At 39.9% G+C, this 103,936-nt stretch overlaps 1 protein-coding gene across 4 annotated transcripts; it reads left to right on the forward strand.

The window, feature by feature from the left end:
* Window positions 1–4,722: 4,722 nt before the first annotated feature.
* Window positions 4,723–96,698, forward strand: FAM171A1 (family with sequence similarity 171 member A1). 4 transcript variants are annotated; one of them, XM_068934691.1, is made up of 9 exons: window positions 4,723–5,139; window positions 5,689–5,837; window positions 57,854–58,081; window positions 63,375–63,467; window positions 69,042–69,200; window positions 74,608–74,784; window positions 89,221–89,337; window positions 91,873–91,987; window positions 92,583–96,698. In XM_068934691.1, exons 2-9 carry the CDS (start codon window positions 5,744–5,746, stop codon window positions 94,273–94,275), a joined length of 2,676 nt encoding a protein of 891 aa, XP_068790792.1. In that variant the 5' UTR covers window positions 4,723–5,139; window positions 5,689–5,743; the 3' UTR covers window positions 94,276–96,698. The 4 variants fall into 4 exon arrangements, with proteins under 4 accessions (XP_068790792.1, XP_068790793.1, XP_068790791.1 ...); XM_068934692.1 differs by lacking the exon at window positions 4,723–5,139 and having other exon boundaries at window positions 5,321–5,837; window positions 92,583–93,283; window positions 93,365–96,698; XM_068934690.1 differs by lacking the exon at window positions 4,723–5,139 and having other exon boundaries at window positions 5,321–5,837.
* The last annotated feature ends 7,238 nt before the right edge of the window (window positions 96,699–103,936 follow it).

Here is a 103,936-nt window from a genome sequence, read left to right on the forward strand (position 1 = left end):
GCATGGTTTGTTAGGACACGTATTTTGCTGGGAAATATCTAAGTATCAGGACTGGCATTTCTGCACTGGACTGGCAGACTAATGTTTGGAAACCTTTTTCATCATATGCTTCCCCCAAATTTTTTTCTCATGGAAGGATGGGTCCCTTCAAAAAAGTTATTTAGGTTGTTAGTATAACAAAAGTTATTAGGTTATTTGTGTAACATTTATGAATATGCTTTTTCATATTTCCTGTCTGTGAAATCCTGAATAGCGGATAAGGAACACCTTCTGAAAACCCTTGCTCTAAATTCCTTAGAATCACAGATTATCGCTAGGGCCAGTCTAGACTTTTTGTTTGTTTGTTTGTTTTCCCTTTCCCAGATAGATTCATTATCATTTCAATTCATTGTATGATTCTTTAGGGAAATACAAACACTATGTCTTTGCTATTCTAAGGAGGATTTGCACAAACAGTGCTTACAGACAAAACTGGCCTTATAGGGAGGCAGCAATCTTTGGGAGCTGCCAATCACCCCAATAAAGGACAGACATTTTCTCATGACTCACCTGACAGCAGGGGCTGTCTCTCTTCCTGCTGTTCCTGCGATGGGAAGAGCCAGGATGAGAGGGATGGTGGCTATTTCAAAGGGGACACCTTCTGAGATCTTCTGAGCAGACCACCTTGGGGTGGAAAGGCACAAGCTGATATCCCCATACCTACCAGAAACTCTGCTGTCCCCATACAGCCTTTCATCCTTCCTTCCCCCACTCAAAAGCCCATTGATTTCTTGGTCATCCTTTCATCCCTGCTTCAGGTCTACCACTGACTTCTAGTCCCCTAGAGACCCTTCTTAGCTGCTGTGCTCCAGCCTCTTGAAGCCCGTATTTCAAGTTCAAGACTCCCCATTAGCCTTGAGGCCAAAGGAGAGCTTTTGCTACCTTTAGACAGGGCTTTTTCCCTCAGCGTAGTTCTATTCTGGGAGTACCCGCAAGATAAGTATTTTTTTATATATATAAATTCAGGCAGTAAAACCTAATTTTGACTCTAATGTTTATTGAAACCTTGAGCTGGTCCACATCCAGTTGTCTACCAAAGGGATATAGTGTGCAGTCAGGTATGAGGACGCGAAGATGTGAATACTTCACGCATAATGTTCCACTCCGACTTCCCTTTGTAAACAAATACTTATTTCTTCCTTAGGCAAACATTCCTCTACCTTAATTGCACATACGGGCACTAGCTGACTTCAACATACACATGCTGGGCTGTTAGTGTGAATGTTGGAATGGTCTGAGATCTTTCAGGGGAAAAGATCTTTATGCTAAAGATAACAATGCTATGTTTTGTATCCACATGCAGCATGGCTGCAACTAAAGCAAAAGTCACAAGCAAAAACTGCTAGACTTCTGGTAAGGATAGGAAGCTATTATTGGCCTGGCCATAAAACTTTGCTTTCTCTCTGCAATATCTGGGACTTTCTTTCGCAGTTTTCATGTGAAAATGTTGAATATCGCATAATCAGTAGCTGGTTCAGCTTACGAGGAGCACTGCGAAGTAATCTTCAGGGCTTTGTACTCAGTACGTTTTTTTACTTTTTTCTTTTTCTTTCAGATTTAGTTTGTGTATAATCTTCAAACTATCCTTAAATGCACAGGCTGGAACTACCAACCGAAAGGCTGGAGAACAGTTTGCTAGGAGATACGTCTGAATGACAAAAATTTGCCCTTTTTGGTTCACTGAACTCACTTGCTATATAGAAAATGTTTAACTGTTAATCCAGTATAATTTTGTCATTGGCTGACTAAGCATGGCTTTAATAACTTGAATTTGTATACCTGGAAATAATACCATCTGAAAAACCATTCTTGAAGTTGAGACGAAATAGAAAAGAAATAATTAGCCTGAATTTTGATTTAAGCATTATCAGCGTACCATTGAAAAACTTCTGTGAAACTACTCATCATAGAAAGCAGAAAACTATAAACTGTATATTACCTATAAACCTAACCTCAAAGTAAGCCACATACTCCTCAAAGCAGTCTTTGAACATCTGTACCTACTAAGGATCTAAAAGTTAGAGAGATTATTAGCTAAGCATGTTGTTAACAAGTATGTTGCTAGTATGCATGACTTAAATGATCAACTATTTGGAATTGTTTTGTTTGTACAGTATGATTTCTTCACTTGAGTTTCGCCAAGGAGCAACGTATTTCTCCAGGCCTCAGCTTGAACTAGAGAAATAGGAAACGCTGTGGAAAGGAATAATTTCCTTTCCCAACTTGGGATAGGAATAGGTCCATGCACCCAGTCTCCATCGCTGTTCTAGGGTTTGGGCTCAAGTACCCTTTCTTAATAGCAATGACCACAGAAAAAGCTAAGTTCTCACTAGAATTTGAGTTAGGTCATTTTATTGTATTATTTGTTGATGCCTCTCCTATGGTGTCTGCTTAGGCTCTGATACAGTGGCTCCTTTTTTCTCTAAAATTAAGTTTCTAGCCAACAGGTAGTGGTAAAAAAGGCATTAAAAACATGACTGGAGTAAAACCGACGTCTGCCTGAGTTTGAAGAGAATCTGAATTGAGCTCTAAGACGTGAACTATCCAATGCGTCACAGTGAGTGCTCATTCAGAAACCAATGGCATCACCAGTACGCCTGCGTTAGACACTTCAGTGCTCGTTGTAGCAAGGGAGAAACGATCATTTCATGAGGAGCTCTTTGGAGGAATAGCTCCACATCATAGTTTGATGTGAATGGGCACGTTTATGAGATTACTACCATGTAATTATACATACATACATACATATAAATGTATATATGTATATAAATTTAGCTCATTTGGGAAGGAGACAAGCCCGGTGTGTCCAGCATAGTCTGTAAGTATATCTGCTCCAATAAAGGGAGCTAAAACAGGGAGTGTATGGTTATTACATATAATTTGTGTTTTTTAAAATCTGTGTGAACTTAGGTTCACGTATCCACACCTCATTTCAGTAGGTCAAATTACTTTATAGGAATACAGTGCAAAATATCAGTTTTCTTTCCATCCTCTGACATATGTTTAGATGGGATATTATAATAGCTAGATATTAAATTAAACATAATTTGAAAATAAGAGATCTGTGAGTAAGCACTTCCAGAAAAGCTTTTGTTCTTGATTAAGTGCAGTACCCTGTGAAGAACATTTTGTTTTCTTAAATACAAGTTCTAGACAAAAATCAGTGCAGTAACACTGTGCTTAGATGAACATATTCTTTGAGACAATTCAAAAATAAATATTTAAAGGCTGATTTGTGGGTTTATTGGCTAATGTAATGCAGCTATTTTCATTCAGCAATAATTAAAATAGTCAAAAGTTTGTTTGGAGCAACTATCCTCTGGTGTTCTAGGGGCTATAATATCTACCTTGTACGAAAATAATTGAACTACATTCAGGAAAGCACATGTTCCTCTCTTAACACATTCCCTACGGACAAAAATATCTTTCATATAAGTTTCAAGCTATAAGTTCATCTTGTTTATGCTAATTTAAATCAAGTGAAAGAGAACTGGGATCTCAAAAAGGGTGCTTCATAATGTGCTAAAATTTACCATGTGACCAGCCTTCCTTTTTAAGAAGGAACACCTCACAATAAGTAACAACCTCTAAATTTCGATCAAATTTCTTTTACAAGTTCATGGGACTCTTCAGACCATGCTTGGCACATCACAACTTTTTTAGACATGACATGAGATTATGGTATTCGAATCTTTGTTTCATAATAAACAGGAATAAGATCAGATGATCTGTGTTTGTTCATTTGTTCTCTTCTGTGAAGTGAATAGTCTTTCTGCACCTACTTTTCTTATAGGATCCAATTTTAAAAAGAAATCTTCTACATTCTCAGGAGAAAAAATATGTTGTCGTGTCTACAGCATACTTACCAACTCTCAGCAAATGTCTCTGACCAACTTAACACTAAAATCAGAGTAAAATATACTGTAATCAATTGTCTCTAAAAAAGGAAATGGGAAAGATATTAATGAAGAATTGCGAAATCAGTTTTAACATTTCTAGAACACAAGAATTTCACAGAATCCAGAAGAGGAACCACCCGTAGCTTGTGCTGCTCTGGCTAAGCACTGAAGCGATGAAGTCAACTCTGTTGCTTTCTAAAAGCAATTGTATAACATATTGCCATTTTTATGGCAGCTTTTATTTAAAAACGGAATTATGTTACAAACAAAACCTGAAACTTTAAGATATTTCTGTGAGGGATTAACCTTGCAGGCAAACTGGAGCACTGGCAGTATTCAGACCCACATCAGGGGGGACACATGAGCTGATGAGCCAGAAGCTTTATTTTGCACAGCTGTGCAAAGATGCTCTGTTAGAGCCATTTCTGCACTTGGGGGGGAAACAGGAGGAGTGCTTGTCCTTGCTCCCCTAGGAAGCATAATGCTAAAACCAGTGGGGAAAGGAAGAAGTGTTGGGGCGTTGTATCCTGTCCCCACTGGCCTGGAAGGAAAAGTACACCAAGAGATGCTCTTGTGGATGGTGCAAACCACACCAAGACGAAGCCCCAGGAGCGACGGTGCCCTCCTCGGGAGCGCTTTCCTCGGTGCTCCTGCGGCAGCGCCTTGCGCAGCGTGGCGGCGGGAGGCCGCTGCCAGGTCCCACTGACTGGCTGGGGTCACGGGCTGCGAGTCCGGCGGAGCTGGGCGCAGGATCCCGACCGCCGGCCTTCAGCACCCGCGCGTCGACCATTAACTGCTCCTTGCTCGTGCAGCTTGAGATAGCGCTTCTGAAATGATTTCACACACAGAAACAGTAGGCTGGGGGTTTTTTGGCTGTTGTTCTTTGGCTTTCTTCTCTTTTTAAAATACAAAATCTCTACCAGGCAAACGCAAGAGGGGGAAGCTAGCTCCTGCTGCGCCATGAGAGCACCTTGAATGCTCGTAACTTCGGTCCCAGGAAACGCGGGACGGTGCCATGCCGTGTGGCTCGACGCATCTGCGCTGTGCCATCAAGCCGTCGCTCTCCCCGCCTGCGGCTGCGGAGCCGAGCGAGCCGGCTCGCCTCCCCGACTGGCAAAAGTGTCGCCGAGGAGGCCATTTTGCATCTGCTGAGAAGTAAGGCGGCGGGCGCAGCTGGGCAGGAACCCGCATCCCCCGGCAGGTAAGCGCGGCCGGCACCTGGCGAGGGCGCAGGGCTGCCAGAGGGGCGAGCAGGCGCTCCCGGGCGGCAGCCGGCCCCGGCAGGGCGAGCCCGCCCCACAGGCCCCGCCGCCTGCGCCACCCCGGCCCCGCCGCCGGGCCGGGCCGGGCCGGGCGGTGCGGTGCGGGGCGCGGAGCGGCGCGGCCGGCAGGGGGCGCTGTCCCGCCGGGCCCGCCGCGGCGCCGAGCGGGGCACGGCGGTGCCGCAAAGGGTTAATGAGCGGGCGGCGGAGCCTCGCTGCCCCTTTCGGGAGACCGAAAAAAAGGAAGAAAATAAAAAAAAAACCCGAGACCCAGCCGGGATCGCGGAGCCCTCCCACCTCTCCTCCCCCTCCGCAGCGCGCCTGGCCGGGGGGAGACCCGCGGGACGCGGAGGCCGGGGCGCAGCAGCGGGACTACAATGCAGCAGGCGGAGAAAGCAGGAGGGGCAGTGAAAAGCAACATGGAGGGAGGCGCGGAGCGGGCCAGCCCCTGATGCGGCTCTTTCTCCTCCTCCTCCTCCTCCGGGCAGCGGCTCCGGCGGCGGCGATTCCCTCCCTGGCGGCGGCTGGCGGCGGCGGGTGGAAATGAGCAGGTCGGCGGCGCTTCTCCTCTGCCTGCTCGGCTGCAACGTGTGGAAGGCGGTGACCAAAACCTTAGGGGCGCCCGAGGCGGCTCAAGGTCGGTGCGGGAAGGGCAGCGGGACCGGCCCGCTTCGTGCGGCGGCTCCCGGGGCGGCGGGGGCTGCATTGTGCAGGCGGCGGCAAAGTTGGGGGCCGTGCCGGGGGGGGGTTGGGGGGAGCGATGCGAGACATCCCCCCCTCCCCGGCTCCTAGTGCTGTGCTGGAGTTGGCACCGCCGCCGGGTATGGGGCATGGAGGGGGCGGCGCCCGCGGCAAAATCCCCCCCCCCCCCCCCGGCGGTAACGGCTGCCCCGACCCGCGGGGGAGGCGGGGTGCAACCCCGGGGAGCTTTTGTTAACGGAAGGGGCAGGGGCTGCCGCCGGCCGCATTGTGCTGGCCCCTCGCTCCCCCCGTGCTGCCGGGGCTGTTGCATTGCGTCCCTTCTCCCCCGGCAGCCCCGCTCCCCCGCCCGCGCCTGCCGCAGGGCCCGCAGCCGCGGTGAGCGGCGGGCTGCGGGGGCGCCCGCCGGCACCGCCCGGCCGTGGGGCTGCCCCCCGGGGCGCCGGGCTGCCGGCTCGGCTCGGCGCGGCGCCCCGGGAAGTTTGCGGCCCTCGGCCGGGCCTTTTGTTCGGCGCCGCGGGCTCCCCGCGCCGCGCCGGGGGCCCTGTCACGGAGCCGGCCCGGCCGGCAGGCGCCGGCGGCCGCCCCTGGCGGAGCGGGGGGACGTGAACGACCCGGGCCCTGTCGGGCTCCTCGTCACCCGCTCGGGTCCCTGCGGGACGGTGCCCGCGTCCCCCGGGACGCGCCGGCGCTGCGCTCCTCGGCCGTGCCGCAGCCGCTGGGGGGGCCCCGGGCGGCTTGGGGCGGGCAGGGGCGCGGGGCTGCGCCGGCGGCGTGCCGCGGGTGCGGGGCGGGCTGCACCTGCCCCGAAACCCGCGAGGGAGCGGCACGGGTGGGAGCCGCGCGGCCCTGCCCTGGCGCCTGTCCGCGCCGCCTCCCGCCCGGCTCAGAGAGGGCTCCTGCAGCGGCGTCAAGCCCACCGGGACCACAGCTGGGTCGGGCAGCAGGACACTCGTCTACCCCAATTGGTGTATAACGTGCTAGGAGAAAATACGTCTTCAGTATCAGCCTTGCGGCTCACGTTGTCAGGTGGCTGAACGTGTCGCCTGGGGTGGGAGAGGTCTTAAGCCAGCTTCGCCTTCGTGACAGGGGGCCGGCGGTATTCTGCCCCGTGTAACGGGATGGAAGCACGCCATGTGCAGAGCGTGCTTCTGTCCCCCTTCCTCTAAACTTCCATGTTTTGTGCCTCCTTAGAAGCAGTCAGTAAGTGGTGCGCCTCACACAGAACGAAGGGAAGCGTTTAGATTGTGCAAGATCATTCTGCGTAAAGTAATCTTTTTTGGCTCTTTCTTCCGCCGTCGTATTTGTGGTATACCCTGATCTATGTGGGCCTGTGCTCTCATATTGAGTGTTCAAGAGGTATTGGCATATTTTAGCAAAACCTATTATGCTAAGTAATTTGATGTCAAATTTATGTTCTATGTCCATCTTTTTTAAGGACAAAATGATAGCGATTATGGAATAAGAGGTACTAAACTATAACTCGGGGGCCCTTAAGCTCAGGACCATATGGAATTTGTTGATAGGTATGCCAGAAGAAAACAGAACTGTGTTCTTCCCTTGAAGCTAGCACTTCAGATGCTAAGATGATATCCAATTCTATTGTAATTTCTGTAATCATATGGAAAATCTCTTTTATATACATGATCAAAATGGGAGGTATCAGCAAAATTAGTGCCTTTTGACTGCCCTATCTCATCTTTATTGTCAAGCTGAATTCATTGTATCTGGAAAGACTGGCTTGTCTCTGTAGCTCTTACATCCTCATCAGACCTTGATAGCTCATTATTTAAGTAATAGCGGTTATGTCAGGGAGTAGAGAACATTTATATCGAAATAGAATGGTCTAATTTTATCTTCAGTGTATGAACATCTGAGAGTTTTCATAGATAGCACTGTTTCCCAAACTGTAATTACTAGCCCAGTCTTTACCCTTTGGATACGTACATTGGTAAATGGATATGTAGAGTTAGTCTAGTGCTGAAGTGCATTCTCTTCAGCCCTGGTCACTAGTTACCAGCTGTGTAGCATGAGTCTTTTTTTGTGAGTTTATATGATACAAAACTAGCCTTGAATAAGTTCCTAATCATCAGGTATGCACGTCTTGGGGGAAAAAAAAAAAATTTGTCAGTGCCAGGCGCATTCCTTGTTTGTATACTGAGTGCAGTAAGTGCTAAATGATTGTGAAACCTGAACTGTCTTTTTTTCCTCCTTCTCTTTTAGCTGTGTGGATAATTCTAGTCACAGGGTAAGGAACTGTTGCCAAAGTTTAGGGATGTGTGGAGCTGACAGTCTCTCTCCTGGGTGGCTGTATACCGTGTGACTCAGTGGAAAACCAAAGGATGAGAATAAAGGTGGAGGTGAGAAAGCCAAAGGATGCCTTCAAGGAGTAATTGCTTCAACTGCAGTATTTATTGTTGGACAGATCATAAGAAACTATCATAGAGATCCCTTCTCTTGGTGGGACAGATTAAATGAGACTCAATTAAGATTTTGTGTGCCTGTATTAGCAGATGACTGTTAAATACCGTTTGGATTTGGAGCTATTTGAACATAAGAGCTGTAGTCGGTACCCTGGTTAAGAAAGGGGTGATGAATGATGCTCTGCATCTAACATTTTTCTTTTTTGCTGCTCTCAGCCTTATATTCAAATGGTTCCAACTTCAAATTCTGCTCAGCCAGAGTGATTACACAATTTGTGAATATGAAAAGTGCTGGTAATTATTCCGTGTGTTTATCACCCTATTTAGAAAATTAGATGAGTTTGTCATACTGTTATCCTATTTGATTTGTTATGCAGATGTATTGTGGCCTCTTGAACTGTAGGTTTCAGTAACTGGGAGAGTTTTTTTTTTTTTTTAATACAATAAAATCTCCACACAGATAATTTTGTTCATTTTTGTGGATGTTTAATGCCCCAGCTTAGATGAAGCTGTTACAAGTACGTGAAGGTGCATTTAGGAATGGGTAAAATCATGCATCTTTTCTCTCGAATGTACTGTTTACAACCTGACAATTTTTTCAAATGAGAACTAAATTCTGGTTTTTGTTTAAAGTTATTGTTCTATCAGGTCTTCTGGAACCTGACTTGATTCGAAAGAATGCTGAAATTACTGTTCCTGAAATGAATGTGTGGAGGTTTAAATAAAAAAAACTTAAGCTGCATTTATACTGCTGACGTGTCTGATGAGCACAGACAGTATGAGACTGATCATATGAACAGAAGCCTTTTAAACTGTAGGAGCTTTGCTGAGGTCAGAATTTAAGACTTATATGAAGAGGTAACGCTAACTCAGGGAGAATATAAGCAAAATCTATGTAATTTGTGAAGGGTTTAAATTTCCTTGTCATCTTTAAACTTTATATTTCCCAGTAAAAGAGGATGATGATTCATTCTGAGATAGTAGGGAGGATCTCTTGAGGGAAATCCTAGAATATTATGTTGTAATGCAGAAGTCCAGTATGACTTTTGTCTGCAGTGAGTATTGTTTTTAGTTCGTGTTTTCATATTTTACTAATTTTTCAAAACTTCTTAGGTAACATGCAACTCAGGGACAGTTTTGTCTGTGGAAAAATAGGCTCAGGCTAACCCACTTCAATAATCACAGGCTCAAATCAGATAAGTTTTTTTCTAATACAACAGTGAATAAAAGTTTAACTGTCATTACTTAGTCAGAATCCACAGTTTCATCTCATTCTCCGTGCATGGAAGATAGGGGGATTGATGGCTTGAGTGCTGTTATTTGTTTTTGCCTGCCCGACTGCAGACAGCCATTACATTTCTTAACATTGTGAAAGCTAATTTCACAACCATTTCAGCTGGACATTTTATGAAGGCTTCTTTTCTAGACAGTGCAGTAACAGCTGTGAAGAGACCCTCAAGTTCTTGACTTTTTTAAAGGCAGTTATCCCAAGCTTGCAATTTTAGCCTCGATAATAGATAAAGTTTAGGTGATGGAAAAAGACTTTATTTTTGCAATGCAGATGTCATCTTGTACTGCTGCACCATCTCTTTTCAATCAGCTACAAATTACTAATGCCCTTCAAATGCAAACATTTATTTCATTGAGGCCACAAATGGACTCTTCAGAACAGAAACTAAATTACTCTAAAGTAATAGAAAAGTTGTTTTATTTTAGTGGGGAGGAAATGTTGTACTTAGTAGTAGATAGTATTGTAAAATCTTAATGAGGACAATGTATTTGCTGGTTTTATGGGTTATCGTATCAAGATAAACGCTAGATTTGTTTTTCACGTTTACCTTATACTACTAATTCTTGCAAATGTCTAGTAACTGATTTGTCTCAGTTAAGAGCATAGCCAAATGAACAAGTAAGATACCTAGTTGAGCTAAGGGTGTAAAATTGCAACGCCTCATCCTTTTTCTGCTTAGTGTTTATAGTCACCCTTTTGGCTTGTAATGCCTTGCAGTAAGTGAGTTGACTTAGTTTATACACAGTTAAGAGCACGCGCATACATACTTACCAAGGGATAGCAAATTCAGATTCCCTGTGGTCTTTTGTCTCCTTGTGCCTTGAGAAAGTGTTAATTGCTGTGTGTTAGCTAACACGTAGGTTAAAACAACCTTTTTTTTTCTCTCTCTCTCTCTCACACTCTCTCTTTTTTATTTTTATTTTTTTTACTCCCCTCATACTGACACCTCTTAGGGGGTGAGACTAGAACCTGCCTTTGTGAGATTTTTAGGACAGCTGCTTTCTGTGCTAACTTCTGGCCGAGTGAGTGGTTTCAAATAGCAGTCCTCTCTGTATTATAGGAGGTTTCTGTTAGCAATGAAGTGCAGCTTTACCATGTACTTGTCAATCTAACAAGAGTATGGGTACGTGTAGATGCGTACTGGGAAGGAGAAAGGGATTGTGCTTTTAGACTTGTTGGAAAACTTAAAAAGTCTTCAGTGGTTTTAGGGCATTAAAGAGTAGAAGTGTCACTCTGCCTACTATTAGTATAGACTTCAGGTTAGTTCTTTACTCTTGTCTTCCATCAAGAAAACTGAGAGCAAAACCTATGGCAAGGAAACTTCATGCAGAGTTCAAAGGTTCAAGGACCGTCACTGCAAGCTTGTTCTGAGCGTGTTCATTTCCTTGAAATTAGGCTAAGAAATCTAATAAATGTATCGGTATAGGTGTGCGCAGTGCCAAGCAGCTTAGTGGTACTGTTTTAATGACATTTCTTAGAACATTGATTGAGACTGGGCTTTTTGGTAACAGCATGGTTAGAAGTGATGCTTAGTTTTTGCAGATCTCAAATTATTCCACTACATTTGAGCAATAGTTGTGTTGTATACCTTGAGCCCATAATGTAGGGAGATGGTTATTTTTCCTGCAGGTCAGCCAAAGGCAAACTAAATAGTCTCTCAAAAATATCTGCAGTTTGAATTCCAAATTTGTATATTCAGTATTTCTGTTTAGTGGCTCTGACGATGATTACCGTATGCAAGCTGCAATTTCTGTGAGGTTAATTTCTGCTTGCTCCAATGTGTATGAGTTCTGCCTTTAGATATAAAGAAAAGCAGCTTTTGTCAGAAATATATTGTTGGTATTCTGTCTTCCCTGCAGGTCTCAGTGGTTTTACTATGCGCCTATCAGGGAGCACAAATAAGGGAGACAGGAAACCTGTGTAAAAATAGTTATATTTACTAGAACAAATGAGGTTAGTAATACTAAAATCTGTTTGAAAACAAATGAATACTGTGTTCTTCCTGTCACTGAAAATGAATTTCCCTTTTTTTCTTTTGATTATGGAAATTCTGAGCCTATTCTGTCAAGTTTAAAAAAAAAAAAAACTGTAGCCACACTTTATACAAACCTGTCGTATATAGTAAAACATTCTGTTTTAGGAAATACCAAAGAAAACTGAGTGCTTTTTTTCTTCCAAAATTCCAGGAACCTTTTCCTGTAAGCTGGTTTACATTAGGGTTTAGGTTATGTAATATGTAGCTTTATGTGCATGGGTAGTATGCATTATATATATACTTTTTAGTAGCACTACCTTTAGTTTTATTGGAAACTGGAAAAATATATACATTTGTTAATACAGAGCCATAAGAGTGAACATACTGTAATATGTCTTGCTTTTGATAAAGGCATAGAATCATTCACTTTAAAATATAAAGATAGAATTATATTTGACATAATGGCATGTCTGAGACCTTAAAAACACTGTTTAAGTGTATTTCAACAGAAAGCTACGTTTTTCGGCTCATGTAAGATGCTGATGTTCTGGTTCACATAATGTGAAATGTTCTGGTTCAGATACAACCATTTCACTTTTTTGCTAACTTGAAGAACAACCCATTTTGAGATAATTTGAACGCAGATTTCCTTTTTGTATGATATTGTCTGTAAATTTGGCTCCCTCTTTCACTACTGGAGGGATTGGATATATTTAAAAAGAACCAGTGTTAGTATAAAATATATTTTGAATAGAATCAGTCTTTGTGCGGGCTGGACACAAAAAATGCAAAAACCCAACATTAAAGCTGTCTTTTAATTGTTCCTACTCTTAGTTCTTGAAATTGTGTGAGCTGTCATTGTTTGTACCATTTTGTGGAGGCATCCTAGAGAGTGAAATGCTATCTTCATCCACTATCTGTAAGAAACCGTCATGTGCCAGGAGGTGATGCCTCCCCTCACTGTGCGTAGGGATCTGTGTATGCAACGAGTGGAAAATTCTGCTCTGTTGCTGCTCTGTTATTTTCCGGGTAGGGAGGCAAGAGCACCTAACAGGTGAGGGGGGCCCCACCCAAGCTTTGCTGGACTTGAGCTGACTCAGCGCAGGGGCCACCCTCAGCCTCCCGGCTCTGCGCTGAGGGAGCCAGGCTTTGAGGAGGCACAATGGCAACGGAGGTTAGCCGGGAGGAAATGGGGTGGAGGGGAAGCAGAGGGAGAGGAAGTAGCAGCATCCTTTTGGCATGGAGCTGAATCCAGTAAGGTGCAAAACGTGTCCAGTTTTATTAAGGAAGTCCTAGCTGTGAAAGTGCTGAGAACTACTGTAACTGTGTGGTAGATGTGAATAATACAATGGCGGCATTTAACAGTACAAGGGACAGTTGTCGGTGAGTAAATGTGGAGAGAAATAAGAGCTATAAGGTATTCCTGCCTTGCTAAAAGTTGAGAGAGCTTCCTGCAGAGACCTTCTTCCTGCAGTAGTTAATAGAGACAATAGCAGTGATGGCAGCTCCTTCTTGTATCATTTCACCTTTGTGCTTGTCATTAGTGAAATAAACAGTGCCTTCTTTCATCGTTCATAAGCAAGGGCATGTACAAGTACAGCAACAAGTACTTCTCAAGTGATGTGAGACTTCCTTGATAATAAAGCAGCAGCAACAAATAAAGGTAAATGCTGTATTTGGAATATTGCTGGGAGGACCTAAATGTATCAGCAGCTCTGTCCAGCCCTTTCACTCACCATCATGCCAGTTGTGTGAAGTGAAAGGCGAAGATCCAAACGTCTCATCTCTCACTCTCTGCTTCGTAAATATACTTCCCACACGAGGGATATGCAGTTGCCATCCAGGGTGGGATTCCTCTTGCCTAAGCTGGGAGTCTGCAGTGTAAGCGTCTACATCTTAGCTAGCTATCTTCAGTCATTTCATAGACATGAACATCTAATCTTTTCAGCTAATGGAGTTGAGTGTAATTTCTCTCGCCCAGAGTAGGCACGTTTGGTCAGAAGAACCGTACCGTGGAATCCACTGGCTGGGTAGATCTCCCCAGACTACTGTGGGAGCCTAGACCACGCTCTGTGCACCCCCAGTTAGTCAAACCTCAAATATCTTTGCTGAAAGTTTCATCGGCATATCGTTACCCTCTGGCTCTGCCGTAGTGCTTCTGAATACGTACACCACATAGCTTATACTGAAGGAACACACATCTTGGATTACCTGTCTCGGTTATGCATTTCCCGAGACTCAAACAAGAGTTATTGTCTCCTATGGCACTATTTACCTTTCTAAACCATTTGTCTTTGTACTGTTACATTTGTGAGTCTCAGTGTTTCTCTCCCAAGAGTAAGTAAACAAAAAGAAAGGTTTAGAAACAAGGAAGGAGGTGTGTAGAGTTGTTTGGGCTTGTCTACGTGGTTCTTGCACATTTTTAATTAACGTTGTATTCCCAAGATTTGATTTATTCTGGATTAAGCTGCATTGTTGCTCTCACCTTTGTCTGTTTCCTCCCTCATGGATATTTGTGTAGCTGTGTGGTAAATCAGATCAAGGAAGTGATTCAACTGAAAACTCTGGTATGCACCAGTTCAGTTTTCACCTCCCAGATTGGGTTCATCGGGAATTGTACAAACCCTGTTGCTGGTGTAAAGGAAGGGGCTGAGAGGAGCTGATAAGGGAAAACAGGGACTTCCCTTTATGGCAGCAGGACTGACTGATGCAGGATTAAATTGATTGTACAATTATGGCATAAAATGTAGGACAGATTGTATAGCAAATCGGCTATCGTCTGAAAAGCTGTTACACCCCATTGCTCAAAGAAAAAATATAAATAATTTCTTAAACACTAATTTGCCTGCAATAGACAAAAAAAAACCCCTGCATTAGAGCACTGAGCAGTGCTAGTAGCAGTACTAGGAGACTTAGTTGTGATGATTTAAGATGCTTTCAGCCACAGCTATCTTTGTCCGTGGCCAAACAGGTTGTTGTCTCTGTGTCACCTGCTCCAGTTCATACCCTGCGTGTCAGTTTAAAGGCAGCTTCATCTACAATTTAAGCTAGTATGAGCTGTGACATCAGCTTTTCTACCAAACTGTAGAGTAACTTAAGGGTTAGTACCTTAGTCATCTTTTCTCTGCCCTCAGAACATCACCAAATAGTTTGAGAGGAAATGACGCGCTTTGAAGTTGTAACACTGAAGAGGTGTGGAGGGCAGTTCTGGCCACTTAACATAGCGTCCTGATATAGCAGTTCATATCGGCTAGCTGTAAATGTACAATTTGGCGTAAATAGCACGTCGCCCAGTAGTGTCTGGTCACTCCTCTCACAATTGTCTACTTGCCTAACTGATTCCCACTTTCCTTCAGATAATTGTCTGCTTTCCTTAATTGTTACACTTCTGCACTGATGTCTGCTAGATAAGAGTGTCTGCTGAAAGATAAGAAGTTTTTATTTCTTATCCTACCCTTCTTCCTTCTGGCTGTACCATGACCCTTTCATATCTTGGAAGGCTTGGAGTACTTTTGCTGCAGCCCGGCAGGAAAGCCTGCGGGGGAGAGCTCACGGCAGTTTCTTGTTTCTGTTTGAGCAGCGCTGGGGAGACGGATGGGTTGGGGAGCTCCGGAGACGCAGCTGCCGGCTGGGAGGCAGCCACGGGTGAAAGCGCAGCAGGGCGATAAACTCGTCCCGGGCGCTGCACTGTGTTTGCAGAACGGGTGGCAGAGGCTCAAGACAGGAGCGCCAGTTGCCGTCTTTGCTTCGCTATAAATTGTGCTCCTGGCAAGTTTGGAAACCTGCTGAGCAGCATGCTGACCTGGACAAATATTACAGTAGTTTAAAAAGCTGCTTGTGGTAATAATGTTGACAGACACTGTGAAGCACAGCAATGTACTTGCTCTTTTAGCTTTACTGTTAGTACCCAGAGTATTCCTGCAACTCAGCTTATTTCAGCTGCAGGGCTGCAGTCTAGGTCCTGGCAAATAACTTAAGTTGAGGCAGTCTCTGGGTTCATGATGTATGATTTACAGGAGCCAGGAACACAGATGTTTTAAATGAGAGCTGTATTTTCATTGTTTTGTGGAGTGGGAGGGGGAAGTGTTACTTTTTTTCCTACTATTAAAACTGTTAATAGGAAGAAGATCATTTTCTTCAAAAATGAAAATTTCCTTTTTTCTCATCCAGTCCATTGTAAGACATGATAGTTATTTCATTCTATAGGCTGTTGCTAGTTGAGACTTTTTAGAGGAAACTGTAGCATCGCGCTTACTTGATGTAAATATTGTTGTTAGCAGTCTACATGAAAGGAGAAATTAAAAATATACTTGCTTTGAGAGGCCTGAAGCCATTAGAAGCAAGAGCTGCAAATGGGATAAATTTCAAGTTTGCTTGATGCCGCAAGCTATTGAGTTATAACTGCAACAGGCTTTGGAATATTAAACTATTAAAAGTACTTTAAAATCTGTTGTTGAAGGAAGAGAATCTGATGTACTAAAATTCGTGCTGAAAACTATTAGCTTTTCCAGACATTTGATTAGATAAGGACTTCCTTCTTTAGATCAGATACGTAGAGCCATCTGCTCTGTGAAGCTTAGTTTCAGTGAAAACTACTTGGCACTCTTTAGCTATGTTCAGAATCTAGCTGGAGATCTTGCTTTAATTAGTATTTTACCTGTGTGTAGCTAGTTAGTCTCTTATTAATGTTCTTTTTTTTTTTTTTTTAAAGCATGGTTTACTGTTGCAGAGGGAGAGAGAGGAGTGAGCCCTCTTTGTTTGCAAACTTTGTGATTAAAAAGTGGAATGAGGCAGTGTCACATCATTAGCTACCTTTCTGCACAGAATAATTCCTTGGGCTTTGAAGGAGCAGAGTGTTGGATAACGATAAGTAGAGCCATTTTTGTAGTAGTTTCCATAGAAAGGTAATAGTTATTCTTATGTGCAAGTTAATGCATGATTTTGAGTGAATAGTCCAAATTTCCAGAAATTCTTCTGTGACAAAAATCAAAATATGGTATATGTAAGTGCTCCAGACCAAACTCTTATTCATAAGTAATAGCCCCGTAGGCTCTTTAGTAGCTGTGGAGAGTCTTTGTTTACCATGGCAATCCGATTCCCACCTTTAAAAAGCATATATATATATATATATAAAAATATATATATGTAGATTTTTTTTTTCCTGATACATTCAGGCATTAGGAATCATGGCTCAGTTACCCACCCAGAATCACCAGATATCATCTTCCATGCCGCCTAGTCTTATAGCATGGTTGAAAATATTAAAGCTCAGATTCACAGAGCCTAGAATCAAGGGCCTAGAAACACTTTCTCAGGTGTTTCTTCAATCCATGTATTATTTAATCTGTATATCTGTGGTAAATGTAGCTTTTACAGAAAGGTATGTCTTGAATTGGAGTGAGAAGGGAATGCACAGCACTGCTTCTTGACCTGGTACAGTTTCACTGCCTCAGTAACTCAGTGTTACTTTGCCATTCTATGAATTGCTATACAGATGAGCAGTTAGTAAGGATATAGTCTAAACAGTCCATGGTGAAAGAGCTTTTGTAGACTTTTGTGGGGGCTAGCTATATGCAAATATCTTAGGGCAACATCAGTTTGTAGGGCTGAACATCACTTACCTTCTGGCATGTCTTTTTGGAGATGTTAAAGTGCAGCCTTTGTCGCTCAAAATCTTGTTAAAATTCAGAAGAGCTTTTCACACTCCAAAGTTAAGAAGGAGATGCATTGCTTTTGCTAAAAGAAATCATACTTTCGCTTGCTGAGTTACCTGAACTGCATCTGTGAGTTGTTCTTATAGCACCTTGAATGTATAATAAAAGATGGCCATATCTTCCACATTTTTAAAAAAAAACCAAAACACCAAAACAACAAGAGAAGCCCTCCTTGCTTGAAGAACTCTCTGACCACAGGGAGGGGGGAAAAATGCTGCTTCTTTGCAGAGAATAAGCTCAGGCATACAGAGAAGGTGTCTGGGCCAAGATGTCTGGTCACTCTCTAGGTCAGCGCTGGGAAGTAAACCTGGACCAGGGTCTAGGGTCTTAATCCCTGCTGTCTTTACTTTAATGATTAGAAACCTTTTGATGAACTTACTGATACTCGGTCACGGCAGTTATTTCATGACCCTCTTGAAATTGTTTTCCGATTTAGTATTCCTTTTCCTGCCAAGCCGTACTTTTCTTTGTCATACTTGCGTAAGGACAAGGGCCAGAGATGGGGCTGAAGCCAGAGTGTTGCCTGGTAGTAGGGGGAAGGTTGTGCTTCAGCAGTCTGGGGTGGTTTTCAATGTATTTGGAGGGCTGACAACTGCCACCCTAATGACTGTTCTCTGCTACACTAATGTTCAAAGAATTTGAGGTTATTTTTCATATAAATAGCCACACAATTGCTTTGTCCCCCAAAATGGATGCAAGCTTGGTTTTTGAATGTATATATGCAATGAAAGTAATAAGAAATAATCAGCATAAAGGTGATAGGCTGGCACGTAAAATCTTCTATATAGGAAATGAAATTTAGATAAGTTCCAGCTACTAGTCCTAAGAAGCTTCCTCCTTTCTTCTCACTCCTTCACTCACCTTCCCCTCCCTTTTGAGTTGGGTTTAATTTTTAACTTTATCTTATCTGCCAGAAAAGAACCTGCATTTTCAAAAGTAGTCATATAGACAAATCTGTATTTCAAACGCACTTGCAAGCTTGATGTTGCTAGTAACACCAGAATCTTATTTTCTATTTTTAAGCAGCAGAAAGATAAGACTACTTCAAATAATTATATGCGAGTTGCTGTTAGAAGTCAATGTTTGTCTGTAGTTACAATGCAGAAAGTACCATAAGAAGCAATTGCTTTAATGCAGAGAGATGTGCAGCAGTACAGGTAAAGGTTGATTTTGGAGAAGTATGCTGGTACCTAACTGAACTTGTAAACAATGCTCTCTGTGGTCCTAGTATAATACTGGGTTTAAGTTTCTTTTTTGTTAAACCAGACTGATGGCTTTAGATGCAATTTTATGAGGTAGTCATATATTGCATTAACTGGGCCTCTTTGCCTGAGGGGGAAATAATGTACTGTATGTTTTATACCATGCTAAACAGACTAGGAGAAAAGACAAGAACTTAATCATGTGTCCACTGATCCCTTTCCTTGTCTTGAATGATTCAGACACCAATATGGCTGTTGTTGGCTTTCAGGTTTTTTAAGGTTTGTAGAGTACAGAGGAAACATAAACATAACAAGATATTATCTTGAGGTATATTCGTAACTTAAATTAATCTCAGTTTGTGTTAAATAACAGATTTCTGAGACAAAAATAGTGAGTCATTATGATTAGCTTTCATGAATGGACCTGAAGAAATAAGAATTTCACATTCACCAAAATTTTCCAGTCTTCTCATTATGTCTGCTAGAAAGCTTGTGGATACAATCATGGATTGGAGACCTCGGTGTTTGTGTGCACATGTGCAGACGTGCACACATGCTTGCCTCGTAAAGCCATATGGCATGAATCAAACTTTACCTCCCAATAGTAAAAATGTAATGTATTTTCCACCATTTTCGGTGATGTGTTCATGGTATGGTATTCTGTACTTCGAACGACTTAGCGGTTGTCTTCTGTAAATGGTCATTGTTCTGTGAAATTAATGCGTTATCCAGGATACGTGGCTTAGGTTTTGTCCTTGCATTGCTGTGGCTATTTTAATAACACTAGGAGTTGGCGGCTTCTTACTTTTCTGCTCGTTTGCTTTGTTCAAAGCAGCTTTGGCTTGGAAACATATACAGATGTGGGTTTTTTTTTTCTTTCTTGTTCATGGCGATGGATTTGAAATAAATCCTTGCTAGCAGATACAAGGCACATGAATTAATTGAGTGTATGCACTCAATATGGTGATGTGCGCTTCCTTATTCAAGATTTCTAAGCAATCTGTTGAGGCCTCTAATTAAGCATCACTGGCTTCTTGTCTTTTATTCCTGTGATTTTCATGGTATTTGCATACTATTATGAGGGAGAGTTTTTACAAATTCCCAACTTTCTCAGGAACGGTGGATTTTATTATTCAACTTTTAAATCTTTTATATAAACATATATCACTTAGGAATTTTCTCTCTCACCCATTACAGTTGCTCAAGTGATCTTAGTGCCTTCAATACTGTACAGAAATTGCCCTTTTAAAAATATAAATGTGCTTAGCACTAACAAAAAAGCTGACCTACTTTGTATCGTTTTATCTGCATGAAGATAGTAGGATTTGGAAGGTGATTGAGATACCCTAAAAATTAACTAGGTTTTGAATCAGGTATATTCACACAGAGCCAATGAATTCCTTGTATTTCTGTTTCATGTTCAGAACTCACTGGTGCTTTGTGCTAGATGTCATGTGATTCAGTACTGGTGCATTGTGACCAAAGAAGAAAATAAATTCTTATTTTCAAGATTATATTACACTGATGTAAGGTAAAACATTCAGTTAAAGCCGCAGTACCTTGTAATGTGAGAATGTGAACTCAGTAGATATAATTAATATAGGTGAGAGTGACAGAATAATACCTTCTACAAGAAACACTACTGAAAATCAGTAGGGTTCTTTGCCAGTAAGTTCTGCTCTTCGATACTGACAGTGGGTCTTTAGTTTCTAACTCATTCTGCACTTTTAAGTATATTTGTTTGGACCTGATTGATTTTCTTTATTAGAAACATAAACTTTCAAACCCTATTATGCATATATAAGTGAGATAATGTCTTCTACATAGATCTTTTTGTAAAAACTCTGACTCATTTCTTGTAAATATTTCTATCATATCTGAATCTTCAGCCACCATTGTCATTTTGACAGTGCGTTTCTGTTGCCAGCAACTGTGGTGTGGAAACTGGCCTTGGTGGAGTGGCTAGTAACTGCATCACAGAATCATGTCCGCTTTGACCTTCTGAGGAGACAAGCACACGTCCTCCTCGGCATGTTCCCATAGCTCTGAGCAAGGCGCATACTCAGGCTAAAGTATGAAGATGATGGATGGTTTGTCTGGGAATTGTGATAAGACCTGCTCTGTCATTATTGGGTCTTGGTTCTGGAGGCTGTCCCTCCTGGTAGTGAAGCTGAAGACGTTTTATAGTTTGTCACATTCACCTGAACTTGCCTGCAGCTGGCTTTTCAAGCTCCATATTACAGCAGTTATTTTACCTAGGTGTTAACTTGATCAATGAGTTGTCCCTGACTAACTTGGTAGGTTTTCAGCCTGTCCTGATCGCTTTAAGTTCAGCTGCGTTTCAACTTCTGAAATACTCACCCATGTTTTTTGTTCTTCTCCCAGATTCTTAATCCCCACCTGAAGTGGTTGAGAAGGATTTGTTTGCTCAGTAATTCCTGAAGAAAAATACTGAATGTGTAGGTGGCATAATACATTTAGAAGGCCTTTACTAGCACACAGAAATATGGTTAGATGGGATTGCGCTAGAGTAGTGTGCCTGTGCCTTTCTTATTTAAGTAAAGCTTGGTTAGCTTGACAGCTGTGGCAGTATCTTATGGCTACTAATTGTTGTGGTTTTGGCCAGTCCTCCATATTATTTTTGACATATTGCAGTCAGACTTAGGATTTCTGTTGTGTTGGCTTTCTGCCAAGTCAGGATGCCACTTCTAAACTGCAATTTCGTAGGCATGGACTGGCTTGGAGAGCTGCAGAACATACAGTAGTAAGCAGTCCATGCTTCTGTTTTTTCTGTTTTTTCACGTTCAGCACAACCTCATTGCTTTTTTTTTTTTTTTTTTTTTTTTTTTTTAATAAAGTGACTCTGTGCCAAGATGTCACAGAAGGGCTGAGTACCGAACTAGTTCAAAGGCATCATTAAACAGTTTATTGAACCATAATTTTGAGATGTCAGTACAGGCGTTCCTACTATCAACAAATGGATTTGATTAACAAAGTAATTAACTAGTAAACGTGTTTATAGAAATCAAACTATTTACATATTTTTCTATGTTATGAGGTTTTCCGGAAAACAAGGAAAGGAACTGAAACAAGATAAAAGACAAGAGAAGGGTAAGTAGTTACTCTCAAAAAGGGAAAGCAATAAAGAACAAGGAAGCTATCGCTTCTGCGATTGGGACAATATCGATCCCTTTTAACAAAGAAGCTTTACTTCTGTAGATGGGACGATAACCCTCCAATAGGTGCACTGAACACTCACTCGACTGTGAGGAGAGATTTAAATCCTGGCGGGAATTCCTCGGATGGCCTCCCAATCCGAGGGGAGTCCGTCACTTCAGCCAGCTGGCTGTGTCCGATGAGGAGATCTTGAGGTTCAGAAGCCAGTGGCCGTTATTTATAGCTGTGATCCAATTGGGAGTGTGGTCATACTGTATTACGTGGTGGTTCTAGCAGGTTCAGGATGATTTCAGCATGTTCCCAAACATTCTTTGGTGGACAGGTCTCACTTGCTCCGCTCGCATGGAATTTGATGACTAGTTGTTTCCTCCAATCACCATCTGGTTGCTAGGTAGGAAACTGTCAGCCAACACGTATAGCCAGGCAAGGTCAGTCATAGGTCAGGTCAAAAGACATCAGGTATGCTGGATTCTCTGGGTGCCACCACACCAGAGTATATGGATCTCTGCAATATTTAAAAGAATAATCCTTACAGATTCCGTATGGAATCCATGCTTTATGAACTCATGGAAGAACGTTTTAAAAGCTCATTCATACAGAAGAACGGTGACAGCTGTGCAGTTGTTTTTGCCTTACTGTGTGAATTTGTAAGAAACGTCTCATTGTTCTGGTTTTGGTACTTGCAGTAGGTCAGCTCTTTGATTTCTTGCTTGGTTATTATATATCTGTATATTGCAGTAGTGCATCGAGGCTCCAGTTTGTGACCAGAGCTGTAACCTGTCAAATTGTTCTGTTTTTTGAATTACTAGCAAAATCTCTTATCTTTCTTCAGAGAAGAATCTTGCAGGCTTCCCCCCCCCCCCCCCCCGTGCCCAGGAGCTAAATAGCAGAAGTTCTGCTTTTGTTACTCCTCGTAGCTGTGCACTAGGGAAAAGCAAACAAGGTAGGAACAGAGGAAAAAAGGTCATATGGAAATGCAAGTAGTTGGAAGAGGTAAACCAAATAGAAGAGGATTTGTGAGAGACACCTGTATGTGTCTTACAGGCTTAGGGTGCTTGTTCTAAACCGGAAAGAGAAGGTTGTGTCCATCCATATTTGCCAAAGGGTGACATACTTAGGACAGCTCTAGAGAAGGACTTCTGCACTACTGAGTAGGAGCTGGATAGTAGCTTACTATTCGTTAGGTCTTGCAGTCAGCTTGGAGTTGACATAAATGGATACTTTTGGAGACAGCAAATTTAATACACAGTTACAGAATGATGGGATGGTAGTATCTATCGTTAAATATTAACTTCTCTGTTGTAATTGGGGCTCTCAAGCTTTAAGGGAATGGAATTGACTAAATTTAGGGGCTTGTTATTCAGCATTTGTATGATGGAATAGCCTTTCTTCCTAGATGCAGTTAAGAGGATCTTAAGGGAAAAGTGGCATTCCTTTGGACTATTGTAAGCATAAGTATTTCTCTTTCTTATTCAGTTTTGCAAAAGATTCTGTTCTGCATAGTTGCTTCAAACACAACCTCTGATTGCTACCAAGCTCCTCTTCTAACCATATTTATAATGGCGTTTCTAGTGTGAGGTTTGCCCTTCAGCTCTTGTAGCGCTGGCCTTGCCACTGATCAGCTGTCTTCATGCTCTGATTCCATTATGGCTGGGTTTCAGTGCTATCTGTAATTCTTTACCTCCTGAGCACCTTCTAACAAGAAACTGGTGTGTCTTGTACTTCAGTCCTACCTCTCTAACTGTCCTTCTTTAATAGACACGCTCAAGGTTTTGTGCTCTGTTTGTCCCTTCCACTGTAGAGTGCCTTTTGGCTTTATCCTTCTCCCTCCTTCTGCATATTTGCTCCCTCTAGAAAGTCTTACTGCTCTGTTCAGCTTTACGCATGGCTTCTATGTAGGCCATGTCCGAGTCTATTCTGATTTCTCTGACTCTGATTTCTCTGTTTTGGTCTCAGTCAGCTCCTGGCTATGCTGTCATTTATTACTACTGAAAGATTCAGAGAAGGAGGTCCTCCGCTATATCATATCTGTGACTGTTGTACTCAGGTCAGAAGATCGTGCTGTAATGTTCCTCTGCTTGGGTGCTTTAGCAGAAAGTTCCAGGGTGTAGGACCTGACATGCACTGCAAAATACAAAACCCCAAAGAGTGTAAAGTAACAGCTGCCGAACAGCTCTAACTCCTTACCTTCTGTTTTGTTTTGTGTTGTGAGTAAAGAATAAAGTTAATATTTTTATCAAAAATTTTGGACTGCATCATGAACAGATGAGAATCAGATGCTAACTTTTTATTGTGCGATTCTTTAAAGAGTTAAAACATGATAGCAAGGGTGTTAATCTAGCAAATGTCTTCTGTTTGTGTTTTAGACCCAGCATGAGCATACAGGGATGTTTTTAAAAAAAGATATTTAATTCCAAGAAATATACAGGTCACATGCCAGAACAAATGCAATTTTTGATTTCTGGTTAATTTTTTATTATTATTATTTTAGATTTATTTCCTTGGGGGCCATTTGTACTCTTTGGAGCACTTCATAACTTTCAGTAATAGTCTCAAGGTTTTTTTGTATTACATAAACTTCAGATTTCCTTTCTAGTAATCTGTGTTTATCTGACTTTCTGAAAGCTGTTATAGGCACCAGCAATAGCCTGCACTTGATTTTTGGATTACTGTGTTTTTTCACTTTTTTGGTTTAATGGCGTAGACTACCTTTTCTCTTTTGCCCTGGACCTGGAATGGAATAACTCCAGAACATGGAAAGCAAATATTTGCTAGCTGAATGTAAAGCGAGACTCTTTCTCTGTTTTGGCATGCAGAATGGTTGCACGTTATTCTCAGAATGAGCAGCTTGGTCTGTAGGGTTGAAGAAGGTGCTTGTATGCAGAACAGAAGTGGGAACTAGGCAAACTCTTTTGAGGGTTATGTTGTGCATCATACCAATTGGCCCTCCTGCCATCAGATCTGTGAACGTATTACTGCAGAAATTAGAGGTGGTGTTCTTAATGTCACCACTACTCCCTTTGTAGACAGTAACAGGTGATGAAATACAGCAGTTTATGTTCTTTGCTTAACGTAAATGTGGTTGGGGCACTGTAACAGTAGTTGCGAATATGGATCGTGAGTCCAGTGAAACTGTAGGAGCATGGAACTGGAGCAGACTGTGTTGTCATTGTTGTCCACATTGCAGGCACCATATGAGGTTTTTCTGAATCTAACTGACCTTATCTTAAAACTGAGTTCTGCTTGATCTCCCACCATTTGTGTGTTGGAGATTGTTTAGAGCGTTACACTGTTGGACAGCACAATGTTACTAATACAATGCAAGCACTTCAATACATTTTATCTGCAACAACTAAAATAATTAAGTCAGAGCCCAACAGTATGAACCACCTGGTTGAGTTACTGCAACAAGCAGTTGTATGAACACCCTCATGCAAAAAAAGAGTGAATGCTTTAAATGGTTTTATAACATACCACTGATGCAGTTTCCTCCATACAGTTAAGGTTCTTACTATTCTTACAGATCTAGGAGAATCAGATAACTTTAATCGATTTTCACCTAAAACCTGTCAGTGGGATTGGATTGAGTCAGTGTGTACCTGATTTTTGCATTGACATAGATCAGGTGTGCTCAAATAATGCCTTGCAGCTCTTTAGATGTTGGAGTAATAATATTCAGATGCACAATGGTAGTAGGCAGCTTAGGTATGAATATCTTAATTGGCTACAGATGCTTTGCAGTTACGCTCTGTTCTATACACCTACAGTTTGGTTTCCTTGGTAAGTAGCTGTGACAACAGTATTTTGTCCCATTCAAAAGGCAGTCTTAGTCTTTTGGCTAATCAGAAGTGAATGTTATTCACCTATGCAGAAAAGGTTGCTGTGGCTAGTCTCAGCTCATAGCTTTTCTAAGCCACATGTAGTTATGTTCACTTCCTTGGTTTCTGTTTGTGATATTGCCACCTGGCACAGCTCCATAGCATTCATTTTTTTCCTCCTTTCCCAGAAAGGAGGAAACAGGCACTTCAGGCCTCGAATAATCATCTAAACATCAGTGTGTGATGACTAGAGATAATAACTGAATTATTAAACTTTACTTCTTGTTTCTGTAATCTTTCTTGTTACCTAGCTTTTGAACTACAAATGAACTTGCTCGATCATGCTTTTTTTTTTTTCTCATGGCACAATTAACTTAGTTTTCCTCTAGCACAGACTGCTCACATTAATCATTTTTATATGATAGGTTGTATCAGTGTTTCAGAACATATCATTACATTCTTTTTTGACTTTCAGCTTTCTGTGACTTAATGCTACATCTCAGTACTCCCCAAACTTAAATTCTCTATCCTTCAAAAAAAGAGAGGAAAAGAGAGAAGAAAAAAAAATTCTTATATTGGTATGGTTGAGCTGGTTGCCTGTAGGCCAGACCTTGCCATCCACAGATTACATGCATTTGGCCTGCTGCCTCTCCTCAAAGGGTTTGGGAAAGGTTTCGGATAGAATCAGGTGCTCGTGCACCTGAGCACAGTACAAACTTGTGTAGGAGCAGTTGTTCCTGCTGCCTCTACCTAAGAGGAGAAGGTGCAGCTGGAAATTCCCTGTCTCACGTGCATGGCATGCTTGGCACAGAGCCAGGGACTTCTGCAGCAGGCGTAAGGACTACTGGAAGGCCTGGAGCAGAGGGTCTCTCTCGGAATTAGACCCAGTCTTTGCGGTTGTTGAGGCTGGACGACCTTTAATTTTTTTTTTCCTTTTGTTGCTGGTTGTAAAACTCTAAGCCATGTATTTTCAGGGCAACACCACAGTTCAACTTATTTACAGCTTTTATTGCTGTAGCGCTGTAGTTTCTGTTTTCACAGATAGAAAGGTAGTTCCCATAAAACCTTCTTAAACCATCTTATCCTGAGATCTTTGTATTCTTCTGCTTACCTTACTGTTCTTGCTATTTTATGGTTTTAACTATTTTTTATAAACAGGTCTGCTTCTCTGATAGAGTTGCAACGATTTTATCAAAGTTGATGACTAGAATAGTTTGTGTTTGCTTTATGCTATCGCTTTGTTAGTGGCAGATGTAAAATGAATGTAATCTTAATATTAACAGCATAAATGAATCTGCTCATACCCATATCATTCACTTAATAAGTGTGTTAATGGTTTGAAATAATTGGAAATATGGGTGGGTGCAATAACCCACTAATAAAGAAAAAAGTACCATATTTGTCAGGATCACTAGCAGAATTTGAATCTTCAGTTTTTTACTTGTGATCTTTTAACTCTTTCCTTTTAGCTTTATGAAGGCTTCAACACATCTTCAGATTGCACTTGCCTTTAGACTTCCAGAACTTATGTTGGTTTTTGGTTAGGGAAAATGTCAACCTTTTTATAATCCCTTTGCCACTTTATTTGTAAGAGTCAGAAAATGGCTGTGATGAAGAACATTTGTGACCGTTTTTCCAATTTTTCTCTGGAAAGTTGAAATCTTGAGACTGAATCTTGTAAAAGCTCTTGTGGATCTTTCTCTATAACATATTAATATAGCACATAAGCTTCTCTTATTATTGAACAGGTTAACGATACTGTTCATCTTGAGCTTATACAGACCAAACCTTGCTAAATCTGTAGTCGTGAAGTTGTTAGTAATGTTTCATAAGGATCTTGCTTTACATTTGGCATGGCAAAAACATTTCTATGTGATTTAGCACACTGAAGCCTGTGAGTAGAAGTTGAATATTTTTACTAGCAGGTTTTTATTCACACTTCTAACATTTCTAAAGGTTTAATTTTTTTATAACATTCTCTACCACATGAGGCAACTGTGTTAAAGAGTATGAATTTATGTATTTAGGGGCCAATAACAAGAATTTCTAAGCTAGAGACTCACCAGTTGTTAGTGAGAGAGGAAGAAAAAGATACAGGAATATTGGTCAATCACAGTTTTCTATGAGCCACCAAAGTGATTCAGCTATGAAATAAGCAGGCATGATTGCAGGATGTGTTTGGTGTGATGTTCTCAGCAGAAAGGGCAGTATGCGTGCTGTTGTAAAGGCATCGGCAGCACCTTCTCTGTAATTCTGGCTTCAGTTCTGCTTGTGCCTACTTGGGAAAGATTAGTTCAAACATTTGAAAATAGTTGCTAACTTGATAAGGCAAAGGAGAGTTTGTCTTAATTGGTAGGGATCAAAGGAAGCATGGAGCTTATTTATCTTAGCGAAATGAAGATTGAAACATGATTGCTTTTGCAGGTACAGGGAAAGAAAAGAGCTGTTTAAGGAAAGCATAACACACAGCCTACTGGCCATGAGTGTGGCCAGGTAGGTGAAGTAGCCAGTGAGGAATGGCTTTCTGGGCCAGCATCCTAATGAGTAGGAGCAGATGATGTATAATTTAAGGTGGGAATTGAAAAGTTGGAACGTTTTTTCTTTTGTATGTTTCTTGTGGTGGCAGGGGCCAGGATTTGAAAATCCACAAGTTTGTTTTTTTTTTTTAAATCCTGTTGTACTAACTTAAAATGTTCCTACTAAATACAAACAGAAAAAATAGAAACACAGAAATACATCCGGACAATGAATTTTTCTTTGCTTTTTTTTTTTTTTTTAGTAGAGTACTGTTTAAAAAACAGAAAAAGAAAAAAAAAAAAAGCTTGTCCTAAAAATGGCCTATAGTTTTCCACTATTTAAATAAAAGATAATGTCAATGCACAAAGTTGAAAAAGTAACTCTGGTGTCTTGAGGTTTACGCTTCCTTTTGTAATTGTGTTCCAGTTTATTAAGGATTATATGCTAGTATTCCTTGCCAATTTCTGTGCGGATTGCTCTTTTTTTATCATAAGTCGTTTTTGTCCTTTTTTACTGAAAGGGAATTCTTACTGCATTGAATACAATTATGGATTTATTCCCAGTGCACGTGGAAAGTCATTAGTGTGGATGAGGGAGTAAAAAGAACAATATTGTAACTGTATTTCAGTGCTGATCTGAGACAGGTTTTTTGTTTTTTGGTTTTTTTTTAAGTTAATCACTAGTACAAAAACGCCACTGGATACCTAAAGGACTGTGAAAAACAAACCAAACTTGTAAATGCAGCTGTTTATTTTTGAGAAAGTGAAATGGCTGTTAAATCCCTATTCTATGATCATTGCATACACAAAGGTGCAACTACTGCAGATGTTGTCTTAATGAGTTAGTGGAAGGAACTTTACAGAAATGGTGGTTGCGTGCTTCAGAAAAGCTGCTTTCTGAACATCGGTCTGTCGATTTCTTTCTATGCTCTTTGGTAGCGTCAAAGAGTTGGATGATGAAGTGACAAAAGTTGGAGCTTAAATTAGACTGTCCAAATATTCTCAACTCCTGGACAAGAGCAAAGAGCTACTACAAGTATAAAGAGCTAATTGATGCAGAATTTAGCTGTAGATTGATGTTATGACAAGCATCTGGGATAATTAAGTATTTTAGAAATGTTAAGACTTTTTTGATGTGAAATGTATAATGCTTTAATCAGCTCACTTGGTATACAAGTTCAAACTGTTTGTGAGAGGAAGTGGTCTGACCTGTTCCAAGAAGCTTTCTGTAGGTCTTTGCTGTTTACCATTCATAATCGCACTGGTGGGACCCTTGGACAGGTACTGCACATGGGAAGATTGTTTCACAGTGGAGCCACCCAGGTCTCTAGTTTCCACCTACAGAAACCATGACCTCAGAAATAGCTAATGTAGCTTTCCTCTGAGATGCTGACTTTCGTTCTGGGAAATTCTAGCTACTCAGCATCCTCCCTTGCCTTTATTTCACAGCCGCATTTAAAATTTAATCACAGTTTGTTTTAGCTCAGCTTTTCTGCACAGTTTGTGGTGGAGATTGTACTGGTGCTTTTGGAGAGTTAAGCATGGTCACATTTGCTTGCGTGTCTGGCCATGTTATTAAGAATCAGGTGATTTATGTACTTCTGTTTTTTTGGAAAGAATGCTTTGATTTATAGAATACCCTTCTTCAGGTACTGCCCCATATGGTTAAAGACCCTGTCCAAGTCTTACTGCCAATAATTTTTTTCAATAATATTCAATATTTTAATTATTTCTTAGCCAAAGAATGTTCTGTTTCTAGATTTGGTTTGACAGAACTGATTATTCAATTTAAAACTGAGCACAACTGAAATTGTAATGAAGATAGAGAACAGCCCCAGAAACAAGTGCATCTACTTTATGTCCTTGTTTTGTGTCTTGCTTAGTGCTCCAGTGTGGTACATACAATCCATTACAACTTGCCTCCAAGTTGATCTTTTCCTGAATAGTTCTCTCAAGCAGTTTCAGAACTTGGTTGGACTCCAGCAGACCATGGCATCCCATGGCTGCTGCCTTTTTCTGCGAGAAAGGTAAACGTTTAACTGGGACTGAGCCATCCTTTGCCTGGGAAAGTTTTAATCTTAATGAAATGGATGGAGGAGTATTTCCTGATTATTAAAATAACTCCCCCATTTAGGTCAGGCCAATCAATACACAACTATCAAGAAGTACAGTAGATGTGTAAAAACCAAAACAATAGATAGAGTATGAAAAAAAGAAAAATCTGTGCTTTATCACCGTGTCTAGCTCTAGATTAGTTTTATTTATTTTTCAGATCATATATATAAAAGCTAGTTCTCATTAACCACAAGACATCTTAAAGTATGTATGTATGTGAGTAATTCTTCTTACCTCCCAAAATGTAGCACTGGGTAAAAAAAAGAACACGCAGGTATTTCTGCATAAATGAAAATCAGGAAAATCATGAACAGCTCCATTGTTCGTGGCCCCAGTCACTCATGTCTGTCTTCTCTACCCCTTGTCAGCTGTATTGACACCACCACCACCACCACCACCACCCCCCACTACACCAGGTCAGTGAATTGACCTGGATTAAAAACAACTCATCTTCTTCCTAAGTAACTTTTTAACTTGGATCAGTTAACCATTCTGTCTGTGTGGGGCGGTGGAGGGAAATGCAGATCTCCAGAGTTCTCTTCTAGGAAACGGTAAGTGGAACAAACCGTGCCCTAGGAGGTCACCTGTGAGGAAGGTCTCTTCTTGTACCCACAGGAAACTTTTTTTTCCATCAGTTCTTTAGAATTCCTTTATCTAATGTAAGTGCTTGGCAGATGGAGCCCCATCTGTCATGATACCATTATCTATTGTATTTCTAAGGTTGTTCTCATTTGTGGTCCTTATGAGAATATTTTGGCATTGTTATTTGTCCTTTGGACTGCTTGCAGAGTTATAACCTTGAACAATGAATTAACTATTGGGAAAAGGCGTCATTTATTAGATGCAATTATGTAAGAAATTACTATTTCCCTTGCCTTTTTTTTTCTACTTTCATATGTGTATGCTGTGCAACTACTTTTTTTTTAATTAGACCTTCTTTGTCACTTTCGTGCAAATCTGAAGAATCAAGCCAATGCCAATTGCAAATACCATGTTAGGTACACTGGTGATCTGATTCACTGTTGTAAATCCTATTTCCATTCTTGTCTGAATGTTTGGTAAAAACGCATCTGTTCAGAGAAAGTCTGCTTTATCTAAATACAAGCCACAGTGAAATACTGCTAATTACTTTATAACAATTGTGTGTTTTGGGACTGAGCCTAGATTAAGCTCTATCTAAAAGCATAAAGGAGCACAGCCTTAGGGACTGTCAATATAATGGTTAATCAGGTGAGCAGGTTTAATTGTTTCACGAGTCACGCTAGCAAATTATAGTATTTGAGAACCCAACAAAAGATAATACAATTTATAGGATCACTGATTCGAGTTAGCTTGTATATGTCTTTCAGAAGTCCGTGAACTGTGAAGTAGTATTTGCCACAACCATTAAAAAAAAAAAGAAAACTGCCCAAAGGCACGTTCTAATGGTTCAACGTCATTTCCTGACTTTGATGCTTGTCTTTTAGTCAAAGCAGTGAATGAATTCTGCCATGGAGCATCTATCAGGTGGACTGTACCTACCCTCTGGCTCTGGATAACCCTCCATTTGTATGGCTGAAACCCATCTCAAATATACAAACAGAAATCAATGGATTAGTCAATTCTCTGCTTGGTTTGTCAGTGAAAGGACACTATTCAGTATTGTAGTAGGACAGTAATAGGCTAATGTTTTTGAGGACAGTGCAGTCCTATTTTTCAAAAAGTTCATTAAGTTTATTTTCAATATGTTACATCAAGCTTTGTTAATATATTTACAATTATAAATTGACTGGTCAGTTAAGAGGATATCTGTGGTAAATTGGTTAACAGAGTAGACTGATGCTAAATCATGCTCCGTTCTGGATGCTGTTTTTGCTATCAAGATTTACCACACTTGACAATGACTTACACTGAACTTTACTTCAGACGCTCCTGCTACTGCATAGGGGACAGTTTTCTTGTCTCGAGAAAAAGACCTTTTCAGGTGTTTTATGGCTCAAGTGGCTACAACCTTCCACTGATTCAGTGAGCAGAACTGGGATCTCTGATTCTCTCCTACCAGTGTGTTCATCTTGGTTTCTTTCTGACCTGATACACATATGTGTTCACTGGCAAGTTAATTAGGGCATGTATGGCATATGGAGAAGCTGATATTTAAAGTCATTGAAATGATTGTCATGACTCAGAACAGGGACATGATCCTAAAGAGCAGATGTATGAGAATTATTGATACATTTTTATCTGTATAATTAAATAAAAGTTCATTTTATCAGATACTTTCTCAGACACTTTTCTGTCTGATAACCAGAAAAAGATGTGAACTGAAAGTTACTGAAGTCTTAGTTAATTGTAATAACTGTTCATCTAACTGTTTTTGTAATGGTACGACTCTCTTGTAGCTGTGTTAGGAAGATTGTAGATATTAAGCCCCATCTTATCTTTTTGGTAATAGATATGTGCTTGGAGTACAAAAATGAGAGTTTCTTTTTAGCATCCAAGCTGGATGGACAGCAGTTTGACTAAAATGCAGGAAGAGCTTGACTCTTTGTGCTTTTTTTATCTAAATGATATTGCTAAGACTTATATTTGGGCCTAAGAAGAGAGAGGAAATAATTTTTTTTTTTTTTTTTTTATCTGAAAAGAGAAGAAACTTAGAATTTCAGGTGGACCTTAAGAAGGTCATCATGAACCTGTATTCATAGTAAGTTTCCCTCCTCCTTCCCTTTACATCCCCCCATCACCAGGCCTTTTAGTAGCAAGCCAGGGCTTGGGAAAAGTCATAATCAGCACTCCTGAGTCTGAGATGTAAAGCTCTCCTCATAACATTACATCCTGTAAGGGTGGAGAATCGCTTAATAGAATCATGAGGCTGCTGCACGCAGCAATATCTGTGCTTGAAGTACCCATGAATATGAACATTCCTAGCAGAGGTTTTTCTCCTCCTATCCAAACAGTATAGCAATAGTGAGGTAGCACTGATACCTTGCTTGATAGCATTGCATAGCAAGACAGGTGCTGAACTGACGGCCCTCTAGCTCTTTTTAGCAAAACTTTAGAGAAAAATACTGCCTTAGCAGTTTGTTTCCTTGATGCTAATCCTTTTTATGTAGTAGAGTGCCTGATCTTGGGTCCCTAAAGGGGTCGGTCTGGGCACTGCTGCAGTAGGAAGTAATTCTGAAACAGCTGAACGTGGGATTGCCATATTCCCATTGTACATTACAAGTTAACTTACTTAAAATGCTAATTGAATTTTTATTTACCCATCACAAATGTCTTATGGAGAAAAATGTGGCTAGTTTAAAAATGGTAAAGGAAAGGAATTATACCTCAAACTCCTATACGCCTTGTTTCCATGTGATTAACTGCATCTGTGCTGTTTTCCAGCAGTGCATGCCAAGAGGAGATTTCTGCTCTCAGAAGGAAACTGCGCACGTCCTTCCCTCTGTCCCTTTCCCCTTCCCAAAGTACAAAGACAGTAGAGGAAAAAAGGTTACAGTTGAGGAAAAAAGAGAGTTGCAGTACTTAAGGGGTTTTTGTTGTTGTTGTTGTTGTTTTTCCAGAAAAGTCCCTTCAGTCAAATGCTGATGCAGACCATGAAGGCATTTTCTGAAGAATTAATTTTACCCTTCCTTTACTCATGCAGCTGCTTTTCCGCTTCTGAAAATAGGTTGGCTGAAGTCACATGAACGGTATAGCTTATAAACACAGGCTAATGTGATTGGTAAGCCTTTTCTAAGTTGAGCAAGAAAGCCTAATTTAAGGCATCCATTCAGTAATTTTCTAATTTGTTTACCAAAATTGTGAAAGTTTTGGTCATTTACCCAGATGCTTACATCAGCTAACAGCCTTTTAAAAAAAAAAAAAAAAAAAAAAAGACCAAGCTGGTGATCTAAGCCAATTTAAGTAAGGTAGGTTTGATTTATGTTATGCTTGACAGGTAACTGGTGTCCCTTTTGTATCACCATATTCCTGTTTTGTTTGGCTGTAGCAGGTTGGTTTGTGAGCAACCATATTAACTTTACTTGAAAGTGAACATTTCATTGCTCTTTAAGCTGTGTTTGTGCAAAACATGATTTTAATGGGCACGCACATTTAACTGTAACAGATTGAAAGCAGGGGGACTCTCACAGCAGAAGAATTTGTATTTTGAAAGCTTGCCCACTACTATCCTTTGTTTCTGAAGCTGTGGTAAACAAATGCAGCGTTACAGCTCTGCCTTCTGCTCATGATTGGGTTTCTTGGGGGCAGAGGGGGGGCAAACTAACTGTGATTAAGGGGATACATCCTTTATATTCATATATGGGGATTGTTAAGTAAGGCACTTTTACCTTGAACTAGCATTTATTGCATATGTTAACTCAAATGTCAACTGTAATTGAGGTGCAAATGCAGCCATTATTGAAAAAATCTTAGAGGCAGCAGGAATGAAAGCACTCTAAGGAAAAGTGGGATCCAATTGATTTTAAAAAGTGTCTTGATGATGATAATATTCTCTGTTAAGCATGGAAGAAAAATAGATTGTTTGTTAAACTAGTTTCCAGGCTACTTTAATGTTATATCTTTTCCATACTACTCTTTCACTGTGTTTTCTCAAAGGACATCTTTCAGCAAGATCACTCTTTCAGGATGGTACAGAAAGGGATAATTTACTGCAGCACAATTTGAGGAATGTTTCTTGCTATAGAAAATCATTCAGCATCCACTTTGCTTTCTGTTTTAAATGCAGCAGACAGCAGGCAAAAAAACATATGGTTGCAAGATAGGGAACTATATAGATCTTGATAAGTAAAATCTTAATGCTGTGTATCCTTTTTTAGGTAAAAATAAAAGCAGAGGTGAATGCCTAAAATGCAGGAGTCTTAATTATATAGGCAAACTTGTTTGTATCAGTACATGTGTAGATTGATTTAAAGATTATACGCCAGTGGAATTGCAACATCTGAAAACAAGAGTATCACTTAATTCCACTGCCTCAGTGTATTTTGTTAAGTATCACGTAGTTTTCCAGGAAAACTATTGGGTTTTTCTGCATTACTTTCACCCTCATCGAGGTATCAGTATTGATAATAGGCTGATTTTTAGCCTCTTTGTAGTGGTCAGAAAGCAAAGGGAGATAATACCACTAGGGGTTAAAGACTGCTATGTGAAGTTACTCTAAACTGACAAATAATGGTTTGCTGTCTTTGACATCTGTTAAATAAATGAATACAGCTGAATTCAAATCAGCTGAAGGGAATTCTGCTCTGTTAATCAGTCTCCCTTTTCCCTTTGCTTACCAAGTACTTTTTGGAGAGACTGTTCCAGTACAAACACTTTTTTTTTTTAATTGCAGTATTATTTTGCTGCAAATACTTTCATGGAGATGTATGGAATGTTGTTCCATATATATTTTAAGCTATTGTGGTCATTAACTTGCTTGCAAATCAGAGGACCAAAGTAAGGATGCTGTATTCTTTCTATTTTCAGTGGAAAAAATGGTGACCTTCCCTGGAGGTATAGGATTTAAATGCTCCTGGCAGCCTAAGACAGGTGATGTAAAAACACCTCATTATGTCTCCAGCAATCTGCAGTGCAACATTTTTATACTTCTAGAGCTTTATTTGATATTTGCAAGAACACTTCTGATTTGCAAAGAAGAGAAGTGAGAGTAAGATAGAAGATCTGAATGGCAAGTCAAATGCCAGGGAGCAGCAGTCCTAAAATGAACAGTGCTGTCGCTTTTTTTTCCTGGACACAAAACCCCCAGGGCTCCTGAGGAACTGTGGCCAGGTGGAAGAGCTTTGGCAGGCGTGGAGAGTAAGCGGAGTCCCTTGCAGTGCACTTGTCCCGCTCACGGCACTGCTGCAAGCCACCGATGCCTAGTGTCTGGCTGGCAAGGGGAAAGGTGGAGGTTGGTAGCGTTCTACTTCTGCCTGGTCACTGGAGGGTCGTTTTACCTCCAGGTCCTCCTTTACTGTTGGGCTTGCTGTGCATGGATGGTGTGATTCAAAGCAGCTACACTACAATATTGGGTCCAGTTGTTGAGGGGTAGTTTGTGTCACATTTTAGTTCTTAAATATACCGTGTTTATATGATACTGAGTAATATTCTTGGTGTTGAGCTATAATATCGAGAACCTTCCAGGTTCCAAAAATGTCAGATATAATGAGATTTTGCTTGCCATTTATAATTACCAGACTAAATGGTACTGATCTAGAATTTGTCTAAAATCATAATCTGATTAAGGCCTTTCTGACCGGGTTTCTTCACTCCATATTAATGCCATATGATCATGTGTTTTAGCCCTGGAACAAAGCAATTGTAAAATGGAAACTGTGGTTTCTTAATTTGACTGCAGGGAAGCTAGTTCTCACTGTCCTTTACGTCTCTTGAGCCAGTACTTCTATTAAGGATGCCTTTGCCCTAGAAATTATAAACTTCTCATTTAATTCTGTTGTCTTTCTAATATGTGGCTGCTCTTAAACATCACATATCTTAAAAATTACATTTTCTGTGCAGGAGAAGGAAGCAATGTGGGGTGCTAATAGTTTTACTCATAGCAGTAAACTATGCGAGGGTGTACATTAACAAAATATGGTGAACTCCTGTGGTGACTGAGTTTTACTCTGCCTCTGGTCTCAAGCACGACAAAAGCACTTGGTGAGAAACAATGGACTATTTGTACACGTCCTGCTGGGGCGGACTGTTTCATTCCCCTCCCTATAACCAAGAGATTCAGTAGTAAACTATTCAAGGGGGAAAGTGCCGCTTTTAAGAGGCCACCTACAGATTGAATTTGGTGCATTGCAAAATCTTAGCAACCTGTTGTCTGTTTCACTAGCTGTCAAGGTATTGACTGTGAAAGTTTATAATGCAAAAGTAAAAACTGTCTTTATCCTTGTGAACTTGTCAGAAAGTTGCAAACCTATTACAGTTAAAAAAGCAAAGCATAATTAGATGTCTCAGTAATCTGCGTAGCTTTCCTTTGCCCTCCCCCTTTCCTTTTATTTTTGAAGTAAAAAGAGGCAGCGTTTCCTTTGTGCAAGGCTAGACAATACCAAACAACAACCCTTGCTTTGCACTGAGGTGCTTTGTAAGCTTATGGGACTGCTGATCAGTCTAGAGCCCACCTGAGAAAAAGCAACGGTTTCCTCGCAGGAGAAGCAAAGTCAGGAATATCTTCCTTGTGTCTAGTATGGCCTTGGCTTCAGCGTGACTGTTTCCTTTCGTCTGGTTTTACGCTGTAACCTAGTGCTCCCCGTGCTGTTGAGGCAGGTTCGTTGGACGGGTTTGCATAAGGAAATGTTTATTTCAGTTTATGATAAATCCTGAATAACTGCTGTATTACTCTCCTGATAACTTTGCCCAGTTAACAAACAAAAAAATCCAGATAGCAACGCATCCTTACTCACAAATGAGAAAATGACCATTCGTCAAAATGAACCTAGTGTAAAATATCTTTCTGTGAAGAAACCAGCTTGCTGAGGTTTTCCAAGTTGCTTCTTGTTTTGTTGCTGGAGCTGTAAAGCAGAGCGAGAGGTGGCCTCTAAAACAGGCGTGAGGGGCTCTGCAGTGAAAACTGGCAGAGGCCAGAGTCTCTCCAAATTCCTCTTCGTTCTCCCAAGGCCGTTCTGCTCCTCGGACTCTCACCTGCTTGTGAGCCCCCTTAACCTAGCTTTGAATTAAAGGTGAACATGTTGCCTAGGGAGTCTGAGCCTACCAAACCAGTCATGCCTTCAGATAAGTGAACAAATACTTTTATGTGGTCACCATACAGTTCACAAGCTATCAGATCCTTATCAATCTCTCTCCCTCCTTCCCACCACATATATAAAAAAGTGGGGGCAGGTTCTTAATGGAAACTCCCATTCCTCTGCAGGCCCTTGGTTCTCGGTTGGTCCTATGTGTAGTACTGCAGCACCTCTTCCATGGAAAAGCAGTATGGGGAAGAGGGTGTTGGACAGACATGTAATACAGCTGAGCTCCTTGACATAAGGATTGTTCAGGACTAAAACTTGTTCTGTGGACACCAGTGCTCTGTTCCCTTGAACGCTGGGTATATGTGTCATCCTTTCTTCCTTGTAAAGCTTAGCCAGTTTCCTTCCTACCGGACTGCCTCCAAGCCTGGGCAAACCCAGTCTGCAAACTGAAGGACTCTGGTGACTTGGTGAACTTCACAGCTGTTTTTCCTACATTAAAACTACCATTAGAGGTGCACTCCTGGAATTAAGTTGCTTGCATGTCAGGTTGTTTGGGGGGTTATTCACTTACTTATTGAGACTAACTTATGTGAAGAAAGGACTCTTATTTTTACTACACCTGAATTGTAAATAGGAATGTAAGATCTTTCAGATTAGATGTAAGTAAGAATAATTTGAAATCCCCTATCTTGTGTTTTTTCTTGAAGTTCTTTGGTAAACTGTGAGTTTAACAGATGTGCTCTATTTAAAAGCATAGGTTGATTAAATCTTCAAATTTTAGTAAGCATAAGGTTTGAATTTTGTCTCTCTATTTATTATACGCCATCCTTACCTATGGTGCTTTTGAGTCTGACAAAAACCCCAGTAGAGCAAAAGCCAAGACACTGAAAATCAAGACTGTCGGTCTGTAGAACTTAGGCATAATAGGTGATTTTACTCACATTGTTAGTGTAGTTGACCTTGCTGTTGTAGTTCGTTTGCTTATATTTTAAAAGAACGCTCTTTGAGTTCTCATTTACAGCAGTTCAGCAGCTGGACGCAAGTAGGATTTAGCATGAAGAACTTTTAGTAAATATTTTTTGAATTATGTATAATCTTTGACACTTCAAAGTGAAATTGCATTAGTGTTAATTATTAGTTGTATTCCCATGTACTAAATATTTAAACAATTCAGAACTAGCTTATTAGATGTACAGAGGCCAAAGCATTCAAAAATAGGAGCCTAATCTTAGACTCCAAATGTTGCTTGGCTTTTTCCCAAAAGTACACTGGTGACATAGGAACATGAACTCCTTCAGCCTTGAGACTCATAGAGGAGTATGTAGATTACTCAGAATATTTCCATTTTCCTGGCTTGCTAAAGCTTACTGTTTCAGAAGGCTCCTTAACCTGAAAGTGATACAGTCTTAAGAGTTGTCCCTTGCAGAACCAGTGAGCATTTCAAATACAACTTCTTAGTAGAACATTCCTTTGTAAAAGCTAGTGAATGTTTTACTGGCCATGAGGAGCATAATTAAACTAGTAAAAATCATTATCTTCAGGCATTTAAGATTATAAACACTCATCTATATTAAAATAAAGATTTTTAGCATTAAGGAGTGGACAAAAAAAACAGCTAAGACGCACAGACAGTTTGCATTTAAGCATGATATGTTCATTAGTTTTCCGTTTAGGTATTGCTTCACATCTGACTGCTGATATTCTTCAAAGATGTATAGATGTCCCCCACTACATTCTTCATTGCAAGTGGCAAATCTATTCTATTTGTTTTTTCCTTAAAGTGATGTGCAGATTATCCTCTAGCACTTGTTTAGCTACTTAGCCTATGGTTTACTTAAGTGTTTGCAAGAGCCATGTTAGAGCATTGAATGCCTTTCTCTTTGGAACTTGGTCTGGTTTTATCTTAAAAACTGCAGCAAACCTCCAAGATGCTGAGCACTGTCACACAAGCTATGCTAGAGCTTCAGAGGATGAGGAGCCCATCACATGCCTTGCAGTTCTGGCTGGGGCAGGACCCAGATGGGTTACAGCTATTCCAGAATTTCTTCTTGCGGAAAGCAAGCTGCTGGAGTCAGAGGGGATGGCATACTCGTAGGTCTCCTCCCAGCACAGGACTGGGATCTATTGGAGTGCATGCAGACTTGAGAGCCAAGAAATTTTCCTAGGTCACATAGCAGGAGAGTGGAGTTAGTGTTTTGCACGCCTCAGGTGGTCTCAGGGCATGTTGTTTGACTTTCCTCGCACACATGCATGCCCCCACACCCCAGTGCTCTGCTGATTTTTTGATGCTTGTATGATATGAAGTCAGTCCTTCTATGAGTCACTCTGTGCCTCTGCGGGGAGGGAGGGAGGGGTGTAATGTTCCCTCACTCCCTGAGCAGCATCAAATGTGTAGAGAAGTGTTTGTGTGTCTGTTCAAGCCTGTCTTGACTGGTGAGAACAGAAAGGCAGAGCCCTGTTTTTTGTTTTTGTCTTCTTTCTTTCCCCTCCTACTTCCCTGCTACCTAGCTGCCATCCCTGAGCTGTCAGCTTGCTGATGGTAACTTGGAGAGGCCGGAGGCCAGAACTAGCGAGTGACACTACAGGCACGTGTGCCAGGCCCTGAGCTGAGATGCCCCTTCTTGCCTTGTGCAGCCTGTAACAGCACAGCTGCGTGCAGCCCTCGGGCTTAAGTGTCTTGGGGCACAACAAGTTAGTCTTGTACAAATCAAAAATAACAGCCTGAAATACTTGGATATGGGAATACTCCCATATCCAAGGGTAGGTGATGTTTTGCATATACAAACCCCACATGTTCATGAAGATTACTTAAACAGCTATGTGCTGTAATAGATAAAATGGAGCAGATGATCTCAAAGGGGAAATGAGAGTTAAAAGGCCAGGGTGTTATGCTTCAGGGTAGGTGCTGACAGTATGTGTGGCAGGTGTGCTCTGGAAGAGTAGCAAGTCTTAGATGGGGTCAGTGAAGTGCGTAGGTCCGATGATGGGGGTGAAACCCCATGGCAGAGCATTAAGGAACCCGAGCTGCTCTTTGCTATTTATAGAAACGAGAGTTGTGCACTGCTTATGCTCTGTCTTACACCTAGATCCTAAAGGACTTAGCAGGTAAGGAATGCAGGGCTGTTGGTATAGCAGCAAGCAGTGCCGGTAGCAAAGCATAGGTCTTTTTTTCTCTTTGGTACAACAACGAGAGAATTTTTATTTACGTTGTTTTTCTGTTGATGCACTGGGATCAATTTTAAGGTGAGTCTAAGTTGCAAATCACAGCAGACAACCTAGAATCACTGAAATATGATAAAGACTTACAAAAGGAAGAGAATGCAATATTTAGGGAGAAGAACCTTTTAATATTCCAGCAAGATGGAGGAACAGCATCTGCAGACCTAGGAATTTACCGTAAGCATCTCTCCTCATTCTCATTTATTGTAGTAGTGGATGGAGTGGAGAATGCCCACCTTTTCATGTCATCTTGTCTCATCCCCTCTTATTCAAGTTGACAGATGTGGCAGGTGACCAGGCTGGCTCCCAGCTGCGTTAGTTGTCTCTGCCTTTGTTGTTCAGGTCCATTTTCCTCAGCGATTCTGCCCAAAGACTTTTCTATTCACAAGGATGCAGTCACTCTTCTTGGCTTTTTTTTTTTTTATTTGATAAGAGTTGAAAGTCCCAGTGAATGTTAAACGTTATATACTTCCTATGCAAGTTAGCAAACTGTTAGAATAAATCTCTCAATGGCTTTTAATTTAACTTTTAAATCATATGAAATCTTGATCCTGCCCTGTCTTTATGTGTCATCTTCTGTTATTGCATGATTTTTTTTTTCTCCTAGTTTGGAGCTCATTCTCCCAAACAGTTTGAGTATCTGTTTCTTAAGAATCCCCAAACCAAGAAGCAAACCCACTGGTGTTATCTTAATAGATAACTCCAGTAGTTCAGCAGTAGTTTTCAGCTCCTTTCAGGAGCTCGTGTAGCAGCAAATGCAATGAATCTGTTGAAAACTGAGCAGTTGTAATCTAAAAGACAATTTCAAATTTCTTTGCAGTCTGTAAGATGAACTTCTGAAGCAAACTTATTTTTCTCTGCAGACTGATGCAGCCTCACGTGAAACTTGAGATGGGTTGTCTTAGCCTTTTGCAAAGAAAGGCAAAAAAAAAATTTTTTTTGGACTAACTGCAGCAGGGCTGCTGTTTGAACATATTTGCTATAATTTACTGTAATTGCTATTTACACAAATAAACTGAGATTTAAGCAGGACATTATTGCTCTGCTCTCCAGGCTTACTGTAAATGCAGTTACTTCAGATTTTTACTTCAGGTTTTTAAATTTAATCTCTTGATTGAATTTATATCCAGCTGAGCTTTCTCTTTTTTTCCCCTCTTTAAATAAGATGTATTAGTAAAGGATGGAGTTTGGGTGTGGGAGGACCACAGGGCAAAGCTACCTAAATATGAAGCAAGGTATTTGACAAGCAGCTCTGAACATTTGTAGCTGACGTACTAAATATATCTTGTCTAAGTTATTTCAGCAGTAGCTCATCAAGCCAAAGAGGCAGTTGTTTTAAGCTAAATGAAAGCTTAGCACAAGGATGAAAAATAACCCAAACCAAGATTTCTGGGTGGGACCATCAGCCCCTTGCACCTCCTTGCGCTGTGCCAGGGACCCAGGCCAGTGAAGAGGCTCTGCAGGGCTTCTGTCTGCCTGAAGGAGGGTGCTCCTGCTGAAAGCACGTCTGCTTCCCACAGACCCGTTCCCCGTACAGCCGATGTAGCCTGGGCAGCAGAAATGAGAGAGCTATTTAGGCCAAGGCCACATATCTTCAGTCTCTAGGCTTTGTTATGGCTGGTGTAACAGATAGTCCCCCAGGTTGTTTACATTTTATCAGGAAACCCCTCTAATTTGCAGAAGAGGATAGGCAGGGCTCAAAAGTAGCTTGCAGCCTGCAGAGCCACCTGCTCCTACCACTGGCTGTTTTGATTTCAAGTTCTGCCCAGCATCCCTGACAAATGAATCAAGAAATCTCACTCACTGTGCCTTACAGATACCTATTTGATTTTGTAGAAGTCCTTTCTTCTAAGAGCGTTGGAGCAGTGACACCAGAAGATATGTTCATTGAGATGCCTAGCTGAAAAGAGGTTAAAAAATTCCACCCACCTAAATGCAGTCCTAACATGGCACTAATAAAAGTGAATCTCAGAAGCAGCCTCCAAAGTAGACAGCAATGTTTTGTATGTAAGTATACCCTTTTAAAAGAATATGAAATGTATTTTGCTTGGTTTCAGTGCTGCAGGTCATATAAGAAATTGTCACATGTTTTAAGTGAGTGTAGCAAGAGTGTCTGCGCTTAAGTGAGGGATCATCTTGCACGGTAGGTGTTACTTGTGATCCGAAGGATTTTGTGGTCCATATGAATATAACTACAAAATAATTTCAGCCCAATTTTAGTATTAATTTGACAGTAGGAAGAGGAACTTAAAGTTCAAATGTTAAAGGATATTTCATTCGTAACAGTTATTAATGATTGTTACCTGACACCTTTTTTCTTTATTTAACTACTCACCCAAATGGGAAAATCTTTGATTGAATGGTCCAGTGCTGAAGTTAAAATCCTTCTTGCTTGCCCTGAACGTGTTGGTATTAGCATAAGTTGGCCGTTTCTGGGAGAAATTTGGGTCTGCAGATATGCTGTTTTACATTGTTCCAAAAGGCAGTTTGAAATGGATTTTTAATTACTTTAACCGTCTTTCCTATACTACATCCCTGTGTATATGGCTGGAGGGTTTTGATGTACCTGTATGACTTTGTTGTAGCCGCATAGAACCAGTACTTCCACTGTTTTGTCATGCGGCATTGGCTGATACGGCTGAATGATTTGGCTGGAGCAGTTGACCCAAAGCCCTATTCTAAGTCTAAGGCAACTCCATTGCTAGTCAGTATCCCTGGAGCAGACGTCCAGTTCCCCCTGGAAGAGTGCAGCTGGTCATGTCTCCGCTTTTTAAGCCTTTAAAATGGTGCATCTTGTGCTCTTCCAACCAACCGATGGCTAGAAAGGTCTGTAATGCTAGTACAGTGGTGTGGGACTGCCTGGGAGTTCTGGCTGGCTTTGGACAGTAACAGCAATCTCCTGTCATTTTACTGTTCTCTTAAGTAATTTTGTAACCTCAAGAGAGCAACTGACTATTTGGGTTATAAAATCAGTGGTTGAAATAAATGTCAGCCTTCCTGTAAAAATGCTTGATCTAAGTTGTAAACGTGTGTAGATACACACGTGCACGTTTTGGGTTATATAGTTAGGTGTTTTGTTGTTTTTTTTTTTGTTGTTTTTTTTCCCCGGGGCTTAATGTAAAGGAGAAAAAAAGTGAGGAGTAATTTTGATTTGGAACATGTGCTCACCGAAGCGGAAAGAATGCTTTACTTTTGTATTGTGCAGTGTTAATGTCACAAATCAAGAACACACAGAAATTATCTGAACTTTACAATGAAACTTTTAGTAGTTCAGGCAAGTGGATATCAAATAGAATAACGTTCAGCATGAAATGATGCTAAATGATAACTGTTATTGACAAAAAAAAAAAAAAAAAAGGATATGTACAGATTTCCCAAAGCTGTTAATTTCGCAATGAAAGATGAGGATTTTTTTTACATATTTACAAACTGGTTAGCACTCTTGTAGTAGTCAGTGGAGCTGTTTATATGACCAAATGTGATAAGTTAGGTTTTTAATTTATTGGGCTAATGCCTTTAAAATATATATTAACGGTTATATCCTGTTATTCTTCTCAGCAGTTGCTTTGTAAGTATGAGAACGGAATTAATTACAAACAAAAAATGTACAGATTATATCCCTATGTGAAGTACATATTCTCTTAGCTTTCAGAAAATATTTAAAGATGCTTAAACTTCATTTAGAATGGGTTTCAGGGCAGTGAAGTGGACTGATAGTGTCAAGGAAACTTCTAAGTAAATGCTGTCCTTTTTATTGTGATTAGTGGTAGCTTGTATTTTCAGTTTAATTTAGCGTGCATGTATATGTACATATATGCATATGTGAACCATTCATCTACTTATCTTGTATTCATTTTAAGCACAGCATAATAGAGTATGTTTTGCTCTTTCAGGAATTATTATTGACCACGTATTCATACTCTTTCATTTGCTTATTTGTTCCTCCAGTACGTCCTGTTAATACAGCTTCTGCATTTAAGTTCAGCATCCATATGATTTGGCTATTTAGAAAATCCTTCTTCCTGCTTCCCCTTTAAATACTGTTTGTATGCAGTAGAATACTTTCCAAACATACAGCTGTTTGTTTAAACCCAGTATAATACTTTAAAATGCTAGCTTAATGCATAGACTAAACGGCCTACAAAACGTTCATGTCGAGGTCTGCACCAAGGAAGCAAAGAGAGGCACAGGGATGTTTTCAGTTGTACATATCTGCTTGTTAATGGGAAAGTGGATGTATTTGTCAAACTACAAATGCCAGCAGTCTTTTAGTGATAGTGTTACTTTTAAACAGATGTATGTTTTGCAATACGAGCATAAAAAACAGAGGACATGAAGTGAAAGCATCTGGGGGATTCTGTACTGTGGGAGAGAGCTTAGCCAGAGTGGTGTTTACAGCTATAAATATCTAAAACGAGTTTATGTTGCAGTGTAAGCAATAACCCTTTTCTGTTGTCAAATGAATAACAAACCAGTAAATAATATGAGCGGTTTATGTTGAGATTTATCTATTAAGAGAACATGTGATTCACAACTTTGTATGACTAGTCATTTATACTGTGGTTTATTGGTTTTCAACATTTTGGTTTGTGATCCGCGAGAATCCTTCAGTGGAGTGCCGACCCCTTCAGGCCCCACTGGTGCAGACCCTTGTGCAGTGTACGGGCACTTGCTTCTCCTAGTCGCTTTTGCAGACCCCTGGAGCCTGGTGCGTGGGCCTCCAGGTCGAAAACTTTTGTCTGCTAGCTACAGTTGTAGTTGTGGGAATATAAGAAGCACCGCGGGGAATCAGAACTGCGAGGCGGCCGAGCATTGCAAAGGTACGCGCCGGTGCTCTTCCCAGTCATGGAAAACAATATAATCTGGATGAGTAGCATATCAAAACCCTGACTGTTGTTGCTTTCTGCTTTTAATAGAAAATCAGGTAGCAAGGAAGATGAATGTTGCAAATGTAGCTATAACTGTACTTTGCAATTAAGACTGTGAATTTATTGAAGAATCAATACATTCTGGTTTACATGACTGACTTCAAATGTAGGGGAATAGAAATAATTTTTTTAAATTTACAATTTTTGCCTGATTAGGAAATTTTTCTCCTAAAATGTTAACAGCTCTAAAATTAATCCCCTTCCAAGCATTAAGATCACCATGGCTGTTAACAATAATTCAGACTGAAGCTAGTGCTGCTTGCTGAGTCAGTTGTTCTGCTGCGTGTATTTATGCAGTCGTCACAGCTGAAATATACATGGTACAGCAGCTCGGTTTGAAAACCTTAATTGAAAAATTAATTGACTTGGATGAGAAGGCTTCTGCGTGACTGAGACTGGATGAAGGAATAAACAAAGGGTATTGAAAAATGGCTATGTGTCAAGCTGGGGATGCATTACAGTATTAGGATGAAGGGAACTGTAGCGGGTCCCACTTTATTTAAAGTCTATATTAATTATCTAGAAGAAGACCCGAATCACAGGTTAATTTTTTTTAATTATTCCATTGGTTAAGACTGAAAAATTTAAAAAACGTGGAGAATAAGAAAGTTTCAATATCGACCAGTTGGTATTGGGGGGGATTACTCCTAGTGCTTTAGTGAGAAGAAAACAGAAAACAGTCATGGCAATTAGCATGTAGACATGTTAAGGAAAGCATGCTTGTTAAGGTGAGGGGGAGTCAACAGCAAAAAACTCCGAAACAAAACACACCAACTGTGGCTGGGGAGACTTTGTGGTGTTCAAGTTAAGTTATAAGTCCTGCACTGTACCCTTGCAGAAGTCTTTACTGCCCCATTTCGAACCTTTCCCTATCACTGTTGCAAGTATCGCAGCATCTTGTTGTCTTTATGGAGGCAGGAGATTTCACCACTGCAGTGCGGGTATGCAGTGGTAGAGGTGCCTTAGCGTGGAGGTGACCAATCTTCAGTTATTTGGGATTAACCAAGAATAAAGGTCTACTGCAACTGTTCATGTCAAATATTGACCTAAAGCTTGTCTAAATGAAGATAGCAACATGCGTCATTGAAGAGACCATACAGGCATAGTTGTTTGAGGAAGACTCTCGGGGCATGGTTCAGTGATATAGCTGAGCTATGCTAATTGCTCAGGAGCCAGCAGGTGTGGTCCTGGTCCCCCTTTTTTTCTTCTCCTAATCACTTGGTCGAAAGACTTCACCCTTTCTGTTGATTTTGGCACTTGTGACTGCTTTGCTTCACCAATTCAACTTGGTAACCTGGCTACAAATAACTCATTTTGTTAGGCTGGTGTTTTGCTGGATTAGTAAGTTGAATTGACACAGTATTGAATTGACTGATCCAATGCAAATGAGAGCAATGCAAAAGAAGGAGCAAGGGTACACGACCAGGCCAAGGAGGTGGGAGGGGAAGGCACTCTCCTGGCTTTGCCCCAAAGTCAGCTGGACTAGCTCAGCGGCAATGCCAAACTGTGCTTTCCCTGCAAAGCTCTCTTTTTTGCTCCATGTAACAAAACTGGAGAGGTAAGGTTGTTAGCAATGTGTGGCTTCACCTGTGTTTATTGTGCTTCATTTTCTTACCCGTCAGCTGGGGATAACCTCTTGGAGGAATGAAGTGAATATAAATTATTCAATTATTTGAAAAAGGAGAACGCTTTAACGAATTTTAACGAATGTTAAAATTTTAACACGAGAATTTGCTTCTGTACCCTTTACTTGCTGAGGTCAGTGGAGGTATTCACATGAAAGTGGAGCTCAGCTTACAGAATTGGTGTGTAGAGTCACTTTAGTGGGGTTTGTTTGAATTGTTACAGTGGTTTTTTAAAAAATTCAACTAAAAATATACTCTTCCCGAAGTGACATTTAGGTTTACTTTCACAACTGGTGTTGGAAATAAGTAGAGATTAAACCCCAGATTAGAGCTACTTGGAAAAAAGCAAAAAAGCACTTGTATCCTCTCAGTCCCGTTACATGTACACAGCTTCAGTTAAACATGAAATACATCTGCTTTAAGTTGTTTTCATCAGGTGCATACGGTTAATTATAGAGTTGAGAAAAAGTTGTTCCAAGAAAATACAACACATCCATTCATGGATAACCAAATATAAGCTTTCCCTTTCTGTTCTCCTCGAAACTAGGCTAAGGATTGATGAAGTTGGCTTAAAAATCCTATGAGCTGGGTGGTAGTTGAGCTCAATGTGGTGGTGTCCTAGAAATATCTCAGAGTTGACATTGCAAAATCTGGTCTTGTTTGAATCAGCAGAGAATTCTAATGCTCAGCAAAAACATCAGAGTGCTCTGAAAAATATCAGAGCATTAACTTTTCACTCATATTGATCTCCAAACAGTATTTCAAAGGAGTGTATTAGGAAAGTGAGAGGTTTTTGAACTGAGATTACTTTTTCATGTCTTGTAAAGAATGCATTATTGCGTGTGGCAAGCTAAAACTTTCAAACTCAACTTCCGTCTGTGCTCCATGACAGTATCTTTATATAATGCTGGGTCTAAAATACAGAGTTTGGCAATGAAATGACTTTGTGTCATGAACAGTTCCTGTAGAGATCAAAGGCAGACACAGGTTAATATGTTAATATGACTATTGCTATTCATGAGTTTCATAGGCATGTGAGTTTCAAGTTAATTATAAATGCTTATTTAATCATTTAACAATAGGGTATTGGAGTCTCATCTGGGCATTATGCATACAGCTCTCACTTTTTTTTTTTTTAATTAAAGCAAATTCATACTTTTTTTTCTAAGAAATTAATTTTGGCAGTAATACTCTAGGCTCTAGCAGGTCAGGATGTGCAAATCTTCTTTTAAATGTTGGACAGTTGTGTGATGAACATCTTTATTTTATTATCCTTCAACTGCCCCTCCCTCCCGCTTGAGTACATGGTTGTGGAATAGCCTGGTTGTCACTGGAGATGGTATAAAGAGGTGTCTAAGTTCTTATTCCACATTTTCTTTTGTGACATTTTATTAAAATTCATGTGCATTGTCATCAGTAGATAACGGATCTTGGGAAGAGACCTGAAGAGACCAGTAGAGCACCTGTCTGACCTTCGTATCACCGACTACTGTTTTATTTGGATATCAAATATTGAGACCTTTTAGCTAAACTAAGCCATTTTAGTCCTTTGGAAATTATATCCTCATCCACTGGAGGAACAGCTACAGTGCCAGCAATGCCTGAGACCATCACAGTGGCAAGGGGTGTTAGTGCTGATAAGTCAAACTCTGTGCTGCCAAGAAGGGTGAAAAAACCTCAAGTGTGACCCGCGAGCAGGCTCCCCCACAACCCCAGCTCCTGCTCGTCCGCTGAGGGTGAGGTGAGCAGGATACGTTGATGAGGCACCTGACAGGGGTGTTTCTCTGCAACAGCTAAGAGACTGCGTTATCTTCCCGACGACCGTAACTCCTGTTGTGTCAGATCGCTACCGCTTCTGACAAAGGGCAAGGGAGGGAAGTAAAAGAAAAACCCAGACGTCACGGTCAGTTCTAATTTGGGGGAAAAAATTCCTTCCTGAGTTTTGGGATGTGAGATTTAATCATAGTCATCCTACTGCAAGTGCTCAGAGCACAGAGAGGCCCGTACCAGCAGTCTCATTCCTGCTGGCCTGGAGAGGAGAACAGTGTGTAGCAGATTCAGAGTCCAGTGCTAAAAGGTAGCACCACAGACAACCATTTGGGCTGGCTTCATAAATGTTCTAGAATTAAACATTAATCCTATTAATTCTAGGACTAAACATTGGTTCTAAATATCAATTAAACATCTCAAAATGAAATTAAAGCTGTTCTTCAAAAAAAGACGAAATCTTCTTGTGGTCTCTCGGCACTAGTGAGTCAGTGAATCTCTTCTAATAAGCTGTTCCCTTGTTAAATTACCTTATTGCTAAGAAATTGCACCTGAGTTTGCTCAAGTTCCGTGTACAGCTGTTGGGTCATACTGTATCTCTGTCAGCAAGACTACAAAGTCCACAGCTGTCATTTTCCATAGTTTCCCTATTATACGCTGTGATCCAGCCTTCTCGAAATAGTTAACTGAGAAAGTCGAGTTCTTCAGATTCCCAAGGCTGCTTTTCTGTCCCCTGAATCTTTTCTGTGGCTCTTCTCTGAGCTCTTCCATTTTCTAACTCCTTTTTGAAGTGTGGGCCTGAAAACATGGCCCCGTGTGGCCCTTGCTGGGGGTCTGACCAGTGCTGCGGGAAGCAGAAGTGAGGATCATTCAGCTTGGTGCTGCCCCTCGGTAGGGCCAGGAGCTGCAGTAGCCCTAGGAAGTTCTTTTAGGACCGCTTCCCAGAGCACTGATGTTATCAAGGTGAACTCCAAAGCATTTTTTCTAACTTGCCCTGTTGTTGTGGACTGCTGCTTCTCTCTTGTACTGACCAAAGGGTCCTTTTGCTTGGAAACGTGCTTCTTATTGTTGTTCCCCCCCCCGCCTTTTTTTCCCCCCCCTCTCTCAGACAGAGAGAGACTCTCTCCTTGCATGCACTGCCCATTTAGTAAATACATTTTGAGATCTATCAGAGCTTTACCTGAAATCCATGGTAATTCCATGTAATACAGATTTTAAAATCAAGAACTAGTGTTATGTTAACACAGCTGATTCTACCAGCAAGAGTATTGAAGGAAGAATGTTCACATAGCCAACCTTTTCTTAAAACATGCTGACTGACTCTTTATATTTTTAGTTCCTAATTCTTGTTTGTAGTTTTACATTTTGCTGTCTTGTTATTTTAGCTGGGATCAATGCCAAACTAGCTGTGATCCATCATTGCTTGGGCCTGCCTTTTAACCATTTTTAGCTATTGGAACCATCCTGGCTGTGATCTGATCCTCTGCAATTTATGGAGTTTTTCAGGACTTGTTAGAAGTGTAGCTTTGGTGATTCACTGAACTCCCAAGATAGCTCCTCAGAGTCTCTTTGAGTGGAGGAGGTCTGAGTGCATTGATTCGGAAGTGTTAATCTGAGCAGATGCAAGGTTATGGGCACACTGCTTGTAGGCGGCATACACATAGTTAAAATAAGGGCATCTTTAAAACTCTGTTTTTTCACACCAAGTCAAAATGTTATTTCCGTTAGTATACGGAAGAATTAGAGAGAGGCCTTTCCCCATGTTTGAAGTACTAGCTGTCAGTGGTCAAGCCCTGCTTGTTTTGTCTTGGGTAGGAGCTCAATGAAGCAAGCCATTTCTAGGTAGTAAGCTTCTGGCTCATCACTGTAGGTGAACTCTAGAAAATTCAGTTTTACGTGAAAAGCTGGGTTCATCTAGTCCCAGTAAAAGGAGAAAAGTTCAGATACGATGTCTAAGGGGGATCTTTATCTAGGTGTAAAAGCCTAACTGGTAGGCTGAATCTGTGGGTGCTCAACAGTGGTTGTGTATATTTTCATGGCTACTGTTTTATAGGAGAAGGGTGCTGCTGATGTCTTTTTCACTTAGCCTTTTATTTGACAGTTTTGGTTCCTAACACTCTGAAAGTTCTGTGGATTTGTTTCTCACTTGACCACCAAGTTATGTTTTGGCAATCAGTATGGGGTCGGTTTCTGATGTGACACATTTTTTACACGTAGCTCTTCATCTTGTGAAATTAGCTATTGAGAATCGCTGAATAGGGAATGTGAAATACACATGGAACCAAAGAGTAGAAGCAGACCTTTCATGTCCCATTCCCTGCTTGGTCTGGTTCTGTAGAAGTCAATGATGGACCCTTACCCACGTTGAAAGTTTGGTCGCTTGCAGAAGAGGGGAAAGCTCTATAGCACCAGTGTGTCTTCAGTAACTTCGCTGCAGGTTCAGTCCCTATTTTGAACACATTCTGTCACGGTCTTTATTAAGATCTTCTCCAAGTGTGCTTGCTTTGCCATTCAAGGTGGTACATGTAAACTTACTTTGTAGGTGACCAAGTCAATTCAGTTCAGAGTCTGTGTGTTTCTGGACGGGTTTCATACACACATTTCTTTTTTTCATATGAACTTACTTTACTACTATTTTCCAGCCTTGGTGGTCAGTATAGCCTTTTTGATACGGTACAGTAGAAAGAGATGGTATATTTAAATGCTTATATTGGCATCTGTGGCTGGGGGATGTGAAACACTCCTTTTTCTAGGAAAATGTTTTCCCTTAGATAAACGAGACTCCTATTGTTTGGCTGAGGGAATGACCCTGCACATGGGCAAAAGGTTAAGGGGAGGAAAGGCTTATCCATTTGGCATGTAGGATTCAAAAACAGGCGTGTTGCCAGTAAGCTCAGAGTGAGCGGAGGATGCAATTTTAAATAAGGCTCATAGTGGCATTTTTTAAATGAGCAGGAAGTTTTCCGTCTCTAATCAAGACCTAGGAATTTGCATATCTCTTTCTTTGGTAATATCCTGACATTGTCCATGCATGTGGGACCCCCAGAGGAAAAGGTTTACGAAACGAAAGATATGTGATAACCACTGCCTGTGTCAGCCTGTTCCCAAGGGAAGTTCTCTGTCCAGCAGACGTCGGAGGGAGTCTGCCTAGACGGAGGGGTGTGTGCACAGAAATTGAATTGCAGGATTGGGACCTAAATATTAGCTTGTAATCTTTGACTTTGAATCTGTGTCATGATTTCATGATTTCTCTCTGTTTATTTCAGCATTTGAAATCTGACAGTGTGCCATCACTCAGATTGCTCAGGATTTTTTTTTTCTGCATACTATTATTGGTTTATTTAAAAACAAAAACAAACAAAAAAAAGCAATGCTTTTCAGTTTTCAAGAGTTTGGCTATAGGAGACCGCACTGATGTCATCAGTTCTTAAGGAATTTCTTTCCAAACTGGGAGCTCACAGCAATATCAAGAGGGGTTGTGAGCCCAAGAAATAGGGTTGCGACTGCAATAAGTAGTTGTCTTAAGGTTACTTGTATTTCAGAGGAGTCAGTGTAGTTCGTAAAGCAGATGGCACAGGAAGGATTGCTCTGAGAAAGTTTGGACTTAGTAAAATCTCAAAAATCAGATTAAAGAGCCAGATGGGATTCTAGGTTGGAGTGCTAACATGTAGGGCTCTTTGTCTTTTTTATTTCCCTTTCTCAAATGATAGCTTTGGAGATGCTGGTTTTCTTTATATAGCTGACAATAAATGCAGTACTGAAAACTGGGAATTACACTTAAGCAGCTGTTTTCACTGTAAGTAGTAGTTTTGGTTTGCTCTCATTTGAAAAACAAATAGGATGTGATTGCTGAAGATGAAGGAAGAAAAATACAAGAAAAGAGATCTAGGATAGAGTTACTTGCTTGAACACCCACGTACAGCAACCTTGATCTCTTCATGGGAGTTTAACCCTGTATTTGCTGTATTGCCACTTACCTGCTTTTTCCTTTGGGATAGTTGAAGCCAGAGTTGCAAGGTTTTCCAGGTGGCTTGCATTATTTAATTTTTATAAAGGAACTTCTATTATCTTCAGTTTTAGGCAAGGACATGCATTCTTCTGGCTTGGACACAAAACATCACCAGAAAAGTATAAGGGCAGGACAGGTGCGCACTGGTGGTGCGGACAGTTACTGTGGCCCTGCCTATGCCAACCTGAGAGCCACCAGGGAACTCCACACAAGGCACCTCGGGTCTGAAGCAGCCACATGCACAATCACACTGTCCTAGCCAGGAGCGAAGTGTATCAGACGGAGCTTGCAGTGTGAACCTAGCCTGTTGTGGACCTGGTTGGCCTGTTTCGGGATGTGAGATGGACCACAGCTGCCTGGAGTGAATCCATCAGCTTGGGGTTTGCTGGCTCGGGCATCTCTGCTTTGTTGCATGGTGAAGAAATACCAGCACTGTGCACCTTAATTTCCCCCTCCTCCCTCCAAGACCTCACTTTGCAAAGAACAAAGTATATGTTAATTCAGATTTTAATGACTGAATATACTAGCTTTTGTAAATTAAAAAAAAAAAAAGCACGAAACTCTATTAATTTTGTGGAAGAATGAAGCAAACTTCTTTAGCAGTTTGTGTTCTCTGAGTTCTTCTTGCACAGTGCTCTTGGTTCTCTGCCACCATCATGTTTCCAGCTATGTAAAGTCTTCTTTGAGTCCATGTGGGTTTAATTCTGACAGGGCTCCTTGCTATGATATTCTGGTAAAACTCAATAATAATGCATCTTCTATATTCCCATTGTTTTGCTGAGAATACCAAGTAAAAAATTTGCCAGATATTTAAAGTCTTTATTCCTTAACTCATAGTGAGTCTTCTAAGCAGCTTTTTCTAATTAATACTTCTAGCGTATCTAATATTTCAGTCTAGAACCTACTTATTAATTTGAAGTCAGACTGTCTGATCTTGGATCACTTGCTGTCCTTACTCTGCTTCCTTTTACCCCTCTTTGTTCATCCTGTTCTTTAAGCAAAAGTGCTTGGATGTCTCATCACGTTTTTGAAACTGACTGTACAGTTTAAATTTTCATAATAGTTTCTCTTTTTATAGTGTTCTTATCGCTCTCACTGTTTGAGAGGGTTTTCTTCAAAAATTTCTTTCCATTTTAAAGCTTGTAATCGTTCTGTTGCTGTGGAAATTGCTGTGATAATGCCAGTTTAGTGTTCATGGCTTCACTGCTGCATTAGGTGAGAAGAAAAAGGGGCTGTTGCATGGGAGAAAACCCTGGTTTAAGCAAGTATACAGTTCACACGTATGTCAGTGAAGATAACACATGAAAAGGAATTAGGGCTGTTCAAGTGTCTAGGATTTTCTCTACCTTTTCAGGGGGAAAAAAAGTCTATGTCATAAAGGAGGAGGAGAAAATAGCCTGGTAATCTCATGATTGTGGTTTGGAACACCATGCTTGGAACAGCAGGTGTCAATCTTCCATCTTGAGTGATGGCCTTCACTGTACCTGTTTGAAAACACAGTTTTGGAGACCCTCATCCTTTCTTACCAGAAAGAGAAGGATGCGGAGAGAAGCCTTTATATAAAGAGTTGTAGGGAGAAGGAAATATGAATTGAGGGTCCTACTGGAGATACTCATGGCTGCCTCTCTTTTCTGAGAGAGAGAACTTTATATGTATGGATAAATTAGTGGGTTTTTTTGGTTTTGTTTTTGTTTTTACAGTCTTCATCACTTGATCAATTTTTGTAGTAGTCTCCATTCTAGAATTTCAAATGTTCATAAATTAAGTAGTTTGGATATTTCTGTTAGTTTCTAATCCTCATCCTTTGTGAGTATGTAATATTGTAGAACTTTTTGGTGCCTTGTTATATGTGGCTGTTTTAGAACAGGCTATACTTTCATGTCGCTGAAATTGTAACCACAGCATTCAGCTTGTCCTATTTCCTTGCTTTTCTTTTAATACATGACCCAATATTGTTAGCTGCATCTGTTCTTCAACATTGTTTGCTAGGCAGTTCAAAAGGTGGAAGCATTAACGGCTTAGCTACCTAGCTTTGGATCTTAAAAATACTTGTTCCTGAACATTTTGCAAATAAAAGCTTGTATTGCTTTTTGCCCCACTGTTTATAAATACATATATAATTTGTAAATATATAAATACGTATGCATTCCTGCCTTGATTAATATGGCTGCCTTCCATGTGTACAAGATTTCAGAAGTTGTTTGGTGAACAAGGCAAGGTTTCTAAGGAGGCATTCTATACATATGCACCGGAATATATGTATGTACACTGTTTTTCATATATGTTGTTTTCTTTGACTACTAAATGTAAAACTGGGAACAAGTCCAGAACTTTTAATAGCTAAAATGTATTTCATGCTGATCCTCTCTAAATTGGCATTCTTCATTGCCAAGCTCTAAAGTGAGGGTTGTGATGATGATGAATTTCTCTAATGGGATTTTTGTTCAGGACTGTCTGATATTTATATTTTCTGTACTCTAGAATTCAGACAGAAGGTCTGTGCTTATAAAAGGGCCCAACATTTTTCTGGCGGAAATGCCCTTAGGAAAGAGGTGTTGATATTTTGAAGGGTTGCATTAGATCATGACATCCTTTTACAATTTTACATTATTATGATATATTTCTCGGAATACTCAGTTGTATCATTTCACTATTGAAATTCGCAACAGAGATTTTTATTAAGTTCTTATTCTGCTTGATGTTACGTCTTGCTGGTTGAATGCCTGCATATACCAAAATAACTTCTTAAAATCCTAATACACAGTAGTAATGTAACAGAACCTAATCCCCAGTACTGTTCTGCCGAAACTAATGTATTGTTTTTTAAATATACATGAAAATAAGGTCACGCTCTCTTTTCTGGGCAGCCCATGAAGAAATGAGTTGCACGTGGTATGTGAGCATCTTGCTTGTTAGTGGCTGAATTCCCCTAATGCAAAGAGAGGCGTTTGCAAAGTATCATCTTGGTGCCTTGGGGAAGGCAGTAAGCTGAGATAGGGGACTTCACAAAAGAGCAGCAGTGTGTCCTAAGGTGAGGGCAAGAACAGGAGAAAAGGATGAGTGTGAAAGAAGAGGGAGGTGTTAGGTACGCATTTAGGAGAACGAGGAGACTTTGAAAGGAAAATATCCAAAAAGCAATTTAGTCGAGTTATTGGCCCATTGCTAGTTCTTTCAAAACAGCGTTGCACATAAGTCATAGTTACTGAAGAAAGGCAACAGCTGCTACTTTAGAGCATGAGGCAGAGGAACTATCGTAGGGGCAGAAAAATTACCGTAGATGTAGAGGAATGCCTTTCAGAGGGACTGTCTTACACAAGCCACTACGCTTCATGTAACAAAAGTATTGTGACACAATGCATGATTTAGTCATAGGAGTGCCTTGAAGTGGACAAATATTGTGCATCTGGAAACATTTAAACAAGTAATTAGTTCCTGGAAAAAGGGCAAATTAGTCAAGTAAAATGTAGTTCATTGTGTTAGCTTCTCACTGCCTGTCTATAATATGTACAGTTCTGCTAACGGCCTCGACAGTGACTTTTTTTGCTTCTGGCGCTCATCAGTTGTGAATGAGGATGGATGATACATTGGACTCTATTTCAGTACGGATAACCAGATACTGCTAGGTGGCATGATACTTTTGCTTCTTTTGGAAAAGGGGTCAGTGAACAGGGAGGGAGGGGGATGTTCTTCTCTCTCTCAGCTTTTCCCGACTGCTAGCACTCTGTGTCCAACCTGGTCGTCTTGTGCATGGAGGACAAGGTCCTGTCCCTGTGGGATTTCACTGCCTAGAAGAGGCCTCACAGGAGCAGTTCTGGGCCAGCTGGAGCAATCTCTCCCACTGGAGTTTAAAATCTTCTACTGTAATGCAGCCCATTCCTCCACCCACTTTCTTCCTGAGACCCACTCACCCCTCATCACAGCAGATCTCCTCTGATCCTCTGCTGCACAGAGAGAGAAATGTTTGTGGGAAGGGGTGAGAGAGCACAGTCCGCTTCTACCTTTCCTTCTTCCCACTGCTGCTGTGCTGTTGAGGTGTGCTGGGGAGAAGTCTGGCTGGAGCAGAGGTGCAACAAGGCTACAACCTTAGAGAAAAGTTGCCGAACTGTCTGTGCCTAATAAGTATGTCGTGTTTGGTAGCACGTGCATTTAGAGTCATGATGCTGCCATGGGATTGACATCACAGGCAACGCTACCTGCCACTCGTGGTGCGCTGCCCAGCAGCGTATAAGTAATAAGTGGAGTATATATATGCCTCTGTAGCTAGAGTTAGCACAAGGGCAATAATTCAGGAGCAGTATAAGTGATCTGCCTTGTGACAGAACCTGCAGCATTTCTAAAGAGCAGCCACCTGAAACAAAGAACTGCAAGCCAGGAAAGAGGCAATTCTTGGCACCAAAGGTCAGAGGATAGCACCGAGCCCTGTGTCTTATGGTCATTGGTGTGCTAGCATGTTCTCAGGGCTGCGTTGGGCAAAAGTTTTTTCTGACAGTAATTGCTATGGTTGTTTGTCGTTACAGAAGTAACGCTGAAGGTCCACGTAAGTGATGCCAGCACACATCAGCCAGTAGCTGAAGCCTTCATTGAGATTTTTACCAACCAGATTTCCATTGCATCTGGAACCTCAGGAGCAGATGGCACTGCCTTCCTCAAGTTTCAGTATAAGTTGGGCAATCAGCTGATAGTGACTGCTAGTAAACATGCATATGTGCCAAATTCTGCACCATGGAAACCTGTAAGATTGCCTGGTAAGAGATCTTTATTTTTGTTCTGAGGTAAGATTTTGCGTCTAAAGGAAGTTACACAATTTTATATGATATGTTTTAATGCTTGCTTGCAATCCTGGGTGGGAGAAAGAACATCTGTACGGTTTGAAAATGCAAGGTTTCTTCCTCAGTTAAACAGTGATATCGGGGCTGTGCAGAGTTTCATGTTACTCCTCGCTGTTCCTGACACAGTGCTACATCAGTTTTCAAACAACTGTCGGTGCTCTTGTAGCTCCACAGAAAATACAAATCTGCTCCAGATTTTTCTTTATGGGGACTCTGTTTTCCAGTGCACTGTCTCAGCAGCTCTGATGTACTAACGCATTTCACTCCCAAGTATACCAACAGTGGTTATACTGTATGTTACAGTTTGCCAAGCAGTCCTGGGTTTTCACTTCTTGGCCATGTCTCATAGGTCAGTTTTAATCTGCAGTTATGTTATCCAGCTGCAAAGATTCTCTGTAACATAATTAGCATGGTTTGTTTCTTTAACAGGGAAACAAATAATAATAATAATAATTCTTCCATGTAATTTCTTGCCTGAATGCCTCAAAATTCTGAGAAAAGTAGGAGTTACACTACATTATCCCTGTTATGCAGGAGTGGAAACTGAGTCATGAAGACTGTGTGTGTAGTACTAAATGGAACAGGCTGAGGGTGGCTGTCTGACCCTGAAACCTTACAACAAGATGAAGCTCATATCCACCCAGCTTTCATCTGCCTCTCCTCTAATCCTCAGCCACAATTAGAGTCATTCTGTCCCAGCAGCTCCTGGAATGGTCCCAGGCCTCAATACAGCACCTCAGATTTGCTAATTAGCACAGGCCAAGCTATGCTAGGTTTTAAATATACTGATAAATCCAAGCTCAGAATTATGCTCTTTACTTACCTGCGTTCACTTGCTGCAGATAAGACAGATTTCTTCCACATGTTCACTACCATATTCTGCCATATTCTTCAGCTACCTAACGAGGCTATAGAGAAGATGGAGCCAGGATTTTAGGAGCACAGAGACGAAAAACGATTAGTAACTGAAACCCCTCAAAGCAATGAGAATTCCAGTTAAGTAAAAGGCGACAATTCTAAAAGGAGACAATTCTTTATATCAGTGGTAGTCAGATTTGAACAGGTTGCCAGAAAGGCTGTCAAAACTCAGCTGAACAAGCCCCTGTTTTGAGCTGAGGTTGAGCCAGGTCCCTTCCAATGCTAATTATTTTGTGATTCTATTTAGAAATTTCCTTGATGATTTTTCTCTTTAAATAAGCTGAGGTGCCAGCTTCCTTAGCATACTTAATGTACTTCCTTAAGACATAATTGTGTATGATTAAAGCATGCAATAGCCTTTTCTTGCCTTGTGCCTCATATCTTTCCTTCTCCCCCGCCTAGATCTTTTGAATGCAACATACTCTTCCATGGATCTGGGGTTTGTTTGGTTTGCTTTTTGTTTGTTGTCTTTTCTTAAATATTGATTTTTGAGGGAAGGGAATCAAACATGGCACTATTGTTTTGGTTAGTCACTGAAGTTTGAAGAGCTGTAATTGTATACACAGTTTCCATGAGATCTTGTTTTTTCCCCCACAGCTGAAATGTGAGCTTAATTCAGAAAATAAAGATTCCTTTCACTGTCAGTCTGCCCCCATTGAAATTGCTAGACAGTTTGTCATTGATTTCATTGGTGGTAGAACCCTTTCTTTTGCTTTCTGTACCTTGAACTTAATCCATTCTTTGATTATAGAAACAAGTTACAACTTGATACGTGTTCTTTGAATTACTCCCTAAAATGGACATGGCATAGTAGTTTAGGCCCAACATAGTTAGACTGTTGGTTTTTTTTTATTGTAGAGCTTCAATGTTTATAGTGCTTAAAAAACTTTCCAAAAACTATTTGTATTTAAATGTCCTCCTATGATGCTTATAACTGCCACCGTATAGAGGTTTTGAAAGACATGACCTTCTTTTTTTTGTCGATGATGACTTGTTTTATTTTGTTTTTAATCTGGGTTGAATGCTGGGGAATAAGCAGCATATTTAAATCTTGATTTTTTTGCAGTGAACAGTCTGGGCACGTGGTTACCGCAGGATCTTTGTTTCTCAAAAATGTCATTTAATAGTAGTAGTTGTCATCTCATAGATAGGCCATACCAAGCAGTGTTCCACCCACGTCAGTGGTTTAAGTTAATGTGCCAGACTGTACGCTGTGGTAAATGAAGTATGGACATGGTTCCTTCCACCGCCTCAATGTGGAAACAATAACCACAAGCAGGGAGTAGGTCTGACAGCTGTGGAGCTGTAATGTTTAAAGTGCCGTAACAAGACTTTGCCAAAGAAGGGGGATTCTTTCGCTGGAGTGTGTAATCTTAGACTGGAAAGCTGCGCAGCCACTTTTGATGTTACTGTAGTGACTTTAAGGAGCAAGCATCAAGGGTTTTCTGTTTTCATAATTGGGCAGAAATTAACTTTTCTAAAATCAAACGAAATAATGACTAGGTCTTTACCACTTAAGCAGGAGGATTATTATTTAATTAATGAGAAATGATAGGAGAAAAAGATTAAGATCTTTTTTCCCATTAAACTATTTGTCAGGAGAACCCTGATTCCACTTATTAACAGTTCATTAATTTAACATCACTTGAGTTGATGAAGTGTTCATAGTGGAAGACATGCTCAATATCATTTTTAGCTATAAATAGAGGTTTCTTTTTTTGTCAATGATTTAGAAGACAACAAAATTACGACTGTTAGTCCATGGCTAGGACCTTGAGGAAGCTTGGGAGACTGGTGAGCGATGAAGAGAGAGGGTCACGAGGCAGCACAGTTCAGACTTGTTGGTAAGGTAGAAAACAGGCAAGCAGTAGTTTTCACTAGGGTGAAATGCAGTTCTAGGAGCAGAGAATGCTCCTTGTATTTCTGGGAGAGAAGAGCTAATTTGGGAAGCAGTGACTCTGCAGAAGACAAATGACTCGTGTTAGATGAGCAGTTGAAAATAAGCTCCTGAGGTAGCACTGCAGCAAGGAGGAATAATCTGATCCTTAGCTGTAAAATAATAATAATAATAATAAAAGGAAATTCTGAGGAAGACAAAGTGTGGTATCTCAGCAGTTGTCATTGGTGCAACCACTTCTGGAAATCTGTGTCCAGTTCTGGATCCACGGTTCAAGAGTGTTTTAAACTGCAGGGGTTTGAGAGTATCTCAAAAGTGATTAAAAGATTGGAAAATAGGGCTTATAGAGAAGGAACTTAAAGTGCTTCATTTATTTCATTCATCAGAGAGGAATTCTTGGGGTGACTCGATCATAGTCTGTCAGTACCTGCAAAGCAAACAGGAAATGGGTAAGAGAGATTTGTTGTGTCTATTGGACTTATGCGGAAGAAAAAGATAAAATGACTGGAAGTCAAACCTCAGTAAATTTTGATGGGTAAAAAGGCACGCAGTTCAACTGTCATCGTAATTAGTTACTGAAACATTCAGATGTTATGTTATCTTCTTTACCACTGGACACCTTTAAAAGCAGATTTGGTAGGGTGGGTTTTTTTGTTTTTGTTTTGTTTTGTTTTACAGCTTAGTTTCTAATTTAAGAGCAATTATTGGATCTAAATTAGTAATTAATTCAGAGAAGGCTGTTTTTATGTGGGTGTAAGACTAGATCATCGTAGTGATCCCTCTGGCTTTAAAAACTGGCTTTATACCTTTGTCATGCTGAGAAATGATAGTGCAAAAAAGCCCAGGGGAAGTTTAGAGGTTATCTGCGCGTTCTGGCCTGGCACATATAGAAGAAGAGGCTGGCATGTTTTGTTGTACTGAATCCCCCAGGGTATCTAAATTATATTAGCTTTCTTTATACAAATTAAATTATTGGTGTAAAAACAGATTTTGCTGCCTTAATCCTACTTACATTAGACATCCTTACTTATGTTGATGCATGTGTACATTTTTTTCAGATGTAGAATGTTTGAAAGAAAATTATCAGCTGTAATTGCAATAACAACTTTTTAGGTTTTTTCCTTATATGGTTTTAAGATAATATTTTAAATGGTGATTCTTATTAGGGTATTGCTCCTATCTTCTCCTTTCTCCTGTATTTCTCATACACACTAACATTTCTAATCTTTAAAAAGTGAGTAGATTTTTTATAACAAAAATAGTGAACAGTCTCCCAAATTGTTTCTATCATCTGTATGGTCTCTTGGATCAAATAATATGTATTAATTTAGAGGGAATTTATAAAGCGCCAGAAAATCAGAAGTGCTTGTGCTGTTCTTTCATTATCAGATCTGGAAATGTGTTCCTCAGCTCGTGGTCACTTTGGAATAGGGTGAATGCTTTCCACATGCAAATATGGGGTACTGCCCATTCATCAAAAAAGATGAGTCTACATTAATTTCTTCCTCTCCTTCTGTCTGTAAAGCCATTCAGGGAGTGGAGGCAGATCTGCTTCTTAGTATTTCCATGGGTGCATGAGTCAGTTGTGCTCAGTGGCTAGTTCTGTACATATTTCTGGTCTTCTGGGTCTAAAATACTTGGCATAAAATTGTATCATATTTTTGCCCCTCCAAACATGCGTGTGCTTGCATACACAAACACCCTCCCCACATACATCTAAGGAGTGTCTATGTCAAGGGCCTCCTCTGCCCTTGGACATACGTTTCTTGCAGCAAAATACCATTTGTCTGTCCCCTTTCTTAGCAGTGGTGGAATAACACTAGTTCTGCTATATATAGAAGTTCTGTAGTGTAGGTGGTGACTCAGTAAAGACATGCTGTATTTTAAAGCAAATTATTCAGATTTATTCATCATACTTTGCATTTCTATATGGCTTTTTATGTAAGCACCTCTGAGTTTTAAAAAATTAAATTTCATTAAAATCTTCCTGAGGTAAGTTTTGGGTTTCTTTTTTTTTTCCACAAAAAAAGAAATCAGTCAGACTGCGTTAGTATTTCACTCGTCTTTATGTAATGACAAGTCATTTGTGGAGTTGGGAATCATAACTCAAAACTCTGCTTTCCAGTGCGTTCTTCTGTATTTCAAATTCATATGCATGACTTTGTCAGGAGTCAAAAGTGTGGAGTATATTGTTTAGGTCAACAGAAATTACTCTGGCAATGAAATTATTTGGTTCAGAAAATGCACTTTGTTTCTCTCATGTATATGATATGACTTTAATAGTTTGGGTTGCCTGTTTTTGAAAGAATAATAGAAGAAAGTAAGTTCTCTTGTTGTTGGGTTATCTTTGCAAGAATTCAAATGTATCGTACTTAAACCACTTCTCTTCTACAGTGTTCTCTTCACTGAGTCTTGGCCTTCTTCCTGAACGCTCAGCTACTCTAATGGTCTATGATGATGTAGTCCAGATAGTCTCAGGATTTCAAGGTATGCTGACCTGTGGAAGTCGGAACGGAAATGTAAATGACACTTAAAACTGGCAGCCTGGTACTTTCTGAACTCTGTACAGTGGGTGAGACCAGGTTTTCCTGTGAAATTTCTGTGGGTTCCCTGAGGGATGTAAGGCCAGGCCTCTCCTCTGTGGGATGGTTTTACTGAACTGATTAATAGCAAAATTCATCCGTAATGAGCGTGACTAGGGAATTTTAGCTCCTTATTAATAAGTAAGTTTGAACTTCGGTGTGGCAGTTGAGAGCTAGAGATTAAATTTCTTTAGTTATCTGTTAGATGTTGCTTCATCTAGCCTCATCTAATCTTTTTTCCAGTAAACATTTTCTGATGTTGTTATTCGGTAAGAGTTTTCTCTAGTTTTAAATTGTTTCTTGCTTCCTACTGTGAATGCCTTAGAAATTTAAAGCTGTAGGTGCATTGAAAATTTCTCATATATGCATTGTTAGATAGCATATATAAGCTTGGTTTTCTTCATTACTTCCTGTGGATCCCTTAGCAGACCGCCTGCAAACCCACATATTATGAAACCCCCTGTATTAGAAGAATAAGGGTTGGAGCCCCTTTTCATAAGGCCAAACACAGGAGTAAAAGCAACGTCAGTATCGGACAGTTGAACAGTGTGCATTTCCTGATTTGCACAGTAGAAGATTAAAAGGTTCACTTAGCAGGGATCCGAGCGATACTTAGCCCAGTTGGTCTGATATACTGAGGTAAGTCTGTTAACCAAAGAGCAGAAGTTCTTCAAGATACCTCAGTATCCCGAAACACGGGGTCCTCCTTCCTGTGAGCATTCTTATTATGCATAAACTGTGTATTAGTTTTTCACATGCAGTATGAATACCATCATTTTGAACTCTAGCAGACAGTTAATAAACAGGAGACTACTACTTTCAATAATACTTATAAGATAACCTTGTTTTATCTGAAGGAATATAATATGATTATGCCTTCCTAACATCTTTTATTATGGTTACAAACCATCTAGACACAATAGGCTTTTCATTAATGAGAGCACTAGATATGACTGAAGCTGAAAAAGCACTAAACAAATTATGTAGCTGCTGGAACACTCAGAAGGAGCTACATAGCAACACAGCTGTGGTACATATATTCTGCAGTTTGAGAGCTGACATTATCTAATGGGGTAAATTAGATGGACTATGGAGTATATTAAACCACAAGGGAATCCAGTAGACAAAACATGAAACGTTGTTTACCAACACTATTCTGCTGTAATGGTGTATTAAATATTCTTACTCAAATATTATTATATTATGCAATTCCCTGGAAAAGAAAAATCTTTTCATTTTTATTCCTTCCTTTCTTCAAAAACTGGGGAGTATTAGAGGGCTAGAGGGACATTTAACAGCTAAGTGACACTCAGGGATATTTTCCCCACAGTCTTGCTCCCTTCAGTGAGTGTCTTCAGGATGTTCCCGATATTTTGAAATTAGAATGATATAACTGATTCTTCCTTCATGCTGGCATAGCAGAGAAGGAAAAAAAGGAAGAAAATGTGACCCAAAGTTTTCTAAGAGTTGGAATTTATTTGAACTCTCATTCTTGCATAGTAAAAATTATTTTGTGGGACCAACCCACGCTCCTTTTCTTGGGAATTCTCTTACAATGAAACCTAAATGAAAGGCAGCCTAGACATTGTACCCACGTTTGAATGGGACCTCTATAATCCTGATCCAAAATCCTTGTGACCTAGTTTTTCTCTCTGTTACTCTTTCAATTTATCCCTAGTAACTTTGAGCTGCTTCAAAAGAGATGATCAGGAGTTACCAGAGTGCCAAAATGAGAACAGAACAGAACTCATTATACTAGGAACAGGCTGGCAACACTGGTGTTTAAAGCACCAGAGGAAAAGAAAGGCCTGTCTAGTACAGTAAGTTTCTGGTTGCCTTTGAATAACTAATCAAGCAAGCAACTTATTATGCAATTGAGAAGTTTGTCTGAGTTGACGCAGCCAACTTCATTTTTTGGGACGGTATTACAATCCACTGCTGTATTCTGACAGTAATTGCGAGGGAGGGAGTTTGCCAGCCACTGAGTCGTTTAGGTTATGTAATACCAGCACAGTGAGAAGCTCAAATTCAGCTTTCAGAGGGTGCATGCAGCATGGCAGCTGTATGGCTACCTATCTCTTACATGTGAGCAGTTAGAGCATGAGTTGATTATACTTCAGGTATTACTTCGCATAAATTGAGGCTCAAGCAACAGTGTGGCTCCACATGGCATACACCCAGCGTCTGCTCGGAGGTGCCTTGCAAGAACTCCTTGAGCTGGTATATCCACCTTGGCGTCATCCTTGCTGATGTGCATCAGCAAACTGGAAATGGCAGCAGTGGAGTCACAGTTGGTTTATTGGCAGAAGGTTGCTTCAAGAAGATATAGTCAGTGCCCAGAAGTCCTTCCCCTCGCACCACCTGCCAAGTGGAGAGAGGACTCGCGTGCCAATTTTAAACTTGAATGTATTTGGATTTTGTTTTGGTTTTATAAGTCTAAGCTGGATATCTTGAGTAATAAAAGTAGTAATAATAATCTCTTCCTAGTGATAAGTGTTGACTTGTTGAAGAATACTCTCTTGTAAGAATGTGGTCAGCATAAATCTTTCTTTCCGTTTTACCACTTCCAGTTCCCACAGCAAGGCTGTTCCCAAGCATAAGCACTAGAATACTCTATGACCTCTGCTAAAGCAGTACACTGACCTTCTAGCAAGATGGTGAGAGGTGGTTACCTCTCTCACAAGCCCCTCACTAATAACTCATGATCTTCTGCCTCTTGAAGTTGCTTGTGAGGTTTGGAGAGATCTGACTGAGGAGTGAAGAGGAGAGTCACAGTGAGTGGCAGGTTTCAGGCAACTTTCTCACTGCTGAGTTTCCTGCCACCAGCAATGCAATGAGGAGAGGAGGAAAGGGGGATTTCTTTACGGAGCTGAGGTTAATTTGCATGGATATCCCTGGTGGGAAGAAGGGGACATAGCTGTAGAGAGAGAGAGGGCAATGTGTGTAGTGTGCCTGGGGGGAAAGCAGCTTTACTGGTGTAAAGACAGGTCCCTTGTACAGTCTTCGCTGGGGGTGTTTTCGCTTTAATGCACAAATTTCCAAACCCATAGTAACGAATTAAGCATCTGGGAGGCACTAATAGGCAAACATTTCTGTTCCTGGTTTACAGAGAGGTTAAGTGGCTTCCCTGAGGTCCAGGACTTGATGCTGACAAAGAAGCTAGATTCCTTGGGACGTTTCTGTATGGAGGAGTTTGCGCTTGATAATCTAGAATGTGAATTAACCAGTTATTCTGCACTAATTTATTGTATGGACATGCTTTATGTATGCACAGAGTAGTTGTTTTGTTACAACAAACGGTTGTAAACTTCCTTTTTACACGAGGAGTTGTCTATGAGTAGCTTATGCCTTAAAATGTGCGACCTGGCTTGCTGCTGTGCAAGTTCCCTGTCAGCCCTGGGCTTAGCCATAAGAGCATTTTGCGTTGTCTGTAGCGTCCAAGAAATTGAGGTTTGCTTTCAGAGTTCGTCTCCCTAAGAATTAATAATTTGGCGGCTCCTGACTCTCCCAGGAGCTGCAAAATAACCATCTTTTCTAAAAGGAAACTCCGGAGCCTCGCAGTAAATTACTGCGTTAACAGGCTCAACAACAGTTATTTTGTTTTTAACTCTTAATTGCTTGGATCTTCAGAAATGTAATATTAGTTCTTTGCAGCCTGAATAATTCATCTTAATCAGATCTTTAGAGAACTGAAAATCCTACAATTTTACTTTCAACTGTTAGTGATAATCCTAATACTGGTTTCTTTGTTGTGTTTCTTTTTTCTTTTTTTTATTACTGTGGATGCTTATCCATATGGAACGTATGAACCCACACAGCAGTGCAGGCAGACGCTCCTGAATGTTTGAACAGATCTGTCCCTGAGGTACAGCAAACTATTACGACATTCCAAAGCACTAGGGAGATAAGTCTTCCCCTGACTTCACTGCAGTCAATTTATTTAGTCTTTTATGTTGTTTTCCATTTAAGCTTAGAAACTGGCTAAGAGAGATTTCTTCCTGTTTCAAATGTGTATTGTTTAATGACTACCTTCCGCATTTAGGGATACTGCTGATTTTGAGATCCTGATGTAAATACTTCAACGTTTCAGAAATTAAAAAAAAAAAAGGTATTATAAATTTTTCTTGCAAACTTACTAAAGCAATGACAGCTAAGCAATTAATGGTCAGCTCTTTGGTCAGCTCATTAATGGTCAGCTCAGTACTTAACTTAATCTACATAGCAGTTCTTGTTGGCTGATACAAAATTTATTGTGTGGAATTTCAGGTTTTCTCATAATTATAACTCCTGCTAAAAATAGTTCATAGGCTTCCACTCTCCTGGTTAATGACACTGGCAGTTGTAAAATTTAGTTGTTGAGAGTCAAGCTCTTTAATCTTTTTGTCAGTGAAGTTACATGTAACATGAAGCAACTGCGTCAGACTAATAGGAGAAAAGAAGCAAAATTGTTTTGAGTTGACATCTTTGAATCACATAGTCAAGTATGAATTAAGAAAAAAACTGCTTGCCTCTTGATTTTGTGCTGTGTGGGGAGCGTTCTTTGAGTATTCAAAATGAGCTCTGGAGAACACAATAGGTTTTGATTTGAAATTTAATTTGCATCTTGTATGCACAAACTTGCAGATGGAGTCTTGCTGTGTGTTGCTAAACAGTATTAGTGGTGAGGATTCATTGAAAAAGACTACTGACCTTATAAACGAGGGATTTAAATGGGATATGAAATGAAATAGTACATGAAACAGTCTTAAATCATGTTGCAGTAAAGACCCTTCAATTAACACCTAGTAATCTTGAAAAAAAGTGCTAAAACTATACTAGACAGAGGAAAACAGGGAAATCTTACATGCCAAGTAATGTGGTTCTGTTCAGAAGACGTGTTCATTGCGTGGGAAAATAAGGAAACTGTTTTCACCCAACCTTTGACAAGTGAATCTTTTTATACGGTGTTTTTAGTGAGCGTTATCTCAGTGCTAGAGACATGAATGTGACCAGAGCTTTGTAAAAATAAAGTGGGAAATCACACAAGTTAGTTTAGACTGCAGGTAGAGTTCTAGACTCTTAAATAGCACTTTATAGAGTTTAAACTATATATTGTTATTTCAAAGGAAACAATTTAAGCAATAATGTTGCACTGCATATATTTTTTTAATTTTTATATACATTACCTCTGAATTCATTTCTAGTTTCAGTGGTGTTCATTGAAAGAAGCTTGTCATGAAATTTGAAGTGATCCTGGGAATAATGTAATCAGAAAAACTTACGACATTGGATACCTTAAAGATTTTATTCTGTGATACTTGTGGAAAAATAACAGCAGTTGTGAAATAAATATAAAAATATTGTATTTCTTCCACTTTTCTAGTAGCTTTCTGATGTCTCTGTCCATCTCGAGCTATTTTAATTTGTAATGGAAAAACTGCAAATGCACTCCTAAATGTTCTGTCCTCCCTGGATATGAAGTCACTTTTAATTTTTTTAGGGGCACGAACTCAGCCACAAGTTCACTTTCAGAGAAGATCTGTGAAATTACCAGAGAACACTAGCTACAGTGATTTGACAGCATATCTAACGGCAGCCAGTTCACCCTGGGAAGTGGACAGTTTTCCTTATTTGCAAGGATTGGATGGAAATGGAACAGGTAACGCGCTATTTTTGGTTTTGTTCTGATTTTATATTGGTCCAGGGAACTACTGCTTAACTTAACAGAATTCTTGTGGTATTAGCACCAGCTGGTTCTCCTGCTGATAATCTTAATTATAGGAATCAATGTTTAAGTCAGCACAGAGAGCAAGGCCCTCCATTCCTTAAATACAGCCAGTGAATAGCAAAGTTGAAGACTCCTTGGCCTTGGGAGAATAGAAAAGTTTGTTACGCTCACGGTTTAGAGCTTTGTCTCCAAATGTGTCCTTTTGTACTTGCTCTGTGTCCCATTCAAAAATGGAGATTCATGTGAGGGAACAGAAGAGTTTTAACTTTAGAATGGCATAAAGTTATTGGTTAATTTTTTTTCTAAAAATAAATAAAATGCCCATATATTAAGGATTTAGTACTCTGTTGTTCTGCTATTTCAACAGAGTTGTTTCAGTGGCTTTCTTAAATGCATTGTACTTTTGGATCAAGCTTCAGCCAAATATGCATGAATTCTTTTAGCACCAAAGACGGGAAAACGAAAATTTGTAATAGAAACACAAGTATTGAACTCAAAGCCTTAATACGTTTTTATGACTGCCGCCGCCTGTTACTCTTCTTTTACTTCTCATTTAGTCTTGATTGAAATAATTGGTGTTGTGTAGGCTAGAGAAAAATAAAAGAATTAGGCATAACAGTCTTCAAATGCTTAAAATGCTGTTGCAAAAAGGAGAAGAATAATGTGCTTTCTGTGTTCCTACTGGGACTGGAAGAAAGCAGTGGGCTTGCAGTGCAGCCAGTGAGATCCAGATTAGCGATCAGCAAAATCTTGCTAATGATGAGGATAGTTTAAGCTCTGGAACTGATTGCCTCAGGGTGCTGGACTGAGTTATACAATCGCCTGTCAGGCTGGTGTAGGCGTAGCTGAGCCTGCTTTGAAGCCGGAGGGCAGGCTAAAAAACCGTTTGAGGTCCCTCCCTGCTGTTTCTCAGGATGCATTTACTTCTGATGTGTTGATCTGGTGATGCTGAATATTAGGTCATATATGTAAAGAGCATGTGAGTGAGTTTGCCAGTTTTTCCTCAGATAAAACCAGCAAAATAAACTTCCCCTTCTCTTTGTACAAATCTGAGCGTCTCCTTTTCTGTTACAATCAGAAATGCGTCTGCTACCTTACCGCAGCCCTCCTGTCCGCTTCAGCAAGCTCATCTCATCCTATCTCTTCGTCTGTCATTTCCCCATTCTCATCGTCAGCCTTTGCTTTTCTCTAGCTGCTTATGCTCAAACATGATGTAAGATCTCTTATATTTTTTAAAACAAAGGAATGTACTTGATCTCACTCCTCTCTCCATGTACTTCCTCATCTCCTTTCCTTTTATCTAAACCCACTGAACAAACTGTTGACAATGTGTGTGTGCAAGGGGGGGGGGGGGGGATTGTGTCTCCCAATTCCTTCCTCAATGCTCTGCAACCCAGCTTCCCTCCCATGCATTTAATTAGTCAAAACAGATCTTGCTAAAATTTTAAACGATCGCCTCTCCCGTGAATTACACAATCAGCACTTCATCTCCCTCCTATTTAACCTCCCAGCCTCCTACAAAACAGAGGACTGCACCCCCTGATTTTCTACTCCTCTGTATGCTGGTATGCACAGACTGTGATGGGAGCTTTTCTGTTTGAGCAAAGGGGTGCTGGGTTTGTCCTTTATTGACCTTCAAGTGAAAGTATGTCACAGAAGACCAAAACAACCTGAAAAGAAACGGAGTTTAAGAGACTGAGAAACAGCCTTTTTTTCTGAATACCGTAGTATTCAGTATAGTATAAGTTAGTATGATTATAGTGCATATGTGAAAATACTATTTTATAGATGTAATGTCGTCTGTTTTTAGTAGAAATTTGTCCTATTGTGGAAGCATTAAATTCCTAAGCTTGGATAAACTTACCAGTTTTCTACATCTCTAAGTGACTTGGCAAAGATGTCACCTGGAAAACTTTTTGAAGGGAGGAAAAAAATGAGATCACCACCTGCTGGGGATTTTAAAATATTTCCATTCTCAAGAAAAGAAGAAAAATGTCATGTACAAATTTTAGAATTCCTAAGTAACTTAGCATTAATTTGTGTGGAAAAGGTAGATTGTTCATGAATGCTGCCCCTTTTTTTCAGTTAGTCTTCTACTCATGTACAATTCTTTAGACTTTTGGAGCAGGTCGTCCCATTTGTTTAAATATGCTCAATTTTGTGGCTAGTATTTTTGCAGGGTGACTTTACAGTTGTTTTAAATAAAAACTATTCTCTTTGAGTTGAAGAAACGAGTTTTCACGTAACCCCAACTGGGTGCTGAAGTAGTAATATGGAGCAGTGAAAATTCAGTGCATGAATCAGCCTGTTCCAAGCATAAAAATTAAAAGCATTTAGCTGCAAGTAGTGATAAGCTTATATAAGGTTAGCTTGTTGTTTGTATTAATGACCAGCTAGTGAGCACTAGGTTGGTTTCACAGAATCTTATCCTTTTAACCAAACTAAACAAAACTTCCGTAGTCTGCAGTAATGGTCTAATGGTTTTGTAGGCTGTTTGCTTCTTTACAAGGAGTCAAGTCTAAGTTACAATGGATTTTCTCCTGATTTTTCTAGAGCTTTTCTACAGGTCACCAGATGTCAAAAATGGCAAGTGATAAATGAAAGTTGACATTTATTGAAGTCAACTCCCATTTAATCTGTACATGTGCTTACCATTTTTATAGCATCTGAGAGTTTCGTAAGCATTGATTTTTAATTTACCTTCACAACAGAAAGGAGAAAAGTTATCTTTAATGAGCATTTACGTACCTTGCAAGGGGGCAGCCTAAAGGATTTTTCTTCTTGCCACAGGTCAGTGGATTTCACAGACTTCTTTATCTTCTAACATAACTTCTTCAGCCCAGCAGCAAGAGAAGTATCAGTGCTCCTTAAGTAAAAAAAAAAAAAAAAGATAGTGTTTCACCGTCAGGATGCTTCTTTGGGGGCTGAAAACTCGTATTTACAGATACGAGGTAGATATCGTGTCTTATCAAGACACTAATGTAAGCAAAGTTAAAAACTTTAAATCTCTAAAAATAATCAAGTAAAGTACAAAATGTAATTTAATTTTAGATATGAATTTTAGATTCTAGAAACATTTATGTTGTACCTTTTGTCATTAGGAATTTGTGTATGCCAAAACCTGACCAGGTTATGATATCTTTTAGCAACAGGAATTTATTTCCCTGACATCAGCCTGAGGGAAGATTTTTTGGTATTTCGTTCTGTGGTAATGTTGGTAGTATATGTTGTCATTTTAAGTTAAATGCTGTTTACCTGACTTATCATAAACATGATTACCACTCAGTGTAACCCCACTCTAAATAAAGCACCTTCCCAACAATTTTCGTAACCAGCAGATTTTACAAAATTGTTGAATGCACTTGGCAGAACTCTTGCAGTGCTGTGATACCTGTCATCACTGAATTTAGAGTTTCTGGTGCAAAATAGATGGTTTAGGAGATTAATAATGGCATGTGTGGCCTTACTGTGATAGGTCAGAAGTTTTAGTCCAGTTCAGATCAGCGGAGATTGAAAGCCAGTACTGTTGTGCGCTTACATCGTGATTGAGGTGAAAGTAATTGGTGGTCTGAGTCTAGTGATTTAGGGACGAATGTCAATCTGACAGAAATTACAGGTGTTATAGGAGAGGCTATGGACAACCATGAATAAAGGAACAGCCTTTTCTCCACCAACTCTCTCCTCTTTCTCTGTGCTTTATATGCTAAGGCCATAAGGGGATGATACCCTGCACCATTGGAGCTGATAATATAAATGCCTGGGCAGACTGGCAACCTTCCCCTACTCCCTAGTTGAATTCCCAAACCTTCTTTTTCTTTGGCTGCCTCTGTGGCTTTTTTATATGGCCATCTTCAGAGTACTTATTTTCTCAATGCTTTCATCCCTCTGGAAGATACGCTTCTACTCCTCAGCTTATAGTGGTTCAAAGCAAATGGTATGCTCCTGTGTCTGTGCTTTCATTCTGCCTCAGGCTGTTGGCTTCAGAACAGTGATGCTGTCCTTGACATCTGGGAAGAACATGGGTCAGAGTTGATGCTATAGTAAGCATCATGCAGAATTACTTCTGGTTATTTCCTGTGTCTTCAGTTTGGCATCTGTCACAAATGCTGTATTTGTTTAAAATTTTTAGGAGTTTTGTCTCCCCCCTTTTCCTGGTGATGTTTTAACTTTGGTGAGCTGACTGTCACTTAGAGATGTGGAATTTAGTAAAGGCCTTTCCTTGAGACTTAGTCACTGTTAGGAGACAGCATAAAGTTTTTCATACTTTCCCACTGTTGCCTTGAATGTATGCATCCTAATGAACACTGGCACTGAATAGTGCCTATTTTCAGTGCCTTAGTTTTAGCAGGTGGACATACCACTGTTGTGCGGGGATGTGTTTTACAGGCAGTTTATGCTAATATAAGGCAACGGGTTTACAGAAGGGAAGGGATTCACTGAGCTGCGCACCACTCTGTGCACCTTTCCCTGTGTGCAGACAAAGATGAGCCCCACAGCAGGATTAGCGGCTGCACAGCCACCACTGCCAGCGCAGAGGAGGTCACAGGACTGCTCCTTTTAGCATCAGTGCAGACCTGTGGGGGCTCAAGCCCCGAGTGAAACTGAAAGCTCAGTCTCTTCGATGTACAGCTCAATACCTATTCCTTTGTGCTCCAGATTGTCTCGATTTAAAACGGTACCTAAGCTTGGGGTTTCCCCCGTAGATACTCGTATACATCTTCCTTTTTTCTCTGTCATTGATTCATTTGGTTAAATAGTTGAAGGGTTATAATATTTTATAAATCATGTTTTTGTCAACAAGTAACGTCCTTTGGCACACAGTTTAAGCATAAAGAATGATGATTATTACCTTACATAGATTAAAAAAAAAAAGTTGCATATTATATTACTCCATTTAGCTTAGTGCCTTTCAGCGAAAGGCCAGTGGAAGTATACCCTGCATTCTTACACATGGAACTATCATCCTCTGCAGTGCCACCACGTAGCTGGATGGGAGTTGGTTATAAAGTAGACTTATATAAATAAAGGCTTGTAAGGTGTTTGCCAGGATTATGGTTGCGATATTTGTGTGTATTAAGTTAAAGATGAATGAAGATGAGAAAGTACATGCTGGACATTTTTGTATTACTTTTTTCTTATCTTTAGAATTTTCCAAAGTTATTAAGTGAAAAGTACAGAAGTATATACAGCTTGGTTGTGGTGAATTTTGTAAGATAGGGAAGATTAATATCACCTTCCCTTGAGAAATATACCAGCCCATTACTGTGGTATTGAACCACATGGGTGTGTCTTAAACAGGAAAATATGTAGTCATAATATTCCTTCATTCTCTTGGTAGGTAACGGCACTAGGTATGACCTCACCCCTGTCACCGCGGTCAGTGTTCATCTTCTCAACAGTGATGGGACTCCAATCCCAGTGAATGGCCCCATCTATGTAACAGTGCCTCTGCCAACAAACAGCAACTTGAAGCACAATGCACATGTTCCAGCATGGAGGTTTGACCAAAAATTTGGTAGGTAACGCATAACTGTGATCCTCCTAGATGGCTTCTTTTGTCTGAAATTAATGTCTCACTGCATTTATGTCATACTAAGGTCTTCACTAGAGTCTGCAGAAATCTGTTTTCTTTTTATGTCTAAAAGCAGAGAAGGCAATGAGTTTTATTAATCAAGCAGTATGGCTAGGTATATATACTTGAATAGCATTGTGTTCCACTTCTATATTTAAAAAAAAAAAAAAAAAAGTAAATGTGACATTTTGCAAATGTTAAATATTTTATGTTAAATCTAGTTGGAGATAATTTGATTTCACCCAGAGACTGAGAAACGGTGAGACCTATCAGCTATGGCACTGAACTGGAAATCTGGAGAAGTGGGAACTAGTCTTGTCTTTGCCACCAGTCAGCTGTCTGACCTTTGGTCCATCTCATGTCTCTGTGGCTCAGTTTTCTGACTCTCATTTAGGAAACATAATGGTAACTTTTGTGTGAATGACTTTGAGATTGACTGATGCTGTCAGGAAGGAAAGTACATACAGATTATTACAAACAAAAAACAAAACAAAACAAGCAAAATTCATGAAACATTTGAAAGGATGGAAGCCTTTATCAACATAATCTGTTAAATGTGCTCAGTTTTTTAAAACCGCAGGGTGAACTTTGCTATTGTGAACAAGAACACAGAAGTCTCCAGAAATTTGTGCTTTTGGCCCTCCTATTTTTTTTTTTTTTCATTGCTTGCTGGTATGCCATGCTGACTTTCTTTATACCTTCAAAGTGTAAAGGATTAAGGAGTACGTAAGCCTTGCCCTAGTCTTCAGAAAAGGGGTGATTCCACTTCACCTATTCCACTGTGCCCTCTGAAGTATAATAGTAGGTGGTTATTAAGAAAAAGAAGACAAGGAAAGAAGAATGGAACATGAGAAGCGCAGAGGCTGCGAGGAAGAGAGAAGAACAAGGAGTCAGAAATGTTGATCTGTCTACAGGGGTTTTGTCCCTGCAAGGCAAAAGTTTTCAGGCAGTTTATGATCACATCCAGAAGTAGAAAAACTAGTGTGAAACCACTGTGTATGATGGGGGGGGGGGGGAAGCAGGGAAGAGAGAGGTGGAGGGGGAAATAACCTTTTTGCTTCCTTCCTGCCCCTTCTGAAAAAGGTGATGTTTCTTCAGGTAGCATTCATGATAAAGGATGCCATTGAATGTATTGGAGGGTAAAGCCATAGGAATTCTTTCTTTCATAAAGAATTATTTTGAATATAGTCCAGGACTGAATTGTAGAGAAAGAGTATGCTGAAAGGATTTAGAGTTTCCTTTAACTGTGGAAATGGCAATTTTCTAGTGGTGCCCCAACAGTAAGTTTCATTTGCATTCCTCCTGAAACGGGTTTTGATTCGTGATTCTAAAAACTGTTTTGTTTTCACTAGTTCAAAAAAAGACTAGGAAGACTGGCTCACATTTACTTTTCCATAAGAAGCAGTCCATCCCTAATCCTTCCTGTCAGCTGCCTGTAGCCTGCCTCATTGCTGGCTACTCAGTTCCTCACTGCCAGTAAAATGTTTCTGATTTTGATTATGGCACTTTCTCATTTATGGCCAAATTTCTATGCCTCTGCAGCGGGGCCATAAAAGCGCTCTTAACTATGGAATATGATTTTCACTGTTGCATATAAAGAGCTAGTTACCCTGTTGAGTGTAGTATGTATTAGTATAGATCAATATGGGTTAATTATTTAGTGCTGCAGGCTTGACACTTTCAGTCTTGAGGCAGGTTCAGCCTTTTTGCTTCATGAGAAACTGCTGGAGCACTTGCGTTGTTGGAAGGGGAAAGCATAAGGACTGCTACACAAATACGGTTTTTGTCAGGCCACTTAACTTCACAAAGCCATGGAAAGGAATGTATTGACGATGTTATGCTGAGGCTTCCAGCTCACACTTGAGCTGAAGTAAGCATCTTCCCGTGCAACTGAAGATGTTCAACAAAGATGCATTTGAGCCCTGACTGCAGCATGCCAATTCTAGCAGAATTTTGGCCGCATCCCAACCAATTTAAGTAAGAACAGCCTAATCTAATAGATAGAGCAGCTACTCTCCCCTGTGCAGGCTGCAGTAGCACCCTAAAGGCTATCAAACTAGCCATGTCTTGCTGCAACATGGTGGTACCCTGCCACCCCCACTATTCCTCTTGTGCTTAGGCTACGAAGGGAGGAGGACGCATGCTGGCTGTAGTGGCTTTGGCCTTTAAGAATTTCTTCCACGCTAGCTTCCTTAACTGGCAAACAAGTTGCTGTAATCCATTTGCACTACCAGATCTGTGCCTTGTCAGGATTGGCCCTCTAAACCCATTATTCTGATTTTCTCTTTCATTTCAGGAGCTGTTTTTTTTCAGTGCTAGTTGTGCTGTGATCTTCCCTTAATAGATTTTCAGTGTCTTTATTATTTTCACAGTTGTATTTGAAAATGGAGTAAATGCCAGAGATGGAGAACCAGGAATGCATTACTAGGCAATAATGGTGTGCTTCTCTAACATATTAGCAGTACAGTGGGCGCTTGTTCATGCAAACCATTGTTTTTGTTCAGAATACATGTGGTTTTCATCATTACACTATGAAGTATAATGTGCTCTAAAAGGCAGAAATACTTTTCACTTTTAGGAGAGGAAGTGGAGAAGGGACAGAAATACTAGAAATATGTTTTAATCCTTAGAATCTCATATGTTGTTCTGAGCACGTGATGCACTAATGTAAACCCAGTGGCATCTGACTGGAAGCACAGAGGCTTTCATAGTTTCTACAGAAATTATGCATATTTGCATATTACAGCAGCCAAAAATAATTAATGACTTTTTAGGATGTTTACCATAAACAATCTGTATCTTCAGTACCACAGTTTCTGTCCTGGAGAGAGGACTGGGGAGAGAAGGAGGAGAACCAGCATAATGTAGTTAAGGCTGAGGGTGGCTTCATTGACACTGATGAAATAGCCAGAAAAAGCAGGCTGACATCAAAATGAGACAATCTGCTGCATCTATTGTATACTGATCCAAATAAGATGTTTCATTACAAAATAAACTTACTGCTTTGCATGTACAACAAGCAAATTAAAGCAGTAATACCTTTCTGAATAATTAATAAAATGAACAGCAACTAGCTATGCCCTGGAGAAGTTTTAGGAAAAATGAATGTGCCCAACCCTGTTCTTACGTTGGAGATAAGTTCTGCCACTTTTCTCTGCTGCAGTCCTTAGTGTTGGTAATGATAAGCAACGATGCATTAACGTTATGGAGTCATTTACTCTAAAGTGCAACTTCATCATTTTGCGCTGTTGATGTGCCTCTATCTGTGTCTCAGAGTTGGTAAAACCCTGGAAGAGCCTTTTTATGTGTATTATGATACACTTATGGTTTTGAACATAAAAGATATTTTGGATTATCATGTTATAATCAAGATTGCTAACTATTTTGGGTTGTTTTTTTTTTTCTCCAAGCTTTATCTCATTTCCCTCAGAAGCTGAAGAGATTGAAAAACTTTTTTTTTCTTTATCCATAAACAGATGGTTGAGATCATGACTTCCTCCCTGTATATTTGCCTTGATGTCAGTAGGATTTACAGCAATATAATTAATCTCTCTATTCTTGGACACCAAATTTCTGGCCAAGATTTATTTTCTAGCCTTGTCCTCTTCAGTCAAAAGTGCTGGAAATAAATACTACAGATCCTAGCAGAAATGCAACTTTGTACCTTCTGTATCATTTCCAGCTCCCACCAGCTGGACTGAATAACATAGCACTTGTTCTGCTGTATTCTCCTCAGCCCCCATTTTAATTCTTTATACTTTATGTTAAGATGCCTATTTTTCATATGATTCAGTGAGCAAAACTGTTAGACCAGTATTCTTCGTTTCAAGTTCTCAGTTTCATACCGCGCAGTATAGAAGCATAATGTGGCATCTAGAGTTCTAGATTCATATCTAGAGCTGTATGTAGGTTTTTACCAAACTTATAGATAACAAAACATGCCAGAGTGTATAACATGGAATTTGGGAGTTACTCTTCAGTTAGTTCATTAATCCAGCAAATAACAGGCAAATACTTTCAACTCCATTTTCAACATTCTTTATCAAAGCACATAGGAGTGAAGGGGTTAAACCTCCACCCTTTCTCTCCTCACTCCTTAAAATATGTCACTTTTTGTGCATTAATGTATAAATTAAGCTAAACATGTCTCAGAATACTGTTTCTCTGTTCTTCATCTTCCCTAAACACTTGGGGTACATCTTGGACATGACCTTGTTGTCTTTAAATTAGTAGCTTCTTTGCAGAGGAGGATGTTTTCCCCAGTGATTATAATCTCAACCATGTATTAATGTAAAGTGATGGCAGAACACAGAAGAGTAGCTTGGGGAACTCTCTTTATAGCTTTATAAACAACAGCACTTTATATACTCGTGCAGTGCTTGGTCAGTGCTTTCTGGCTGCATTTAATGCCGTAATAGATGTCTGAATACATTAGAAAATATGGTACTTTATTTTCTGGGTGACAGCCTGCCCTCAGTGGATTAATTTCCATTTTTTTATTTTGGTTTGGTTTGGTTTTGTATGGTCAGGGTTTCCTACTTGTTTCTTCTTCACCAAAATGAAGACAATGTTTTCTGTGCTCCAGAGAAGCCATGAGGATATACTTATGTATAAACAGTATTGGTACTAACTGGAATATGGTTTTGCTGTATTTCATGTAGGCGATGTGATGCTCACTTTTTGTTCATAGTGCTTATAAGGAGAGAAGGACAACTGCTGTCAGACAGAAAATGTAAACAGGTTACTGTGCATCTAGCTTCCTAATTTACTGCAAAGCATTTGTAAATAAGATGACCTGTAAAAGTGTCTGATCAAACTTCTCATGTGGTAGCAATGGTAATTCCACCAAAGAAAAGAATGGCTTATGTTTTCCTAGTGTCAAAAAAAATCCTTTTTATTGTGAATTTAGTTAACTTCTAGTTGCCACCACATTCATACAGGGCATGGCAGACAAAATAATTACTTAACAGAAGAAAATTTGCATTCTGTTGCTTGAGTGGAATATCTGATACTATGTACGAGTACTTGTCTCTGAACTTGGGATAGATGGACTGCATTTGGACTACATACAGCTGCTTATAGGATCAGAGCTTCAAGAACTTCTCAGTGGGTTTCACCGAGTTTATTATGTGTAAGAAATGTACAGAACTGTGTCACCTAAATTGGCTTTCATATTCTCCTAAGTCCCAGCAAAGGATGCATTATTGTATGAAGCACAGAGCATATGTGCAAGAAAACACGTTCCCTGCCCCTAAAAGTTTGAATTTCGTAAAAGCGATATAACCAGACCCAGAACGTTTGGTTCTAGATCAGATGTGCTAGTAATGCGGAGATCTATTTTGAAGTTGCCAGGAGAAAACCAAGCCTCCACAAAGCTCACAGTTACACTATTTCTGTAGTTTGCAAGCTCTTTGACAACTTCATTTTAACTTTCTTTTTTATCTCAACTGTCAAGGTTAAATTATTCGTAGAAGATTGAATAGCACTGAGGAATAGAGATGCTTAACTAACTGAAAGAATTCTGTATTTTGTGTGTTGCCATAGAAATGGCAGCTACCAAACCTAGCTTTTTGTCATGTATGATGCCTACATAATAGGTGCAGATATAATTGCAGAGTAGTAGACAGATCTCAGCTTTGAAAGGAGAAGAAGCTCTTCCTCTGATGCTTCACAGTGTAGCTCACTGAGGTACGTTCTTACTAACGTGATTCCTTTGGAGAGGTGTAGTGGATCACAGGAGGCGTTTGTGTTTGTTTATCAATATGTACATTGTTTTTAAAACGGATGTTGTGGTTTTCAAATGTGTAAGCGCTGTCAGTGGATTCTCTGACCCTCTCCATCTTGTCCCTCATACACCATCTGAGTTGTGTGAGTGGTGACCATAGGAATTTGTGGCACAGCAGATGAGTTAAAACCATATGTGATATGGCATTATGTGGAGATTAGGAGGACATAGAAGGGATCGAGTTGGTGCCAAAATGTAGTAATAATGTACAAATAATCTACCCTTTTGTGCCGAGGAAATAAAACTTGAACCAAATAACATAACTTCTGGGGACACTGATTTTAGTAATGGACTATACATTGTATCCTATGAATGGCACTGTAGCTCCACCTACAAAAACCATATAGTAGAAGATGGAAAGAGATGGATGCTAGAATTCAGGAAGTGGAGGAAGGATTATTGTGTTTCTTAGGACTGCTGGAGTTGCAGAGGAATTGGAGGTGGTAGAAGTATGCAGAGAGCAGGAGGATGCATCACATTAGCTCAGTGTAGGAGAAAGAGGGTCAGGTGTGAAGTGTCCGGGTGGGGTTGGAAGAAACTGAAGATGACGTGGGGCAGCCTTCCTCTGCAGCTTTGGGGTGATAGATCAAGTCACAGTGTGCTTGGTTTCCACTTCCAGCTCGAAAATAGTAACTGAGTGTGAGTGTGATAGAAGGCTGAATAAAGTAAAAGGCACAGTGTTTTGAATTTTTTCAAGGCTTTTATTTATTTATTACTTGTTCTAGCAATTTTTGTCAGTAGCTGACAATGTGATTAATAACGTGATAAAGGGAGTATTAAAGGCAGTATCTTTTATGTACACCCGTGACCAGGAATAGTGGAGCAGCAAGCCTAACTAAGCTTTCCCATTTGAAATATAATTACTGGTTTATGTATGGAAGTAATTTTCCTTAATAAGTCTCTTCTGTTCTGGCATTCGGGAAGGAAGTGCTGAGGGAACCAAAACATTGCAAGCAATTCTCTCCACAATGTGCCCTGCCTTTTGCCCAGACATCGTTAAAATTATTAAATAATGAAAATCGAGATGTTCTTTTGTTAAATATTTGGCAGATGATTTAAGGGGAAAAGAAATGAGTAGAGGTAACAAAGAAAATCTACCAAGCTTCTCCGACATTAGTAATAAATTGAAGTGTTAGATTTGTTTCTTGCAAAAATCTTTTAGATATCATGTTAAAAGTGTGAGTTTTCCTTACAGGACACCAAATAATGATGGTACTGCTAAACCAGTGGTAGAGTTTAACCGTGGAAGGCTTGTGGAACAAATACTGTAAGAGTGGAAGAATAATGAAGGCATGAGCTCAGAGCAAGGACTTTTTTTTTTTTTTTGATGTTGCTTAGCAACGCCAAAAACAAAATTGTAATATTGACTTAAATGCTAAGAATTTTTAAACCTCTGTGTATTAGGGGGTGATGAGCAGAGGAAAATAATGTCTACTGATAGTCAAGAAGGAATTTTTCAACTTCCTATTTCCGTGGCTCTAAACTTTTTAGAAAATAAACACAAGTAAAACCAAAAACCCATCCTTCTGGAGTAAAACGTGGATGCTGATGAAGATTAGAGGTGATTTTCTGTTGGAAAGAAAAATCTAGTAAGCAGATTTCAGTAGCAAGAATGAAAAGCTACAATTTATGTATGCCAAGACATACTTGAAGAGGATGTTTTCACAAACTTGCCCTTCATTAACTCTCTGTAAGAACATGGCCGTTTGAATTGTCTAAATCAATTACTGTTAGAAACACTGTTAGTGTATTCTGAATAGCCTTTGCTGTCCCACAGTCTGATAATAACCTGCCTCGTTCCTTTTGACACATATATCTCCATTTAACTGTGAATCTTTGCTGAAGCAGTGCAATCCAAGACATCATAGGCATCATAGAAGAGGTGTGCTGAAGGAAAGCCACTTCTCATTAAGAAATGTTTATTTAAATATATATACTATTAAATAGTAGTGTTAAAAGTATCTTTCTTTTCTTTCCAAAACTCTTTTGTTCAGGGAAGATAATCTTGTGAATAAAAATAAATTCATATAATGGGATTATGCTTAATTTGCTCTCAGGCTAATTGAATCCTCTTATTTGTCAAACATATTGGAACCAAATTATTTTTGCTGTAAATAGCACAATTTTGTTTCGCTGCTCAGTGGCTTTCAGTGTGATCCTATCACCAGTTGTTAAAAAGAAAGAAATTAAGAAGCAAATGATATTTTATCAATAGAGCCGTTTCCTACCAGAAGCTCATATGTAAAAGTAATTTGTAGGGGAAAAAACAGCTATCATAAATTTAAATGCCTGTGTTATTTAGACTTGAGGACTGTTCTTAGAGGAAGTTGCTAGCTACAGCACACGCTTCTGACAGTCATTTACCAGAGTAGCTTTGATCAGTGGCAAGAGTAGTACACCGTCCAAGTAAGCAGAAGGCAGTGAGGCTCCGAAATGGTCAGCTTAGAAAGTTTAACATGAAGTACGCAATCGTACACGTTCTCCCAGAGGGTGAGGTCTGTGCTTGGGTGCTGATGTGCAGGTTCCCTCTGAAGTCAGTACACACGGCTAAGAGTGGCATTCGTTTATTCTTGACTTTAATAGGAGTCACATGTGTCTGTCTAGAGCAGATGGCCTTGTTCTGCCCAAAGTAAGCGCAGTCCTGCGTCGCGTAAGCCAATAGGAAGTTTGCCCTTGACTTCGGTGGGAGCAGTGTGGGATTGTCAGCAGGCGTGGTCACGCACACGGAAACCAGAGGGGCTTATGTTTCCCTGCATTTCGCTGCAGATTAAGCTAAAGTAAGAAGATCTAGCTTTATATGAAAGTGATGTCTTATTCAGAGGCATCATGCATCTAGACTACAAAAGCAGATCCATTCTTGCCATCTGGACCCAGCAAGCTGTCACACTGAACGGTGTCTTTTGAAGTCAATACAACAGCTCTTTTACGGGCAGACTGGCCATACGTGCAACACGTTGTTTGTGTAGGGAAATAGTCTAGAACAGCTTTTCTGTAATGGCTTTTCTGCAATAGTCACCCGTCTGGAGCCTCTCCTTGCTGAAAGTACCATTTTTCAATCTGATTTGGAAGTAAGTTAAATTAAATCACAAAAATAGCTCTTCTAGCGCAGAATGTGTGTTGAAATGGAGATTTTTGCTGCTCAGACTCACTCATCAAAATCTCTTCTTGCTCCCCTTGGCAAGTCCTAAAAGCTGCCTGAGATAAATAAGCATTCTCATCAGAAACAAAGTTATGGTAAAGTATTAAGATGCTTCTCTCTAGCAGACTGCTCTGCTGCAGTCTTCAATTTGTTTCTGGTATTTGGGTATTTTTCAGTCAGTTGAAGCTGAGCTTTCTTTATATGATTACTTTTTGATTTGTATTTCTATTAAAGTACTCTGATTTTTATATACTTTGCAGTGTTAATAATAGTTGCTTTCTTATCTTCCTTTTAAGTTAAGTGTGTAAAGGAGGGCTGGGCAGCTGTTTAAAAAATTTTCCAAGAAGATATTTGTTAAATGATACCATTCATTCCAAAAAAATCAGTACCACTAAATATATTTTGGTCAGGAAAGAGTTAAACTCCTAGGTTCTCCCCCCACCATGAGTTTGAGCCAAAAGCCAGCTCCCCGACTTGAATCCTGGATCAGCATGTTGGCTTCACTGAGCAGTAATAGAGGAAAAAGAGGAAGAAAAATGTAAAAATGATCTATAAGCAAGAATGTCTCTATATATAGAAGTTTTCCATGAAGCACCAGACACTCTTTATGAATTGATGGCAAATTGGCCCAAATAATACGGTGCTGACAAACTATACTGAACTTGCTGCTTCTGCTCCAAAGATGCAGTGGCGTGTTTTCTCTGGAACTATAGAACCCATCTTAAATAAAAACGATGGGTTCCAGTTCATCCAAACATTGGTATGGCTTTTTGTTTATACTCTTGTTTATTTTTTGTTACTTAACAATTGTTGCACACCATGTAAAACTTGGTAAACAGTGAAGCTTGTTGGTTGTGCTGACTTGTGGGAGAAAGGAAGTAGATGGGTAGAGGATGTTTGGATAATAATGAATTAAATTATCCTGACACTTAGCCATGCTGGGAGGTAAGACCTCCCTTCCCTCCTGAGTCCTTCTGCTTGGTTCTCCTGCAACTGTAATCCTGCCTGTGCAGAAGAAATCAGGACTGCTTGCCCTTATGCCATTTGCAAGCTAGTGGATAGGAAAGGGCAGGAAGCGGAAGGAGACCTTTACTTACTCCCCCTCAGCCTCCAGCCTTGTTCACAAGAGCAAATGTGTGGGGACACAGAGGGTAGTGAGCTGCACCTTCGGAAAAGGAAAGCGTCTTTCATCCTGTTGCAGGGAAGAATCTGGGATGGGGTAGGAAATCCATTCCCAAAGCCGCACAGCTGTGCATTTCTGCCTACTCAAGGTAGTTTGAAAGGCTAGGAGGATAGCTAGTGAGTGCAATGTGACTGTTTTTTGTTTGGTGGAAGGTCTGGCATTAGTTAATTATTGCAAGGTATTGCCCATAGGAAGCTATAAGAACACTCCTTAGTGTTTAATAGTAGTTAAAAAGTGACCAAAATATTAGAATGTATAAAGGATGAAACAGAAGAGAAAGGGAAATGCTCTGATGGACCAAAAAGGCACGTCAGTTCCCCATAATGCCTGTTGGCTTTGGCTATTTGATCTCAGGAGAAACAATGCAGGACTTTGTGCTTCAACTGTTCCCACTCAAACCCGATTTGCTGCTGTTGTGAAGGATGGAGTTCTCCATTTTCTCCCACCATCTGGGGGGATACTCTGTTTTGTCAGTGAACTTTAAGAGACCGCAGAAATAAAAGCGGAGAGATTTTCAGCGGACTCTTGGACCAAGAAGGAGTCAAAAAAGGTTCTCAGATTGTTTACCCGTGGTTCTCAGGAACCCACGCTTGGCATTGTCCTGGTGAAGCAACTTGTGTTCTTTGTGAGCACAAAGCCATTTAAAAAGCAATTCTTCTGTAGCTGTCATCACATACTAATGTGTGGGGTATGGACTTTTTCATACTTAACAGAGAAGCATTGTAAGTCTTGTCTGATGATGTCCAGTACCAGATATATTGTCTGGTATGTTTTTAAAACTCTTAACTGTCCGTTACAGAGACGGGGAATACCATTTTTCCCTATTGTTAACACCGACCAATAATAAAGTTTCTGGATTTTATCCAGTGGCTAGCAAAAATGGGTGAACTAAACGAACGGAAGACAAGCACGAAGCCTTACTGACCTTCTGCAGTAGACTATTGTTGCTTCCATTGCAAATACAGGGATTTCTTTTGTTGGCAAAATATGAGCAATCTGAGCTGCTGCTTATTTGGCAGGATGGCAGCTGAGCTCTGCTCACAGCGATAAGAGTGCAGCCTCTGTTAGCTTCTTGATCGCGGCATTATGCAAGCACAGTATTATTGAGCAAAAGGCTTTTGAAGAGGCATTACAAGGATTCTGTTCATTAGAATGCAATGCAAAGTGAATAAAGCAAGCTGGACACAAGTTCCCCCTAGTGAAGAAATCAATAATAACTTCTGCTCAAAGAGGTAACTACACAAAATAGACTACAAAGATAATGAACTTTGCTACGTTACATACTTATGTGTTCTCTGTGTACGTGTGGGTGCATGCGTGTGTGAATTCAAGGGCTTAAGAGACTGTAAAGGAGGCATGACGAATTCATCACCCAAACCCTTCCATTCTTTTTTTTTTTTTTAAAAACTGCGTTTTTACATCTCTGTCCGTCTTAAAGTTCTGTTTCACACAGCTGTATATTTAAATAGTTGATGTATAATCTGAATATAATCTGTTTGTCTGAAGCAGCTGTTTTCTCAGGCCTAGCACCTGGGTCTAGATTACTTGCTCCACAGATCTTGCAGAAGAAAATTGTGATGTTTAGGCTTAAAGGAGTTTTCTCATCACATGGCAATGTAATCACAACGTAGAACAGAAGCAGTCTGTGACACTATGAACTATTTTTTCAGCTTGTGACTTGGGGCTGTTGGAATGACACAATCCTCAGAAGTGCATTGGCAAAAAAATCTGAAGGGAAAGTGGCTGTCTTTGGAAAAGAAAATGAATCTCTTTTTCCTAGTTTTTGCAAAAACTTCACATGTAACTGTGGGCAATTCAGTTCAATCTCTTGTTCCTCTTGATAATGCTTCCTTAAATTACATGAGCTAATGGCTATAATGAGGTGTTCTCAGACATTTATGGATGTCATATAAGCAAATCTGTTGCGCATATTTTGATCTCTCTAGTCCTGTGAATCAAAATTATCTGTCTGACTTTCTCTATGGAGTAACATGAAATAACATGTTATGAAATAATATAATATGCTACTGTATACTGACTGTATTTGGAAAACAGAAGATTATGTCAGTAATTGCTTGCCTACAAGTTCAATTTAGCTTCAAATACATTGTGTACCGGTGATATTTACCTATATGTAGAAATTCTCTCCAGTGTGTATTTTTGTGACAGCCTTTCACTATGTTCAGATGGGTTTATTATTAGCCAAAATGGTGGACTTCAAGGGTGTACTTTCATACAAAAAATCATTCTCATATATAGCAGGTTTGCACAGATGAATAATTTAACAAACAGTGAAGAAATCATCAGCATCTCGGTGGTATTTAAGAGAAAAGAAAAAGAGAAATCTCTTAAGTGTGTGCTGCGCTCTCTGCCAAGTGTACACCTTACTCCCATACACAAAATCCTTAGCAACATCTGAAGAAGAAAAGGCACCTTTTCAGGAGTTAGGCACAGGAGACTATTTAAAGGAAGGGGAATTACAAGTATAAGGCGGAGCTTTCCTTTAAATGGAGCATTTGAAGCTTAGTAAGGTAAAGGCAACATTTTTTTCTTCCCTTTGGACAGAAATAGAGAGCTACTCTACAGAAATGCAAACGAGTTTATCCCGGCTCTGTACAAAGAGTAGCTGTGTCGGCAGTCACGCTAAGGTGTGTGAGGAACCTCCTTATTTAGGCTTCGTTAGTTCTTTGCCTGCTGCGACACCCACTGGTGATGCTGGGCGAGAACTGCTGCTCCAGGAGGTGCCCCTTGGTGTCCAGGCGCAGCATCTCAGCTGTTTCTCTTGGCGCCCAGGTCTGCTAAGCGGCTCTCGCTGCCCTTCACTGCCTCCTGTTTCCTCGCAGCTGGGCTGGCATAGCTGTTCACACAGCCCTGGGAGCCCCTTCAGGAAACTCACGTGGGCTACAAACAGCCCACGACACAAAAGAGAGATATTTTTAACCTACATCATTGCACGCCCTCGTGTGTTGCATGGCTCCATAAGCAGTTGCCCTGGCATAACTGAAGAGTCTGTGTGAAGGCAGCAGGGTGGAAGCAGGGGAAAGGGAGGAGTTTAGCTGGTAGTAGTGTTTCAGCTGGTATTGGTGTTTCAGGTACGTTTGTTACAGCCTTAAAGAATTTCAACAGCGTGTCCAAGGCCGAAAGGCATTGGCTGAAATTATTTTCTTCCACAGGCATTTGTTTTTCTACGCACGCCCACATATAGCTACCATTACACATGTTCATGTGCTTTCTTGTATAGAAAAAATAGACTGTTACTTTATTCTGATCATTTAATTTTCAGCAGTCCATAGTGTTCAGCAAGTCCTGTGTTTCTTTCAAAGAGAATAAAGATGAGAGCGGTATACAAGCCATATTGGATATTCAGTGCATCAGAAACTAAGGTGACTTTTTTCCTACAAACCCAGAATCAAGAATCTCAATGTATTAAAAAAAAGAATGCAAACAATTGATTCAGCTTAAAAGTTTTTTTGTAGCCCAGTTTTTGCAAAGTTTTTTTACCTTGTGAAAACAGAACAATTTTCAAGTAGTACAGATTGTCCATCTGGACTGTTTAAGAGTTTTGACCACTTAAACACATGGGTTTAGGATTGTCAGTCTAAATTATTTTGAAATTACCATTTGATAATTCTAAAAAAAATCTATAATATTTTGAAAGAGTGTTTTAAAAAACTAATTGTCCATTACTAGATGAACAGTATTCCTAAACCCATGCACACTCTGAATGACTTAACATTGCTGAATCACAGAGCTGCTGCAACTTGATTTTACGACTCTTGGAAATAACGTTCATAAGCCTGTTTTCCATACAGGAAAACTAACATTTTGGGGAAGCATTTCCTTTACTGTTCTGGAAGTTGACAGCCAGTGCACGAGACGGATGTGTGGTGTAGGGAATTCGCATGCACGCATGTGTGCGTGCAATTGTGTTTTGAGAGGTTTGATATCTACGTATAATCAGCTTTGGAAATATCCTCCTTCAAAAAGGGGAAATCTGATATGACAGTGATTACCTTCTTTAATGCTTGTTCAAAGCTTTAATACCTATATTTCATTTCTTAAAACTTGTTGTGTACAAAGCTTTTGAAATGGCCACAAAGATGATTGCTTTTGGGAGCCCTCAAATGCCGCTGACAGAAGCAGGATCTGGCACTTTGCAGCAGTGTATACAGTGTTTAGTTTACACAGACTTTGTTACAATTTGTTTTTCCAGTTTTTTAGAGGGAGGTGTGGTTATATCTGTAACGCTTTCCTACAACCTTACATTTACAGGGACGTGGCTGAAGAGTAGTTTAGGCCTTGTGCAACAAGAAGGAAATCAGTTAACCTGGACTTACATTGCACCTCAGCTGGGCTACTGGGTTGCAGCTATGTCGCCTGCTATTCCAGGTAAGATGGAACTGAATTTTATTGATATGTCCTGCATTGAGTAATTATTTATTCATATATAATGTTTATATTTTTCAGAGTGACCTCATCTGAGATGCCCCAGCTTGATCAATAATGGATTGTTAGAAAACAGAAATCTGAAAGTAAAGGGCTAAAATCTTTTGGGGATCGTGGGGGGGACCCCTGTACTCAAAAATTGTTTTGAGCCTGTTAATCTCCAAATCATTTCAATAGGAACCTTTTTAATTAACGTATTTTTTCCTTTGATGCATTTAAGTCACCGCTACTTGGTAGAGCCATTGCTAGAAAATGAGCGAAGTCGTAATATCACTGTATTGGGGTTTCAGCAGACAGAAAAATATCCACTATGGAGTTTCTGTAGAGACACTCCTAGAGGGTGGATTTACCTTAGGCCAACGTTGTCCTAGGTTGTTAGGTTTTGTTTGCTTCTTTTTTTAAAAAAAAAAAAAAAGCTTAAATTGCACACTTTGCCTTGACTTAGGCTTTATATCATCCTGGTGACTGATTAACTTGCACTGTGAATAACTTGGGGTAGAAGTTCTAGGAGATATATTAGCAGATTTGCATTGGTAGATGAGTTTCTTGGTTGCCATTTGCAAGCATCTTATGCAACTTTAGAAAAATCACTTTGACCGAAGTATTATGTGTACTTCTGTGCCTATTGAGATTTATTAATGTTGCAGCTAGGTGTTCCTTTTTTCTCTCTGTGGCTGGCTCAGATTTCTTAGTTTTAGTTCTCCAGTCACCAATAGTCAGAGATACCTCTTTGTAAACCAGGCAACCAAACAAAAATTCCTCCTCTTAGAGATTTTCTTCATTAGCTTTTTTGCATGAAAACCAAATACAGTAGGAATGGAAGCATTCTTTCCTTGGCTGTGCAAACTAAATAAACTATATCTAACCAATAAAACAAACTCTAATGTGAGGATTGTTTTCGAGCTCTGCTTGTATGTTCACCAAGTTTCTTCGTGATATGGAAAACATGTAGCGTTTTTGCTCTGTTACCTTATGCAAACTTTTATTTAAGATTATATTAAGTGAAACTGCTGGAATATTCAGCTGATTTGTTGCTGAGCAGAGCTTAGATGCAAGTGCAGGTCAGACTTGACTATCATTGAATTTAATGAGATCTTACAAAATAATTGTACCTTAAAAAAGCAACTACTGTGAGCCAAAAGTTTCCAAGTACAGCTCTGTTCCAAATTGTAAGGAAGTTATACTCATGAATTTTGGCCGTGTAACTCTAAATTTATCCCAAGTAGGTTTACATTTGCCCTTGCAGTTTTACTTGTAGGGCAGAATTGCTGCTTGTGTCCTACTCTCCCTTCTTTTTGAGGGCTAGATCAGCATTCCTAAAGCTGTGACACAATGGGAACCATGTTTTAATGAAAAGCTCAAATGATTTATCTCTTCCCCTGTTTGCTTAATGTCCTATAGCAACAGTATCAATTATATAAAAGTAGTGGCAGAATAGAATGTATAAATTTTTAGATTTCCCAAATGCCATATATTTGATGTTATATTTGATTTTTAAATAAGATTCTCTCTCTCTCTCTCTCTCTCTCTCTCTCTCTCTCTCTCTCTCTCTCTCTCTCTCTGCTTATTTCATCTCCTCATTGACTCTATTCCATTTCTTATCTCAAAAAATGGGCAAAAATGAGCTTTGTATTCCTGGCAGTGGCTCTACAGACCACTGAAGATACACATGAGGCTTTAGAAATCTCATGGTCTAGAACCTTAATGTTGCCCCAGTATACAGGTCAACGTTTGCTGTCCTTCACAGTACGTGCATGTTACTCTGTAAGCCAGTGCTGTAGCTCCTTACCTGCAGATGAAAATCTGGACCCATATTTCAAAATCATATTGAGGATATTACAAACTAACAGGGTTGTACATGCATAATTGTGAACAGATACTGCCCACATGCATGTGTTGGTGTGTTGAAACGTTTATGAAGCATTATTGAAACCTGGAGTTACAACACTTTCACTAGTGGCCTGGTTTTTAAAGCTATTGAAGATCCACTTAGCTTGGTCTAGAATTATGGGCACCAACACTTTTCCACTCTGTCCTCTGCTGCACTGTATGTACTACTTTGTGCAAAGAGATACAAATGTAGTTTATAGAGAAAACTTTAGCCACAGTGCTGCTACATGCATTACAGTGCTGGAAGATGCTGATGGCTTTTCTCCGGTGATGAGAGATGACACATGGTGTCAGCACCAGGATCTGGAAGGCAGCATTCACTTTTGCATGCTCCCTTTGAAACTAGCTGCTTTTCCACAGAGTTATCTTTTTTGGACTTGCAGTCATGAAAATCAGCACATGCTTTCTCCACAACTCGCTCCATTCACCAGAGGTGGTCTGCTCGGTAGGCACCAGGGCTGTGAGTGGCAGTGTTCTTCACTTAGCATCTTGATAAAAGGGAAGCTGTTCCTCTCTTTGTTTAAAGTGCTGTCCCGCTTTTTGTTTGCAGATTGTCACAGGTCTAAATTCTCTTTTCTGGCCTTCCAGGTCCTGTTGTCACGCACGACATTACCAGCTATCATACAATGTTTCTTTTGGCAATTTTAGGAGGGATGGCTGTCATACTTCTTGTCTTGCTGTGTCTCCTTTTGTATTATTGCAGGTAAGAGTCACCATCCTAGTTATTTAGTTCATGTTGGAAACGTAAGCTTTTCTGTGCTCATGAGACTAAAGGTTCTATACAGAAACGTTTTTTTACAAAAGAAGGAAGAAAGCAAGCACTCAAAAAGAAACAAACGGGGAGATAAATGTCACGTGTTGCTGATTACATACAGAATCCCTAATCCCTATCTTGGGTAGGGATGGTAGCTGAAAAAAATCACAGCACCTTATGATTTACAGCTGTGTTTTCCTTATAAGACATTTTCAAACATAGGCTTGAGGTTGAAGATCTTGATCTCTGTACCTGCTCTGCACTTGCAAGTCATCTGTTCTCATCAATCCTATCTCAAAATGAATGTTAAATCTTTATCAGCAAGTGTATACTAATAAGTCATTTTATATTTGCCTCCTCTGGACATTTGCTCCAATTTACAATTGGTGCTTGAGATATTTCCTGATTGGCAGAAGCTTGTCATTGATTTCATCTTTGCTCTTTTAATCAGCGCTTTAAAATCTTCTGTTAGGACACGCTTGCTGATCTTATTTCTGTACAACAGTCATAAATATGTTATTTCTTTTGTTACCGGCTTTTTTAGAAGAAAATGTTTAAAACCACGTCAGCATCATAAGAAACTGCAACTTCCCACAGCGCTGGACACTTCTAAGAAGGATCAGGCAACCTCTATGTCCCATATAAATTTAATATTTTCCCGTCGTGAGTCAGAATTTCCAGGTGGGCTGTCCGTTGCTAGCAATGGACACACCGAAACCTCAGGTGCAAAGGAGTTAATCAGTGCTGTCCACATGGAGATGGTATCAGCTAGTGGAGAAGCAGATATGCATACACCTATGCTCAAACACTCATTCAGTACTTCCCAGGAGTTTAGTTCCCGAGAGGAACTGCTTTCTGACAAGGAGAAAGACAAGAGCAGAATTTCCTTGGATGACCTGACTCCCAGTGGGTCTTTAAGAAAAGACTACCACAAATCAGCTGATAGTTTTCCTTTAAAGACAAGAAAATCTACGGAAATAGCTGAAGGCTATGAGTCCCCTATCAAAGATGAGTACAGGAGAAGTTACAATGCTATGCTGTCTCAGCCTTTATTTGAAAAGCAAGAAAGAGAAATTCAAGTATCTATGAATCATATTGCTACTGGAAGTAAATACAATATTCAGGAACAAATATACCCCACACCTTCAGCCCCTGAAAAAGAACTGCTGGATTGCAGACCTACTGAATGTATGATGTCTCGTTCAGTGGATCACCTTGAACGACCTACATCTTTCCCTCGACCAGGTCAGTTAATTTGCTGCAATTCTGTTGACCAGGTTAATGACAGTGTTTACAGAAAAGTTTTGCCTGCATTGGTCATTCCAGGTCATTACATGAAATTACCGGGAGAACACCCTTATGTTAGCCAGCCACTGGTTGTTCCAGCTGACCAGCAAATTGATTTAGAAAGACTTCAAGCTGAGCTTCCTAACCCTCATGCGCGGCTTTTTTCACACCCCCCACAACAGCTGCAACCGCAACAGTTAGCATCGCAAGCAATATCTCAGCAACATTTGCAAGATGCAGGTGCAACTGAGTGGAGCCAACAAAATGCTTCCATGTCTGAATCTATTTCTATTCCTGCCTCACTTAATGATGCATCCCTGGCTCAAATGAATAGTGAAGTGCAGCTTCTTACAGAAAAGGCTTTGATGGAATTAGGAGGTGGAAAGCCATTGCCTCATCCTCGAGCATGGTTTGTTTCTCTAGACGGACGTTCAAATGCTCATGTTAGACATTCATACATCGATCTCCAAAGAGCTGGTAGGAATGGGAGTAACGATGCCAGTTTAGACTCTGGTGTTGACATGAATGAACCAAAATCTGCCCGAAAGGGAAGAGGAGATCATCTCTCTGCGCCACAGAGTCACCCACCAGTGCAGGAGCACCAGCAGAGAGAGCGGAAGGTTTCAGATAGCACAGCTTTTACGCAACTTGTGTATTTGGATGACATGGACCAAAGCGGGAGCGAATGCGGAACAGCAGTTTGTAGCCCGGAGGACAATGCTCTACGATGCTTGCTAGAAGGCACTAGTAAGAGAAGTGGTGTGCAGCTGCCCAGCCTGCAGGAGGAAACAAGAACTGTGGAAACCAAACCAGAGCCATTAACTAGTCCTGAACATGGAACATCTGTTCAAGATGATGAGGAGGATGAGGAAGATGACCAAGGTGAAGATAAGAAGAGTCCTTGGCAGAAACGAGAGGAAAGACCACTAATGACTTTCAATCTAAAGTGAGCTATTGTGAAAATCCACCATTCAGTGGAGTATAAAATTGCCAAATATTCTTTCTGTGGAAGTGCTTGATTTTTTTTTTTCTTTTTTTGTTGTGGAGAGAAAAGAGAAAAACAAACTGTGGTGAGCAACTTTTGAAAGAACTTAAATGCATTACTGTGTAAATGTTAGAAAAGAATTAAAATCATTCCTCTGATTTAACGGCTGCCTCCAGTGAGATAGCTGAACAAAGAGCGTGATTGTTATTCCATATACTTGATATTTGTCATCCAGGATGTTGAAAATACTGACAAATTGTTTTGGTTGGTTTATGACCTCAATCTCCTTATGAATGGGAGCTGGTAAAACTGTTGTTATGTAGGCCAATTTTATGTTGATAATGCTACTGAAAGACTATCTTAAAAACAGGAGTTTGACACATGGTGTCCAAAATTGTGCATTATCTGAATGAAAGGCTATGCATTGCTGCTTTTAGTAATATTTTGCTTATACTATGCTTTTCTTAATTTTACAAGTTGGTTGTAAACATTTTATGTCCTTTATTATAAACTACTCAGCAATTTATTTTAATGTAAAACTGCAGGAAACTTGAGTAGCATCCCTTAGCATTGAAGCCTTTTTATGAAACCAAACTGAACTTTGTGTCAACTAAGACTCCTCCAATTCTGGTCCCATTTACTCAAAGTGCCTTCTTTACAGTAACGATGAACAGTCCCTTCTTTTGCTAACTCCTTTTAATTGACCCAATACGGGATTTTATAAACTTCTGAACTTCTACCTTTTATTTTAAGCTGCATGCCAAGAGTCCCCTTTTGTGCTGAGCATTTCTCATTTCATTACAGTGTATTCTGTAACTATCATGTATATTGTGGATTCTGTTTAGCCAGGGTAGACTTAGAGGACATTTTAAAGGCCCCAGAGTAGCCAAGAAGATAGTTTCATTGACTGTATATATCGTTAGTTTTCTCTGGAATCATATGAGCTAATCTTGCTCATATAAACTGGACTGTGGACCGAGCAAGTGGACTGAATGTGTCTAAAAAAGTTTTTGAAAAAAAAAAAAAAAAACACAAAGTGTACTGTCCAAAAGTGCCAGAATTGCTCTTCTATGCTTTCTCCATACAGAGCTGCTTGGTTATCCAAAAAATATAATTGAAAATAAACTGCAAAAAAAATCTTTGTGGATTTTTGCCTCTCTTGGTCATCATATTATTTTATATTATATAATAGGCAAAGCTACTTTGGTTTCTCTGTTGCTGTCCATACTTATGCTTGTGTGGCTTACTAACAATGAAACTTTCTTAGGCAGTTCTCATAAACTTCAGTCAATACTGAAATGTAGACCCCTCTTCAGGAAAGCATCCTCCCAATTTTGAAAAATACTTAACAATTTGCTTAAGTATAATTGAAGACTTTAGAAATTAAATTCTGGTATCACTGAACTTCTCTATGAAGTTTTGCTTCCAGTGGAAGCAGTTTTCATTCTGATTTCTGTGGGTACTTATATTTTCTGGACACTTCTGATCTCTTCATGAATTGGGTTCAAAGGAGAGAAAGTATATGACTTGTCCTCTTGTGGAATCCTTCATATACATTAATTTAATCATATTTCATTCAATGATTTTTGCACAGCATTCGCAGCAGAAGCATTTAATAAAATTTATTATTATGTAATCTCTAAGGTGCTTAGAGAATGTTTATATAGTTCATATTTAATTTTAAATAATAAGCCCCAACCCAGATGCATTGCTCTCTTTTTTTCAGTAGATTTCAAAGGTTTTCATAGAAGGCCAGTGTTGTAATTTCCATTTAACTAACTGAATGTCTTACCTGAGGGTCTGGGCTCAAGCCAGGGACTGAATCCAGATTTCTCAGATCCCAGTCCAGCGCTCTCCGTCTGCAAAGCTGCTTCACCTCTGTCTTGCTTTGATTTGTATTTGGCAGTGGTATGTGTCACAGAAGAAATCTAAAATAATATTTGTAGAGTGCATTGAATATTGAAATCACCATATAGGACAGTCAGGTATGTTTTCGTAGTCATATGCATTCTGGGTCCTTCCTGTTCCATTTAGAAATTTTGCTACTGACCACATGTGAAGTGGATCTGGGGTCTGAGTTACTTATCGTTGGTCTGTGCTAGGTCACTGAACAGAACAATTGTGCTTTAAAGGATGGTATTTATCCAATTTCAGTAAGTGCTGGTAATATAGTGTCACTTATTAATCAGAATGCTGTATCAAATAAACATTCTGGTTAAAAATTGAACCTACTAGAAGTATTGTGCTATTTAATTTTCAACTTTTGTCATCTTAAATCTGTCATTTTTAATTACATTCTCTTTTTCAGATTCCTTTGCAAAATTTTCATCATTATTATCTTGTAAAGTGAGGTTGTTACTATTAAATTGCAGCAGATTGTTTCTTTTAGTTGTGTTGTTTTTATTTTTAGAAAACATAATTTGATGGTTTGAGAATTTGTGGTCAGCAAATATATTTGAACAAACACAATTCTGGTATTTTGCAAACCTGCTAAAAACATTGGATTATTATTGTGATATATCTTGTTCCCATATAGTATTTGATGTTGCAGACCACATAGCTTGTGAAATGTTATTCTCAATATATCCAACACATCTGAGTCACATGTTAAATGAAACTGGAACAGAGTAACACAAATCAGATTATTGGTTGAGATTAGGGTGTGCGCATCGTAAAAGCTTATTTCTTTGTCTAATCTTAATGCCTAGTGGCACAAGTTGTGTGTGTTAATTCTCAAAAACATACTGAAAAACATCTTTTGTAATATATGAATGAATTGTTTGCTTATCTTTTGCGGTCGCACAAGGAAGCAAATGTCAGTACAGGTTCTCAAACATGTAGAACAAAGTATAATTTGAATATGTCTTGGTATCAACAGTTCCAAGTGATCATAGTTCAAGTAGAAGGTGACCTAGAAAAGCAGCTGAGTTGTTCTCATGTTTTTTTATGGCAAGCATTAGTGGGGGAAAATTAAAAAAGATTGTAATGACAAAGCTTACAAAAGAAATGAGAACATGCTGGAGTGCAAAAATACTAGGAACAGGTCTTCAGTTAATGTAAGATTTGTCTGGATTTTCAAACACAGTGAGTGAAAAAGCAAAGATGATAATTCCTAAATCTTACATTATACTATCCAAAGTACACTTGTATCTTGGGACTTACGAAATTTTATGACTGTTGGGAGTTAATATACTCATTGAAAGTCCACGGATTTGATGCTCCCACTTTGTTACTCTTAAAATACTTGCTTCTCAAAGCTTATTAAACTGTCTGAAAAGCACCTTGACTTATTTTGATAATGACCTTTTATTATTTGAATAATTGCTTCATCACGGTTCCAACGTGCTAAACCCTGTACAAACAGAGAAAAAAATTAGTTCTTGCCTCAAAGTATTTGCATCCTGACACATTGTGCAAGTGTACAACACTGATACTGAGCTTAGATGAATAGCTTGCAAAAAAACCCTGCCGTTTTGAAATTGCTTATGATGCTTCCTCTGTTATAGGAAGGATTGAGCAGCTTTTGTAAAGTGAATTAAGCGCTCTTGAAATACCATTCAAAATTCGAAATTTCATTTTCAACCCTTCGTTCCATCTGTGAGTGTTGTGAAGGACTAACTTTATGTCAATATCTTAAACACACGAGGTTGAAATTCACTAAGAAATTGCATCTCCCATGCAGTTTCAAACTATAGATAGCACAGATGTAAATGAGCAAGTGTTGGATTAGACATTTTCTCTAGGAAGGTCCCTAGTGCACCAAAAATGGTTGGTTAAGAAAAAATAATGCCCCAATTCATCTGAGGATTAAACCTTCTTATAACACAGTACCTCTTAAACTGTAAATAAGCTGTAACCTGGGACACGGCAGTATCCAGCTACTGTTAGAATCATCCTTGGGATATCATCAAGCAAGAAAAAAAATGTCAGTTTGCTTTTCTAAAATGTATGGGCAACAGGTAATTATTTTTTTGAATCTGCTGCTGTCTGGCTTGCTTTAACATTTCAAATTCTTAAAGTTGGAATATCTGCCACCTGGTGGTGAACTGTTTCATCAACTGTAACCATAGTAGTTGTATAGCATTTCTGGAATTAATTCAGGAGATAAATCTACACAATACTTTTATCAATAATGGACAACTGTCCTACTGCCAGGAGGTGGCTGATCATCAGTTGTTTCATGGGACTGCTGACAGTCCAAGTGCAGAGATCCCTGTCAGCTAGAGGGACCTTGCTGAACACTGTAGCCATGGCATTAGTCAGCTTATAACATCTCCATTCAAATGAATATGTATAATTGCTGATGGCAGTGTAGTGTGCTCAAGTGCGAATGTTCCTATTTCCCTCCCAGCTCATTAATGTCACCTTGTTTTTAGATTAAAATAAAGTTGAAAACAATTGTAGCTACTCATGCTTTCAAACGTGGATGAGAAAAATAAGACATAATTATTCTTATCCTGTTCCTCTACTTATGCCAACTTCAAGCTAAGTTCAGTGCTAACCTAACTCATGTCATGCCTGGTATTTTTTATCTCTAGGCCGCAAACCATTTGGAGTTTGAGCTTTTGGTGTATGACTAGGCAGCAGCCAAGTGCGATTTTCAGACTAAAGGAACATTTTTTTTTATTTTACTCATGTAATTCTGACTGATAAACTGAGACTAGGTACATCTTATGTTTGACACTAATAAAAGAAGGGGTGTCTAGTTCTTTTTAGCAGTAACCCTCTGTTATCTGGAGATTATTAGCTTGCAAAATGTGGTACCTGTTTTATTATCATTTAACCAAAGTACTTCTTGTTTTATCAGTGTGCTTTTCTTAAAGGAATAAATAGTGCCAGTACATTCGATCATTAAATATGTCTTCTACCTTGGAAACTTACAGATTTAGGGGAGAAAAATGTGATGACAACAGAGACGTACAAATTAAGTACTTGTGTCAGTATATCTTTGTAATTGTGGAGAGAAGGACTTTGTGTTCATGACTGGAGATACGGACTCCCGAATAAACCCAGCTGGGGAATGGTTATGCCAGTATGACAATATACAGGTAGGAAACAGTGCTTGAAAATCTGCTGTGGGACGAGAAATCCTACTTTCAAAGGAATGCCTGGTCCTGTTGCAAGAACTATGGGGCATCACAGCTGGAAGAAGTTACTTTCAAAGAGCTCCTTTGGTAATCATTATTTTGAAAGGTTTTTCACAATTCAGATGTTTGTAGGGAGTTTTAAAAAGGCTGAATGTCATTGCATCAGGGCTGTCTTCTCCCCAGCCTTCACACAAGATTTTCCTCAAGCACACTCCCAGAAATGTTAGCCCCTCTGCTTCTCCCCTCCCTGGGTAGGATACCATTGCCCCCTTTGCCTACTAACCTAGACCTGATGTCTGAATTTCCTTTGAGATTAAAACTTTTCTAATGTCTTTTTTTAAGTAATTTACTGTGCAATTATTAGAACTCCTGACAGAGGCTTTTCTTTTGCAGAAGACTCTGAAATTATGAAAGGTAAAAATCTTACTGTTAAAATCTCCATGAATTTTGCATAGAAATGAAGAGTTAGAATAGAAAGTCTGATTTCCTGTCTCTTTCATAGAAAAGACAGTGTGTCCATGAGACATTCATTCATTCTGCAATAATAAAATTAAAATGTAATTCTCAGGTTGTACTTCCTGAACCCCACTGTTAATCTGCTCTTAACCATCCAGAAGGTATGAAGAACCTTAAATAACATTATCCATTTATCTGATTTGTAAGTTACTGGGATATTTCTAGTTTGAGCAACCAAAAGAATATGGGAAAAGATTTTCTGTAACCTAACCTTTTCTCCTCCAAGGTCTGCTTGTCTTTAGGCTGCAATCTCGCAAGATCGGAAGACCACCTTTCCAAATAAGAGAGGCATGCCTGTTGATTTATACTAGTGGAAATAGGTAACAGAATAATGTTGTGAGAGATAGACACATGCTTTTGTTTGGGAGTTGGGGATAGCAGAACTTAAAAGTTTCCTTCCCTGTTGCTGAAAGTGTAGACTTCAGAAACTACTCTAGGCAGTTTTCTCATGGTTTCCAGGCTGTACTCTCCAGGCAGTTTTCTCATGGTTTCCAGGCTGTACTCTCCATTATTTATGTTAAATACCCCAGTGTAAATGTAGGGTTTGCACACAGAGGCCCTGAAAGTTCTAGTCTTTAACAAGTACTCTAATCTGAGAGTTGTAAATCGGGCCGTAGTCTCTTCGCTGTGGAGGGAAGAAATTAAGATCTATTATACGGGAGAGTCCCTTTCTGTTTGGAGATAAAAGACTGTCAGAAATAGAAAAAAGGAAAATTTTGGAAACTTCTTTTCATGGCATAAACAATAATTCATGTATCTACCACCCCCTCAGTCTGGAATCAGAGGAAGAATCTTGGCTGCGCCAGCAACCTCCCTGCGCAAGAAGCAAAGATGGGGAAACAGGGGCATTGAAATGAGAGAACTAAAAAGGCTGACAAAAGAACTGATTTAGGAGCTGATGGGAGTAAATTGCACTGATTCGGAGACTGGATTTGCAGAATGATTTGATGAGTATAGGTCGGAGCTCTCACAGCACCATCTTTATTTGGTCACCGTTAATTTTCATTCATGTATGTAGTCTGAGAAGCATCTGAAAGAGTAAAAAAAAAAACCCCACAAAAATGCAAGATATGTATGTATTTGTAATAATCATTTTAAAGAGCTAATTGTGATTATTCATTTTTTTTCCTCTGTAAATCATGATTTTTGTATTTATTTGGGTTAGAAATCCTAGGAACAAAGGAATTGCCAGGCTGGAACGAGTCCAAACCTGTGCTTGATCTAAGTCTCATATCATGCTTCCAGTGATCATCGGAAACAGATGCTTCAGAAAACTGGGGAAGAAATCTCTCGCAGGATAACAATCCCTGGGGTTAGACATCTTTCTGTCCTTCTTATTTATACTTTGAAGCATGAGGGCTTACATTTATCATACGTTCAGTAGCATTAAAAGTATGTATTCACTATGCATGTAAATATCTAATCTTTTTTAATGCTGCATATAGCACATGGCTCTTGCTAATACAGGTACCAGCATGGGGAAGTAGATGCTTCATTGCAAAAGGTAAGGGGTGAAATAGAACAGGTAGGCTACGAGCTTAATTTTAAAACACAGCTGAATGTCAGAGTGCAGGAGGGAGAGCAGGCCAGTGTTTCAGAGTGCTTCTCCCCCAGTCTGAATCTTGCAGCCAACAAGGCCAGCAGCCAGTAGGAGACCAGCAAGGCTACAACTCACTAAGTGCGGTGTGCAGTGGTAGACTAAAAGTAAATGTAAAGTGGAGGGAGAAACGATAAAGATCAGAGACATTATCTCATATTGAAGCAAGTGTGCAACATATGGAATCACAAGCTCATTTCATTCCCTACCTCTTTCTACCTATTCTGATGTTAGCTTTTACAAATATGTAAGTATGCTTTTGGTGCATTTGTTCAGTTTATTTTGAGTCTGCCTTCTCTTACCCTTGCATCTCATTCAGGATTGAAGAAGGCAGTATTTAAGTTCTCAGCAGAAAGAGCAGTCAAAAAAAAAAAAAAAACAAAAAAAGAGTCGTGAAATTGTTCTAGTGGGCACGTGTGCAGAGCAAAATATAAGCATGTTTGTTTGCTCCATAACCTTTTTTGTTAATATTAGGAAAAAGGGAAACACTAAAGCACTTTTTTTGTAACTAAATTACTTTCAAATTGGATCACTTTTGTGTCCCATTTACAAAAAGCTTACAGTAAAATTTTTATTATTATTACTTATAATACTGAATCCATTTTAACTTTTAAAGGCATTGAACACAATGTGGTATGTAAAGGTAGGAGAAGTCCTACAAATGCTTGAAAATTTCTGACACCGTTCTTTGGAAATGTTTAATACTCAGAACAGACAGACTAATCAGATGATGTCAATACTCTGACTGTTATGTTATATATCATTGGCTCACTTGATGTAATTAATGCATACCACTGGTCAGGTAAACAAGTCCAGATTAAGCCTAGCTGCTTGGGGGACTGCATCTGTGACTGTCTGGCTTAATTAAATCAAAAAAACAAAGGGGAGAAGGGTATGGCCCTGGCTTGGGGTGGTAGGACACATTTACTCCATTACAGAGTTCTTCTGGAACAACCACAGGACGCTGACTGAGCAAGTGTCTGGTATCCAGTAGGGATGGTGGGTAATAAATGGCAAACTGTATATTCATAGGTCAGCAGCCATCGGTAGCCGTGGATTTTGAGCAACATGTTGTCCTTGAGATCTTCTGACGTGGTTTGTAGCCGCAAGGTACTCTAATCAGTATAGTCTAAACTGACAGTAAAAGTTTAGTGTAAGTTTGCCCTCAGCTAATTACTTGCTCAATAGTGTTATCCATGGGCCAGGAAGGGCTGGAAAGCACTGGTGTAGAGAGTGTTGTTAAGAGGTTTTCTCTGTACTGCTTTAAGCTGAAATAAGCGGTGCTGTGTTTTGTGAACGCTAACTGGTCACTGGGTTTCCCTCTCACCGTCCCTGAGACAGAACAAGACTACAAATGATTAACTAAGCTTAGGCGTACACAGGGTAACCACTCTAGCCGTTAAAACCGTTGTTTTGAGGGAGAGGGGTGAGGTTTTCATGTAGAAAAGATAACTGAAAGAAGAAATAAAGTGCTGTGGAAGGGACTATGAGAAAAGTGGGATATGTAGAGTATGTTCAAACTGTCTCATTGAATTCAGTCATCTCTGTACTTGGAAACTCTTCTACTTCGAACCATAATGTTCAGATCAACAACCTAAGTAACGCCAATTCCACTGTTTCTGGATGGCTTAAATCTACTGTGGTAGATTAGGCAGCATTGGGTAAAGGTAGGTACACCTGGAAACACCTGTGCTCAGAACACGGTATCGTGCCTGTTGATTAAAGAACCATCTGATAAAAGCCATGTTTTTGTACATGGCCAAGTCCTTCAACAGTAAAATAGTGACAGCACAATCTGGTAGTTCTGTTATTTAAGCATACACATGTAGGTAGAAAAAGAATTTTCTTTGAAGCAATTTGCTTCTAGTTCGCAAATAAAAAAGCAAAAATAAAATCAGAGAAGTAACTAGAAGAAAAAAAATCATATATGTGCATATATACACAAATACATATTTTTAACTGTTTAAGGAAAAATATAAAAACAAGAAAGGATACTTCAAGAGGATTGTCTGCTAAAGTGGAAACATCTAAGGAAAGCAACCTATAGGTTTGAGTAATTTGGGAAAGTCCTTTAAAAAGCCGCCCGAACAAATCCTCTGTTAACAAACCCTGGAACAGCAGAGAAGTTCCAGAAGATGTGAAGACTGATACTGGTATACCCATGACCAAAACAGGCACGTGGGATGACCCTGTTTAAAGTGGCTACAGTCCCAAATACACAAAAAAGAAAACTCTGCGGGGGTGGGGGACACTCACAGAAAAGGAGAGGTAACAAATAACAAGAACAGCAAACATGATTCACAGAGAACAAATCTGGTCAGAAAATGCTAATGTAATGCTTTTATTTGTTATTAAAGGTAACTGAGTAATGACTTTTGTAAGACCTATGAATTTTGAACTGAACAGCTCTGGGGAACTGGGAGGCT

The sequence above is a fragment of the Struthio camelus genome, chromosome 2 (assembly GCF_040807025.1).
Source record: "Struthio camelus isolate bStrCam1 chromosome 2, bStrCam1.hap1, whole genome shotgun sequence".
In the NCBI taxonomy this organism is placed as follows: Eukaryota; Metazoa; Chordata; class Aves; order Struthioniformes; family Struthionidae; genus Struthio; species Struthio camelus.

Excerpts from the sequence above, each read along its gene's own strand:
- FAM171A1 (XM_068934691.1), top strand. The coding sequence starts at position 5,744 with ATGAGCAGGTCGGCGGCGCTTCTCCTCTGCCTGCTCGGCTGCAACGTG. Across the intron at positions 58,082-63,374 it reads GAAACCTGTAAGATTGCCTG|TGTTCTCTTCACTGAGTCTT; the intron begins GTAAGAGATCTT and ends TCTCTTCTACAG. Across the intron at positions 63,468-69,041 it reads GATAGTCTCAGGATTTCAAG|GGGCACGAACTCAGCCACAA; the intron begins GTATGCTGACCT and ends TAATTTTTTTAG.